Genomic DNA, 144,179 nt, shown 5'->3' on the forward strand with positions numbered 1-144,179 from the left:
TGAATGAAAAAAAAGCATAAAATCGTTATTAATAACCAACTTTCATTAGTGAATTGTAATATGGTAGATTCTTCAAAAGTATTAACAGTCACTATGACATAAATAAAAAGTATTAATGCGGCAACTATACCGCGTTCCCAAGTTTAATATTACTTTTTATCATAATTATTACAAATTACTATATAGGTCTTTATTGCCATAAAAGTCTGTTCATAATTACTCCAAATTGTCAGGGGAATATGAAAATTAATCTGTTTCTTAGGAGAAAGTCCAAAAACGAACATCTTACTCGTAGCTGTTATATCATCTAGATCCAAGAAATGTACAACTTTAAACTTACCTTGCAGATAATAGATGAAGGGAATGAATAATGGCACTTAGAAAAGTTTTGGTTTCACTCTTGTTTAACTAGGATGCAGTTAAGCAAAAATTAAAAAATATCAATGGAAAAAGAGAAAATGTTGCTCCTCTTCCTCTAGAATGTCTTAAAAAAAGCACATTCTTCCCACCTCATTACGGCCTCACGGTGTGTGCGGTTGTCACCGTTCTCACTCGTACCTTCCCAGTTGCCCTACCTAACCCTCATATCTAAGTTGCACATAAGGTGGAATAACAAATTAACTATTACAGTGCTTTTACCCTAAAACTAAGCAAAATTACCATCTTACGGAATGCAAAATTGTATATATCTAGAAAACAGCTATAGCAACTATCTAAAACTTTCATTTACATAAGAAAAAAATTGTATTCCAAATATTATTCTGAAATATAAATAGTCTTATATTCATCATAACACGTATAGGAAAAACTAGCATTCATAAACTATAAAAAGGTTAAAATTTTGATGAAAAAATATATTTATATAAAGATTTTTAACCACTAGTCACTATGCTTCAAACGGGTATTGCAATAAGTGCATTTATTTAGTAAAGAATAATTATTTTTGAATCTAGTTGTAATGCATAAATAACGTAAACAAATAGCTACAGATACATCAAAATACAAAAAATTTAATGAAATACATACTTTAAAATATCTCTAGCCTTATAAGTTATAAAAATCTTCTAAATATTTCAGCTATATTCAATCAATATCAAATGACAAATCTAATACTGATATAATATTTAATTTTGTACGTTAAATCAAACAGAAAAAGAAAATTTAAACTGAAGAGAAATAATTTAAAGACTTGATGAAATAATGAAGTTTGAGTTAAAGTTCAACAAAAAAACTATTCTTGCAAGAAATATTTCTATTAAAAAAATATTTTTAAAAATTGGTTAAAATTACAGAACTCTTGCACGATTACATTTAAAAAATTGAAAGGATAATTTTTAGAGTTTAAGTATAATGTAAAAGTGATATTTGGCGATAATATTTTTAGAATTTCTCATCAGAAAGCATTGAAATGTTATTCACTTTATTTAATCAAAATTCTAGTTTAAATTTCTAAAAAAAACTTTTCGAAGTGCACATTACCACGCTCAAAAATATATCGGTCCCAAATATACTTTTGTAACTTTAATTCAAACCATCAGCCCTATCATACACAAATAGAGAAAATGTTGTCCTTCAATATTAATACAGATGACTGCACAACAGATGTTAAACAAGAATGGTTCTTTGATCTGAAACTAAGAACATATGTAAAATACGTCAAATCATTTACGATTTTAACAGCAAACTGTAACTTTACCAAACTAGTATGCATCTGTGATCCAATCTTCGCCGATTGTTTCGTCATGTAAAAATCATTCTTTTTTCTTTTATGTTATTTTTTAAAAATATATTTATTAATTAAGCTTCAATATTTAATTAAAAAATTCATTCTATTTTGTACAATTATCTTGCTAAGTAATGTTATTGTTAAGCCGCTTTTCTCCCATTCAACTCTCATAACTGGAGGTTAAGAGCCTTGAGTTCAAGCACTCCACCTACCTTTCCGCACATCCGTAAAATTGATTGGAAAGGCATCACAAGGACATAACAAAAAAAATTCAACGCCTTAAATAAAATCATTTCAAAAATTTGTAATGAAATTTTACTAAACTTCAAATAATTTCATTGGGTTATATTTTATGAAACAAGAGAGATCTTTGGCCATGTTACTCCAATCAAATGATTTGATAATACTTTAGAACTTTTACCTATTAAAAAAGGGCTTAAATAAGAAATTCAAACAGCTATTTGTGTGAAAGATTTCATTTATTAAAAAAAATGTGAAGCAAATATGCATTTCTTTGATCTCGTACTTAAACAACTGAAGATAAAATGCACACAATAAATGTTAAAATTACATACATTGCTCTTATATCCACAGAACTCAAAATATTAATTTCTTATAATTGACTTTCCATGCACTTTACCAAAGTAACTTCAATTTCGTTTCACATTCTTTGAAAATAATACATAATTCTAATTTGTCATGAAGTTCAGAAGAAGCGAATGCCCAATTTGTATAAATATAAAGGCTGCGGCATTTAATCTCCAGGCATACTATGAGAAACCTTGAGACATCAATAAATGTATCATTTTCCTACTTCTAAAAACAAACCTTAGGATGTTCAGGTGGTGTTAGGACTCTTATGTACAGGCTCATTTGCTTACTGGTCATTAATGTCCAATCAACCATAAGTAACTCATCGATAAGAAGGATTAAGGAGTGATGACTGTAGATTTACTAAAACTTTGTAACTGTTGACATTATTATTTAGCAAGTGGGTCTAAAAACAGATTTGCTTATGTGGACATGAATGTTATTGAGAATTTGAATATTAGCTGTTGAGTACAAGAAAATGATTTGGCATTTTAACTAAATTTTGATATTAAACATAATGAAAGTATTGAAATTATTGGCAATGTTGCATAAAGTTATAGTTACCCTCCCCCCTCATCTCATGAAAGGATAACATTCATACTCAGGGCTTCTCTTATTGATCATTGTTATCAGTATCAACTGTTCTTTTAGTAACTATCTCTAACTTTAGTTATCTCTAACTTCACAGCTGTTCTGTAAGCTTAATAAATGACTTTTCTTAATAAAATACCAAACACTTTTGTATGCGGACTCATAGTATTAAAAAAATATGTTAAAAAGAAAATATTCCAAAAACTGATGAAAGCTAGTATCTTCCGATTAGTGAAAGTTGTTAAATTTCAATGAAGAGACGAACTGATAGTTCAAATACCAGCTATCCAAATTTTTGAAAAAAAAAAAAAAAATGTTTCGATATAAAATTCGAAAGAAAAAATACAATTTCTTCGTGATTTTCTTCATTTTTTTATCTCAATTCCTTTAACACCAATTTATCCGTAATAAAACACGATGTGAAAATTATTCAAATCGATCCAAATTCTAATAAAAAAAGCCATGTCAAATTCGCCATATCTCACGATTATAGATGACGTTTAAAATATTGCAACCTCTTCTTAAAATTGCTGTTATCGGTATACGATTGGCTTTAAAAAGACCATTCATTCATAATTTAATACTGATATGTATTTGTATGTGCTAGCACGTAAAAATCATACAATCGATCAAGTATACCTCTACCATTTATAAAAAAGACTTTCTTTTCAGAAATGGGTTTTAAGTCACCAGATCTCAGTTAAAAATCTCTATTTGATAGTTAGTTTGAGAAATCTAATTTAATTTGGTGTCTAGATTGTAAAAAGGACGGTACTCTGTATGTTTTCCTTCATTTGATTGAAATAATTTTAATTTTGATAAATCTGAAGAGAAAAAAAATTTCTTTTAAATGTAAGCAATTTTAATTCTACAATTTTGCGCCTTTTGATAACAATATTCAAACTGCATGCCCTACCTGCGTTATTCTAGTTACGCCAGTGAGAAAGAATCGATTATATGCATCTTACCATTGATTATTCCTACTACGGGAGGAGTTGTACCCTGGCCGATGATGGTCCTTAAGATCCAACCTTAATTCCCACAGCATCTGGTCATTCAAATTTTTCCGTGTACAATCAAGTGGGTCGGAGAAACTATCTATGGTTGCATTGATTATACTAATTCATTATAAGTGGTGAATAAAGCCCAAGATACCGTGAGATACTATATGAGACGTCACAACCCTTATGGAATTCTGAAAATTCCTGACCACAAATTAAATTCTATATTTCGTTATAAGTAAATTTATTATCTGGATTGTTATTCAACAAAGTATTATCAATGACGTTATATATTATAGTTTAATATTGTTATTCGGTTATTAATTTTCCTCCATGGTAACTATTATCGATATTTTCAAAGTAATAAAAGGAATAATTATGCATTCAAAACACATTATTATTGAAGTGCAAAGAACCCAGCAGAATATTATGTGTTACTTCTAATGACATTCTGGAGCAAATTTTAGGCATAATTTTTTGTTGATCAAAATACACAAAGATAACTGTATCGTCAGAAATATTTTTTTTTTTTTTCTTAGTAGCTAAATCTACTAGATGATTAAATCAATCTTTGATAATTGTTTACCACTGACAATAACTGTTTTTAAAAAAATGAAGTATTATTACTACACTGGTTAGTGGCGCAACAACTTTAAAACGTTGAAGATTTTGCTGTGTTATTCTGAAGTATAATGTTTGTACACAAATGACTTTTGTCGTTGAATGAAATGAGAAGTGACAAATGAAAAGAAAGAAATATTTGATCGGAAAGAAAAAAGGCATGTCTCGTGCTTTAGTTAATAAATTTTGTCCAATTCACTGTACTGTCAAATTTTGGAATGTGTCAACTATTCCGTTTGTGCAATATAGAGTTAAAGTAAAAACTAGGAGACTGAGATCCGTAAGTCTTGGCCATAATTGCTGTTTCTCTTCTTTTTGTGGCTAGAATCTCCATAATCTGTCATATGTCAACTTTTCCACCATATTCATCTTGTTCAGACAATATTCCTTTTATAATGGCAGAAGTGGAAGCTAAAGCTTCTCTTCTGTAGACTGTTAAATATCCAAAAACTCTTTCAACTCTGAGTTTTTGAACAAAGTCCAACAAATATGTTGCATTTGAATTATTAACATTATGGCATTCGATCATCAATATATACATGAAGAGTTCTGGATCTGGAGGCTGTATTCTGTGGAAAAAAGAATAGCGACTGATGTAAAATTCGTTTCGTAAGCAGCTGTTTACTAAGCGTGCACCAGTCCAATCTTTCCAGGATTTTTCCAAGTTTTCATTATAAGTAAGATCAACGCTTTTAAATCCCATAAAAATATAGGCTGTATCGTCTTTAAAAGCAGGATCTTTAATTGGCCTTGGAGTATGATGACTCTTGCTTTCTACGTAGATACCTAAAAGTATATTTTAATACATTAATATTATTTAAACAATAAAAGGAATTTTCAGAATCGCATGTAATTATACTCAGATGAATCAAAAATATGCTTTAAAAAAACCTGATTTACTTTTATGATTTCTGACAATTTTCAGATTTTTATATGGATTACACCGTGAATAAATAAGATGTGTATTGACTCATGTTCGACCAAAGCATGTGTCGGAAAATTATTCAATGCTTCAATCATTAGATAGATACAATAGCTTTAGTTGTATTAATGACCCGTTTTAAAGCAACACTTATTTTGGGACGGACCTCGTAATTTTGAATAGTGGTCAGAAGACGAGGACGACACCTGAGCTGGCACTCCTCTCCACACCACACCACACCAGCTGGAGTACGTTTGGTCCGGATGGATTTGACGTGCACCAGACCCGCTTACACAATGGTTCTTCGGTGCAATCGGGTCTCGAACCTGAAACCCTCCAGCTCCGAAGCCGAAACCGCGATCCTATAGATACAATAGACTTGCATTTCTTTTAATTAATTTCATGAATTTTTAAAATGGATGATAAACCAAAAGACTTGCTCAAACTAAAAGAATGCGCTGTAGGTTATACTCATTTTTGCTGGCGCGATGCGATGTATAGATAGAAAGAAAAGAACCCGGAATCATAAGTTTACAGTGATTAATTTAGCTATTGTTGATTCTTAGTCAAACAACTTAGGTAAATATCTTTCATATATTGAGCAAATAAGTTCATTCGATACCTAGTTCTGGACGAAATAACTGATCATTCCGATAATAGTCATTCCATTGGATTCTATCACGGCTATGTCAATTTTTGAAAGAAGATTCTTATTTTATTAATACTATCGAAGTTACTGAAGTGTTGTATTGGATCACCCACATAAAGCTCACCATTACTAACAAAAACTTAAATTCTCTTTTTAAAATATTCATTCATAAATTGATGCGGTTACAAAAGAAAAGTTTGTCATATTTTGATATTTGAAAAAAAAGCAGTTACTGATTAAATATTAGAAATCATACATATAGCTTCAAACACATGAAATGCATGTCATGCAAAATACAAATTAAAATTTCATGATGGCATAAAAAACGATAAAGCAGTTAGTTAGTAAAACGAAAATCTAGCCGATATAAACGTTTAAATACGTCCATATGCAGCTTTTTAATACTTTTGCTCCATATAGACAAACAAAAAGAGAGTAAGAAAAAGCCTTCTTGCATTGGAAATATGGCATTTTATTTTAAAGGAAATGCTAATTTCAAAAGTATGTATTGGATCTAACCTTCATTGACAGAGAAATTTTTTTCCCATTTGCTAACCAACTGACTTTCAGAAACTTATTAATAAGACTTGGTAATTTGAAAATTGCATATATCTGAAAACACGCAAAAGTACGTGACTACAAAAACGCAACTCACTATGTCATTTTGGTTAGTTGCTTATTCCACAAAAAATCTTTACTTTCATGACTGATTTTTCTATCTCCCGAGAATTTTGCTTATCTTTCTTAATGTACACAATTTGCACCATTTTTACTGAATCAAACATCTACTTATAGGTTATTTCGTGTATTTACTCAGTATTTGAGATTGAAGTTGTGTTTCAGAGATTGTTTTACTTTCTGCATAATTTTTGACATTTCCATGCATCCTCCATATCAGTTTGAATATCGTCGTTGTTATACCAAAATATCGGAGGTTAAATTTGTTAAAACAAACATTGAAGCAAAATACTTAGGTCATTAGCGACACATGTTTCTCAAATTGTCGTATGTGACTGCAGTATGTTGCTATAAAATGTTATGTGTCATTGATTATTTTAGTTGTATAAAATTTTTGTATGTTCTGTTGTATGTAGTTTTTGACATACAACATTTTGATATAGTAGGCGAAGATATGCCTGTTTGAATAATTGAAACAATGGACATTCGAATAATTGAAGCAAGCCTAAATTATAATGACTATTTCCCGACTTTTGAATCTTTGATTCAGCTTGAAAAAGATGTTCCAGACTTATCCCTGTTTTGAATAAAATGATTCCTGCCATACATTTTTATTTACAAAATAAAAATGTATAGTAATAAACATTAACTGGATTTCATTTTAATAACTCACACAGAATTCTTATTTCCTAACAAAATATAATTCTTCCATTTTTAGAAAAAGTGGCATTAATTATTGTAATTCCCTTACATATTATTTTTAGCTAAAAACATGTAGTTAATGGTAAAATAACCAAATATAATATGATTTTTGTATCTTTGAGAGCGTACTTATTAATTATTTCACATGCATGACATGGTATGAATCAGAATAACTTGATAACTTAATCTTTAGAATTAAATTATCCACTGCAAAAAAATATGAAAATTTTGAATAGAAAAATATCTAGGAGAAACTTCAACTGAATAGAGCGTAGATAAATAGGGGTTACTATTTATAAAATTTATTTCAATCACTATCAAAAATTACGTCCACTTATAAAAAAATATCTCCAGTTGAGTAGCATCAAAATTTTTAGATATAACATTCTGAATGAAATGCTTTTTTTTTTTCTGACTAAAATTTATCCAACCTTAGTGTTTCAAAATGAATTACCTTGTTTCAAAGTGAATTCCTCTCCTAAACCATTCGCTTTCAGCAAAATAAGGTTGTTCACTTCACTGAGAGGTTTACTAAAGCAATGAATCATGGGATATAAAGCTGAAAGACAAAAATAGGTAAATTTTAGAAAAAATGAATTTTGAATTTTAACATGAATTCAAGGATAATATTTCTTTTTTCCCCTCCTTTTCACAATTTCTAATCTTCGAGTTAGACATAAGGACTGAATGGTTTTAAAAATAAATTTCCAAGTAAAATAAAGTTCAGCTAATTAAAAAGTTATTATTGCTATACATTTTGAAGAATAATGAGTAGGTGTGATAGAATTATTAAATTTTAAATATAAAATTCACATGATAATTTTTATTTATTCTTTTGTACATTTGGAATGCCCTTGGGCAGAATCGAAAACACAGTAAAAAAATAGCTCAAAGCAACATTTTTTTTTTCTTTCATAGCTTAAGATTGAAATAATATCACATTTAAGATCTATTCGTTTTTTGTAGGCGCATTTATTGAATGCTAATGTTTTGTTAGGGTAAAAATTCATTTTAAAATGTACTTTTAGTAACTTTAAAAAAATGTTCCATTCAATTGGTAAGCTTTTATTCTCCAAGAAATTGAGAAAAAATTTCAAAATAATCCTGCTATTTGATTTTTATGATGTTTTGTAATAAATGGAAATTAAGGAGTATTGATGGAAATGAGATTTGGAAATTCATGAGAACAGGATGAAGGACAGTAATAAATGCTAAAGATCTTACAAGATGCGTCTAAAAAGTTCGATGAATTGATGCATATCTCAAAAGCAACCTGAATGAGAAATGCAGGTAGGTGCCTGCACAGGAAGGGACCAACGGAGAGACGCCATGTAGCAAGGAGCACAGACAATTCGGCTAGGGGCAGTGTGAGCGAAAACTCGCGTCAAATTGAAATGGAGCAACAGATTAACATGAAGTTTTGTCACAAATTGGGTAAAAAGGTTAATGTTACGAATCCAACGTGTTCGCCCACAGTTGTACAGGACTGGTAAGTTTAGTCTGTTGCATGACAACGTCCGACCCCATACTGCGATCAGAGTATACAACTGCTTGGCCAAACGCCATGCAACTATCCTCGCACATCCACCGTTCTCACCTAATCTGGCAAACTGCGGAATTCTTTTTGTTTCCTCGCCTCAAGAAGATCCTGAAGGCCACACAATTTGCAGACATACCAGACATCCGACGACGTGTGACATCCGTGCTTCACTCCAGTCCAAAAGAGACCTTCGCTGACTCATTCTAACAGTTTTATCAACGATGTCAAAAATGTATGGTGGTAAATGGATGTTGCTTTGAAGGAGAATTAAGATATTTTGTTCCCATGATTTGTTTTATGTTCCATTCACCGAACTTGTATTATAAAACAACGAAACCATGGTGATGCAAGTGACACAAAATACAATAGAAAGAGTACCTCTTTTTTCTAAAGTGTCCAGAAGTTCCCCATGCTCGAAAAATTTGTTACTTTGGAAACTTTTGGCCAGCAAGTACTTCTGAGTATTGCATGGAAGTGATTCCTCATCGTTGACAGTAATGAAGGAAAAGATGGCTGCGCGGTTCGTCAGATCAGACATATTTGAAAGATGGTCACTCACGAAGTGGATGCATCGGAGAAGTCTTTCATCGTCTATTTGATTCATCACATAACAGAATGGTCCTAACAATTAAACATTGAAGTATGAATTATTTTATTAGAAAGACGAAACATTGATTTTAAAAATCAATAACATTATTCCATATTGTTTAGCTTCTGCTATGATGTTTCAGTAGCATTCATATCAAATTTATTTCAAAATATATTGAGTTAAGGAAAAAAAATGCTGTATGATAATTTATAGTTGGTTTGCTTTATACATTTGGCTTAATTACTTCTTTCCTCGAAAAATGTATACAGTTGTCAGAAGTAGGATTTTTGACAAAGGATGAAAGATAATTTTAAAAATCACATTCTACATAATCAGTTTCTAATTACCAAATCATTACAATCATCTTTACAATACTTTGTAATTGATTGTCGACTAACGGTTTTCTTTTGCTTTAGGATTTATACAAATAGAATATAAATTTCCTACAATTGTACATCAGAGCAATATCAAAAGAAAGGAAAACGCATTTCTCTGTAGTTTTGTTGTAGAAATCAAACAAGAAATGCTTGAACTAGTTGCAACCAAACCTGGTGTGTATACTATATTTAAATACTTAGTTACGTACAATTTATTTTAAAAAGGTGGAAATATGCATGTAATTTGTTTACAATAAATTTTTTTTTTTTAAAAAAAAGGCATTTGATGGTATACAAAAAACGGAATTAACTTTCAATTTCATTTTTTTAGTACATTTTTTTTCAGACATCGTTTCAAAACAATGTCCAGTTTTAATTGGAGAGAGGAAAATTTTTTCGAAGAATGAATTGTAAGTACTGTCTAATGTTTATTTTCTTTCAATTAATTCATTATCATTTTTATCAAAGCAGTTCTGATTGGTGATGTAACCAATGAGAATTAATTTTGCCTTAACGTGTAAAAAAATGTACGAATTCAATTCTGTTATTTATTACTGATGCTGTATTATTGATTCTTCGATCCATTATTTAGATAGTCTTATCGAATAAGATTTTTGTTTGATATAAAAAAAGATTATTTGATAAACAAAAACTATTTTTGCAATAAAAATAATTTTCTTGTAAAAAGTTCGATATATAAAAATTTACAAATTATGGGGTTTTCAATCGGAATTATATAATAAAGAATTTCTTAAATAATTGCCCTATTTACATATATTTATGTTTGATAAATGAAGAAATGATCCATGTTATTAATCGTTTCTTAATAGACAGCACTGTCTGTCTCAATTTTCCAAATTTTTCAAGAGAAATTAAAAACAATCTCATGCAATCAAAAGCAATTTTTCCGCCTTTTTTTACATACGAACATGAGATCTTATGTTCATACCAGACATGTTTTTAAAAAGTCAGAACTATTCATTGTCAGTTGCAGAAAAAAAACTGAGTTTTCTTTCTCTTGAAAAATGGAGATAGACAGTGTTGCTTATTAAACGATAAAATTTATAATGCTGAAATTAAAAATATGACAAATTTTATTTCCAATACCAAATGGCATTATTTAAATTTTTCTTATATTTTCCAAAAAATCAAATTTATTAGATAGATAAACAAAATATTTGCTAGAAAAAAAAAGTAAAACTCCGCCAAAAATCAGTATTTTGTAATCAGTAAGTGTAAATATTGTTACCAATGCCATGCAAAGAATTCCTGGCCATACCCATGGTCCACAGTTTTATGTGAGTGGACGGGGGATAACACTATTATAGGAGAGTATGCGAGAAATATTAAATGGAAAAAAATGTTAATCAGCTCATTGGGACTAAACATGAGAATAATTGTTTATATCTGGAGCTGGTGGATAAGTGGTTTTTTTTCCCCCTTTATAAGTTGCATTATGTCGACTAGGAATAAATAAATTTCAGTTGAGGGACAAAAATACTGTTATGAACCTGTAATATTGCTTACCTGTGCAATTAGTCTCTAAATAAGGAAGAATGTTTTATATATATTTTAATGGATGCTAGATGAATTCTTGGCCAATGTCTCCTGATACTGGCAACAAACTTTTGGCGATGAAATTGGAAGTGTTGGCAACAAGAAGTTCTCGAATATACAGTAATTAAGGCTGTATCTTTATTAGGAATCAAAATTCGAAGATTCGTCTAAAAACTTCCGTGCCCTCTCACAAAATCAAAATAGAGAGAGAGAGAGATAAAGTAAGCGAGTTGTGATATATTTTTTTTTTCTAATATTGATCGCAAAACGAGGTTTTCTTTAAACGTTGCGGTTGTTTAATAAACATTTGATGTTTGCATGTTGTTGATTTCTGCCAGTTTTGTTTACATTTCGGTTATGTTTTCTTACTTAACAAAGCATTGCTATTCTTTATGGAGCTTGTTTGACCTTTCATCAAGCACCCACAAGATGAATTTTCCATATTAAAACCTTTTGCTACTCGAAGTCATTCGTTTTGGTTTTATATGTTGTTTTTTTCTCTTCGAATTTCCAATGTAGAGTTAATAACAATTATAACGGTCCATTTCAAGCATTCCGTGGCTTATAAATCATTAAAAAGTAAAATTCAAATATGTAGGGAGTTCCATTATGAACAGGAAAATACTTTCTATTTCATTAAATCAAAGAATAAATATTTTGATCATAGAATATTGCTTCAATCCAATTTGTTGTGTACTGACAAATAATCTGTTTATAGTACATGACTCGTTTGATCCTTTTTTCCATTTATTTTCTTGTGAAAATGTTCACATTAGTCATTTTTGTGTGTGTTTAGTTTAGTTATATTAACGTCCTGTTTTAAAGCATCACTAGGGCCATTTTGCGACGGACCTCGTAATTTTGAACGAGGACGAACGAGTCAGATGCCGAGGACGACAACTGAGTTGGCAACCCTCTCTCCAAACTTCCATACCACACCAGCGTTAGGACGTTTGACCCCGATGGATTTAACGTGCACCAAACCCGCCTTACACGACGGCTCTTCGGTGGAATCGGGTCTCGAACCTGAAGTCCTCCGGTTCCGAAGACTAGACCTTACCATCAGGCTACCGCGGCCATCGGTTTTTTGAATGCGAGGATTTGTTGTCACTTGGAAGGAGGCGGCCATCGGTTTTTTGAATGCGAGGATTTGTTGTCACTTGGAAGGAGATGATCGATAAAATTATAATTATGTGGCTTATGTGAGCAATACTATGCTTCAATTAACTCTGAAATTATACCTCTCAATTATTGTGGATTAATTAAATTTAATTGATTCAATCAGAATAATTATAATAAAAATTAAGTGTGATATATTATTTAAGTATCTCTACACTAATTCATTTTACGTTCATTTAAACCTCTTTCTAGATTTCTAAATCTCAATACCTGTAGTTCTCAATTTTATTCAATTTCTCTTCTGTTTTCCTACTTGAAAGGAAAACTTTCAAGCCATGATCTCCTTGTGACAGTTTGAAGTTGTTCCATATATTTATTTTATAACATCAAACTACCAAATATAGAAAACATTTCGTCGAAGAAAAACAAATTATCTTTCTTAATTAGAAAATTTTTGTGATTACCATTACTCAAAAACTCAATAACACTCAAATTATTGATTAATATTAAATTTTAATCAACATATACATACTCTTCGAAGGATCCCATATACATACTCTTCAAAGCTAAAGAAAACCTTGTTGTAAGAGAATGAGATGTTTAGAAATATTTTTCAATACAAAAATGTCGTGCAAACTTCAAAAAAGTTGAGAAAATCATTATAGGGTTTCTTTCTGAGATTTAAATATATCAATAACATTTATTTTTAACATCTCCACCTACAATCTTTTAAAATTTTCCGAAGTTCATTTTTTTTAGCTTCATTTACGAATGTATCATAATTTTTCCAATACAAACAGTTAAAAAAGCAGAACTGCTTAGTTTCCCGGTTGCGTGCTGAAAAGTCATTCGAGACAGATAGTTATCAAATCGAACACTTTGTGGGGTAGAGAACTCATATCGACGTTAGTTTGGAATTTATTGAATACTCTAACAAAAGAACTAAAATTATACTTGAAAGTATGTTTGGTTGACTGAGAAAAGTTGCTAAAAATATTATTTTATTTTCAGTTGTGGTCATTTCTGATTAAAACGAAAAAATTAGAATTAATGAATACTTCTAAATTTTTCAGATAAATATTTTTAGATAAATTTAATAATTTTACAGAAGATAATATTTTATTTACTAGCCGCTGTGCCTGCATTTAGTTGTTCTTTATTACATAAGCAAAACATACTTGCATTCCGTAAAGTTTATATTCGTACAAAAAGTGCAATTGATATAAATTATGTTAAATTAACTTTGAAAAACTCAATATAAGAGAAAAATTGTTCAGTAGTGAAATTATTGTCATTATATGGCTAATTTTAAGGTGGTGTAAAATGAATGTTTGTGCGGTCATTTGTTTAAAAGTTTCGACGAAAAAAATCTACGTTTATTTAATTCAATTTCGCCAGCTTGGACAGACGTAGAAAATTTTCAGTACTCAGTTAATCCTTCTAATTACTAAGGAACATTTGTGCTGCATTTCACTTGAACTCATCAAGGGGCGTGGAATTGTGTAAAGATCAAACAAAGAAACGGACATTCAATTTTATATACTATATAGATTCTTGGAACTTGAGAATAATAGGGAACATTTCTATAACGATCGAGGGAGTAAAATATTGATTTCCTGTTTAAATTATACAAATTTTATTGTTGAACACGAAAAAATTATCCTTGTATTGCTACTGAAATTTTTCCTACAACTGCTTATATGCTAAATTTGCTTTAATTAAACGCTGATCAATTTATGTCATTTGCTACCACAACGTTTCTTGTTTCGGACTCGAAATTGCCAAAAATGTTTTGAATTCACTCATATTATTTAAATCGACATTTTCTCCCAAACTGCGAGGAATCTGTTAATAAAATTACTACAATATACGGAGAGACATGATCAAGAATTTTCTTACGCAATGTAATAGGGCTGGAAAGCTTGTGAATTCTCATCAGCCATTAAGCTCACATTTTAATTTTTTAGTAGTAGACAAAACGGCCATTTAAGTTCTGATGTGAAGTAAAGAGAGGAGTATGTAATTAGCAATGAAAATAGATATACGAGACACGGTTTTATATAGGAGAAAAAAAAATTAAACGGCATTTCAATCTCTAATATAAAACACCATTGTACAATAATGTTTTAGGCTTGATTTGTTAATTTTTAGATTATTAAAAACATACTTTTAGTGGCGGCAACAATAACAAGCATACAAAAAACTATCCAAGGCCACAACAAAACGTATGTGTCTCAACGTAATAAGTAAAACAATAAAATTTATTTTTGTAAAGTATTTTTTTAATAATTTTGAAAAAATGACTAAAATTATAGGAAAAATTATTCGGAAAAAATTTGAGACCCTGGAAGGCTAACTTTTTAAAATTTAAAATAGGTTTTTGAGCTATTATATGTTCCAAAGTTGCTGATAAACTTTAATATTTCGATTAATTTTTAATTAATAATTTAACAAAAATTTTCAAAAACAATTTTAATAAGTACCTATAACTCAAGAAATTGCTATCTACCAAATTTGGTCGCTATAGCCTCGAAGATCTATCCAGTAGACAATTTGAACGATTTTTTCATCATGCATGCCGCATCACGGTAATTCAGATAATATCCAACCTATAAATTTTAAATTAACACGCAAAATTGCGGTGTGTATTGAAAAATACTTCAAGGGGATGTCGTAGAATGAAGGATAATGAGAAAAACATAGGTAATCTTAAATTGCTCTCATAAACATGGAATTGAACATGAACAATATGTTAAAGGGGAAATAACAGGCTAACAGGAAAATTATGCAAATTTCTGAATCCCTTTAAATGCGAAATAAATTCCCTTCGTTTGTAAGTGGATAATACAAGTTTAATGAAGTCCACTCGAGTTGCGTAGCAAGAGGGGCGCAAGGAGGGTACGAATGTTCCGAGTCTTTGAGGGTACACCTTGATGGCAAATATTTAACATTTTCAAGGCAAGAAAATAATCTTTATTTTCTTCCTCAAATTCTTAAAACTAATCCAAATGATTCTAAACTTTTGGAAACTGTTCCGAAAATCTCATTTACTTCCAAATTCATTCCAGTTTCCTCAAGTAAAAATTCAAAGATGAAGACTTAAAGAATTATCTTATTTACAATCCTACTGTCTTCGGGAAAATTGCTTGAGAAAATTTCGTAAAGCTTTATGAATAAACAAAAAAAGAAAAACACTATTGTTGCCTTTGGACGACGAGCGACAATGGGATATGTTCTGTAAAGCATCAACTATGGAAGCTGTATTTTATTGACTTAAAACTGATGGCAGAGATTTACCGCTATGAAAGTGATTGGACTTACTTGATTCCTAAACTAAAAACAAATAAGGAGTTAATAAAACTTGACACGGAAAAAAACATGCCATTTGAGATTCTGTGATCAGGAGAATTGACTCACGCTTTTTATGACTTTTTGGGGGGGAGGGGTAGATATTACTTATCGCTTACATGTTGCATAAAGGGTAATGCAAAGGTTTAACTCAATAGCAATGTTTCCTGACGGTGTGTGTAGACATATTCAGTTGCGCAGAAGGACCTTAAATCTATTTTATATTTATTTTGACTGTTTCTGAGGTTTGTAAAAATATTGAGGAAAAATAGGCCTTCTTATTTTGAGACAGCACAGCGTAACAGTAAGAAATACAATTCATTTAATATTTTGTAAAAAGATTTCATAGTGAAAAAGGTCTTGAATTGTCATTGTAAATACAGATAGATATAAAAATCACAAATAAATTCTAAAAAAAGTGAAGTACTAAAAAAAGTTAATTTTTCTTCCTTCCAATAAACGAGAAAAACAAATTTAATAATTAGAAACTTTATCAAACTTTAGAAGTTTTTCTCCTCTTTTTTTTTTTTTTTTTTTTTTTTTTTTGTTCATCTGCAATTAGTTTTCAGCAAAGCAATAGGACTCTTATACATTTTTTATTGTATTAAATGTTTAACACTTGTGCAATCATGTTAGCAAATTTGTTCTTCACTAAAGTGCTGAATATGTTTTAAGCGAGTTTTTTAGAGAAGTTTTGAACTGCTTTGTTATTAGAGTAAGCTTCAAAGCGATAGAATCATTTGCTAGTATACAAAATCTTAAAATCACGCAGAATAGATTTTTGAATTAACATTCTTTGAAATGCAAAAGCATTCCATCAAGATCTTCGATTTAAAATCTAGCAAATCAAAATAAGATTATAGGAAACAAGATAATTGATTCCAAATAATGAAGTGTATCTTATTCTATAACATTTATGTAAATTTTTAGGAATAAAATAATTTTTAAATCAAGTAACAATCCCCGATTCTAATACTTTAATTTATGTCCGCATTTTGCAAATGCTAATTCTAAATGTGCTATTATCATTATTTCATTATCATCATTAATTATGTGCATAACAGTATTATCATTGGCAATCACTTTTGGATCGCTTAAATCATCTTTTCTACTTTAGCAATTAAACAGACACTTTCGACAAAATTAATTTTAATGAAGTAATTGACCTATTTTCTGCCATATAGGCTAGGAAAACACATTTAGTCAAAATCTAGTCATCCAACATGATTTGAATCATTATTTGTCAAATATAATACGGTATTCTATGGCAGCCTATATTTATATCGATTTGAATTTCGCTTTTTTAAAATTAATGATGGATAATTTAAAATTACTTACTGAATTTTTTTAAAATTATTGATACTGAATAGAATTTTTAACAATTAAGTAGTTTAATTTTTATATTATTTTTACTTTTTTTTGTTTCTAAGTTTATTTAATTAGTTATATTAAAGTGAAAAACTATTTTAAGTATTTTTTAATATACATTATATATTTAGTCAGATTTGCACGACTTTTCTTTGAAGATAAATTCTGCTGTATATGGTTTACATAATGAGGATAACATAATACACATAAAACAACATCTGGCTCAATATGAATTTTCTGGTGAATTCTATAAGTCAGCAAATACGATTGGGAAAAGGCACACAAAATATAACACTTCGGTTGCAGTTTACCCTTAATACGTCACTAGTCTTCTCTATTTCATAGTATCTATTAACCCTTCTTTACATGATGATGGAAATTTCCATCATTACATTTAGTGAACAAAAAATTGTACTCAAAACAGGTGTACTATAAATTGGTTATTTCTGGCAACTGTTTTCGCGACTATTGCGTAATAAAGATTGTAGCTGTCAAAAAAAAAAATCAAATATCGCTTTATATATATCTTTATAGCGGGTTTGAACTTGTCAATCCGTTGTTTGTTGTGGTTGGAAGAAACGTGCTATTTCTTGAATATTTTTTCATAACTAATCTGAGATTTTTTTGTTTTTTTTGCTAATAAAAGTGATGATAAGTGGAGAGATTTAGAAGAGAGGGACATTGAAGATTTTGTACTGAGCTTAACGTGTAAATTTGCATGATGGATATTTCCATCATACATTTTTTTAAATTTTATATATTTATACTAGAATTTTTTAAACATTTTTCCTTCAATCTAGAGCATAAATTATATCACACATTTATTTCACACACAAAAAAAGAAAAAAATCATGCAAAGAAGGGTTGATGAAATTTCGTGATATTCGATTTGTAGGTGCATTTCAAATCAGTTTTCATTCAACAATGGAGCTCTAAAAAGAGATCGTTTTCTCTACTATTTTTAATATTTTAATGCACGTTTTTCACTAAATATTAAATTTCCAAAGTTTTGCTAAACTACATTTCAAACTACAATTCCGAAAACTATTAAAACACAGAAAGTTCACTGACTGATTGCAAGAAAAACATTCAGAGCAGTCGCATAAAAGAAATTTTTAGAACGGAGCATTCCGTGATCGTCTTTACAAATGCATGACCGAAAAAATAACATCTGTTTGCTTTCCCACAAAGAGAAAAACAATTTTATGAATGACATTCAGTAAATATAGGATTCCCGCCCTCGAATCGTAACACTCTCAACATGCAAAACTTTTTCAACTCTTAAGAAATTAATGACACTATTGAAAATTTAATACAGACACGGAATTGTGCAGTTAATCGATATTTCTTCTAATGATGTTTTTCCTTTTTTCTGAGGTCATCATGTGGAGCAAGCGTGGAATTTGATACTTTAATTATATTGAAGAAAGTGAAACTCAACATTTCATTTTTTCTGGGTGCCAAATTATTAAATAGTATATTTTTGATATTAGTTTGGGATACAATTATTTTTACTCGCCATTGCTTGCTTCATTGACACATTATCAGAGATGGGCATAAAAACACGTGATTAATTATATTATTTTAAGATATGAATAATTATATTATGCATTTTTAAAAATATTTAAGCAGAAAAAAATAAGCACTGCATGAATCTTACCCCGAAATTGCTTGCTACTTACTTCGCAATTCTAACGCACGTGTTTTATACATTTCGTTCAGAATTGGAATAGCCAAGAAAAAAATAAGGAACTTGAATCAGATTTAACAGAAAATTTTATGAGCTCATTGGAGAAAATATATATATATCCTAACCCCCTATTACGATCTGTGAATTACTATGCCAGCTTTTCTTCATAATACTGATATTTTTCAGGCGGGCTCCTTCATTTTCTTTTGAAATTTTAAGAAATAATTCTAGTATGTTTTGATGCAACCATTATCTTGTGTGTGTGTGTGTGTGTGCGTGCGTGCGCATGTATGTGTGTGTGTGTGCGTGCGTGCGCATGTATGTGTGTGTGCGTGCGTGCGTGCGCATGTATGTATGTGTATGTATGTATGTATGTATGTATGTATGTGTGTGTGTGTGTGTGTGTATGTGTATGTGTATGTGTGTGTGTGTGTGTGTGTGTGTGTGTGTGTGTGTGTGTGTGTGTGTGTGTGTGTGTGTGTGTGTGTGTGTGTGTGTGTGTGTGTGTGTGTGTGTGTGTGTGTGTGTGTGTGCGTGCGTGCGTGCGTGCGTGTGTGCGTGCGTGCGTGCGTGCGTGCGTGCGTGCGTGCGTGCGATTATTAGTGCACTAGGACACTTATAAGTAGAATCAGTTGAGATTTTCAGAGAATGACTTACTTTACGAGAATGAGATATTTGTAATTTAGTAAGTATTAGAATTCAACTTTTTCCAATTTTGAATTTTGGCTGTTATTTATATGATTTTTATAAGCTCATTTTTTTATATAGGACCACATCCAATAATTGGAAATATATGCCTACATCGAACGGTTTAGAAATAAGATATTAGATCACAAATATAATGAATACTCTGTATTTTGATACTGCAAGCATTGTTTAACTGCACTGAAAATTAAGGATTAGGCAATGAACTTGTATATCTTCAAGTACATGAATTAAGCAAAACATTTAAGTTCTATTGCTACGTAATCGAGTTAAAATATTCTCAAATATGTAAGATGATTATTAAAAACTGAAATCAAAAGCAATGCCACTTATTTATTTTGTAAACATATCTGTGTATAAATAATTGAATAATCAGTGGACTTGTCTATGACAAGTGCCATTAGAAACAAGAATAACAATAACTGAATTTCAAGGTGGTTTTTCAATAAAAAAAAAAAGTAGCATAAAAAGAAAGCTGGAAAAAAATACTGTGAAAGATATATCAAGTGTCTTAAATCCAAGAGATATTCGTATACTTCAACTAATTTGTTGAAAATAACTTTTAGAAAATAACTTTAAATAATAAAATTGCATGATCTTTTTATTAATATTATTAACAGCCTAAAATCAAGTTCACTTTACCTAAAAGTTTTTACCCAGAGGAATTGTTTGTTTTTAAACTACCCAGAAAAAGTTTATCTGCTAAAACACACTGATGCAAACAATTCATTTTTTGCTTAACTTTATTCGCCTGAGTTCAATATATGAATGTAAAAATTAAAATAAACAAAATAAAAGTGCTTAATAATTTGTAATATTCATAAATGTCTTTTGATTGAAAAAAATTAAATTCAAGATACAGAAATAAGACAAATAACATCTATTAGTTCCTTTTTTTCGTCACCTTTACTTGCTTGATTGTTCAGAGCCATTTGAATGTATGAAATCATTCCATATTAAAAGTATGAAATAAAACTGATGAAGATATGCCAGCATATAAAAATTTTAGTTATCATAATAATGGTGATATATGTTAACAATTCAAAATAAGAGCTATAATGCAACTAATTTTTTAAACAATGGTTTCTTCTTTAAACATTTGAAAATTTTTAGTACCTGTTTAAAATCAATTAAATGCATTAAGTTAATTCTTTTTAACTAAAGAAGATGCCCGAGGTTGAATTTTCTTTCGTATTAATCAACAATAAGGAATGAATTTTAAAAATAGCACTCACATGTTTCCCCGTCTCTTCCGGAATCAGCAAATCGCCGGACACTCGTTGTTCCAAGTCGATCGGCATTCAAATTCGCCCCAGCAACGCTGTTTCTATTCTTTGTTTACATGTAGCTCTAGCGCACGCTGGTTTTCATTGGCGACGGATTTGTATTTTGTTGCATTTCAAATAACTGGTTTTCTAGATGCATTTAAAAAAATATAATTTCAAATACACGCAAAGCTTTAAAAAGAAACATGAAAAATTTTTTGCAGAGTTTGAATTTGAGGGGGAAAAATGTTCCTTTGTTTTCTCACTAAACACATGGAATCGATACTAGGTAGATTTTTGATAAGAATATTAGTCGAAATCATTCTTATGAAACTACAATAGGTAATAATCAGAAAAAGGAAAAAAAAATTTTGCACGCACACACGTTATATTATAAAGCATTCTCTGAAAAAGCAGGCCTTGAACTCTTGATAACAGATAAAAATGGAACTATTTCGCTAAATCATAAATAAATATTATTAATTTATTCATCATTTAGCGAAATAGTTTATTTTTATCTGTTATCAAGATTTCTTTTTAAAAGACATGAAGAGCATGGTCCAGCTTATCGAATATAAAGGCAGAAAGAAGGAAAGAGACCGTAAGAACGCTATTCCGAACTTGTATAGTTTTAGAAGCGAATTTTACAGTGAAATCGAAATTCGAGTAATTAAGAAATGATTTTTAGAACTTAGATTAATTAGAAATTATTACAATTTCGCTTTTCCGCAAACCTCGTAGGACAGTTGGGCCCATGGCATCAAAAGATTCTACAAAGCTGGAGCTGCTTAGTAGATAAGTTAAAAAAATTCCGTAAATTTAATTAGTCACTGGTCATGACTTGAAACAATTATTCACTATGCAAAAAAAAAAAAAAAAAAAAAAATTACGAATGAGCAAAAATTCAAATTTAATAGAATAAATAAAATGTAGAAATAACATTAAAAACAGATTTTTGTAAAATATTTATATCCTGCAATATTTATATTCTTCAAATCCATATAATAATTTATAAAATAATTTCAAGGTAGGAAAAAATGTTTGCAAACATAACCTTTTATGGGCCATGCAGTTTTCAGATTACATACTAATATATGAACATATTACCAAAAAAAAAAAAAATTTTTTTTCCACACTAGATAGCATATAAGTCTTACTGTATAATATCTTGGAAACAATACGGTAACAATTTTGATGACGGTTAGTAGTACTTCTTTGAAATATCAAAGTAAATGTCTTGAAAGTTGTCTGCATATAGAAAACAACGGAACGGGCTTGTTCAGTATAGTATTTATGCTTCGGTTGACGTTTAGTAAACAAACAAAAAAAGCGTATATAATAGCTTTGGATTTGTATATCAATAATTTATATTTCAGTAATCATTTGTATAAGACAAAAGTTTTGTGACTTCCAGGTAACAGAGTACTATTATGAGAATAAATAGTACTATATTGCTTATGCTTTGTTTTTATTTTCAGATTTATTAATAAGGATAGTGAATGCTCGACTGTTATATAAAAGATTCTTCATAGCACATTACAAACACAAGCGACAACATACTTTATTAGAAGTTAAAACTGACATTGAATATATCAAGAACACAAAGGAATCAATAGGAAAATACTGATTCCTGCTTCTATTCCTGTATATAAGCAATAAAATGAACAAAGGAAAAGGAAGATCCAGTACAATAATTCCAGTAAAAACTTGCGAAAAGACGATGTACTGTTCGTTTCAATATCCTAAGATGATCACTTTTCGATGATTCTATCTCACTAAGGGATGAGACGCGGAAAGATGAGCACATTCCCGAAATTCATCATTCTTTAACCTTGACTTCCGGCTTATTAGATACTTTTTCTTTCAATTCTTTTTCACGTGTATGTGAGTATCGTATCGTTTTTGATTGTATGGTTTCATTTTAATTCAGCTCATGAGTAATCCGAGTTTATTGTTAAATATAAACATCTCCTTTCATCTTTTTATCTTTCCTCTAACCCCTATTTTAGCGAATTAAACCTATCCTAACGCATGCGCAAGAAGCGAGGAAAGTTTTAGAATTCTTTGGCAAACAATAGATAACACATTAGTCAACTTTTGTGGACTAGAGAGAAGGCTGAAAAAAGTCACGCTTTAAAGAAATTCCAAAAATGAAATGTTTCGAATGCAATTTACAAAGTTAATGCCAAGTACAAAACTATTTTATGGGATTTCACCCTTAAAGAATTTATGCACAAAAAGTGGAGATATTGTAAATTGTTGCTACTATAAAGTTACAAATTGAATTCATCGTAATAAAGTGTTTTTTTCATTTATCTGCGTATATGCAGGTTTATAACTTGATTTTTTATTGCATAATTATTTTATATATTGAGAAAGAATAGTCCATAGTAGGATAACTCTTTAATACCAGCAACTTTATTCGTGACTCAATTTGAATTTTTTGGAAGAATGGACTCGCATTTTAATTTGGAATTATTGATTTGGTTCAGCTGTTTAAAGAAAAATTTAATAATTTTTCATGGGCAATTTCAAACATTATTTAGTTTCATTGTATCGTACTCTGTATCAAATTGAAGCGTGGATTTTTTTTACACTCTGAGATACAAGAAAAGTGGAAATCAGCATTTTTGTTTTCAGAAATCATTTTAAAAATATTTTTGTTTACATTTGTCTTTTTTTCTAAGTTTATTTAAAGGAAATTTATTTTTATTTTTAATAGTGTTAGCAAGGTCAAGGCAGAGTATGGCGTTTTGAAACAAAGTGTTAAATTGATGACATTGGTATTGCTAAAATATTTCCTCTTTAATAAAAAACAACACAATGGATAATATCGCTTACAGAAACTAGCATATTCTGGATTTTAATGGTCAAATCCCCATTGCATCTGTTTCCTAGAGAAAATATACTGTCTTTTTTTAGCAAATCAACATCAAAACAGTCTAAGGTAAATTTGGTCATTAGAAGCATGAGAAGGTAGAAAATTGGTAATTTTTCTTTTTTATTAAAAAAAAGAATAAATAAAATAAACGCTATTTTTATATTCTCTAATAATCTCGAGCAGAATTGATCCTCAGAGGCCCGAAAGTGCAAGCCTTTACAATTCTTTTATAAATAAAAACGTTTTCCTAATTATCAAACGTTGCATTGGAGCATTTAAACATTTTTCTAAACGTTGATCTAATGATGCCTCTGACTTAACATTTTGCACCAAATTAAATCTTTGAACCAGATAATACTTATAGTCTGTCAAAAAACAGTAATATTTTTAGAACCAATTTTGTAAATTACGTTTATCCAGCTATTAAGAATATCTTTTAAACAAAAGCACTTCTCAATTATATTGCCAAATATTTATTTCAGGAGATTTTCAAAACAATTATTAAAAATATATCAACTTGAATTTAAATTACCAGCATCATTAGAGGAATTCTTTTCAGTATAACAACACGTCATTAGTAATTCCAAAATTTAAAAAGTATTTTGTACCCGATTTCAAATTATTATTATACTATGCAATTAAAGCTATGCAAATCAAATGAAATGCAATTCAATAACTTCAAATTTTTTCAAATGTCAAAGTATTTAAATCAATAGATTTCATAAATATAAGTTTCAAAAATCAATGCATCAAATAAAACAAGTTCAAAGTATTTGAAAACAGAAGAAAATTATTTGATATCACAAAGGAGTTGCATTTTATTAAAGCTATTGCTATGCATAACAAAACTTTGAAGATACTGAAACAATTTTTTCCACTTATTTTTCACTTTATAACTGAGATAATTTAGCAGAATTGTTTTTCTTTTTTGTTCGAGTGCATGCTTGAAGACTTTTATAATGATTTTAAATGCATTATAAAGATTTTTTAAGCATTCTTGTTGAATATATCACTTATTAAAAACAGGTGTAAGGTTTGAACACAACACATTAAAAAAATATGAAAAAAAAATATTTATAGTTTTTTTCTTTGAAGCTTTAATCATGGGGAAAGAATAATTTGCTTGCAGAAAACGTTGAGAACTGTTTGAAACTTTATGAAGATGCAGAAAAAGGAAAGAAGAACATTTAAAAAATCCTGCAGGTTTGGTAAAATTTTCGCAGGCTTCCCCCCCCCCCCTCCAAATAGATAACGTACACTAGATTATTTTTATATATTATATATATATATATATATATAAAGCATTTTTTTTTAAAAAGCAGGCGTAGAATTCTTTAATAATTTGTATTTTTTTGCGATTCAACAAATTATCCAATTTTTATCAATCCTTTTAAAAGCTATAACGAACATGAAACAGCTTATCAAAAAAAAAAAAAAAAAAGCAGAAAGAAGGAAAGAGACCGTGAAAAAAATGTATATATTTGTAGAAGGGAATACATCGACAATGTTTCAGTTCAGTGAGAAAAATAATTGACCTCTCAACCCAACAGTCACAGTTAAGCTGGAGTTCAAGTAATTGGGAAACTATTTTTAGAACTTTCATATTATATATTAGTAACTGGACATTTTCATATTTATACATTTTTACCAATTTCTTCAAAAATGCTGGATGAAATGCCTTTAAACTGTTAACTTAATGCCTTAAACCATGTTAAACATAAACTTCACAGTAAACTTATGTTTTATCGTGAAAATTAGACCATGAGAGCATTTAAAAGGCACATCAGAAATTGATGAGGAAAATTTTGGATACCCTGGTTTCACAAAAAGAAAATAATGATTTGAAACTTTCAACGATTGTTTTCTTTCTTGTGAGCAATATTTCCGTGCATTTTTTGTGAAGATTACTCGCGTATACTTCAAAAAAATATATAAACAAATTTAAAAAATCCTTTTTTTTTTTTTTTGTCTTTCATAATTTCTAAATCAGATATATAGGACAAGTAATAAAAAGAATTCCATTTGAAGGCCATAAAGATTCAAAAAGTTATCGGCATTGCAGTGAGCTGAATCTCAGTTGCTCTCTAAAAGAAACTAAAGGGCGAAATGTTTTCCACAAATGTATATTATTTAAATTCAAATCTTCGAATAGTCATACTGAATTCTATACAAGGTTAAAAATACGTTAAATTCTCAGTCAGTAAATTCATTAAATTAGGCATCATAAATGAAAAAATAATTATGTTTCATCATTTATTGGCACAAACTTTAGAATCTTAACAGCCTCCGAAATCATTATGCATTGTTAAAGCGTCAGTAACTCTGTTAATGTTGCAGATGCGTCAGTTAACTTCAGATAGAACCATCCTTTGCTGCAGCAACGACTTCTCTTTTATGACGAAGATTATTCACTAGTTTTTGGAATATTTCAGCTGGTATTGCAGCACAGCTGCTCTATTGGATTGGCATCGGAACTCTGAGCAAGTCAATTATTCTTCAATATCCATATTGGCAAACCTGCTCCTGGGCAGCACGTGCATTTTGAACAGAACTGGTTTGCTGATATGGATCTTATAAAATTGAAAAAAATTCATGTGGGCAAAAAACTATTTAAATACGATTTTAAATTTATGTGTCATTATATGTTCCTTCCTAGTAATGGTATAAAGTAAGTAGTTAAATGGCGCAATAGCTTCTATGATTGTCGATTCATCGCTGAAAGACTTCGTTGGTTTGGATTATGTCTGAACAACTTACTTTCGAAGTTACCACATAATAAGAGATACCATAGACATGCATAATCTCGTACAGTAGTCCATCCACGATTAATTCAGTCTTAATGTAAACAACCAGCGGAGTTATAGGCGATCATTGTTTCAATATTCTCAAGAAAACACCGGAAGTAATTTCTCATTGCGTTTTTCAATAAAAGACCAATATAGTCATGCACATTGTACAGTGCATTTGATTTAACGTGCAGCCCACGCATGGCTGTATCATTAGTTTGCCAATGTCCCTTGTACTCATGTACATTTTATGACGTGTAAAATGCTATTTAATGCTAAAATTTAGAACTATAATTTTCCCCTTCTGCCATACTCCCCCCCCCCCGTTCTTCGCGTATATTCAGGTCAAATTTCCAGTGACTTTGGCAAATGATTGATTTTTATAGCCTTTTGAAATTTAAACATTAATTATAATCATCTCGTATTGCAGAATTTTTTAATTTACATTCGAACCAAAATAGATGGCTAAAACAAGCATGGTACTATATCTCTCAACATATCTTAATGTCTATAAATTCTTCTTCCTCCTAAGAACAATTAGGAAAAGAAAAACATATCCGGCGTCTTTCCTTTCAATGAAATAAGATATCAACATTTCAACCTAATGTGTCAACCCTTGTATCGCTTTTTGATACAAGAATAAATTTGTTTAGAGTGCATCACCAGATACAACAATGCTTGGAGAGCCTACTTTTCTCTAAACCTTGGAGATGACAAATAATCCTTTGTCACCCTATAAAAAGTTCGTGTTCCCCTTCCATTGATTTCATTCTCAACATGACTTTTCTTGTTTTTCTGAGGTAGGTCACAGACTTAAAATGCAGCGGCAAAAAAGTTGCAATTTAAAGCAGTCTCAGATGTGCGTATTTCTAAGATATCTTTCTTAATGACTTCTTATTGGCAACAGAGGATGAGCAGTCTAAAGATATCCCTTTTTATGAATGAAGGCGTCAAATTTTTGGAGAAATGGAGCAGTTACATTTTATGATTTTACTAATCATTTCAATAAAATTCAAAAGGTGATTTTGTGTGGATTCATTTTTTTAAAATTTCATATTATTTGTAATGCAATCTTTTTTAAATTTAGATCTTACTTCCATTCATTGAATCCTTCCAAAGCCTCCACCAGTAATGAGCGAATATATAAAAGAATTATATTGAAGTACATAAAAAAATGCAAAAAAGTCCAATACACTACACAATTCTTAATTTTAATGTTTAAACAAATTATATTATATAGTGGTTCGCTTTGCGGAGGATTTTGATTTTTCAAACTTTGAAACCGATTATCTTGACAACTATTCAAAGCTGGAACTCTGCAACTCTAAAAATATCCAATTGTGAAGAGCTTTATGTTCTTTAATTTCATATATAATAAGCATTTCATATATAATTTCATATATAAAATACAATCGTGGTCGAGATATTCATTAAAAAACTGAAAAAGAGCATGAAATACAGGATGTCGATGTGAGGTCCTCTTTAACACTTGCTGACTTTTAATTTAGAAAAAAACCCTGCATGACGTGTACTAATTTTTATAACTATATGATTTAAAATTTTGCACAAATTCTTCGTTGGTTGGATCTAATAAAAAACAGTCAATTCATTTTAATTATGATTTTGTTCAATGTTATTAAAACACAACTTTTTCGGAAAAAAAAAAATTCTTGTTACCTTCTTAATAGCTTAAAGCAGTTTAACTTAATCCTTCTTACTCTTTATTGCATTATAATCTCTGTTAATAATGAACATGAATGCGTGAGCGTGAGCGTGTGCGTGTGCGTGTGTGTGTTAGCGCTATGCAGATCAGATCGTTTATCCTACAACTACCAAAATTGGCTGATATATGACTTGCAGAGTAGGAATGTTCATGTCGGAGTGTTTTTTTTTTAATTTTAATTAAAAATTAAGCTTGAATTTTGGAGTTCCCTTGAGATTTCCGAAATTATTGTTGCAAAAAAATAAATTTTATACCTTTTGAAAATTTAAATAATTGCCTTTTTAACTATACCGATTTAATAGCTGTACAAATTTATGGAATTTCGGCAATTTTTAAAACACCGTTTTGCTTAATTTCCAAAAATAGCTTACATTAGTGCCCAAAAAATTCAAATCGTTTTCATTGCTTCATCAAATATTTTACTTTGTGACTTTCTTCCACTTTTGAAAGCTAAAAAACGAAGGATTCTGTTTAATATTTGTATCATTTACAAGTAATTAAAAAGAGTTAAATTACAATATTGAGAACTTTAAAAGATAAATGAACCGGATATTTAAATTTTTAATAAAGCTATGATATTATGGGACCGTCTCCATTAGAAAGCTTCATTTACACAATAAACAGATCCCTCCCGGGGGGGGGGCACCTCGGAATGAGGATGAGATGCTTCCGGTATAGTGGTTGGATCTCATTACCCTGGAGGGTATATAAATAGATGAGGGTCTAGCTCCTCCCGTCGATAACGGGATGTACTTCCTTCGGGAAGTGTTGTACCGTGGCCGGTGATGGCCCTTAGGACTCAACCACAGTTCCCGCCAATGTTGCTGTTGCGGCGGTCCAGTCATTCAGTATTAATTATCCGCGTGCCCTGGGGAGGGTCGGAGAGTCAGTGATATGATTTACACAATAAACAAAACTTAAAACAATTGAAATAGCACGGCTTTAATGACAAACTAAGTGACGGAATCATAGATATGAAATTATATCTGAAAGACTTATCGGAAATTAAATATAGTTAGTAATCTCGGCGAACCAGCTGGTCGCCAGAGACGACTAGTATGTAATAAATGCACGTATTCAATTTCCATTAAAAATAATTTTTATTCACTTGGAATTTGAATTCATGCACAAGATTGTAAAAAGCAGGCGAGGATTTTTAACTTTGCTTCTTGGATTGTGCACTTAAAGCTAGAATAATGAAATTCTTAAAGTATATTTCTTCATTCTAAAATTAAAATATTTGAAAAACAATAGTCTCAGTAAATTTTAATATTTCGTGTAATGTATTTAAAATAGCCGAATATTCCGATATACACATAGTCGATAAATGTTTTATTTTTTATCCGTTCATCTCCAATATTTTACTTTTTTTTGTATACATTTTCTCTCCATCTAATATCCCTTCAATTAGTTACATCAGATAAGCATCTTATTGCTAGTCTCTCAAGGCCGAAGGTTGCGCTTCAATAATTTATTTTATATTTATTTCACTATAAAAATGCCTCAATTTTACTCATAGATGACAATTTATTCTTTGCAGTTACTAGACATGATTATTTTTTCATCTGTTTTTTTGGTTTCAGCGCGATTTTTTTCTGATTCAAAAACGTTAAGCTAAATAAAACATCAACTTGAAAAGAAAACAGACGATTCTTAAACCTGGGCCTTTTTTTTTCCAGAATATATTTTTTAGGTAAAAAGTGGAATATTTGGAAAAAGACACTATGCATCATCAAAGAAAAATATAGATAACTTTAAAGAATTTTTAAAGAATCTCCTTCTTATTTATTCATAATAATTTTGAAGAAACAAGGATAATAATAAAGATGGTCAGTGGGTACTGTCTGTAATTTCAGTGCGCTTATGAACTGTTATTTAAAGCCTCATAATTTGGAAGAACAAAAAAATATGCACCGATATCGTTGCTATGCTACTAATGACAACTGATGTAAAACATCATATAATGCCAAGAGTGCAACGTACCTTCTCTAAACCACTATTCTGGGCATACCATCTTTTTTGATTAAAGCACCTTTGCATAAAACAGCATCTCAGTTATCCATAATTAATTTTATCAATAATTCCATCTAAAAAGTTATTCATAATTCCACAGATTAATTTTAGAGCTAAATAACATCGTGGCTCCCAATGTAGATATAAGATTTTTTTAAAAAAATTCCATTTACTTTTTATCGAGTTACTCAATTATTGATTACTAAGTCTCATTGTCGAGAGAGATTTTCTGTTTTAACCACTTAACTGTTTTATTTTCTTTACTATCTAATAAGATTACACCTTCTATTTTGGGAATATTTTCTTATTTTGATTCAAATGGAAATCTATTGAATACTTGACTTATCTATGTATTCGAAATAGTTGTAATATTGAATTTTAATCGTTATGAATGGTTTATTTTTTGCTTACAACCATCAAAATTCGATAAATCGATGCACGTATGGCATTCGGGCAAAATAGTTAAGCGGTTAAACTTTCAAACAAATTTCTTTTAATATTCAACTCGATTTAAAAAAAAAAAACGTAAAGTCGATTCTCTTGTTTTGCAGCTGAAAATCGTTTCCGCTATTAAAATATCATTTTCATATACATGTAGTTTGTATATATACAGTAAAAATCCGATATAACGAATACCGTTTATAACGAAATTTAACTCTAACGAGCCATTTTCCTTGCACCACCAGCGAGCTGATTTTTAAATAAAAAACGTATATGTTTATAACGATTAAAAATTAACTTTCACAATAACGTTGACTTTGAACTTGAGGAAACAATAACAACATACTTCTTCATCGATTATCTCACAACAAACACAGGAAAAACTGGTAAGTTTATGAAGTGGGCAGACCATTTTAGAAATTTTCCCGTATGACGCAAAATTTGTTTCGGCGCTCTTTTCTTTGAAGCACTGGCAAACAAAGAATAAAATTAAGCAAGTTAATGGAATACTATTCAGTTTCCACTTATAAGAAGAACAACAACAACAAAAAAAATCCTTCAAATTAAAACCAGCGGGAGTGGTCTGTTCAAAACTTACTCGCATACTCTCTAATAAAACTTTTATACCACAGAGGGCCTTGCATGTCATTGGCTTGCAATAGTTACGAAGTATTACTCTTTGGCTTAAATTTAACATTTTTACTTTATCTATCGTGTGATCCTTGGCGAGTTCTTTGGCAATTAATCCCTGATATGAGGTTAATAGTATCCGAAAATCGAATTTGTGTTTTAGACTCGTTTTTCCCAATTGATTGAAACAAAAATTTGACACAGAATTACATTTGTAATCAAAAAAGCCTATACCAAATTTGATCTATTTAAGTCGTTACGTTTTTGAGTTATCGAGTTTATATGTTTCTGAAAGTACAGACCGACAGTCGATCAACCCCTCTTTGGATTGGACAAAATTTGATAGGTATCTATAATAGAGATGTTGCAAATGTGTACAAAATTTTAACCATATACACTTGCACACTGTTGTATTGTAGTTATCGTGTTAACTTATAGCCGGTCAGAAAGATCTAAAGAACGGATTTCACTCAAAATTTAATTTTAAAAAAATCTACAAATTTGATGTAAAGACCATATAATAAATTTCATCCGATTAACTCAAAGCGCTGAGTTATCTTGTCACAAATCTTGAGTTATCTTGTCACAGATAGACAGAGACATTTTTAAAAAGGTAATTTCGAACTCGGGGAGATCTAAAACGTGGAGATTGTCAAAATCTTGAATTCGAATTTTTTGATAATTACTATACTTTCCCTGTATTTCGAATATAAGAAAGTAAAAACGATTGTAGAAAATTTAAAACAGCAAAATTAAATCTTAAGACAATGAATAAAAGAAAAAAGATATTTGTGATGGAAACTAGCTACTGTCATATAGTAAAATCCCAGGAATTTAAATTTTTAAATTTCAACAAGGTAGTTCAAGTTAATAAATCATTTAGCATATCCAATTTTAAATCACCTAGGTATCTTATTTAGACCACCTCAATCATGTGCTCATATATTGATGAAAGAATAGCAAAACTTGAATTAAATTAATAAAAAGTATTTATTTAAATATAAAAAAATCTAAGCAATGACTTAAGTCGCGATTACCACATACTTGGAGATTCAACACAGATTAACTACTCCATTTACAAGACATATAACGCAGTAAAATTCAGAAACTATGAGTTCTATATAAACCAAACATTGAAAGATGATTTTAAACCCGATCTGCTCTGATTACTTTATGACTGATACATCAAGAAAAATAAAAACATTTACTCCTAAAAAATAAAAATTAACCCTGACAGTATTCAACATTAAGTATCTAAGTAAAATAATTGAAATAAAGCGAAACATTCATAGGCAAAACATTCAACATTCATAACCCAATCTATGGTTACCTATCGACATTAAACTAGAATTTTAGTGGCTAGTTAATTAAAAATACCCCAAGCACTATTTAAGTGATGAAGACATGCAAGATGTAATGAGACTGAGCATAAGATGCAACTTAAATCATCTAAAAATTTGATTATTTGCCTATTTCTTTTAAAAATTTCGGCATAGAGCTACTGCATGCTTGAACAAACATTCAGTAATTTAAATTAGTGGGAAAAAAACAGGATGTAGAAACTTTCAAACAACATAATTAAAAATCAAATTAAAATGTCGTACATATTATTGAAAACAGCTAGAATTCTTGATTAAATTAGAGTAATATTCGCTTTGGATAGTTCATTAAACTTTAAGACCAGTTATATAAAAACTATATTTTAATACTCTACATATTGATGAGTGCATCTAGAGTTTTAGTTGAGTTTAATTATGATCATCTGGATTACGGCCCAGGTGGAGCTATGTCGAAAAAAATTGTTTTATAAGGGAAGTAAAATAATATTAATGGATAAATTATCTTGGTTGTGGCTTACGATGCTGCTCTATGTTCCTCATAACTATAGTCAATATCGCTGTGGGCAGTATTCATTGGCTTACAGATAGAGTTCACCAAAGGATAAAGGTGTACCCAGCATACGGAATATGGACGCCATCAACTTCGGCTATGAATTTGCAGATTGGCAAGAGCAAAACAAGTCCGGTATTTCAAAAGCGGTCGAGCTCAGGAAGTCAGAGGCTGTTCCTTCTAAATGGCTTCGACTATGGTTCTCACGCAACAGCTGGGATGTGTTGGAATCCGTATTTCAAAAGGTGGTCCAAGGTATCAGTATGCTACAACGTTCTCGTACAGTAAACTTAGGCTGGTGCGCAAGACTAGCAAACCCAGACAGATGCGAAAACACTCTTCATGAAATCTAGTGTTCCACAAAATCAACCATAGATGGTATACTGGTCAACGCAATGTGGCATTAAATATTAATCACCGACGCAATCTAGCTCAAAACCTCACGCTCGGAAATCAGCATTTCAGCTCGCGATCTCTTAGAGCTGCTTTCCCAGAAAAATATTTTTTTTTTTTTTACTTCTTCCACATTACAACAACCCATTTCAACTCATTTTCATTACAACAACCCCCGGTACAACAACCCATTTCAAAAACTCATATCGTGCCAACCGCGCCAAATTCAACCCGACTCTCAATGGGCAACAAAAAATTTTTAAATGCTGATTGGATCAAGGGGATAAATCATATCACTGATTCTACGACCCACCTCGAAGGTACACTAATTAAAAACTGAATGACCGGACCACCGCTATAGCAACACTGGCGGGAACTGTGGTTGAATCCTAAAGACCATCACCGGCCAAGATACAACACTTCCCTAAGGAAGTACGTTCCGTCATCGATGGGAGGAGCCAGACTCCACCCACCCACCTTTTCGTGTACCCTCTAGGGTGTAGAGAACCAACCACTATGCCGGAAGCTTCTCATTCTCAATTACGAGGTACCCCCCGGGGGGTTTGGGATCAAGGGGATGCCAGAACAAAATTTTATTAACCGATTACAGATTACCAAGTAAAAATTCACCTTCGCCAGACCGAAATGACCTTAGAATCAGGGCTCAATTTATAACCACGGGAAAGGATTCTAAATCCTATCTCACCAGAAAGAAAAACTGAAAAACGATACAGAGGGTCAAAATAAAGAGCGATCGCTCAGAATCATTTCAAGAAAAATGAAGTTTTTAACTGAAATAAACTCGATCGTTGAGATATTGGAATCCAGAGGTCAAAAAATATTCGTACCACTTGCACCGGAAACAGTGCACAGAGGGGTTCGACAAAAATCCCACATTTTTCAAATGAATACGAAATCAAATAATTCGTAATTAGGATTCAACAAATCGATAGTAATACTTCGATTTAAATTAAGATTTAGCAAATGAATATAAATTATTTTAACTCAAATATTCAAAGGGGAAAAAATGAAAATTTCAGAACGAAATCTTTTTTTTCGATTTTGTCGAGTAACAGATTAAATATCCAAAAGATTTTCAGAATACTACTGAGATAATTATTATCAATAATATTTTCAAAAATGCTTCAAGAAAACTTATTTAGAAACCTATTTCATAAAAATATATATATTGAGAATGAATATAAAATAGATAAAATAATTATGATTCAAAAGTAGTGCAATAGTGAATTTTTACAATAAAAATTAGTTATGTAAAACCTAATAACAAATTTTTATCGCCTAAAAAGGCATTTGTCTTACTTTTGATGACTGAGACGCCTCAATGATATGAATGGCATTGATAGAATTCAGGACTTCTTGCTGAAATGAATTTTCTAAAAATATAACTAATCGTTCTTGATCGTAAATTATTAATTATAACTTTAATTTGATAAAACTTATTTCTCCACTCGCCACAGAAAGAATAGCAATTAAAATTTTTAAGATTATAAGCAAATTTCCAAAAACTTGCCCTACATTATTTTTGTAATTTTGATAAAACGTTTCTTGTCTGTCTTAAAAGACATCCTTTCTCTAATCCCTTTTCTTTTAGTTGATTACAAATCAGCCATGTCCATTATATGGTTGTCTCTGATATCAGTTAAGGTTTCAGAATTCACCCGGATAGCCACCTGCGGGAGAGCATGGGGTACAACATCTGCATAAACGACAGAAAGTGTTAGAGTCAGTTGTTTCATTTCCGGAAACCAAAATGATGATCGCAACAATTATATCCTTCTCTTAACCCTTATCGTGGCAAGATTGCTTTTTGACGGTTATTTTTCACAACTGATTTAAAATTTTGACAGATAAACTACTATTTTTATTTTTGAAACTATTAAACTACTATTAACTACTATTAAAATACTATTTTTATTTTTATTTATTTTTATTTTTAAAATAATTTTTAACTTAGTTTTATAATATAGTGGTAGTATATTTTTATAAAGTTGTATGTATGGTATACTATACAAAATGAACATAAGGGTTAAAGTTCCTATTCTTCTTTCGAATAATATTCTCTCTTCTCTTATTCTTCCCATAACATTCTCCAATGTATTTGGTGTGCAACAGTATAAAAATTTCTTTTCAAAAAGAAATTCTGTTCTTTTCTAAGATGACGCTTAAAGTGACAACATACATGCTTACCGCCTAAGAGCCAGCTTTTGGAATACTGATAAAACTAAGAAATATTTAGATGAATGCAATGGGCACGCATAGCATCATGCTTTAATTATAAAGAATTTTTTAAAAATGAGTTTGGAGGTGATACGTTAGATCTGTATTCACCAGAAATTGACCCTGATAGCTACTGTATCAAGAAACTTGGATAAATTTCTTTTCTAGAATATAGGATCACTGCTTAATGCATTACTGAATTTAAAGTGATTTTTTGGTCCTAATTATATCCTGTTCTGAAACTATGTAAATATAATTATTGAAGAGCTCCTGTAATTTTTAACTATGATTAGATGACGAGGATGACACCTGAACTAGCAGCCTCTCACCAAATTTTCAGACCACGCCATTGGAAGACTACTTATCCTCAACTGAATGAGCATTCATCAGTCTCATATGTATCATGGTTCTTCCATGGATTCAGATCTTGAGCCAGAGACCACTTCAAGTCATGAAGTTAAAACTTTACAGTAAGGTAACCGCATATCTTCTTTAAGAGAAAAAAGGAAGGATATAAATGAAATAACTACAAACACTCTTCAGCAGGAAAAATTAAATCGAGACACTGAAGGTCTTTGGGCTTTTTTTTTTTTTTTTAATAATTCAATTATTTTAGTCCCAGAAATTGTGCATTTCATAAAGTACACAATTAAATTATCCAATTGTTAATTTGTAAGCAAGAGACATTGTACCTATGCTTTAAACATGAATGTTATCGACAATAGTTCTGAACAAAGGGTGGAGACAGTGAGAGCTTTGGGTGCCTTTTGGGGACGATTTCCCTTCCCTCTCCTGTCGGGACACAAAAATATCTTCTGAGGAAAATTTTGCGATTTTCTCTCTATCGGCAACTTTTCTTTATTTCACCGAAGACATTAAAAGATTTGCTTTGCACACCTCGGCAACTGAATCCTGGATGCTGTTAGACAAAGCCTTGTTACAACAGTTATTGTTTGCCAGCGGATTCTGAAACCCTCCACGCTTTTGCGCATGCGCTAGGATGGTTTTAATTCCTCAAAATAGAGAAAAGAAGAAACGAGGATATGTTTACATTTAACAGTAAAATAAACTCGGATTACTCGCGGACTTAATTAAAATAAAATAACATGGTCAGAAATGACACGATACTCACATTACGTGAAAAAGAATTGAACCAAAAAATACGTAATCGGGCGCAAATTAAGGCCAAAGAATGACGACGAATTCCGGAAACGCGCACATTCTTCCGCGTCTCACCCTTTAGTGAGATAGAATCGTCGAAATGTGGTCTTTTCAGGATACTGAAACGAACAGTATCAACGTCTATGAAGGTTAAAAATATCATTGATTTTGGTTAATTGTGCTGCAACAAATCACAAGATTTAAGACTCGATCAGCTGAAAATGCGGGAACATATTTATTAGCAAAGAATCAAGATGCATCTAAACCAAAAATTTTATTACAAGTGCAACAGTGCGTTTCTTGAGCTGCTGAATCATTTTAGAAAATGAATAGATAAAAATTGTTTGAACTCTACCAGTGCCAGCATTTGCATACGAAAGAAACTTCACTATATTTCGAATTGTTAAAAATTATATGCGTTATTCCTACTATGCTTCAAAATAAGCTTTAAAGCCTCATGATCTTACGAATACAAAAGAGCATGAAGAAAATTACATTTGCCTCCTATAGAAGAAAAATTTGATGAATTGGATTTAAAAAGCCGTATTCAGCTGCACTAATGCCATTAGAACCAACTATCACTATAAGCTGATTCATCATATTTTCAAACAAAGCTTGACAAATTTGTCCTTTTGTGTTTATATCTATTTTATAATATATTTATTATCATTTAAAAGACTTTTTTTTGTAACTTAAAATATACCTTTGAATATTTGAGATGGATGCAAAGGTGCACCATCTATTTTTAAACATTTAAATTAAGTACTTTCCTCGTGTTTAAATATAGGGCGATTATAAATGAATCGGAACTTTGTTTAAACAGACTTGCTAAGTACAGCTTTGTTGCTCAGCGAAAATCAAAACAGGTAATTCATATCACAAGTTTTCCTGCTTGGGTGATGTGAAAGGATGCAGATATATGTTTAAGTTGATACCTGATTTCTTTTTCAAAAAACAGGTGTTTATTTCTCAGCTACCAACTGACGTTGATAAACTTAATGCATATTTGCAGGCATCAAAGCATCACATTAGATATCTGAAAAAAATATGAGATTAGTTTTCGTATTGCCTAAATATCGTATTTTTGGAGGTGCTTATAAAGAACACTTATAACAGGGTTAAATTTAAAATGTCAGCTATTATTCGTATAACGAGGTTGCAGTTTGTTTTGCTTTGTTTTCTTTTAATGACCCTGCGAAGTTGGGATTTTCTTTTATAATCATTCTGATATGCTCATTGGACATATTCTTCTGATATCACGTAGGAGCATAATATTCTTGCATGATGGATTTAGATGAACGCTTGTTCTAAGTAGTATAGCAAATGAGCGCCAATAAATAGATAATTTAATCATCGTACTATTCCATTTGAATACGCTTTATTGAGGATCACTTGCTAAAAATCTACGCAATATAAGATTACTTAAAACGTCGTAAAACTAAACGTTGAAAAACTAAATGATTCATAGTGGTCGTTTTTTTTTTTTTTTAACACAATAAAAGTTATGTCTCTATTTCACAAAGCATAAACATATGAATGATAAACTGTTAAACAAATGTATAATGTTATCTAAATGTAACTTGGAAATGTATAAAAAATGACGGGAATATGAAGTTCGTTAAAAAAATGTTTAAAGCATAACCGAAAAAGAGCGATTCATTTCAAAATACAACCCGCATCGGCGTTTTTTAAAGAAGATTCTCAAACTGTAAAAAAAATAAAGAAAAACAAGTCCATTATGTGTTTAACTTTGAAGAAAGCATAAACCTCAATAAGATTACAACATAGTCATCGTATAATCAAATTCAAATCTTATATAAAATGAAAATTACAATATCTAATGTAATTTGTGCTGCCATCTGTTGGTAATAATTAAAACTATTTTTTCGCATTGAAAAACTATTTTTTCGCAAATAGAAACCTATTTGCTTTAAAAATGTTTAAATGTTTAGAATTCAAAATTTGCACATTGATTTCTTGTGTAATCCAAAATCCAAAATAAATGTTCAAAAACAATTTTCCACAAATTCGTTTTAATAATTAAACTTAAAAGAATCAAATTTAATTTTTGTTCACTGGTGAAATAATTCAAGTTTATTTTCTCTATTTTCACTAAATTCGCAGATTTTAAAATAAAAGAGCAATGCTAATACTTTAATCTTTTTAAATTGTTAGATTATTAAATAACTGATTTCAGTCGGAAACTTTATATCACAGCATACTCCCGAACTTGGAGCCATTATGACATCCTGTTCATTATTCGGATTATTTAATACTAAACTTACTGGCATTGCACCGATATAATGGAACTGTCATTAGAAAACGGTCATTTGACCGCTCCTGGCATGTTTAGTATTAAGTATACGAGGAAGATACCATCGAAAACTGAGGAGCACTACATGATTAAGTGAAACCATCTTAATGAATATTGAAATGATGTGCATAATTATAATGAAAGAAAATTAGAAATATATCGATACAGAGGAGGCGCTCTTTTATGAAATCTGGTAATTTTCATACCAATGACAAACAAAAGCATGCACAAACTGGCGAAATTTTAAGGAAAAATTATCTGGGTTTATTGTAGTGTCTAAGCGAGCTTCTTAAGAAATTGGCTGGCTCTGGATTTACTAAAATACGTTTAAAAACCACGGTAAACAAAATAAAAATTTTAAGTACAATATTACTATTTACACAGACTTAGAAAAAAATTGCCTATATCAAGCAAAAATGGCACATTCATCTTCGAGTTTCGCCATGTCCTAGAATTTGCCACGACTCCATAATTAGATTGTCTTAGGCTTCCATCTGTATAATTAATACTAATATATTATTTGCATGATAAATTTTAAGTCATGCAGATTTGGTCGTCCTGAAAGTTACTAGAACCATCTTAATTTGAACATCATGGGTCAGAATAATTTAACGCCCAACAAGAACTACCAGCAGCAATTTGAGTGTCTTTGCCCCTAAGAAAATGCCCTCCTTATAATATTACCGGAGGCTTATTATCAAATACAGGCTCATTAGTTCTGCAGATTCTGAGATTTTAGTGTATTTTAAAAGTAATTTAAATTTGTGCCTTCTTTTGATTTATAGAGACTCGTATTCGAGCTTCGAGTTAATTCAGATTAAAATTAAGTGTCGTTTAAGTTTCAGAGCATTCTTTTTAGTATTTCTTTAGTTGGTAAGCCTGCTTTCAGATCCCAAAGACTTTTTTTTTTGTTGTTGTTGTTCGGCTGAGTCCTACTTAAATAGCTGTTACAAACTATGCATCAAAGTACTAAAGTACTTAGAGTGTAGTTAAAAATGTTTTGTAATTTTTTTTACAGTTTTATTTAAAATTAATTTTAATTTAAGAAATGGAGCTTGATCAGGTCAAGAAACAGTTACAGATCAAAAACCCTATGCTGGATTGAAGGAAAAATGCGTTGCTCCTCAGGGGCGGTATTTAGCCGATTGGACTAATAGACAATACGGTCCCGCTCTTAAGGAATCCAGTGTCAATTATAGAGAATATTTTCCAATTAGTTCAAATTAAAATCACGTATCGTCTTAATTTCAGTACATTATTTTTAAGATTTTTTTTCATGCTTTCTATTTGCTTGCAAGGCAACCAAATTTACCCATTTCCCGCATTGTTACAAAAACAAACAGCACTGCAAATTCTCCTTACTTTAATAAAATAAAGAATAGGCTGCAACGAAATAGGGTTGAATTTGCTAGGGTTTGCTGCTTTCACAACAGGTGGGAGAGATTGAATCTGACATTTGGCAGCCAAACACCGCGGCGAGAATGGCGTGATTTCATATTGATATCAACCCTAATCAACGTAAAACCGCGGCAGCTTTTGAACAGTAATTGCTTGCAAGATATGAATAATTTTTTTACTTAATATATTAAAAAAACAGTCTTAATAATATTAAGATAAAAAATTTTCTTTGACATCTTTTGTTTTAAAAATTGTCGTTTTCTCTCTTGCTGTACATAAAAGGCTTCTTAACTTATCTTTGGATTTATCAAATTTTATTCTTGTACCGTCAGCTTCAAATTACAAAAAATCCACTGCTTTTCATTACTTTACATTGCTTTTGTTGCATTAACTATTTAATTATAAAAATATGGATATAATATATCTATGAAAGATCTGCAAACATATGCAGACGTAAAAATGAAAAAAAAAAAAAAAATGCTTCGATGAGGACTAAGCATTTGTTACGTATGAATGCCATGGGCATCATAAATGGAAATTTAGTTTACGCTGAATTTTGTAGAAGTATTCATTATTATTTTGTACATCGAGATAATTTTTTTTATTGATTCTTGCAGTAGTTTTTATTTTGTACATTGAGATAATTTTTTTATTTATTCTTACAGTAGTTTTTATTTTGTACATTGAGATAATTTTTTTTATTTATTCTTACAGTAGTTTTTATTTTGTACATTGAGATAATTTTTTTATTTATTCTTACAGTAGTTTTTATTTTGTACATTGAGATAATTTTTTTATTTATTTTTGCAGTAGTTTTTATTTTGTACATTGAGATAATTTTTTTATTTATTCTTGCAGTAGTTTTTATTTTGTACATTGAGATAATTTTTTTATTTATTCTTGCAGTAGTTTTTATTTTGTACATTGAGATAATTTTTTTATTTATTCTTGCAGTAGTTTTGATCGTCTTAAAAAAAAGATTTATAATTACTTTCATAGAATTATTAAAATAATGGGGAAAAAATTAAAACAGAGATCTTTAAAAATTCTACTTTGTAGCACCTTAGTAAAACTACGTTTAAAAAATTTTCATATTCTTAGATTCTATAGGCTCTATACTCTTAGATTCTGAGTTAGCTGAAAACCGGACCTATCCAAAAAAAAAAAAATTTCCAGTGGAGTCCCGCTCTTTCTAAGGCTGGTTCGTTATGGAATTTTTAGCGTCTTACGACTGTTTCACAATCGTTGACTTAAAACTATTAAAACTAAAGGAAATTACAATTTAGAAGTGGAGAAAATATTAAATTTATAGAAATTCTGATGTTGAATGATGATTAAAAAGAACAATCGAATAAAATAAAGCACGAGAGACTTATGTAAGTATCTGCTTTATGCCAATTATGTCAGAATTATTCAATAAATATCTGAAGTGGGAAAACAATTTCTGCTTATACCTTATAATGCGATCTATCATATAACTATTCGGGAAATTTAAACACCAGCAACTTTTGCAATTTACATCTTTTGTTTAAATTATAATAGCTATTATATAGAATTAATTGTATAGAATGAAGAAAAATGTATGGTCATTATTTTGATACAAAGATAAACATAGTTTACAAATCATTGCTATAAAAATGAATCACACAAGCATTTTAAAAGGCAATACAATATAAATAAAATAAAAACAAAAGCTGCTTTTGCCCTTTCACTCGAGAATAAATTTATTAAAACAATTTTTTTAAATAATTATTTATGTACTAAAATGTAGAATTTTTTTTAACTTAATTGTTTTCTACTTTTTAGTTTTTAATTCATTGTTATAAATATTATGGTACATCAAGATCACTTTTTCGCCATCAGGTGGCACCACTATTATTATTTTGATTAGCTGATAAAAAGTTCTGAAAACATTAAAATACGGTTTATCATCGATGAGAAAAGGATTGTATTAACTCGAGCACATATAAGGAAGCGAATGAAAAATCGATAACCATCTTAGGAAGCATGATACAAGATAAAAACTTTTCATAAAATAAAAATAGATGTCTTATGTAGATAATACAGATACAGATGATATAATAGATGGCTACTTAAAATATTAAGAGCATTTAAAAATCAAAATGACATTTTTAGACTAATAGAAAAAAATACTCAGAATTAATAACTTGTATATAATTTCCTAATTAGTCAATAACTAGGAAAACATGATTTAAAAAATTTATATATTTCAGAAACAATTAATTCTGGAACTAAAACTTTAAAAGTTTAATAACGATAATGAAAATGAACTAAAAGATTTACTATTAATCGCATCCACTCACCATTTTTCTGCAGATAAATGATATTTTTTATTCACAATTAATTTCACACGTAAATAAGCTGTTGAACAAGTTATACCCGTAAATATGTTACATTTTCATTTGAAGCATATTGTTCATTAAGTACTTATGATTAACCAATTAATGCTTTCCAAAATTCATGATTCTTGCTTGGTTGACTGGCCGAGCTAGTTAGTTATTTTCAACAATAAAAAAAAAAAGGGACAGGAAAGAAGAGAGGGGGGGGGGATAAATAGAATGCTATTTAGTTTTATTTAATAGACATAATTTTTCTACAAAGGCAAAGAAAAGGCTACTTAAAGAAAATTATGTAGGAACTGCATTGCATTACATTTAAATTTTACAACATAAGAAAGATTAAATTTTTTTTAAATGGGTTCAGTAGATTAAGTTGGTGCAACTAAAGGTTTTTTTTTTAGTATATTTATTTATGCAGACCATAGAAAAAATTTTTAGAACTGAATCAGATATTTAAATTGATTTGTTATATTATAGCATGTCTGTCAACTTCCAAAAATAAATAATATAAGGCATTATAATATATCATTATGTCAAATTTCGGGAATGAAACACATTAAAAAACACTATAATCACAAAATTGTTTCCCCATTTGCAATCGTGAGTAAAATAATCCGCACGCACCAATGGCCAATTATCATCGGCCGTGAAATATTCCGCTCTTATGGCATTTTCTTGTCGTCACAAAATATTGCATCTAAGAAACACAGAAGAATTTGGAGGCTTCAAAATTCACATAATAATCAAATCAAATTTTAGGTTTATTTATTGTAAACAGGCATAGAATTACTTTTCTTTTTCCAATTATTAAACGTAATTTCTATTCGAGCCGGCCATTTGAACATTTCAGATGAACATATCTAATGCCATATTCAGACATGCGATACATATAGGTTAATAATTGATTTCACAAAATTAAGCATTTATGAAATTTGTAACATTTTGTAGTCTGTATTTTAAATATGAACCTTGATTAATACATCGAACTTAGTTTCATGTGAACCATCATAATTTTCCAAGGTATAAATTTTATAGAATCATTAATTACAAATATAAAATCAATTATTTTCTACAAACCTCTTCCGAGATTGTTATAGGATATATTCGTGTTGAAAAATGTGTTAGTTCTAGTAAACTTTCTCTCATTTTGCAAATGCATTTTTTCTTTGCCTTGAGACTATTTTTGACCAAATAAGATAGTCATTAGCTTTTACATATATCAGAGTTTCATCTTAGTTAATCCTCTTTTTTGCGCTATAAACAGAATTAGTCTTTAAGATCAACTGTTCGAACTTTTAAGCATATTTCATTAACAGTGAGAATTACTGGCACATAAGAATGACGTAAATAATTCAACAATTATGCAAAACAATGGAATTTTTTGAATACAGGAATAACATGTTTCACAAAATCAACTTATGAAAATCAATGGGCTTGTAAAATCTCAAACCTTTATTTTCATTTTCTGCCGAATAGAAGTTTGAGAGAACAGTTAACTATGGGAAATTTATATATAAACATATCAATTTAAAATAATCCGATTTAATTTTGTCTACAAAATCACTTTAGTCACAAGACTAATAATTTTTAAAATCCTCTTAGAAATATATCTTCGCATTCTTCGATTTAAAAGAATATGGGTAAATTATTGTCAACAAAAAGACATTCTGAAAATGCTATTACATAACATACGATTCAAATATTACAGCATAAATCAACAGATTTTCTAAATGTTCCTAGTATTGAAATATACCATTCATTTAAAAAGCACACAACTGCGAACCAAGAATTTATTTTCTTATTTAGAATTCTGGTACTTCTCTGGGATACCTTAAGTGTTCATTTTCTCTTCTGTTCTTTTTAAATCTAAATTGCCACTCTTGACCAATAAAAGTGAACAATATCCGTGATTAACAAACTGATTTCCTGTCACAATGATTAGATGAAGTACTACTAGACAAATATTTTCATGTGATAGTTATTCTGTATAAAATAAATTTTTATTTCGGAAATATATGTTGCTACCTAAATTTCTGACAACTGCCTCTGAATTAAAAAATGAGCAAATCTGCAAATTTTACAGGTAGAAACAAGAAACTTTGTGCAAACATAAATGAATGTAAGAGAAACATTTTCCTAACTGACGCTTAAATTATTGGGTACGCATAAAAATTTAAAAACTTTTTACTATTAATCACAATAGAAGCGAAAATGTTTGCCTACAATTTTACTTCTAATTTCATAAAAATTCATAAGTAGAAGAATATACCTAGGTGCAAATGCATGCTCCACTTTTTTGGGGCATCCTATGTAATAGTGTTCAGAAATCTTTGTTACTAACTTAATCTGATAACAGACTGCTTGAATTTCAGCATCTATGAAATGAGTAATAGAAATTTGTCTTTCAATAACGAAACTTTTTTTAGCTCATCTATTTTTGGCACTGCAATCATTTGCAAAGGAAAAAAATATAGAATAAAATTTCTTGTCATCACTTTAAGTCTGCTTTGAAACTTCTCTCTTCAAAACATTTTGATGGCTTTGAGTGGAATAAATTTTTTATAATTAAGAAAATAATTTATGCAATCATGAAAAAATGAATAAATATAATCATAATAAATATTTTAAACTTTCAAACTGAATCTTAGTTTTTCCACCATTACTATCAGAATTCAACTACTTACCCAGTCTTTAACGATGAGATCAATGTCAACCATAGAAAAATATTTCCTCTTTATCCAGGATAGTTCATGTTGATAGAATGTGGGTCTAGAATTGGGAAAGCATCCTCTTTGAATTGATAAAATATGACTGTTATATAACAAGAAAATAGTTATGAAGGATCCATCTTTTTGTTATACTATCAGTAAATACGGGCGATTCAGATCCTGATAAATTTGAAATTTTTAAGACTTGAAAGAAGAATACATTTTTACACAGAAGAGTATATTTCTAATTACTTAGCTAAAGATCGTTACTTCTAATGTTTATAAAAGCATTCTAGAATCTAGACATGAAATTAGAATTCTATAGGAATAGATTCTAAAAGAGTGGTGTGCTGTAAACAGTTCAGCATTGAGAACGAAATACAATCAAATTTTTAAACCGATAAGAAAAGTGGATCTTTCAGACCCATTAACACTGTAAAGTAAAGCACACCTCTAAAGTCACACCTCAATAGTCTAAGTGAACCAAACTTCTAAAGTAATTAATTCAAGTTTTCGAAAAATTTCGAAACAGACTAATGTTTTAACTATTACAGTTTCGATTCTTTAAAAAGTTAAAGCTGATTCGACTTCAATTCCAATGCTTCTTACTCATTCTTTCATTTCTTGAGTCTGTTTTTCAGATTTTGGATCTTCCTGTTGATTTCTGATCACCGAGAGATTAGTTCCGATTTCATTTTTATTTCGCTCACTTCACTGCAGTTTGGCTAATTCAAAGGATCTTAATCCTGGAATTTAATCTCTTGGAACATAAAAACCTGAAGAAATGTTCTCTAAATTTCTAACTGGATTTTGTTAAGTAACTTAGCTGTGTTTTTTATTCATTTACAATTTCAGGAATGGCTTCTAGCGCAGCCACCAGGCATTATCTTTGGTAAAATTCTTTAATTCAGGTAGCGCTTTGAATTTAGAATTTACGACGAAAGGAACATTTTTGGGCATGCTACACCAAGCAAGTTAACAAATTCGAACCTAGCTCCCTGAAGAAGTTGTAATTATTTTCTAATCACATGCACTTTGAAACAGCTTTTGTTATTCAATTTCGAATTTAATTTATCTTTAATTTAAACTGATGACAAGGGATTGGAAATTAATTCCAGAATTTTCATAATACAAAAGTTTATTATGCTTACAACAATTTGATTCTTTCCGCTTTTTTTTTTTTCCTTTTTTATTAATTAGTAATGGTTCAGAACATACTACATTCCTTAAGCTAAAACAAGTAAGACTGCAAGACAACGAATTCACAAGACGGTGATCAAATCAGGCTTAATGGTACCCTGGGACATTAATCTTAATTTACAAGATCCCCATATCATCTAAGTTTAATTATTTGATTTTTAATACATTAACAATGGATTAATAAATTCACCAGTTGGAAGAATATTCTTGATTGAAACTGATTTCCTCGCATTCAAAACAGAATTCATTACTTCCTATACCATCCGACTATATCGCTTGATAGATTAAAAAATTTTGATCCGGATAACTACAATTTAATAACTGAAAGATTTTATTTGTAGGTAAGTCAAATTTTTGACAATTAGTAATGAATTTAATATTCATTTGTACATATTCGCATTCTGTTTGTCCAAAATACTGAATTAAAGTCAGACAAATTACTTTATCTTGAAATATTTCGAAGTTCTATTGGAGGCATTTATTGTTCAAAAAAATTCATTCTGATTTTAATAATGTTCCTCTATGTACGCGAATCAAAAGGAATTGAAAATTGATACAAGTATTCCGAATGTGTCTATTTCATCTCTAGTATATGATTTAAAGGGAGAAGAGAAAAAATTCCTGTTATTTAGAAATATTTTTGAATTCGCAATGAGCGGGAGTTGATCCTCCGATTATATTTAGCTATCCTGATCCTATTTTAAAGCAATCATTTGTTTATCATTAATATATATTCAATAAGTACGCATTCCTTTACGTGGCTGTAGTATATCTGAGATGGTGAGAGGATATCTGGATTCTAAAGGATGCAACTTTATAATGCTCAAAAATAATATCAGAATGATTAATATAATCAATGAAAAATCGAAAAAACGAAGCCTACTAGACTAAATTTTCTATTTTGATTTGCGAGAAGGAAATAAAAAAGAACTAACAAAAGAACAATAAAGAGAAGGTGCATTGTCTTTTCACAATTGTCTACAACAAGGAAAATTTACTTCATGAACAAGGAAATCATCATAGTTCCAGATTTCAAGAGTAGATGTGAAAATGTACACTATCAAATTCGTCTTCGAAATTAATTTTGAAGTTTCAGTAATAATAAATTGAACTGTCATGTGGATGTTAATTTTCACATTGTAACCTTACATTAGTGGATGATTGAAAATATTAAAGAGAAACATCAAATGTTCAAATAATTCTGCTAGCCATTTTATAGAGCAAAATATTGTATTAATAGTGAATCTCTTAATTCTCTAAATTCATTTTAGAGGAAGGCAAATTCCTTGTTTAGAGATTTTCCATGAAATGAAATCTTAAATTAAAAATTTTTCATCAGACTTAGTTTGTAATGCCATTTAGAAAACTACAGCACGCTTACGAGTTCAAACTATACTGAAATCTGAATTTTGCATATATTTTAGGCTCATTAAATATTCTTTTCAAGAAAACTGTCAAGAGCTGAATTATTTTTCGATGTCATCAAATTTATTACAGTCGTTATTTACTTCTGTCAGAATTGAATTAAGTTGACGTGTAAGGATATGAGGGGCTTCCTTATATGCTATGACAAACTGAAATTTTCAAGCTCTTCAGTTGAGGAAATTTTTTCTAATTATTTAAATCTTTTGATTTAATTTTTTTAAAATGTTTTAAGTTAATTTTTTATCATTTAAACTAAATAAATTCTATATTTGTTTGGCTTATCACTTGCCTATATATTCCATATTTGTTTGGCTTCTCACTATATAAAGTTCGAAATTACCAAATCCGAAAAATTGTTATAGAATTATTGGAATTAGACTCGCTGTTCTTTGGACCTAATCATAATAAAAAACTGCGTTTCCCACATATAATTTTCCTCAGGCTTAAACCCAGTGCTGGAAACTGTCAGTTTTTCGTAGACTAAAAACGAATTCTTGGAAAAAGTTCTCTAAGCTGTTAGATTTTCAAACATTAATGAAGATATGAAATCTCAACACCTTGTAGAAAGCTTTTCTACAGATTTCAATGTTTTGTACTTTTCAGTACTCAACGACTTGAACTTCAAATGTTTAACCCTGATTGAATGATTCAACTTCACATCTAGGTATAAAATTAAGCAATTCCACCTTTGCAGTAGTTAAGTTTTTCTTGGATAAAGATAAGCGAAACCAATATGAAATGATTCGCGAAGAGAATTTTGGAAAATGATACAGTATGAAATATCAGTGTAGTGCTTGATTTGTCATAAATGACCAAACAAACATTTAACAATATCGAATTATGATGGGAAAAAAGTGTTATTTTACTCTCAGTGTCTACTTTATCATTTCTGGAATGTATTCCATGGACTTTTGGATACCATTTGTGTAACTGCAATTTTGTATTCAAACGCTAAGGATGCGGTTTGCTGAATCTTGATGTCTCACAAAATTTAATCCACATTTTTCGAGCAAGACAATGTCAATGACAAAGCAAAACATTAAGAAGTTCCACACAAATATATGAAACTTCTTGATGTTTTGGTGTACCTGCTCTTCATAGATCAATAATATCTGATAATAAAATATTTTCCAAGATATTCACAAAAAGCGGATAATAATCTTTTGTAAAATATGCATCACATAATAAAGCGCAAGTCACAACATTATCCATGAGCCAAAATTGAGAAAACATTAATTCTCTTTAAAAATCGGCAGTTTTCCCGCCCTAAAATTGCCGACTTTTTACACTGTAAAAAAGGAAGGGATAATCTGAAGATACTGCACACAGGTGTTGCCGAATTCGACCGATAAATTCAAAAGGGCGATAGAAGACATCAAGGAGATGAAAAATTACCGTAGAACATAGGGCTACAAAACCACATTCAGTCGATGAAAATTTTAAAAATAGAATGGCCAAGCGAATGCGAGGATTACAGGAAACTCTTAATCCATCAGCGTTGAAAGTGCAAGGAACTTTGCGGCCGCAAGTTTAAACAATTCCTATAAAAAATTCTCGCTATCTTTTTGCTGACATTTGTTGAACTGGGATGCATTATCTATTCATATTGTAATCCTGCTTTACATCAAATATAGTTTTTCTACTTATTATCTCTACTTTCTATTATATTCTTTTTTGTTCCACTCAAAATCACACCTTTCATGACTATTTTTGCTATTTTCTTCCACTAAATGAAGTTTGCATCCTATATTTTATGGCAATTTTTTTATCCTCTTGATGCCTACTATCACCTCTATTCGGCAACATCCTGAATATTTGAAAAAATAGCCGATATGAAAATTTGAGGCCATTTTATGTTTAATAGAAGTGAATATCTTAGGTTGTTTTTTTAAGAATATAAATCAGAAAATGACATGATTGCCTAAAATATTTCATAAACATTGGTGATCTTGGCATAGGTTTCTTTCAACGTTAGCGTTCATACTGAAAATTTGAAGATTCGAATTCCTTAATTTCTTGGTTCTAAAGATTAATCCCGTTTAATTAAAATAATTAAAAATCTAATAACGTGATGTACCGCTTCATGTTTGCAAAAATGGAATTTTGTAATCAATTTTTTATTCTCTTTTTAACGACTTTGCATTTTGAAAACTTAAGTAGTCTCGATGACAATATGCTATTTTATATTTTCAGAAGTAAATTATCAATGATTTAAATTTTGACTCCGTACAAGTGGTGCCTCCTGTTAAAGAATTTTAAAAAAGGGATATCAAAATTTCATGATTCTTATAACAAATTATAAATATAAAATCTTTTTTACCTCTACTTTAATTACTTTTTTAAAATTTTAGTTACATTGACAAGAGTATATTCATAAAAATTGGTTTTTTTTAAAAATTTATTTACTGTATGGTTTCCACCAAGTTTTAACTTTTGAATCATTTTTAGTTAAAAGATAAGAGCCATAAGCTTTTAAATACATATTTGAAAAAAGGCTTGCATCCACAATAGACTATTGTAATGCCTTCTGAAAATATTTTATTTTCAGTCTTTTCTGAAGAGTAGGTAAACCAAAATATAACGAAATTTCTTACATTTGTCTGAATACTTTGCAATGGGCTAAAAAAATACATTAAAATAATCATTCGAAGCCAGCGGACCTTAGTTTTAACATCTAGATTTCAAAATGAGGATCACACAAACGATATCCGTATAATTCAGACAAAATAAGCATAAGTGAGAAAAATTTTCTATCTTACAGAGATAATGATAGATTTCTTGTAGGCCATAAAACAGCTCATTACGGAATATCAAGCGCTACACTGACGCTTAAATCCAAACACAGTTTCTAGTACTTTTTTCGGAAACATTTCTTCCGATTTACATTGCTGTTGCAAATCTTGATGAAGAAAAGTCTAACTGCTACAGAGTTGGAATTGCTTAATACCTGGATGAAAAACTAGATCAGATGACCATGTTTTGATGCTTAGAGTTTAATCTTATAAGCGACCGAACCAAACTTTTCTTTTTTTTTCATATTTGGTTCAACATCAGATTTTGTTTATGTATATTTTATTAAAATTCCATCAATATATTATTTTTGAAATTTCAAGGTCTTATGATATATCAAAAAGTACGGTTTTTCTACTTTAAAAGATAATGCCCAAAAGGAAAAAATTATTCGGATAAAATAATTAGGACCTTAGATTTTTAAATCTCAAAGTAGTGACAAGTACAGGACGTTGAAACTTACTGAAAAGCCATAACTTTTAAAATAATAAAACTTTGCACAGATAACATATAACTTTGCATAGAAAACTTGTTTATAGATAACACATTCAGGAACTTTCATCATAGATACATTATTTGTAGGGCCACTTTGTCATTTTGTTTTTTGGCCCAATGTCTTTTGGCAAGATTTTTAAAATTTCTATGAACTTCATCAGTTTCTAAAATTAACATTTGAATTAGCTGAGTGAGATGAAATTGTATGTAAAAATCAACAATTAGTTCGTGTGGAAAAATAGTTCAGCATTTAGACACGCCTGTGTGTTACTATATCGATGATTAGAACTCAAATAAAGAATTATAAACTCTTCTTCGTCGCAATTACGCTTTCTGAGATATCAAGAAAAATATAATGTTCAGTCTGTATTTTGCATTATTTTTTTTTAATTTAAAATACTTCGAATATTCAAATAGCCTGTATGTTAAAATAAACAATCTTATAGGCCTTAACTTTCAGTCCATTTCGCTTCCAATTTTTATTTTGAACTTTATCACTTAAATTTTATAGATTTTTGTTCGATTTATTTTTGTATATATTTTTTAAGTTATTGGTGAATATTTGGCATACAGAAAGAAATTTTTTTATTATCTTGATTTTTCCCAAAAGAGTCCACACCAAAAAAATGTTTCTTAAGCATGAAATTTATTTATATACTGAAAAAGAAAGGTAAAGTAAAAGAAAGAAAAAAAAATGTAAAAGAAAGAAAAAAAAGGGGGGGAGAGACTCCATTGCAAATAGAACAAAGAATTCGTTAAGATAACTGTTGCATTTAGAAGCAATTATCTTTAGATTTTATAAATTTAGTCATTATCATTTCAAAAATGTTTCACCTAATAAAAATATCAATTTCAGGACATTTAAAGTTTTTTTTTCAGTATTGCACTTATTTGCTGATAATGTTATGAGACTGACCAACCATTATTTATTACATTATTTTTTAGACAGAAGACAGATTTGACATCCCTTTCCAAATTACAGTTTTTATTTATTATTTTTAAAATAACTCTTAAGGTAACTGTTGCATTTAGAAGTAATTATCTTGAGATTTTATAAATTTAGTCATTATCATTTCAGAAATGTTTCACCAAATAAAAATATCAATTTCAAGATATTTAAAGTTTTTTTTTCAGCATTTCATTCAATTACTGATAATGTTATGAGTCACACCAACCATTATTTATTAACTTATTATTTTTTAGATAGAAGGCAGATATGACATCCCTTTCTAAATTACAGTTTTTATTTATTATTTCGAAAATAATTGCCTTATAATTCATAGTTGAAACACATTCAAATTCGCATAATTTCTGAAATTATTGCTAACTGCAATCAAAAAACAGGAAAAAAAAAAAACACCTAATTTTTGCATGATACCGTATTTGAATTTTCAAAATTGGGGAACGAAGTGCATTATGATGTATTGAGGCAAAATATGATACCAATGATTAAGACAGAATTTTTTCTTTTTAAGTATAGGAAATATCCAAACCCCTATCACCTTATCAAGTTTATTCTTAAAAGCATTTCGATTCATTTTAAGGTCTTTTCTAAATATTCTTTGATTTGCCATTTTTTAAATAATTTGCTGAAATATTATTTTATTAAAGACTTTCATTTAATTAATTTTCATAGTTTAATGACGGAATAAATAATTGATTCGATATCTATTTTAAATTTCTACTTAAAAATTCCCTTTTCATTTATAAAGAACTATTACTACTAACATAAGTACTTTCTTAACTGGTATGCAATACAAAAAGTTTTTTCAGTGGTTTGAACTGATGATGTTTTCAAACGCTTGATCATCATAACCCTATTTTTCAGCCATCATTTTATCGATTTTCGTAAGGTGCATTAGGGGAAATTTCGTGTTTTCTTTCCATTCAATTGGGCGAATGAACAAGATGTACAAAAGATTGTCATTATTGGATTATGAATTATTCATCGCTTTCAACTCTTCATTCAAGTAAGTTTTATTTCTTATTCAACTACAATAAGAAAACTAATGTTGACATTTCCCGACACAACGTATCTCCCTCTTGTGACCATAATGAAAATTCATTGTTACCCCGTAACTATGGTCTGAGCGAGCTTGTTGTTGCTTGGGTAACACGGGCAACAATAGGAGAAATCGCCAAAGGTTCTCTTTCACGTGAATGATTAATTTCTTAATGCACATGTATAGAAAATCTGCTCAAAAAATACAAAAAAAAAAATGATCGATGAAAAGGGAAAATGAGCATTCATCTGTAAAACGGTCATATGAAATCTTTTCTTTCAAATTGAATTTACTGGCCTTATTCCATTTTTAAATTAGCTTAAAAATAAGAATGTTTTAAATATAACAATTGCAGTCTAGAACTTCTTGGGAGACATGATTTGTGCAATATGGGCAAAAGTGGCATTTGGGCATTTACTACAAATGTATCGTTATGTTTTCAAATTAAAGGGTGTACATATTTTTCATCTACCTATTTTGAGATTATAATTTCAAACTAGCTGAGAAATGAGTTGAAACTTATAATATTTGAATTTGCAAATTTTTGTTGTTGTGACTTATGACACTTTACAAGCCCACTGACAGTTATCTGTCAGCCGATTTAAGCCGAGTGAGAGTCTCTTATTTTTTCAGTAACGTGAAATTGGGCCATGAGTACGACTTAGCTATTTCATGTGTCACATTCGCTTGTACAACCCCTTTTTATAGGGAGGCACATTCACACATCTCACAGATAGAACACAGAAGAGGAACAACCATGCCCGAACCAGGACTCGAACCCGGGACGCTGCGATTTTTTAAAATTTATACTGGAGTATAGTTATCGCCTGGTTTCTATACCTCTTCCGCGAGGCTCTTTGTCATTGTAAGTAAATGATTATTATAATTCATGTACATTGGATTTTACATAGGGTGTCCATTCTAATTGTGGCCTAATAGCTATTATCTAAAGCGTTAATAATAGTAATTGGATAAATGAATTTTAATGAAGTAAAGCATTATATTTAAAGTTTTTAATTATTAATAAGAAAAATTAAGAAACTTAAATTTGTATAATACCTCGGTTTTATTAGTCATATTTAAAAAAGTTCTTTATAACTTCTTAATACTTTATTCCCATGCAGCAACCGCATTTCTCGATTGAAGTGTGCCATAATGTAGAAGGCGCATAAGATGATGATTCTTATAAGCCGTCAGCCACACAGCGAAGTGGAGTTTGGGCGTTTAACTAATATGAAGATTTAATGCAATCGAAATTCTTTAATTCATTTTTTATAAGTGGTTTTATGCAAAATTTTGTATATTTATAAAGTAAAACTTATCACTATTAATTAAAATGAGTTGTTGAATAAAATAATTTTCCTTCATATAATTAAATTAATTAATTTTGTGATAGAAATTAAGGAATTTTTAATTAATGTAGCTTCAAGTGGAAAGTATCGGATATATTTTCATTGTTTTGATTGTAATAAATGAAGTCAATTTATGTGATGTCACAGTCACACGGCGAATGCAACTACGCATGTAATCAAATATGTAATGATGTATCTGTCTATCACTGAAATCGGAATCAACATCATTTATTTGATGGGTGAACCAACTGGTTGCTTAATGCGACTAAATTACATTAAATCAAAATTGTTGAATACATAATTATTTAAGTTTAATTGCAAGTTCAATCTTAGATCTCCATTTCATAAAGGTTGTATAGAGTGCTGTTAGACAAACAGGGCAGGGGAGTTATTTTGGAGTTCGCTCTGGGTGCCATTTTATATAGTTATGTTTCTGATATAGAATGCCCTCCTTTTCTTCACTAAATGGTTTGGAAAAACCTTCTATTTGCTATCTCCATTGCTTCTCTCAATGCATTCCTTAATATGCATAAAAAATTCTTGCAAGTTTTTATCTTTTACTTTATTGGAAAAGTGGTTTGAACTAGTTTGGAATTATTCAACTCGATAGTTATCTACTTACTTATCTACTACTTAGAATTTAGAAATCGAGAACGAAAAATTACTTTTTTTTCAGTTGTAATTTTATGAACTCAGCAAAATAAAAATGAACCTGGTGATCTGTAAAAAGTTCTAGACACGATTTGTATGTTCGCTGAATTCGAATTTCAGTTGACAAAACGAAACTCCATTAGTAAAGTAACAATGCAAAGGCAGCAGATTTTTCTTTGATTCCTTTCAGTTGCATTAGAAAAGGTAAAAAATCATGTTACATGTTAAGTTTTATAATTAAATTGAATTATTTAAAAAAATAGCTGAAGAAATGCACATGTTGATAATCAAAGTAAGTTCCCATTTCTGCAAAAAATGTAATAATAATAGAATGGCTTATATTAAACAAATGGAAAAATATTTGCGCTCTGTTATCTAGAGTTCAATTAATTGACCTATATATAATAAAAAGATTATTATACTTACTTTGATATTGATGAATTTAAGAATTATTGTAGATTTACAAGGCTTTTCTGACAAATCAGGATGTGTGTGTGTGTGTGTGTGTGTGTGTGTGTGTGTGTGTGTGTGTGTGTGTGTGTGTGTGTGTGTGTGTGTGTGTGTGTGTGTGTGTGTGTGTGTGTGTTTCATGTCTACGACACTGCCAATAGATGCATCATTTGTTTAATGACTACTGTTTTTTAGAAGAACTGATAAATTTCTATGTGCATTTACCTTTCTATTATTATTATTACTACAGCTAAAATATATACACTTTTTATTGTTTCACTGCTTGTTTTTTAAGCTGAATTTAAGGCTAAGTGGTATTTTCTTAATGTATCAACATAACCATACAGAACATTAAACTTTTCATTACTACCAGCAGTTTCTTATTGCTAACAATGCATGAAATTCAGACATACTATAAAATATCTAATATTTCTAGTCAAATTATGAAATATCTGTTATTTTAGAAAATTTAAGCATTGGCTTTTTTATTTTTTACTTCTTAACTTTAATACTTTTGTACATTATAAAAGTGAAATTCATAGAATATGCTTGCAAGTAGAACAGGGAGGCAAACATTTATCGACATCTTATAGCATTTTTGTAAGATGTGGCATTTAACAGTTTAAACTGCCACACCAATCTACCTATTAGTAAAATCTGTTGTAGAAAATCAATCATTTCGTATCTCTTTGCAATTTTATGATAAAAGCATCTTTTAGTACTGTACTGAAATAGTATTTGTCATGCTATGCAGTGCTTATTGCTATTCTCTAAATTGTTTTGGAAAGGTAAGTAAACTCTCTGGCCCAAAACAAATGTTTTGTCATTTAACTTGGAATATCTATTAACCTGCAGAATGCCTGAATTTTATTCAATGCTGAAAATACTGTGAGAGATAGGACTGCAACTGATTTTACCAGAACACTTAATAATAACAAATACGTACTAAAAGTTGTGCACATATGAGTTCAATGCTTCTACATAAAAGAAAATGGTGCCAAAATCATTTAAGGGCACTTTTATTAATTTAAGCATTAAAAGGTATGAGAATTTACTTCGTTAATAAATTAGTTAAATTAATTTAAAATTACAGTCTAGAACATTTTCATTTGCATAAATATTAGAAATGCAATCGACGTCAGCCTATTAATAATTCGTGTGAACTCTGCTCTGATCATGAGTTGAATGACTTAACAATAACATGCTTTCATGGTCTTTTTTTAAATGAAGTACCAGAAATTTATAAATTTTATTGGGTTAAAAATATCACGATGTGATCTGATATCAGCAAAAAACGAAAAATTATAAAAAAGATTTGAAGAAACTGAAATTCTAAATGTTCAGTCTAATAAAGAGCGAAAGCGCATCGATGTTCACGTCATTTTTCCACAACAATTCTTAAATATTCTCTTGAGAAACTTTCAGGTTTTAGGTTCTGTGCACATTCCCTTTTTAAGCATTTGATACCATTCCGTGAAGCCATTCAATGTGCCTCCATTCTTCGACACATTCGAATACCAATGAAGAATGGCTATCGCAGAAAACGAGTTGTATTTGCTTCTCCAATGTACAAATTATTTGTCTTTTTTTTTTTTTTTTTTTTTTTTACAAATATTTAAACAGAATACTCGATCTATATATTTATTCAACACTCACTAAGAACAGGTCTTTACGTCTTTTAAGGATTTATAAGACATTTCCAATTTTTTTCAATTGTTTCCAAATGAGTATTCAATTTGATGAACTTGTGGAAAAAAAAAAAACTCTTAAGAGTCTATCACAATATACTTGGATGAACTCGCCATATCTTCAATGGAAATTTTAGCTGTAACTCTAAATTAAGCAAATGGATTTTATTTGTTCATTTTTATATTTTCTGTATATCATTATTTTTTCAAATGAATTTTGAATTTAGTTTTTAAGATATACTCATGCACCGACAGGCAACTGAATTCTTGTTTAAGAAATTTATTATTAAAAGAAAGATAAGAACAGATGAAAAACGAAGACCATTGGAGCTAAACTATTGTCAGGTTTCTTTAAAAAAAATACAGTATTTGACTAAGTACGATATATCATACCTGAAATGTCATAGTTTCACTAGGTTTTTTTTTTTTTTTTTTATCAATGATGTTTTTCATAGAAGTCAAATCATTTGATCTTATCCCAGAGAAGGAAAAATGGATGCACGTGTTTACTTTATGAGGAATTAGCCAAATTTGATTTTCAGTGGAAATATAGAAGACGGTTTTATTTTACAAACCAAACAAAAGACAAATCAAGAATATGATTTACAAAATTCACACCTTCTTGCCTTCTTCCTCCACGCCATTGCAGTTTTATTGAATCCAGCTAAGACACTTTCCACATTGGATCCATACTTCAGATTTCTCTGAATTATGAAATATGTCATTACAATACAGACATCAACGCCTGATATATTTTTATTGTCTTCACTGAAAGAATTATCAACCAAGAATTTAAGGGTTTTATCTTCTGCGACTGTTTTATTGTATTGGTTCTTCGCATGCTTCTCTCTCTCTTTCTTTTTAAAGCGACGAATAAGGGAAGCAAATTAATTTTCCCTCCTCACAGCTAATCAAGCTAATTAAGTGGCTAAGAGTGACCAACTGACTTTCTAACATTCGGTTTAAATCAAATGCTGAATCTTCTTAACCATCATATCATTGTTAGATTTTACATTTCGATTTCTAAAAGTCTTTATAGAAAACAAGTTACTATTTTAAATTTTAATGTTAACTCTGTTATCCTAAACCCAAAATTGATAGCCAAAGATTTGGTCTGAAAAACAAAGCTCACAAAATATTTCAATTTCAAAAAAGAAAGAATGCTTCCTTTTTGAAGATGCATATCGAGAATTGAACTCAATTACCATCTGCGTTAAATCCTTTAAAATTTAGAATTTTTGTTTCCGATACCAAAACTTCTTTGGCGATCTAAATCGAAAAGATCACATAAATTACGAAATCTCTGTACTTCAAGTTCCAAAGGAGAAAGATAGGATATAAGTTCAATTGTCAACAAGAGACACTCTTGTAAGCATCTAACAACAGTGTCTTAGATATTTTTCGATGACTGTTTCACTTCATGGTTTCTTGCGAATATATCATTTTATAAGGAAAATTGATCAAAAAGAGATGATTTTCTGAAATTTAATTTTGAATATTCAATTCTAAATGTGTACTAAGCCTTTTGGTCGATTCTAGCAATACTTTCTTTTCTTTCTCTGCAGCAACCAGAGGAATGGAAAGCCTATTCAGTTGAAGCGATTCAAACAAAAATTTGTTAATGAAAATCTCTTTCCTTGTCCTTCGTTTTCGGTTTGGAACTTTTTCCGTTTTCTTGCTTTTTCTTACATCTTCTAAGATTTCTGATTTCTTTTTTCTTATATTTTTCTTTTCTTTTAATTTTTGTTCAAGTTTTGAACCGATTTCTTGACAATTGACAAAAGAGAATACAAAAATAAATATATATATTTATTTTTAGTTCAACCTATTTTTCAGATATAATTGCAAATAATGGTATGAACTTTCATTACTTTCTTTTTATCTGAATTATTTTTTTTTGTTTTGATTTGCTTTTCCGTAATCAGTTTCTCATTTTTATAAGTCATATTTTTTTTCATGTTCTGGCTTTTCTCTTTTCAGTTCTTTTAATATATAAATCACGTCTGATTGGTAAATTTTCAACAAATGAATCACTTTGCATTTCATTAAAAATGAAATTTATTGAATTCTGCTTTCATTTTTTTAAGTGTCTACTTACTTTTTTTCTAATATTTTTCCTTAGAATTATTATGTTTACATTTTTAACTATAAAAATCCCCACTTTTGTAATGATTGCTTTATTTTAAAAAGTTACACTTAAAAGTAATTTGCCATCCTCTATAATATTAATCAATGACTTATTTTTAATTTTTATGAGCCTATTACTTCATAAATCTTATTTCAGTTTTCCTTTCTTTGCCATTTTTTATGCACTTTAATCAATCTAGAGTTTTTTTTTTTCCCCTTTTACGGTATCATTTATTTTGATCATCAGTTTTTTTAGAAATTCTTTTGAAAGTGGCGTCCTTTGTCACAATATTGAAACTTTTTCCTTATTATTTGTGTGTGTGTGTGTGTGTGTGTGTGTGTGTGTGTGTGTGTGTGTGTGTGTGTGTGTGTGTGTGTGTGTGTGTGTGTGTGTGTATTTCCATCTCTCTTTCATAGATCCCGATCCTCTTTCAATTTGCTTTTTTTTTGTAGAATGATCTGTTATTATGTATTTAGCCACGTCACAGTCACGTAACAAAAACTGATACATCTATTAGCTGATACTGTTCTGCAAAACAATGCTGCAAGCAACAAAAAAAAATTTCATGAGGAAATAGATGCGATATATTTGCATGGAAGCACGAATAGATTCTACAACTTTCACTACGAAATCAGTTTAAGGCCTTCATTTTAAAACAATTTAAATAAACAGCTTAAATTTCAAAAATGATTTCCCTTCCCTCTCTTTTACCTGTTATCAATTTCTCTGTTCTCGCTGGAGCCTTTGTTTTGTTTTTCTTAAGCTAATTTGATCAATTATTCGAATAAATATTTTCCATTTGCCCTCTTTCCTAGTCTGTTTTGCCTCATATGAAATAATATCAATGATTCACTATTGCACGATGAATTTTAGAAAACCTATTATCTCTCTTTATCGATTAATATGCGCCGTAGTTGTCTGCGCTTGTTACGGGCCGCTACACTTCACTTTCATTACAAGTTTTCTGTTCGGACAACGGGCACTCGATTTGGAAAATACCTTCAGTTTTATGAAGCGCATGGTATGTTTATATTTTTTTTCTTGCTTTCTATACTCAGTAAATGAAAATATTAGATGAATTTATATTAAACAATTCTTTTTAAAAAGTGTTATTTTAAAAAATGTTCAGGAATAGCTATCTTATTTTATTTTGTTTTAAGGTCGTTAAGTTTTTTTAAGGCAGAATAACTTTTCCAAGCCTCACTTACTTGAAAAATGTGAAGAAAATTTCCGTAGTTTATGATTAATAGTATGAGGAATTCAATTCCTTTAAAAATATGAGGTGGAAATCAAATTGAAATGAAAAAGTGATTCTGAAAAATTTATAACTACCGAAAGAAAAAGAAATAATTATCTTCAGATTGTTGGATTCCAAAACGTATGTCAAGTAATAACTATCGTTTAAATGCTGAATGCTTTTCAGTTCTAAACTTTAAAAGCAAAAGTATAATTTCTATTTATTAAGAAATTGCGCATAAATAGTCATGTGAATCCGCTGTAATTGATTCATAAATTACTTTCATTTAGGGAAATTTGCCAATAATTTACTCAAAAAATTGTGAATTTAAACGTTTATTTATTGGTTCATAGACTCAATTAATTGAATTGGGTCATTTATTACCGATTATTTCTAATTAAAATGAATGCTTTCTTTCCCTAAAATACATCAAATGCCAAAATATTAGCTGCTATGCTAACAAGCAAAAATAATTCAATTTCTTTAATTTCCATTGTTCAATAAATTTCTGAGTTTTTTTTTTTTTTTTTTTTTTTTTTTTTTTTCGCCAGTTCTGTTTTTGAAGTGAAGCATAGTTATAATTTGACTTTGTTGGTGTAAGATTTTTTTTTTCATGTTTCAATAATAAATAACATACATGTAAATGAAAATTTTCTCTGGTGAGGGCAGTTAAAAATAATTTAAACTTTTTTTACGTGTTTAAAAATATTTGAAAATTTCACTTCTAAAATGTCTCTACATTCGGTGTTAAGAAAATTTTAAGACTGGGGCTAGATTTCAGACTACTGAGTCTCCATCGCTGTAATCAATCATTATAATAAATCTCGACCGTCTGCTGGCATATTATTAAAAGTTTTCTGGATTTATTAAACTAACTCCAATGATACAGTAACAAGTAAATAATTATTAAGATGGGACACAGCGCTGTAATTGAATTTTCGGCAAAGCTTGATAAAAAAGATTTCGGAAAATTTACCATTTGATGAAACAAGTAAATGGTAAGTTTTGTTTAATTAGATCAAAAATTTTTCTGTGGCATAAATGTTTTTCACTCGGAAGAGATGGGCTGGAAGAATTTAAGCATACCGGGAGACAAGGTTTATCTAGGATGCTTGAGATTGCTGAAAAAAATGCGTGATTTCTTCTCAAAATATTGTTATGTTTCATTGAATCATCGAAGAGTTTTTAAACATTGACAAAGAAGCAATTTGTATCAATCTGCATGTAAATTTCGGCAAAACAAAGTCTGGACTATATTTGTTCTATACATTTTAACCTATGATCAAAAATAAGTATGAATGTGTGCTGCATTTTTTGCTTCGAACAATTTCGTCTGATAGAGAAGCGCTCCATTAGTCTTGTGGCCCTCAGAATTAAACCGGTCCTAGTTGTAGACTTAATATGATTTTGAAATCTAATAAATACTTTTCATACATGCTGTTCTTAAAATCTCCCTCCTTAAAATTGCATTGTTTTTTTAATTCATTTTATTTCAACCATGTTTCTTTCAGAAACCTGGGTAGATTTCCTGATTCTTTGGACAGTAAAAATATTGAAATTATCCATATTCGTTAGAGCGCCGCTTACAGGGAAGTGTATTATATATATATATAATGAAGGAATCAATGAATACATTACAAAAAATAATTTAAATGAAGATACAAAAAATACAAATGCTGATTAAAAAGTTAAGTCACAAGTTAAAGTTAAGTAAAAATTAACTTTTTTTTTAAAAAAAGCTGTACTTGTCACAATTGCAATCTCTTTCATCAAAAGGACCGAAAAAATGACTGAACCCTTTCTGGGGCCATGGAAAATATTCTTACAGCCAAATTCATCAATCTTTGCCTGCAGTTACCAGGTTGCCACAAGTTCTCACTAATTTTTCACTAAAACTGAAATCTAGTGCTTCAGCTTCTTATCCCAGACAAAAAGACATCTTGATTTGTTAATAATTAATGAACTAAATTAAATTTAATTAATCAGCTAAATAAATCACTTTTCTTAAGTATATCTCAATCCTAAAAATATTTTAATTCACCATTACTAAATAAAGAATTACCTTTTAAAGAGTTAATAAAAGTGACTTAAAAGATTATTGGATGAAATTTCACATCCAAGCATTTAGAGCAAACCTTTTGTTGCATATATTTATCCATTTTAGGATTACATTTTGAAGAAAAAATAATCTCGAGGAGAAAGTTTTGGCTATAGGTGAGGATATAGAATTCCAAAGTTGAATGCCCTGTTTCTGAACGGATAATTTCTTCACATTGCAACCAAAAAATATAATTTAACTCAAATGTTTTTCATATGTTTGCCAAAATAAAATTATTAAATAAAATAGTGGTGTATAAAAAAAAAGCTGTTCGAAGCTTATTTGAAAAATGCCTCTTTCCAGAAAACAGAAATGCGATCTTCTGCAAAAAACATTTACAAACATTTTACCACTTTACTATTAGAAGTGTATTTTTTCTGCAGTGGTGAATTTAGATATTTTGCGGTTCTAGGCAGTGCACATTTTGAGGTCCTTCTTTAATAATCTAATAAATTTAGTTTCCCATTTCATCATAATTTTAAAATGTTAATGTTTTATTTCAGGTTAATTTATTTTATTGTGAAAATGTATTTGTTTTTATTTATCTATTATGACTCCAGACTGCTCAGCAACCACATTTGTCCACAATATTAGTGAAGCTGATTTTTGGTGTTTATAAAATATTCTAATAATAGTCAGTATAAAGAAATATTAAAGAATCTGACCAATTATATTTGATAAAATATTTATTTTATCCTAACATTTGATAATTTATGGAATTTGTGTTTTTTGCAAATTTATTTATTTGTCAAGTAGGAAATAAAATAAAATTCTTTTATTGATTTGTTGTGGTTCCCTCTCAGCCTAGTGGCCGTAGGAAGCTGTCTAGTTGGAAATCCGCCGCTGTTTTTGCAACATATGTTTCTAAATCCATTTAACTAATCATAAATATTGCAAGCTAATCTTCAATATTTTTAATTTCAAACAACAGAGAGAAAAGGAAATTTTTTCAAAAAAAAAAAAAAAAAAAGAAACAAACAAATTAACTTGCTAATATCGATCACCTATTTATTCATCGAAGATTTTTCCTTTCCAGAAAGGAAAAAAAAAGTCTTCTAGTGAAATAATTTACTACATATAGAGCAAAAAAAAAAAAGGAGTAGCTTTTTAGATATTTATGACACTGTCAATCTGAGCAAATATAAGAATTAAACTATTCTATATATTTTCCTAATTTTCTTTTCCTTTATATATATATATATATATATATATATATATATATATATATATATATACTCACATAAAAAGTATCGCAAAACCATACAGCATTACACATGCATTTTATTGAAGTGCCAACTTTTCTTCTGATGATGCTTAAAATCCAAAGATTTCTGCGATCGCAGGCCTGATCATAGCAGGAAAAGTTAATGTATGATGTAAAAGTAATATAAAATGAATTCAGAATTCATGGTAAGATGGTGCAAAAAAAAAAGTACAATTACTGCCTCATCTTTAAATAACAGAATCCTGGGCTGGCAAGCGTCCAATTTGTTTCTCTCTTATTTTTACTTCACACTTTTATTTTTTTACTTTACTTCATCTTTCCAAACAATTTCACTAGAGTACTTACTAGAAAGGATTACTTCTGGTCTAATATATATGATTTAGTTATTTTTTGAGATTTTTACTGTTATTCAAATAAAAAAAAATAGTTTTGGGAAAATAAACAAATTTTAGAGCACATTCTGATGTTGCATTCCTCAGATAAAAAGTTATGTTCGTCCAAAATAATAATGTCTAGAAATAATTTCTTTTAAAGTGCATATATCAGTTGATGCTCGTTTATTTTAATTAAAATGTAGAAAAATTAAAATATAATCTTGCAGATTTGATTGAAGATTCATTCTTGAATTTCATTCGCTTATTTCTTTTGTTCATTTCATAACTGTTGTATAGAAATATTTTGGTTCATTAATAGACTAGTTCAATAGGGTTTACACCTCGAGAAGGGGGTTATTTTTGCATTATATAGATTTTAAAAAAGACACCTAGAACAAAAGAGCAACACCCAAACTAGCCCATACAGTTTCAAATCAGAGAAAAGCATTAAAAGAAAAAAGCATTAAACTTTCAAATACTAAATTCTTCGAATTTCTTCTTTCTGTCTTTTAGAGCTAATAACTTATATAATTTGGATTTAGCTGAATTAGAGTTAGTGTGTTTATTTCTAAATTTGAAAAAAAAATTGACATTAGGAATTTTTTTAACTTAATTTTAATGCATTTCTGTTTGTCCCTTCGATAAACATGAACCTTTCATTGGCAAATCAGTGATGATGGCATGCATTGTGATATTATAAAAATATAATCAAACCAACATTTTTATTTTTAGCGATTTATTATTTTGGTTCATTTTCTATAAATAAAATTCTGTTATTTTATGCAACTGCAACATTACAATACTTAATTTTTTTCATGAATATTTACATTAAGGATAATTTTTTTTTTCCTTTGATGAGACCAAACAAAGAAAAAATAAGATTTCATTTTAAAAGCACAGTACCCATAATCAACCATAATTTAAAACAGAAATATACTTTTCTTGCATATTTTTTCATACAACGGATAAATTTCTTTACTCATTTCAATAAGTATGACCTCACAAAAAAGGAAAATTTTCTTACTGCAGAAATTATTCATATTATTCAAAAATTCATAGATACATGTATGCGCAAAGGCATGTAAAACAGGAAATAAGTTGACTGGAAATAAAATATAAAATTACTTTATCTCAATATGTAAACATTCATTATAGGTTTGGAATGAAAAAATAAATCTTTTCTATCTTTTGTGATGCATGTTATTACTTCTTAGCATGATTATTCTCGAAATATTTTCTTTATTGATTTGTATTCATGGAACATTTATGGAAATAGGAAATAATTTATGTTAGTGATGCCCTATATAAAGAGTTAATGGCTATAATACTTATTTCCAGTGAGGTCCTATGCCTCATCATATTTATAGACTTATAGAATAATATAAATTGTTACAGTAATAAAATGTTTTTATACTTTTTATTTGTTTATTCAAATATATTTTCAGAATTTATTTTGGCATTTTTGTAATTATAAAATAACTAAAGCTTTAAAATATTAAACCTACACTCACATTTTTTCCCACTTTTGAACAGAAATTGTGCATACACATGTATATGAAGGAAAAATGTAAAAGAAAATTAATTATCTAACCACAATTTACTATATACACAAATTATTTAGTTAAGATAGTTTTCTGATTGAAATGAAGAATACCAATTAAATATTTTGATAATTAATAAATTAATAATGATTAGTTTCAAACGGTTAAATATAAATAAGTCATTATTGCAATGTTTAGGAATAAAGTATCATTCCAATTATATTGAAAGACTTTTGAAAAAATAAGCATTTACAGTAAAAAATATATAGCAATTATTTCTATCAAATATCTCTTTTTCGATTCTCAGAAATGTAGGTGGTTATTTAGGTGGTCTTTTTCATGATTATTCTTAAATAGAACAAAAAAAAAATAGCATTTCAGTTTTCCGGAAGAGATTCACTGACAATGAAAAGTATCTCCAAATGAAACAACAAATATTTTTATATTACAGAAACTACTCGTTTGGTGCATGACGAGAAAAGGTATAACATTCCTCGATAATTTCCTGAGATGAGGGAGTTAAACGAATGAGGAGGAAGTGACAATGGGAACAGTAGGTGACTAAGTTCTTCTTATCTTTTTTTTTTTTTTTCAACTGTATTGGTGAGATTAATGTTATAAAGAGTATGCTGTCTCCATTTCTAAAATAACAAAAACCGTTTCGTCTTTGAATCAATGAAATTACTATCAGATGAGTGAAAACAGAAGAAAAAAAAACATCATATTTGATGAATAAAGACTTTATCTATGAACATGAAAATTCAGTAACTTGACCTTTTTCAAAGATTTGTTTCAGAGCGAGAAACAGTAGAGCTGTATTTCATCTTTGCAAAAAACTATCAAAAATATTTTGATTAAATCCATTGTGTGTGTCATGGTTTCTCACAGTTTGCTCTGTTGTAATCTCTTTTCATACTGAATGGAAACTGGCCTTTTAACAAACTTCTCCAAATAATAAACAGAGACAAATAATCAGAAAGAAAGTATTCTTATTTTTCGTTTGTGGAGAATACAGGACGAATAGAAATATTTCCACATTTTTGATAAAGTATAAAAGAAATTCATTTTTAAAGAAATTAAATTCGCAATGTTTATTTAGCTATTTTTTATTTTATATTTAATGCAGTGAATATTTGCTTGTATCATCAACGTTACTTCCCTGGGAAAATTACATCAGTTAATTCTTTTGAATCAGAAGAAATATTTTTCATTAGAAAAACGTAAAAAAAAATTGTTACTAATGCGATATAAATTGACAACCGAAAAAAATCCACCGTACTGGAGCTAAAAGTATTAGCGAAGAAAATTCAATCGTGAGTTGTAAACGTATTTCGAAGGTTGGATTTCAGCATTAAAAATAAAAACGATTGAACAACTTAACAGACTTACAAATCACTGATCAAATTAAAAAACGAGTCCTGATTTATTTTAAAGAAAAGAGACGAATGGATTAATAATGTTTTTCTTACAAAGTAATTTATGATACTAAAATATCAAAATACAAAGTAATTTATGTTTTTCATCAAGTTTTACCTACTACCGAATTTAGTTTCAGCTATTACCATAATCCCTGTGTAAGGATGACCTCTGTTAATGGTTTTTAAGCTAGTTCATTAACGCTTGTGTCAAAAAGAAGACATACATTTCCGGGTTTTTTTAATTTATTTAAGATTATTATTGATTTTAAATTAAAACAATGTGAATTTTTTTAATTTTCCTTGAATTATTTCTTAATTATTAAAAATTGCATTCTTTTGCCTTAAAGAGTGACTGATACTTAACTTAATCCATAGTATGTATCTTATATTAAACTACTAAAGAAGCTGTATTGTCAATTTAAAGGAATTGTATCTCCCTGATTTTTTTTCTCTTCAATTTCAAGCCTCTAAAGACTTATTCATACAAAAGTTTGAATTAACATTGATCAAATCATCTACAATTTGACAGACAAAATCGAAAATCTTTGTTCAAAATAAAAACAAGTCCTAAGAGTATATTGACATGTTTACCCTTCATAATTAGTTTTTTGGATGAAATCTAGAGCATATAGTTGCTTATCGTAAACAGAAAATGTTTCTTTTCCTTCTCCCTGACAATTAACCTTCAATTACCCACCCACCACTGTTCAATAAACTCATTTAGTGTACCTTTGAAAACTGAATCCATTCGAAAACTGAGTTATGATCTTTGGCTACTATCAAATTATTACTATAATTTGATATAAACTGTCATTGTATTCAGAGAAACTGATCCTTATTAATTTACACAAACATCAATTTAAAAATGTAAAAAAGAAAAACGATGAATTTTAAGAATCCGACTAAGAAATTTCGTCAAAAGTCAACTTCAGACGAGGATTCGAAATGGGATTTTTCCTGTAAAAGATCAGACTTAATTTTAAAAATTTACATATCGTCACCCGAAAATCCCGTAAAGTTGAAGGTCTCAGAAAAATAGAATAAATAAGAAAAATAAATGTACACAAATAATAAAAATTACAAAAATCGAATTCAGCTTTAAATACAGAAAATGATATATAGAAAAATTAAGAAAAACACCCGTAAAAGGAAGATGAAGATCATAAACATAATAAATGCTGTGAAAATGAAAGAAGCAACACATTTCGAAAAGTAAAATGCACCTCTTTACGAAAAAAAAAAAAAAAATGAGCAATGTCCTCAGATAACGAAGGAATATCTTTTATGCTGCACAACTGCACAAAAACTCTACGCCATCTATTACATTCAAGAGGAAAAATAAAGTAAAGTAGAAAAACGACAGCCTAATCTGAAGCTACAGACATAACTGAGGGCATATTCTCAGAAAAAACTAGTCCTAAGAGTCTCTTGACATGTTTATCCTTCAGATAATCAGAAGAAAATAGCATGCTAAAAGTACGGAATATCTGCGAAGTACGCAAAGTACCAAATCTTCAATGTTGTAATAATAATTTATCGGAAAATCGTTGTAGCATCTGTTCCATCTATATAAGAATCCCAGTTATTACAATTTTTTTTAATTCTGCGAATTGTGGAAAAATTAAATGTTTTAAAATATTAGTATTTAAGTTTGATTTAAAATTACATAATTTATTCACTTTAAAATCAAATTTTTTCTTTATCGCAAATTCCTAACAGAATGCTGCCATTTGACAAATCTATACTAATGCCTAAATAATTTTCCTTATACCTTGGTTAGTCTTATTCAAATTTTCTTTTAGTTAATAATTAATTATAAGTTCACAATTTCCGTTTTTTTATAAAAGCAAATCATCTATATACTAAAAATCGTTTATTAAATTACGTTTGATTATTTTTCTTTCGTAGTAATGCAAAAAGATATTGGTTGAAGCACTGGAAAAACTCGTTTTCATAGGATACCTTCGACCTGTTTATAAAAACTGATTCCATTAAAGAGGTAGTTTTCTGTAATATTGAATTTAAAAATCTCAACCCATTACAATTTTTCTAACAACGTCTTCATCTAAAAATTCGTCAAACGCAGATCCGCAGACTTTCAATCATTTTTCCTGCTATAAATTTCTGTAAAAATTCTAGAATTGAATCATATTCGTGCCAAAAATAACATTATTTTTAAGAAAATATAAGACCTCCTAGTTGTTGTTAACTAAAAAATTGTCTTATTGTTTAATTTATCCAAGAAAATATTTTAAAAAACATTTGCGCATGTAGTAATTGTGACTGCCGATACTACAAGGTACAAATCAAAATTTTACCGGCTTTTTGTGAAATTTAATTGTTGGGGCTGCAAATTTTTTTAAGGTCCCAGAGTAACTGTAAGTAATCGAGATTTTAATGCAAGCAATTAAACAATAGGGAAATATCCCATTTTGGATCTCCCTCTGTTGATGATCTTTGACGAAATCACCAGGCCAGACTCTTGAAATTTCTGGGTTTTTTCTCCTTCTTTTTTCCTATTTAAATTGATGTTTGTATTGATATCTTCGATGCCTTCGGAAACTGCAGCATTTGGGGCACTCCAGATACAATGACTATTAAATTAAATTTTATTGTATAGTAGTTTTTGTTCTTTGACCGATTTATAATTAAACCCCAGGGTCCCAGTATAATTAGTATTAATAATTATTATGTAGTAAATTAATATAATTAGGTCCCATTCATCTCTATACTGTGTTTATATGTAAGAATAACATTCTTATATATTTTTATTCTTATATATTTATAACTTTTTTTCTAGAATTTACCACCCTTCAGAAGATCGACCGTCTATATTGGTGTGTTCATTCTTTTCACCTCATTTTCGCTACTTTTCCACTTTATGCAACTGTTTTCAGCCAACAGGATATCCATGGCAAGATGGTATAATTCTACAAAAACTACCTGGCTTTCCGCTAAAAAATCTATTCTGCGTTCCCATTTTATAGGTACCGTACCAACATGTGAATCTCAAAAAGATTTGAACTTGGTAATAGTCGTATGTTCAGCTCCTCAAAACTTCGCTGCAAGGCAAGCCATTCGTGGAACTTGGGGAAAACAATCAAGTTGGACGAAGAGCACGAAGGTATTTTTTATCATTGGAAGATCTTCTGATAGTATCTCAGACATGTTTGTATTCACTGAACAACAAGAATATGGAGATGTTATACATTATGATCTTCTAGATTCTTATTTCAATCTTACTTTAAAGTCAGTGTCCTTGTTGAAATGGGTTACTACAAGCTGCACCAATGCTAAGTTTGTGATGAAAAGTGATGATGACATGTTTGTAAATGTGCCTGTTATTTTTAAAACTGTGATCCAATCAGATACAAATAATGACTTAGTAGGAAAACTTATTGTAAATGCTAGACCCATACGAGATAGATCATCGAAGTGGTTTGTTCCTGAAGATATGTATTCCGATAAATTATATCCGAGTTATCTTTCTGGAACTGGTTATGTTATGTCACTAAGTGCCGCAATTTTACTTCACAATATATCGTATTCCGCCCCTTACATATGCTTAGAGGATGTTTTCATCACTGGCATATGTGCAAAATTAGTAAACATCAAACCAAAAGACAATCACTTGTTTACTTACGCCAAACAAAAGAGGAATCCTTGTAAATATTTATACATAGCAACCGCGCATCGAATGACACCGAATGATTTGTATGATACTTGGGATATGATACAAAACACGCACTTTAGGTGTGCCATGTCCTTCTGGAATACTCTAGAAACGTGAGAGTGCTTTTATGTAAAAAATCAGCTCTCTTGAGCAAGTATCAATGAGCATTTAATCAAAAATTTGTCTATACAAACTTGAATATTCTTAATCATTTATTTCACTGAAATATTTTGATACAGAGTGTTTAATGAATAGTAAAATCAGTCACTAGAAGAAATCAAAAATAAAGTTTCCTTTACAGTGCTATTAAAAAAAAAGAAAATACAACATATGAACAAAATAAATTGTAAGTTTTAATTCAATGTCTAAACACTATCCATTAAAATTCTACAAGTGTCTATTAAATTCTTTCGTCATTAGAGCCCTAGTGAAATAATTTTCAATTTGTGTCCATCCTACTTTCCAATGTTTTAGAATGTGAACAAGGTTGAATATTTAGCAATAAAAATATTATATATTGAAATGACTTTTTTTGAGAAAAAAAATATTTTATCAATTAGTAACAATAAAATTACCATTTTAAAATTTTATTTAGTTGCAAATGAAATAGTTTTATCTAACTTAAAATTAATCTGTTGTCAAGATGTCACTCAGAAGCATTCTTTACTAGCTAATAATTTTAAAAATTTCAAATTAAACAAAATATCTCCCTTTTTAATATTTGGGTCTTTGTTTTTCAGACTTTACGTCTTTGTTTTTCAAACAACCTGCCCTCTCACTAGTTTGGAAAGAGCCAGGTATCTGCTAACCACGGTTCATAATCCCCCCCCTTTTTTTTGTGGAATTTCATAAGAATATCTTCATTTAAGTGAAATTAATTTCATTTTATATTTTTTCCTCTTTGTTCCCAGGGGAAAATTATATGCGATATTTACTTAAAGACTTACACTTCCCATGCTTTATTTCTTTAGCATTTTCGTGACTGATTTTTCTCATAAATTTCATTGATATTGTACTTAAATGTTGTATTAGTCTCGAAAGGGTTAAACATTCCTTATGAAACTATCCTCAATTTACCTGTTATTTAATTTTCAATGAATTTATAAACAGCTTTTAAATAAAAGTTTAAAATTCTTCATTTTATGAAAAATAAAACTTACTGCAAAGATAACTAAATACAATATCAGATACAAGCAGTTTTTAATTGTTTTTGTAATATACAAAAAGATTATTATTTATTTAAAAGATGAAACAACTCATGCCTTCTTCTACTATTTAGCTGGGGATAAATTAATTTAAACCTAAAGTATATTACAAAAATAATGTTTTCACTTGAGTATGAATGCATTTCTGTAATAAGAGTTGATATTTTGGATTAAAAATTTTTTCATCTTATGAGCTTTCTTACTTTGTTCATGTACTAATCAGTTTTCACATATAGTTTCAAAGAAGAATAAAATCATTTTATTACTATGCGAAGAATAAAAATGAATTAATAGTTTTCTTAATAGTTTCTATTTGCTTCTTTTTATTACTAAAACATGAAATAAATTAAGTTCATTACCAATTAGTTTCAAGGATTTTTGAATTTTAGTAATCTATCGTTTAAAAAAGAAGGGGGGAGCTATTTACGCTTTATCTGCTTTACTTAATCATTTGAGCTATTTCCAATAATTTCCTTGAATTATTTAAGTATTTTTAAAACATATTTCTTTGATTTTAATTTTTTTTTTTAATCTTTTTCTTTTCTTGTGAACCAGTGTTCTCAAAAATTAATGTGACAGTAAGTTCCTTTTTTAATTTTAAAATTGAATTCAAAATATCTAAGCAAAGACAAAATAAGAAATTTCCCAAAAAGTATGTGAGACTCTTAAGAAATTTAATTTCAAAAGTTCATTTTTAAATTTCAACAAGATATGAAACATTTGTCTTCTAAATTCCATCGTATGATATTTAATTTCATGTATCTACGCATTTTATTTGGCCGTTGGTTAAAATTCCTGTACAGGTCTTCATCAATAACACTACGAAGCGTTAATTGAAGATGTAATCAGAGATAGAACTGAAAAATTTAAAAAAAAGTATGCACGAAATTTTCAAATTAAATAACAGTATTTCCACTTTAAAAAGTAATAAACGTTTGAAATGTAGAGATATTTTCATTTAAAACTTAATAACTGAATGTACGTTTTCTAATCCGATTTTTTTCACCGGAAATCAGTGGCGATTTTCGTACAATTATTAGAGAAACTCGTGTCACCAATTAGACGTTTATTGTAATAGAATGTAAGCGGAAAATGAATCGTTCCTTAGTTCTGGAAGGAGCTCTTTCCTTGATCCAGGGCTTTACCAGGATCAAGAATCACGCCTATTCATAAGGTTAATGTTTATCACCCGAAATTGTTGTTCGTTCTTTAAATTTCCGACAATTAAGAGCCCCCTCGAAAAATGAGAGCGTGCAAATACCATTAAATCGTTAATATGAAAATTTTCGCGAGAAGTTGCCATTTCAATAAATAAAATAAATCGATTAGATTACGTAATATATTTGATGTATTTACTTTTATGGCTCTTTTAAGCCGTATATGATAAATGAATGTCGCCAAGCAACGCGTAAGTTATCAGCTAATAGTGGTTGTTAAGGGGCAATGGAGAATTGTTACTGGCGGTTGTGCTGGCACTCATTAGTGAGATACTCTATGAATGATTAACTCCCTAATATTTTTTTATCATAATCGGGTCATTAAAGTACATCCCTGAATGAATAAAAGAATTCTCGTTAAAAGATAAAAGGATTCTACTAGATTTTTGTTACGGTAAGAATGTTTAATATGTAATAAAAATAGACCAAAATGGAAAATAGAGCAGTTTGAAAAATGACGTTGTTCAAAATTGATCGAAGTTTGAACCACTGTACGGTGGAATAATAAGCCTTAACTGATTCTGGCTAGTTTTCTCAAAAATAAATCCTTTATAACAAATACGTTAAATATTGTTGAAAACTTTTTTCTTTTACATTATACTTCACTATAAATATTCAAAGAACAACTTTCTTACCATTACAAAAGCTCAATGCATTTTATAAGTAAATGAAATCGTATGAATTTCATAAGAACACTAAAAGATTTTCACAAAATTTTTCTAGAAATCTAAGTTCAGCGTCACAATCATTGTTTTATCAAATACAAAGCTGATTCTAATACCGCATATATTTCTTCTATTTTTTTTTAAATTCAAAATAAAAAGTAATAGTTAATTTTCTTTCAATGATCATACTTATCTTTACAATGTTTGAAACACTCTATTACTGAATTATTTCAGACAGTTAAATCTATGAAATACGAAATCAACAAAATCTATTTTGTTTTTAGAGACGTATTTGAAAAGTTGCTGAGGTAGCATCTTCTTTAAATAAGAAGAATCAGATATCAGTTACCACCATAAATTTTTACATCAATAATAGCTGACTATACATTAATGAAAAAATATTATGAAATATTTTATAATTTTAAAAATATGTTCTTAAATTGGATTTCTATAATTTTCAATTTTGTATGTTTTCACTTATAAAACTAAAATCAAACACTAATATGCTGACAGGAAAACCGATTTTATAAATTTTGACATCACATTTCTGTTTATAAAATTTTAAAAATAAAGCTTATAAACAGAATGATGATGATGAAAAGATTTTTTTTTTATGAATGCATGATTTTGCAATCAATTTTTGTAACATTTATAATAAATTAGAAAAAGAATTGAAAAATAGTTTCATTTAGAGGTGACATCTCTAAATGAAATTTAGAGGTGACATCTCTAATTATTTGCCAATAATTTAGATGCAGTTCAGTTTTTTGGTGGAATAGATAAAAATTTTCATTTTGCCTCATCAATGGAAAAGCAAGTAACTCATTTTATTCTTAAACAATCTATGAAACACGGTGGAAAAAGTCGAAATTATGAGATTTGTTAACAAGAATTCCCTATTAGCACGAAATATCTTCTATAATTTGAGTTTATTTTTACTAATTTGAAATAAAAAAATATCGTGAATTGTATCGTTTGCATTCTTTTTTAGATATAAAATGTAAAAATGAATTAAAGCGACGAAAAAAAAAAAAAAAAACAATACAAGGCATTCAAGAAAAATCAGGCTCATTAATTTCACAGAATCTTGCTATATGCTCTTTTATATTATATGTGAAATAGAGTACAGTTCATTGTTTTGTCAGAAAGACAATATCATTTGACAATTAATTTCTCGCTGCTTTCGTATCCGACACCCGTTGGCCCTCGAGTAACGTTTCAGAAACTCATGAGATTCTTGAAGCTGTATCTGCATTCCTTTCATTTAGTCGATTTTACCAGTTAAAATACTTTTTTGATATGGTTTCAGAAGACAAAATAGAAAGAAAATTTATACGAGACCCTTTATTTTCTTTCTAAAATAAGTAGTAATATTTACAATTGTATTCGCAAAAAATGTTGTCGTTCTCAAAATAAGTAATTTTATTTCGCGCACAGCAGTAAAACGGGTTTTTACTTCAAGACAGCTCATTATAGCATATAATAATCTGCTAACAATGAAATACTGTTCGTTTCAGTATCCCAAGATTGGCACTTTTTGACGATTCTACCTAGCTGAGGGGTGAGATACGAAAGAATGAGCGCATTTTCAGAATTCTTTGACCATGATTCCCGCTCCATTAGATACTTCTTCGTTCAATTTTTTTCCATATGTATGTGAGTGTCGTGTCATTTCTTACTGTACTATTTTATTTTAACTCAAAATTGCGTACTCAGTGCTTATCAGATTAATTCAAGTGGCAAAAAGATTTTCAGAAGTGGCATGAAAAATATTTTATATAACATCATTAAATATGACCGAGATTATCTACTGTTGTTAATATCAAAATGTTATCAAAAAATTCAATAACAAATGTGTTTAATGTAAAAAAAATTATTATTATTCTATTAAAAGTGAATTACTAATTTTAAAAACAGATATCTTACATCTTACAGATGAATGTATCTAAACATTACATTCATCATAATGTAATGTTTAGACCCCTTACAGTAAATAAAAAATGCTCTAAAGCATTTTATTGTGAATAAATACTTTTTCCAACAATATTATAAGTTATCCGCAGTTTTTACGCCACCCAAGATCTGGATAATCTGAATTCACGCTATTGTCAACTGTAAACACCTCATCCTTTTATCTTTCCTTTCACCTCTATTTTGACTAAAGACATTCTCAGGCATGCGCAAAAGCGCAGAGGGCTTTTGAACGCGGGAATGAATGGTACATTTTGAAAGATGATTTTAAATAACAGATTTCGAAAACTCATTTTCAAGTACCAACGACAATAAATAGAAAAAATAATGTCTATGTTACTAATCTTCATGCCACAAGATTTTACCTAGCTTACGACTGGATCAGTTTCATTAAAATGCTCTTGCATGCAGGACCGGACATGTGTGTGGGGGGGCGGGGGGGTGCTATGTACCGGGGCACCATGACTGAGGGGGGGGGCATCATGATTTAGAATTAAAATACTGCTCTGAACAATAATAGCGTTTACAGGTACTGAAAGTATACAAGTTTATTTCCACGTGGCTGGCTGAGCGTCGTAGACTGACGCCGTTATTAGGCAGTGATCACAGCGATACCTATAAAAAGGGAGAAAAATTACATTTAAGAATAAGGAAATCTCCTTTAGACATGTGAAGACAGAGCGGAGCGACTTCTGGGCGCAAGCGGCGACCAGAAGTCGAGGCCGAGTTCAAATGGACTTTTAAATCATCAGCTATTTACTTTTTCCTACGTCTAATGTAATATTTTTTATGCGTGCATCTGTGCATGTTTGTTTATATTGTTGTTTAAAAAAAAGTAAAACGAAGATAAGTTAAACGATCAACTACTAGCAATGCACATTGCATTACTGCTTCACCGGCGGCGACCGGAGTGAAAAAATTAAAGAAGAGGTAATGGAGCAGTCGACGGATTTGGAAATATACGAAGTTTACAGTATATATTATAGTCTAGTGCAAGTATGTAAAATATTGTTAATATAAAGCAAGTAGATTTACAGTCACTTACCTCATCTACTAGCTAATAGTATTATAGCATATAGTAATTGATAATTCATTCCATAAACTGCTTAATACTGTTAGATATAACCATGTCCATGCCAAAGAAATATCCCTTAGAGTGTCAAAAAAGAAAATTATCTGAAAAAAAAAAAAAAAAAGAAGGAAATCTAAACTTCAGGAAGTCACAAGTAGATCTGTTTTCTTGGCTACGAAGTAATTGTGGCAAAGAAATTGCTTCGACTTCAGAAGTTACAATTCAAACTTCAACTGAGGAAGAAAGTTCCGCTCAAAGTACACAGTATAGCAATGAAAATGCTGAAACGGTGGAATTTGTTGAAGAAACGTGTGTTTATACAAATATGACCGAAACAGAATATGACGAAAACGACAATAACAAATATGTTCAAGAGAGTATAAATGATCCTGGTTTATGGTCAAGTATTATAACTGATAAATTTAGAATGTTTTGTGTTAAAATCGGACCTGTGCAACACAAAGGAGTTTTTGCTAAAAATGCTGAAGGTAGATCATTTTCCACTTCATATTACTTTTAAAAAATGCCAAAAGGGTGAAACTCATCTTCACAGCTGGTTAATTTATTCAAAAAACGCAAGACCCCGTGTTTTGTTTTTGTTGTATACTGTTTTCCAAAAGAAGAGCAAATGACCAAACTACACGATTTATAGGTGGGTATAATAACTGGAGAAAGCTGTCAACTATAATCCAAGATCATGAGCGCTCTAGTGCTCTAGTTGTCATTTTAATTCATTATTGCTTGGAAAGAATTACTAAAATGACTAAATTTATGTTCGAGTATTGATAAAACAAATCAAGTTAATATAAGTAAGTAAACGGCACGATTCAAATTACTATTTCAAAGATCTGTAGACGTGATTCTATTTTTATCGTGTAACCATCTTCCACATCGAGGAACCCACGAAATAATAAGTACGCCTAATAATGGAATTTTTTTAAGTTTAATCGAATTATTAAGTAAATACGACCCTGTGCTAATGGATCATATGAACAAAATAATAAATTCTAAAAATAGAATTGTGCATCATTTAGCACATAGGTCTCAAGAACAAATTATTTTTGCATAAGAAAATGAAGTCCTTAACAAAATTAAACACGACACAAAAGCAGCCATATACTATAGTATCCAAATGGATTGTACTGGAGAAGAACTAGCAAAAACTTTAGTGGAAAAATTAAGTGAGCTTGTTTCAGATATTGTAAATTGTAGAGGGCAAGCATACGACAACGGTAGCAACATGAAAGGGAAATATACAGGTGTACAGTCTAGAATACTTTCTTTAAACCCGCATGCAATTTATGTGCCTTGCCGATCACACTTCTTTAATTTATTAATTTGTGATGCAGTTTCCAGCAGTATATATTGTAAAAAAAATTTCGGGATATTCCAACGCTTATAATGATTATTTTCTGCATCTACAAAAAGATGGGAAATGCTACAAAAGCATTTAAACATTACTCTTAAGCCATAATTTGACATTCGTTGAGAAGCCAAAATAGATTCGGTTAAAGCAGTGTATACACAGTTTGAACAAACTTGTAATGCCCTAGAACAGTTTATTGATGTAAGTAACGATAATACAGCGGTATCCGAAGCTAAAAGTTTATTGGATGCATTGCAAGAAATTCCATTTACTTTATGTTTAATAGTATGGTTTGTAATATTGTCGAAAATTAACACTATCAATAAACTATTTCAAGCAAAAACAATTGTTCTTGACTCGGCTTTCAATTTAGTCAATTAAATTAAAACTGAAATCAAAAATTTAAGAACAAAATTTAACACATTTTTAGACGAACCAAAGGTGCTAGCACGTAATTTCAATATTTCCGAAAAACAAATCCTAAAAAATGAACTGGAAAAAGAAAAAGATTATATTCCGAATTAGCAGAAGACGAAGTTATAAAAAAAATCCGGTAGAGGAATTTAAGTGTCATTTTTTTAACATTGTAATTGATACTGTTATTGTACAAATATTGTACAAGATAGATTTAAAAGTATACCAAATATTATTTCTGATTTCAGATTAATCACTGATATAAAAACTTTAGAAAAACATAAATTAGAGAAATGTTACAAAAATTTTGTAGTTTCATAACAAAGATGTAGACGAAAACCTAATCCAGGAAATTTGTTTCCTACGGGATTTGATTTTGAATGAAAGAGATGTAAATAACGCACAAGACATATTGCAATACATATTAAATAATAATTATAATGAGTTATTTCTAAATGTATTAAAACTTTTTACGTTGCCAGTTAATATAGCAAATGCTGAGCGCTCTTTCAGGAAATTAAAATTAATAAAAAATTATCTTCAGTCAAGCATGTGTTCAGAACGCTTAAATAAATATTAAACATCGAAACAAAAATTGCAAAATTTTTTAATTTTTCTGAAGTAATTGATGTATTAGCAAAAGCAAAATCACGCATTCATAATATATGTTCGTGTTTGTATTTTTTTTTTTCCTTTACTTCACAGAAAATTAGGGTCCCAAATGGCTTCTTGCAGTGCAAACGTTTTCTTCTTAATATTTTATTTACAAGTTAAATTACTGTTTTGTTATTAATTTTCATTTACAAGCGTTCTAGCCCCTAAATAGGTGAGTTTTAGTTTCTTAAAAACATGAACAAAGGTATTTTCTTCCAAATGCAATACTAACACTTTGTCTCTTAGAAACAAGGTCACAACTACCACCATGTCCAGGAACGACGAAAAAAATATATTGGTTTTTTTAATTAAAGAATTAAAAATATTAATTATTCTACACTTAGGACATTTATATATTTTTTTTAATTTCACGCTGAGAAATTATTTAATTAGAAATACAATTTATTCCTAAATAAATAAATGGAAGACAATTGTAGATCCCGTTGCATTGTTTCAGAGATCGGTGAATTTAAGGAAATAGTGAGTAATAATTTTATCGGAGTAGAGTTAGGGAAGAGAAAAATTACTACGTTGAATTATACAAATTAAAAATCCAGAATCATATTTTAACATAAGTGTGTTTTACCCAATGATAGATATTTTGTTCAATCAACTACGCAATCGTTACCAAAACATGAAGAATGTTCCTGATACTTACCCAAGAATATTCCCGAAATTCTTTTGAAAACAAATCAAGAAGAAATTCACGACAAAACAATTGATTTTTAGAAAATATGCCATGAACATCGCCACATTACTTTTCTTTAATTAGGCGTCATTTAAAGAAGAGCATGAACATTTAGTAATCAAACATTTTATAGCAACAATAAAGATGAGCTTGAGCAATAATAGTATGAGAGTATGCTTTTATCAGAATTTTTGATAATAAATCGCAACATACTTTCATTTTTTTTCTGACGCATATGCTGTATACAACATATACCTAATGATTCCTGTGACTAGCTAAATATGAAAGATCATTCTCAAAACTGAAATTAATTATTAAAAAAACTAAAAATTAAGAATAATCGAGACAAAATATTAATCGTGATAAAAATAATTAATGAGCTTGCTTCTTTAACTTTTAGAAAACAGATTTCTGCAATCTAACAATAAAAATAAAATATACTGAATAATTATTGATAAACTTTTTGCCTTAATTGTACTGAACAGATTTCGTATAACACTCATATGATGTTAAATTGCTTTCGAATATCACTTTTCTAATTTACAAGATTAATCAAGAATAAAAAAAAATAATATATAGCCACGCACATCGACGTGGCATTTATCAAAAAAAAAAAAAAATTGTCATTCAATTAAAGAGTATAAATTTGTTTTATGTATTAAGAAAACGATCAATCATGAGGTAAAAAAAAATTGATAAAGGTTGGGAGCAACAAGATGGAGATAATTATCACTAGTTACCTAAGACACAAAGTTCAAAAAATTCATAAGTATCAACGTATTCAAAGATAGAATAATATATATGACGGAATGAAAATGTACATTCATTTAAACCAAGATGAACCAATCCCAGAAAAGTGCTAAAATTGATTATGACATCATAAGACCACCAGTGATACAGGAAAGGAGTGATTTATTGATTAAATGGTTAAAACTGAGTCATCAATCTCTACATCAAATTCTTTAATTACTAAACAAGAAAAATAAATTTATTCTTTAAGTTGCCAAAACTGTCAACATTAATAATTACGAAATTTAACTGTGTTGTAAAATACTTTCTTCTCTATTTTTTTAAAAAATATTTTACTTTTTGTTCCCAGCTCTTAATAAGAGTATATATATATTGTCACATCCTTTTTCAAAAATGATATTTCAAATTATAATTATATTTCTTAAGTAAATGGTTTTCACAGAGTTTGAATTGTATAATATTAAACTTGAGTTAAAATAAAATAAAACCGTCTTTAAAAAACTATCCCAACTTCCCTAATTCAATAATAAAGAAAGTAATGAAAAATTTCTCACTTTTTAAGAAAAAGTCTCTGAATTCCAGTTATGAACTGTAATCTTTATTTTGAATTTTCACTGCACAATTGCATTAAAAATGCTGCATTTTATTTTATCACAGCTGTCTATTTATTGAGATTATTTTTTAAATTATTAATTCATTAAATTACTAATGTTACTGTTATTTACTGTTTATTTATTGATCATATATTATTTATTAATACCATTGCATGATAAAAAAATAAATATTTTCTATCATTTTTATATTGAAATTTGCAGATAGTTTTTTACTATACTCATTTTTTGCTCGAGTTCTTCTCTCAAATTTCTGGGCAAATCGAATTTTTGTTGTGTTCTGTTCACCTTTTAATGAATCAAGTTTCCAGTTATTAACAACATCTAAAAATTCCAGAAATAAAAAATATCTTATAGAAATCAGATTAACATTTTAATGGCAGTTTTCATGGCTTAATATTTAGACGTTTCAGCTTATATGAGAATATGTCTTTAGATTAAAATAATTTAATAATTACTACTAATAGCATTATTATAAAACTTCTATAACAACTTTTTAGGAGTTTAAGATAAAATATTTGCTCAACCATGTGAATTATGCAATAATCTTTTCATTAGTATGCAACATATGATAAATTTTAAATTCAAGGTATTCATGGGGAAAAAATAAGATAACTTTTTTATATACAAACCAGGGCTAAAATATCTTTTCCGTTTTAACCACGGCTTAAATTATTTTATACATTTAAAATAATAAACAAAATAAAAAAAAATTCAAAACTACTTTGGATTTTTAAAAAAATCAATATAAAATATTTATTCTGAGATCTACATACAAATTTGTACAAATGGAAGATAATAAATACTATGCTACACGCAACTGACATATTTACAAGCATATACACATATTTACATATAACATTGAGGTTTCATGTTGGATGATAAAACTGGTTTCTCCAGTACACTGTAAGGCATCTGACTATTGTGTTTTTCAACATCTGGTTGACCTTTACTAAAGTAACTGCATGAACAACTAGTGACTATCAAGCATAGAATGACTGCCACAACGGCAACTATAGCAATTGACATATGGAAAGCAAGAGTATTATGAGATCTCTGAGAAAGGCGCTCAACCCATGATGATAAAGATGCATTTAATACTTCTTTTGTCAACAACAACATTGCTATTTGCTCTTTTACACCATCTAAATAATTGTTAGCCAGCTCCTTTTGTCCACGTAAAGAGCTACCAGATAATATATCTTCGACAACAGCCTCCATAACTTTTTGAACTCCAGGTTCTTGTTCTTGAAGTTCCATCCATTTAGTACGAGCTCTGGGGGTAAAATGAAAAGAAGCTTCCATTAATTCCTCACTGCCAGTCCTTAGTTTGAAAAACTCAGACTTATTGATTGGCATGTCAGATTTGACGTATATAGTACCAAGGGCTAATTCACCAAATCGCTGAGCCATACCTCTTACAAATAATGTATATGGTAAGCTTGGAACAGGTAAATGCTGCCCTGCATAATCTAACAAAAAGCATCGTTGTAAAACCCAATCACTCAAGTCAAGATAAAATTTGACTGTTGATAGTGGGTTTGATTTGACATCTGAAACAGTTTCTCTGAATACAGTTAGTCTTTCTTGTAGAGTATCTAGCATTGAAATTACACTTGTCACCCACCGATCACTTGCTTCTTCTTTGATCTTACTCATCATGCTATTAGTGATTTTCCAAGTTACAACAATGTTATCCACTTTAGTCTTGTCAGAGGTAGACAGCATCCAATCAACAGTTGATACTATATAATAAATAACAACAAATAAATAAATGAATATAACAATAAATAAATGTAATAAGTATCACAATATAAGCATATAAATATTAAGTCTGAAACATTTTACAGCAAATTGCTACATTTCTACTAAATGCTTTCAATAAACCTATTGTTTAAAATATTCTTACAGATCTGTGTCTAAATATAAATCCACTCTACAGCAAATAAACCTTGAAAATTAAATTGATTTTATAAAGTGCAGGAAAACTGATTCACTTGAATATATATATAAAGGTGTATAGATATAATTTTTTAAATATTTTTTATGGATATGAAATATTTAATGCAATGTAAAAAAAAAGAGGAAATTTCATATAAAGAACTAAGTATATAAATAACTTTATACACAAAATTCATCAAATATTAAAAAGGTCACCATGAATTATAAAAGTGCAAAATACCATGCAGCAGTGTAATTTAATTGTTAAGTAAAAGCTATAAATTTTGTTGAAATCAAAAGAACTTAGTTTTTACTCTCTTTAAATAAATTGGATATTACCAAAGGAAGTAATTAAAATATAGCACTCAAAATTGAGAAACAATTTCATCTATATTCAGTTGTGGTTTAAGATAAATATATTTTTAAGTTACACTCTGTAATTCCAAAATTTGCGTATTATTTTTCAGTGCTAACATTATCATCACCCTTGATGGATTGATAAACAATAGGAAGTTAATAAGACCACACCTAATATTTTAGTACACATGGAAATTATACAATATACATTTATTAAGTTGTCACTGTTAAAATCAAATTTAAATATAATCTAAACCTATAATGCCATAAATATAAAATTTTCTAATAACATCTTTGTTGCTATAAAATTAATTCTTATTAATTATTAAAAAAGATATTATTAACGCAATAATAAAATCATACAACAAAAAAGCTTTATCTGAATAATCATGAATAACGAATCAGTAATATATTTCACATTTTTTAAAGAAATATAATAAAATAAGAGCAAAGTAAATGCCAGAACTATATTATGAAATTTGTGTACATATATATATAAATATGTGTATCTGGAAAAATTTATACAGCATTCATAAAAAACAAGAAATTAATTTCCTGTTTCCAGAACTTTTATTTCCAAAAACAAATGCATTAATAAATATTAATTGTAAAATAATAATTAACATAAAGAAAAATAATAAAACATTGTTGCTGTAAACTATAGTCTAAGACAGACTAACTTGAAGTACAAAAAAAAAAGGCTGTAATAGACTGCCTCATCAGAAAATGATGTTTAAATTTTGGCTATAATGAATTTTGAATAATGTAATATTTTGCTTTTAAAAGAAAAAAGAAAAGTTGTCAGATTAATTCTTCTTCTTTATTTCATGTTGCCTATAAATACACTTTTTGTCACTTTTCTATTAAAATATGAAAGACAGAAAAATGCTGTTTTAAAAAGAAAGATAATCCAACATTTAAAATTATATATGGTTGAAAATTTTGTGCTAAAACTAACTATGTTTTCTTCAGTATTATCTTGAAATAAAAGATACATAAAATATCTTGATTATGAAAAAAAATTTAAATATTTATTTTAAATAATGATAATGATTATATTGTATATATTACATAATTGCATTAAAATATAATAAACATCGAACTGCAACACAAAGTTTAAACTATACATAGATTTAACTCTACAATACACAGTTGTCATTGTAAACATTTTTTTAGTATACATTTACATCAGATATTTTAATCTATATTATGCAACATAACTGCAAGCTTTATATCCTATTTGAAATATTAAATAACACAATTCATGATTTTACAAACACATTTGCCTCAATCAATTCTTTAAATCAAGAGTTTACCATCTTTCACATTATTCCTTCTCAAATGATTAGATGGAAAGAAGCACAATTTATTGTCAGTTCATGAGTATGCAATTATGCAGCTCCATTGTATTAAACACCATTAACAGAGGTTCATATCCCTCAAGTATCCAAAATGCAAAAAAATCTCGCTTTATAAATGCAACATATGCAAAATAAATGCTTATCAATTCTGCAGTTTCAGAATATTTAATTTCAAAATGAGTAATGTGCTCAAGCTAAAGAATGTTTCATCATTTTTCAAATGCTGGAAAAATAATTAAATATTAGAGAAAGTCAGTAATATAGCTGTTCAATTTTCATTTACTCCTTTTTTTAATATTTTGCATTATTTGTTTTTATCATTCCTTTTCACTTAGAGAAACTTTAATTAATTTAAAGTTTCTCTAGGGTATTTTAATTTAAATTTATTTTTACTTCTTTCAGAATATTAAATCAACTTCATATTCCACTTTTCATACCAGACTTTTTATTTTTATTGTGCTATGAATAGTCATATATCTGTGCAAATCAACCATACAAAGAGAGTAAAAAATTCAGATCAATGAATTCAAAACGCAGTGGTATTGAAAAATGTGCTAGAGTATAAAAATGATAAAAAAAAGAAAATAAATCACATTTACATGTTTTGAATAATATCAGAAACAATTAGAATCAAGAAAGATTCACTATACTGTCAAATTAACCAGTAAAAGAGTATAAAATCTAACAATATGAATAATCAGTTTAAAAATTCTAAAAAAGCTAGAAATTAAATATTCACAACATTCCCTACTTAAAAGAATTTTTATTTTTACATTTCCTTGCACACAAAATTTAATGAAAAAAGAAATACATTTTCATCATACATATTTGTTTATGACGTATAAAACAAGATGAAAATATGAAGTAAAATTACAGAAGAAAATGCATATAGCTACCTAATTCATGTCCAAGAGCAAACAGTACTTTCCCAACATCTTCATGAGTGTAAAAAACCTTGGTTGTTTCCTTTGCACTGGCTTCATCCTAGTGAATTGAGAGAGAACATTTAGCAATTTCAATCAAGAAAAAAGGCAATATTTATTTATTTTTCTGTAATAATGCTTTATGGAGCCAGTTTACAAATGTGACATTTTTTGATAAAGGCAGTGGCATGACTGTGGAGCAAGCAGAGCAAGTGGTCCGAGTGTTAGAAAAGAGGGTAAAAAATTGAGAAATCAGTTTGTTGTATTGGGATGGGTTTTTTTTAACCCATATTCCTAGGTTCTAAAATATTAAAGTGACTTCTTCATATGTAGGACATATTGAGACTTTTTCAAGCCTGACAACCAATTCAAACTAGACTTTTATGTTAAAGAGAACAAATTACCAAACACCATTTATGAAAAGAAAATTTCATTATGACAATTTTCAAAGATTTGTATCTCAATAGAGGAATGGAGGGGGCTACTTGTACATCTTAAGATATTTTTAGAAAAAGAATGATAAAACATCCTTTAACTTGAAAAGGTTTCTCAAAATAAAAACAATACAGATAAAATGTTTTTGATGTTAATGTTAATATTGATTGATTATCAGCTTCAATTCATGACAAATAATCAGGAAAAATCTGTTATTCCTATTTTCATGCAGTAGACCACATAAAGAAATATTTCTACTTGTTTAATATATAGTACATAGGATCTATTAATATTTAGAGTTCATATGGATTAAAAAAGCATTGTATCTCATTTTTTCCTTAATATTCATATTTATATATTTTTTCAGTAGATTAAGTCATTTCTACACACTTTATACTGTTTCTATACAAAATCAGTATAATGCATACTTGTGCTTTATTTTTATCATATATGAAAATCTTCATAAAAAACAACTGTTCATTTTTACAAAAAATATTTAAGCCCCTTTTAAGTGGTTAAAGTAGTAATAATCAAATTTCCTAAGCATCTTTTTAAAAATTTCATGAAAAACTTTCAAAACAATTTTGTAATTTTTTTTTTTTTATCTTCCACATTTAAAGCTTATTATACTATTGTCCCTACTAATGCTAAAACCAAAGGTGTGCATGTTTTCTGTCTGTCTATTGGCACATTATGGGGCAAACTGCTAAATTAATATCATCAAATTTGGTACAAATATACTCTGAAGACTGAGAATACACATATTGAAGCAATTTTTTGAGATATTGATAATTATTTTTATTTATTAAAAAGTAAAAGAAATTTCATTCTTTGTTGACTATAATGTTTAAAAAATTATATCATCTTAAAATATCAAAATTTATCTATTCAATGATATAAAATTTTGTTGCTATGGAAATTTTCTGAAATATTAACAAGACTTCAAAAATGTTTTTAAATATGATTTGCAACAGTAGTTTTCATTGTTAAAATTCAAGTTAAATCTACTCCATTGTTTCATCAAATTTTGAAACAATTTAATCTTCCTCTGTTGAAAATGATGATAAAAAAATTAATTCAAGATATAAAGAGCTCTTAAGCTATAAACACAGACAAATGATTTTATAGTTCATGATTATTAGATTTTCTTTCTTTCTCTATGATTTTAAGAATAAAGTTATTTTCTCCATAATTACCTCAGTCATATGAAATATTTAAAACATTTTTATAACTTCTAAAGTTATAGATATTTTTAATTACACATTTCATATAAAAGGCTATTCTTCTTAGTTTAAGACATAAAGTATCTGAAACTATATGCGATTTATTTTTAATTTCTAATTTACTAATAAATGTAATGAAAATTTAAAAAAAAAAAAAAATGCTCTGAGATGCACATTCCCGCTTTCTAAAGTACAGGATATCCGAAAAGTATGGCTACACTTTCAAAAATGAATGAAAAATAAGCATAATAAATAAGATTTTCACTTATGGGTTTTTTGAAAAAATTAAAGTTTCTTTTCAATGAAATGTAAAACCTTGATAATGTGAAATGTTGCAGAATAAATGTTACAAAAAATGGAGGAGGATGAAAATTTTCTACAATGTATAATGTTCTTGGATCAGGCAATGTTTCACTTATCAGGTATTGTTAACCAACACAATACTTGAATATAGGTATTATAGAAAATCCTCATGCCATATTGAAGGAAGCAAAAGGCAGCTCTAAAGTAAATGTGTGGTGTGGTTTACAGCCCAGTTGAACTATTGGGTCTTTTTTCTTTTCTGAAGTAACTGTCCGTGCTGACAATTACCTTGAAATGCTTGAAGTTTCCGCATTAACTCAAATAGAGGACACACCTAATATAATTTTCTATCAGGATGGAGCACCGTCACTCTTGAGTTTGGAAACATGAAAGGTATGAGATGAAAAGTTCCCTGGGGGATGGATGGGAAGAGGAAATCTGCCATCTAGATAGACATAACATCTTTGCATTCTCCTAATGGGGATATGCGAAAAATATTGTTTACCAATCTCCAATTCATGACACTGATAAAATGAAAAGTCGAACTTCAGCGACCATTCAGAAAGTTAATCCTGTAATCCTTCATAGAACCTGCTTAGAAATCTTGTACAGACTCAACGTGTTGCACAATACTAAAGATGTGCTCATTGAAATCATGCAATAAAACATTACAAAAAAAAACTTTTGATATGGAACATATAAAAACCATAAGTGAATACATTTGATTCTTTATTTTAATTAATTTTTCAAAGAGTAGCCATATTTCCCGGACACTCAGTATATCTGAGAAAAATATGACATTCAAAGTCTAATAGTCCTGCCAACAGAATGTAGTGTTATAAACAGTGATAGAGATTTAATTTTACTTTTAATGCTAGTATTTCCTAAAATGAAGTTTCAGGGAGTGAGATTCATAGATAAAGCAAGCGAATGATGCTATTTTGGTATTTTCCCTGAATGCCATTTTATGCATGTACATCTCTAGCAAAAAGAGAAGAAGAATGAATAGAAACACTAATTTTGCTTCCAATAATGTGCAAGAAATGTAACGAAATTCCTCCTTTAAATTCTCAATTAAGAAATTTCATTGCTCTTAAAGAATGAAACAAAAAATTTTCACCAATTATTTTTCTTTTTATTACAAATAACAAAAAGACAAAATATGTATATTTTTTTTTATGCATTAACCTCTGATGATTAATTGATGACATGATAAGTATCCAGAATTTTATCAAAATGCTTGTTATTCTATTCCATAATACAACAGCAGTCATTTTATTAATATTCATTCAAAAGCAAACTCTAAAACCATGAAAAATTATTAGGGAAAAAAAAAACACTTTAAATGACAATGTTTATAATAGTACAAAATCTTTCACTTCCTGTTCTGCTTGCTCATCATCTTATGATTTAACAATTCTTCATGGCTCCTTTCCTTGTGCGTAATTAGAAATAATGGACATCTTTATATTACCATTTTTAATATTGCTATGATTATGAGCATCTTGTCATAAAACAAAAGTGTTATTTTAGAGCCCAAATACAAAGCGTCATACTATTTTATCAACTTTAAGAGCCAATGGCATAGCAAGGGCATTATGATAAGCAAGAAATAATATTTTTTTTTATCATCCCCAATTATTATCAATGATTTAGCATTAGCAAATGGTATCTGGAGCATGGGTTTTTTTTTTTTTTTGGAATTATTTTCTGGTTTTTTTTAAGTGGCAATAAACACACTATAACTTAACCCTATCATACCCATAATACTGACACCTAAGGTATCTAAATTCCCTTGTCTTCTCCTCCAATTATTATGCCACTGCTTTGAGCTTTTGGATATTCCTCTTTTAAGAATAAATATATCATTAATTATATTTTAACAGCCATAACAAACAAATCATAAATAAATTTTGTTTTGAATTCATCATTAAAAACTGGTTTGACTATATTTAACTCCAGTATTTAAAATACTAAATCTTAATAAAAACTATGGTTGTAAATTTTACAAAAGAATCTTTTTTCTTTTTTTTTTAACCAAATTTTCCAAAAAAATCTCTATTGAATTGCAGTTTGAAATTAAAATACAATACCTGAAGATACAGAGGAACATATTCAAACATTTTACATAAAATGTCAATCAATCAAAAGCGAATTTACTTTGCAATAACAAAGAAAATTTTTCAAAGCAGCATTAACTAAATATGTTTAATTTAATTTAAAGAAGTTGTAGATCATAAACTAAATATAAATACCAAGAAGTACTACAGATTCCCTATTCTTTTATAGAAGAATAAGAAATCTTTAATTAGATTAATAGAATAAAGGGCAATCCATAACAAGAATAGGATTGAAAATGAAATCGATTTGATGATTTCCTTTCATATAAATCAAATGATGAAAAAAGTAGGAGATATCTGATATTCAAATATAATTTAATACTGAATTTGTAGAATTATAACAGATAAATCGTACGAAGGCAAATATACAATAGCCTTTAGCAAATATATGATGATTCTTATCTTATAATTCTAATTTTATGGGGGGGGGGACTAGAATTAAAATTAGGAAAATGGTGAATTGAAATATAGCAAACATATCGTGTAGAATTTTAAAAATTGACACTTGAGTCAAAAAAGAATTAGAATATTTGACATAAATTAGTGACAAATGAGATTAAACCTTGTATGTCAATTTCAATAATTTAATTTTTTTTTCTTGTTTATAATTTGATTTATTTCCTTAGGGGAAAAAATATTTTTAAAGAGAAATTTATTACTTGGAGATTTAAAAGAATTGCAATTCGTTAAAATGTCATTAAATAATTAAAAAAACAAATGTTTAAACTTTTAAAATCATTAATTTACTAAAATAATAAATTATTTTAAACTCCAAAATAAATAGAGTAAAATAAAAAAAATAAAAAATAACCAATGACATTTACATTCCAGAGTTCAAAAAAATAATTAGGATATCTTTTTTTTTTTACCTATAGTAAAAATTAAAATAATAAAATAGCCTATATTTGAATTAAATCTGAATATTCAGCATGTAAGCATTCAGCATATAAGAGCATGTTGGTTGTGTTGTACAAATTACAGCTTTTATGAGTACTAGAATCTCGCCGAGACATATTACGGTTTAAAATAATTATTTTAAAAAATTATTTTATTCACTGTTTCATCTTCCTCTATGCACTGCATTTAATTCCTTTTCTCAAATCTTCCCATATGAATTCTAGAAATCTTTGAAGAATTGTGCCTCACTCTAATTAACTTTTTTCTTTTGTCATTTATTATGTATCGATTTTAGACTTAAGAGAGTAAAGATATTTTGGTAATGTAATATGAAGTAATTCACAATATGTATATGCAACCACATTATATATACTAATGGGATTTGGTTCAAATACACAATAAGAATTGCTTTATTTACATATGAATAGATATTTATAATTAGTATTACTAATAATAGAAATTTTTCAGAGATATCAGAAAATATAACTATATATGATAGAAATATATTTTCGTATGTTTCAGGAATTTTGGAAATTCAGCTATGCTAATATTTGAGAGAGAAATTTATAAATTCAAGTTAAGTGAATAACAAAAATATATAATTATCTAAACAAAGTTATTCACAAATATATAATAGAATTTGTATTTATCTAGTGACCAATTGAAACAATTTATTACACTGTAATGGTTTTGTAAACAGAAATGAATTTTCAATAGTATTATAAGCTGCTTTTACATGAGAAGGATAAGTTTTTTAAGGAAATAAATAAAGCCTGATATGCAAAATAAATAAATAAAAAAGAAAGTAAAACATCAATATAAACTGAATACCTTTAGTATCAATAATAAAAATGTTCAATACATAATAAGAAAAAAAAATGCAGTTTCTTATCACATTAAATCATTACAATTCATGAATTATCAAAAATGTAGACTAATCATTTTCTTTAGTTCCTGCTACTTCCTGCTGATATTGCAAGATAAAAGAAATAATAAATACTTATAACAAGACTTACTTTTAAAGTACGGGATACTAAAACTCCAGCAAGAACTGCAGTCCATATTACTAAAAATCCAAGAGCTAAGGAAATAAAAGCCAGATGACGAGGAGTACTTTGCAGTTGAGCTGTCATGTTAAATCTGAAAACAAGAGAAAAATGAAGCCTAACAGAAACTTAAAAAATTCTATAATTCAAATGAAGAAAATATACTTTGGAAATTTGCTTTGCTAAAGGGTTACACAATTATTTAAAACAACTAAGTTTGGCAAGTTTTATTGTAATAGCCATTGCATGTACAGAAGATAGTGGAATACAGCTAAGGATAAGCAATTCATGTAATTTTAATTGTATTCAATGAATTATCCACACATTGTTAAAGTTATAGTAAAGGCAAAAATGATATTACATCTGTGATATAAAATTCTAGGGACAAAATTATTTAGATCCGACTTTGATGTATTAAGAAATAATTTGTATTATAATTTTTTTGTTTGATTTCCCTAAAAAATGACAAAATTTAAGACTGCAAAAGATATGATACCCCATTGTCAAAATTTGGAGGGAAAGCAAAAAATGCATTTAAATTTTGACCTACATCTAAATAAAATTATTTAAGAAAACGAATTAAACTTTTTATTAGTGCATTCATTTACCTTTCTATCAATTCCAAAGTAGACATAGGTAAAAGAGTAACAGATTGCAACCGCAAACAACCCCGCTTTCGACTGACTAACAATTGTGAAGTGGGTTAGCAACGGTAGACAAGTTTATGCAGGCAAAACTCCACACCTGCTCCTCCTGACCAATCCTATGTTGACGGGGTCAGTTGTAGGGCCCCCTAATTACACAGATTATACTTTGTATTCACCACATTTTTCACTGGCGCTGCTTATTAGAACCCCCCCCCCAAATTAAGTTCTAAACTCACATTTTTATAGGCATAACTATCTTAAAATTTATATGGTAAAAATTCTTTTGAATGGAAATGATAATTTTTTAAAATATTACTAAATGAAAATATTAATGTGAAATATATTTTCATTACATATCTTCATTCGTAATATTTTTTCTTAAATATAAATTATGCAGATGAAATGCCTTAGTACACTTTACTTTTAACTAATATTTAGAGAAACGAAAAAATAAACATATTTTAAACGATCCCAGAGGCATATGAAACAAAGATAAAAGTGAAAGAAATGAATAAATACAACAGCTTTTCAAAAGTTTCAAGGGAATTTTGTGATAAATATAAAACTTGAGTAACTTAAGAAAATTGAGTAACGATTTATATGAATAGTACGCACTAGACGAATCCTCGGAATATACGGCACTGCGGTTCAGAAGAATACGGTTAAATAGCAACTTCCGCCGGCACCCCGGTTTGAATCATACCCGCAGATATTTCTCTCGCTCTTTCATTGATCCTCACCCTTCGTTGAAGCTCGCCGGCGAAACGTTATTTCTAAGAGATTTAAAATAGAAAATAACCCGGAAGATACTAAAATGTAAGATTTTAAAATAAATATTAATAAAAAAACGATATCTATCCCTACGCTTTCAGAAAAGCATCGAATAATTGAATTTGTTCGGTTTTATCATAACTATATGAAAATTTTTCGCCGCCAGTTCTTCGAATTTTCAATAGTAATAAATTATAAATTTGCTGAATATAATAATTATAGAAAGTGAATGAATATGTAAGAGCTTACCGTTTAAGGGAATAAAAATAATTCCCGATAATATATCCTCATTCAGTGTGGTAATCCAATTCTGAGGATCGGGAGAGCATTTAATAGGTGTGTAGAGCCGCGGGCAAGTCTGGATGGCATATGAGTGCAACAAAGAGAGAGTAGAGCTGAAACACCGTGTCTCCAACAGCTGTACGACAGGGAGGAACGGAAGCAGGGCAGAGAGCGTGAAGCATGAATGTAATGCTTCAGTTCGTTCTCTTTATGTAATGCCTGAGCGAACGTCCTGTTGTCGGTCGGGAGGGCTTTTGGGTGGGGGATGGAAAACCGCCAAGTGCTTGGCGAGCCTTGCAGCTGACAGGTAAATTACCCTCGATTCCGTCGGAAACCTTCAGAGGTGCCCACCAATGAAGCAACAGCGCAGTTATTTTTCAAAGCATCATTTTTAATAATACATGAATTTTCTTTCGTTAAGCGAAGTTTTCTTAAACGAAGCGCTAATTGGATATGTTATTTAGGGATATATTATTGACTATATATATATATATATATATATATATAATATTTTAATTATTCGCCTTAAAAAGTAACTTCAATATAAATCGACGTCTTTTTCAAATTTATGAAAAAAAGAGAAAAATAAATTTATTGGAGGCCTTCTTTTCCTGTAGAAAATTATAGAAAAATTAGTGATGTATGACAGATAATATAAACTTTCGAAAGTTTTGAGAGGAATTTTTGCGTTATTCACCGTATTTTTAAGTCCGTAATTAGAGGCCTGGGGTGACAAATGATAACGCCTGTCCCTATTTGTTTTCTTCTGCTGTAATAACCAATTTTTGAATTATGATTGATCATTTTTTTAATAATTGAAATAGCTTGAATGGAAAATGGTTCGATAAATATATCATTGATATTTGCTATTATATGATATTTTTTAATCTTGGTTTAATCCTGTAAAAATTATATGCTAAGATATTTGATATCATACATACTATGAAACATATGCAATTGTAATTAAAGTAAAATGTTTACTAGCATATTATTTAATGTAATTTATTTTTATACTTGGATTACAGTCATCTCTGCTTTCTAACTGTTAAGGACTCACATTCATTAATTATTTTATTAAAGTTAATTATTTTGTGCTCGATTATTCTCACTACAGCAAAGCTAAATTAACCGGACTTTGTTTTCCCATACTGCTTCATAAGTGATATCTATTAATTTCAGCACTAACCCCTTAGCTGTCACGATCTCCATTTGGGAATTTTATGTACGCAACTCGACTCCAAAAATATATTTGGTATGTCTGACAGCTTAGCTTCCTTCTACATATCAGTCAATATTGTGTGCAGCAGAAAGTGTTTATTGTGTGTTTCGTTCTTTACAACAAGCAAACAAATTTGAAATTCGTGTGTAAATTGAATGTATAATAATGATACCCTTTTTTTAAAATATTAAATATTTTTAAAACAAAACATAATTCGAGTATAATTATACTGTTACACAACTTTATGAGTATATATATAATTTATCCGGCCAAAAAAAAATTTTGTAAGGCATTTAATGGATTAAGAATACTTGAACCATTCAGGACATAATGCATGCATGCTCTGCATACATGCCATGAGGTTTTTCGCGCAAGCACTGGAGATGAGAGACTCAAAATATATTCGGCGTGCATTTCTAGGCCCGGTTTTACTATCAGGCTTTGTATTTCCAACAATGAACAACTCATGCTCGCAATGAGAACACACAATAAGAATGCGACAGCATCATTAAATCGTTTATAACAAAATTTTCTCAGGAGCTGCAATTTCAAGAAATTGAATGAACTGATTAGAATGGATTCTCGTGAAATACTTTTAAGCCACATACGTTAAACATATATCCCCAACAGAAACCTAAGGTTTCTGTAAATAATGAGCCTAAAAGGGAGATATAATAGCGAAGGTACAGATTTCTTAAACAGGATACTCGAAAAATAACCGCAATCTTATCCTAGCTTAGCCATTAAATTTCATTTCTGAACAAAGGAAGTCTTGTTAAATGTCCTACGAAATGAAAGAAACAATAAGATGAAATGTTCTACTTCTTCTTGATTTATTATTATTATTTATTTATTTAAGTGTAAGAGTGTTTACTGTTTGGTTTAAGTGTAGGCAAGTTTGAAAAATGATTTTTTTTCATAAACTAATTAAAATTTGAATCATTACATAGTAGGAAAATGCTTTAATCTTTCATAACCTATTTTCATTGTAATAAAACTTTCACATTCAATGATTAAGTTTTATTTAATATATCATTTTATTTTTTGTAATTTTTCATTGTAAATATTACAACGATCAGTTACCCTACAATTTCATGAACTAATTGGGCTCCAGAAAGAAAGTGAAATCACATTTGAATATGGAAAATTTTCAGATACCGTTTAACTTCACTTTCATTATTTTATCAAATAAAAAGTTGCGTTCAATTTCGTTTAAATTCATTACAGATATTCATTTATTCAGAACTAATTAATATTCCCGTCGTTGCTGAGTTTTAAAATGCTTTCTTGTATCAATTATTAAGCTTCAGTGGGACACTGACCAAGCAGAAATTACTGAACTCCAAATAAAAAGCATAATTTTGGCACGAAATTTCTTTTCCCTTGCCGGAGATGCTGTCTATACAGGTTAAACATTTATTCAAACATTGCTCTCTTTTATTTTGTGGCTGTAACCTTATACAAAAAAAATTTAACTTGTTGAATTTTAAATTTAAAAAAATCTTTTATATTATTTTCGATATTAATTAATTTTGTTTTAATTGTAAAAGTAATACTATCTCAGCAAATTAGAAATTTATCCATCTAAATTCCATTTTAAATTATAAGATGGATTCAGTTTTGTTGACAATAATCATTTCTTGGAGTGCATTTTTAAAAATAATATACTCTTATCTATTTACTGTTTTCATTTGAACTCATATCATTTCATTTTCCAGACTGAACTACAAGCAATGAATTTGACATCAGGGGTGATTTTAGAGAAAGGGATTCAAATAATATTCCTCATTGGCAGTTTGTCATCAATTCAAACATTAAAAAGTGCTAAAATCAATTTCACACTGTAGTAATATGCGCATGTCAAAATAAATTTTTTGAATTCAAAATCTTGTCAGTCAAAATGGAATCACAATGCACGCTGGAAACATAAGAAGTGAGTTGAAGACTATTTTTTAAACAATGACGTCGAATGTGGTCAAGAATTGGAAATTCCAGCCTCTTTTTCATCAGGGGTGGCATTAGTGGGAGGTCCGGAAAGGGGGAGGCTGATCCCCTTTCGGGGATAATGTGTTTGTCCTGTCGGGGCATAAAATATCTTGTGTGTGTGTGTGGGGGGGGTTCTTCGAGAAGAAATATCTGCGGTTTTCTCCAATTGGCGATTGTCATAAAAAATCAGAGAAATTTGCTAGATTTACAGCAAAAAATCAAAAGACTCGCATCAGAAGACGAGTCCTGGACTCGGTTAAGCATAAATACATTGGTATCACAATCAACAACAATTTTGAGGACAGAAAATATCGCTACTTTTGTTCAATTGTACTCCAGCAAATCATAAGATTTAAAAATCAATCTGGAGAATATGCCCCGTGTTTTTGTAAACAAGCAAGATTTATTTAAACCGTAAGCATTATTATATCTACAGCACTGCATTTTTCGAGATGCGCCTCATTTTATGAAATGAATGGATTGATAAAAATTGCATGCCCTCTATCAGTATCAAATGTGCGTACGAAAAAAAGTTTCAGTACATTTCGAATTGTTAAAAATTATATACGCACTGCCTTGGTTGATCTTTGTAGTGCATAGTAGCGGTAAAGAAGAATAGATTTGCATTATATAATCGAAAAGATTAATAAAATATATCCAAAAGGGCAAATTCTGCTGCACTAATGCCATCAGGACTTATTGTCTCAATGAGTTAATTTATCACGTTTTTCCAAAGAAACACAACAAATTTGCCTATATGTTATTATATTTGTTTTACAATATCATATTTATTTATTATAATTTAAAAGTCACATTTTTTAAATGTGAAATGAGCCACTTTCTAAATAATCGCATTGCCATGTTATTACTTTATTTAACCGTAATGTTTGGAGGTTAAGAATCTTGATTTCAAGAACTCCGTGACACTCCCCTCAAATCGGCAAATGTGAAATGTAACATTGGATATATATTTGTAAACATTTAAACTGGATGGTTTTTTTTTTTTTTTTTTTTCTTATTTAAATATATCACATATATTCTAATATTCTTACTTTTAAAACCCTTCTGATAAATGAAGAAAAATGCTAAAACGTTATTTAAAAATTTATAGAGATATATAGTCTGTCAAAAAAGTATTGGGACACAGCACAAGTTCACAGATTTTTATCATAATATTTCACTTAAATATACAAAAGAAACCAAAACAAATAAATAAATATTATTTTGATATATACAAATCATAATAATTGAAACAAAACTCTCATATTAATGCAATTATGGTTATAACTGAAAATAAAAGAAATCAAGTAAAAAAAACGCGCTCAAAAAAGTATTGGAACACTTCCCAATAAATAAAGAAAAACAATGCAGACTTAAAAGTTAATATCTTGATGTTCCGCCTTTGCCTTTTTATGACCTCTCGTAGTCTATCAGGCATGGGTTGGATCAATTTTTTACAAAATGATCCATCGGTTTTGGCTCACTCTTCGACCAAATGTTTTCTTAAATCCTGCTTGTTAGAAATTTGATGTCCATATAGGTTTTGCTGAAAATAATCCCACAGATGCTGAATTAGATTAAGATCTGGACTTAGTGCAGAAGTCTTAATAATTCTAGGACAGTGGTAGAGGACCCATTACTTGCAAATATCAGTGATGGAATCTCTGTTTCGGGTCATTATCTTAATACAATTTAAAATGGCTTAAAATTCCCAGCTTGCACAAATTTTGTTTTAAATTTCGCTTGATAATGCAAAGATACACATGTTTATTCATTGTACAAGCAATAAAATGTAAGTTCCCGACAAATGCTTAGCATACAACCCCAAACTATTTAATTGCCAACTCCCTATTTGACAGTAGGCCATAAATTTTTGACATGCATTGCTGTATTTGGTTTCCGCCAAACGTTTTGCTTGCCTGCCATCCGATCCGAAAATCCTATATTTGCTTTCATCAATAAAAATTACATTTTCCCAAAATTCTTTTGGCTGCTTTACAGACATTTTAGCAAATGCCAGCCTAGCTTGTCGATTTGCTTTGCTGATGTAGGGCTTTCTTTGAGGTACTCTGCCATTATATTTATGTTTTCTTAAAACATTTCTAACAGTTTCAGGATTTACAGATTTTCCGAACTAATTTTTACATTGCAGAGTCAATATTACTGCTCAAGTTTTTGGATTAAAGTGAAATTTCACAATCCACCACTTTTCAGATTCATTAAATGTCCTTGAATGTCCTGATCTATGCTTGGTTTGAACAATATTTGTTTTCTTGAACCTGTAAATAATGTTAAAAACAGTAAACTTACTCAATTTCAAAATTTGTCCCATACAGAGAACTGATTTTCCATTTTTCTAATGACTTATTACAAGATTTCGCACATCAACCGATATATCTTTGTTTCTAGCCATTTTTTCGATAACTAATCTTATCTATTAAAAATTTTATGTTAAAATTATAGTCTAAAAATGAGGTAGTAAATTCAGTTCTATTTTATGCTACATATTTGTTGAATTTCTCATTTCATAAGTGTTCCAATACTTTTTTGACTCCTATTTGCCTTTGAATTATATTTAAAAAGCTGCATAAAATTATAATACAAATTCATAATTATTATAATACAAATACATAATTATCAACAAACTGTACACCAAATGTTAAAATATTCCTTGATTCATTTTGTGTTTATTTTAATGTGATAAATAATTTTATAAATAGCTTTGTGGTTATTCAAGCCAAGTGTCCGAATACTTTTTTGAGTGACTGCATATTTTATCGTAATTAAAATTAAAGAAGTATTATTTAGCCGTCATATCCTATTTCTTTGCTTTGTCTGAGTCTGAGTTAAGTTTAAAATAGATCTAATTCATGAAACAGAATTACGAGAGTTAACGCTAATTTTTTCAGTGGCGAGGGTATTATTTTTATTATTTTGGAAATGTATACAACTAAAATAATAAGATGCATAGGAAAAAAAATTCTCCTCCTGTTTTCTCAATTTTTTTATATCCCATTTGCTCAACAGGCTATTTAACAATAAGATAAATAAATATCTGATGGGAATTTGAGATGGTCATCATTACATCCCTTCTCCAGCACAATAAGCCATGCCACCATGTCGGATAGATTCTAACGTCACTCATGTTTTTATTTTATTAAAAGGATTTCTAACCAAGGAATTTGTTTAAAATTTTATGAATTTTGGGTGCAATTTAATGCCACAAAGCATATGAGAGAATATATGCCTAGCACTTATAATAACCGTTTATCTGATTTGATTAAAATTTTCTGTTTGGGTAGATCTTAATAAGCGATTGAAAATACTTTTTTAAAGACTTGTTTTTAAAGTGTTTAAAGTCCACAGCATCTTTGTTCTGAGATTACTGCTGATCAAACTTTCTAAAACAAGATAACGTTTAGAGATTGACATATTGTCTGTAATTGCATAATACGACATGCATGATAAATAATAATAATAATAATACGTTTGCTTACATTACATTTCGCTGTCTTTACATTGATGGTGGAACTACCAAATTTGTTACATACTTACTTCTTGGTTAATTAAGGGCTCATTAAAAATGATTTTTCAAAATATTAATTAGATTTTCAACTAAGAATTAATCAAACTTTAACATTTTCTCTCCATAAACTCAGAGCATATTGTTGCAAAAAAAAAAAAAAAAAAAGAAAGAAACGTTTTGGACCATTTTTCAAAAAAAAAAAAAAAAAATGTATTGATTTATATATCTGATTTTCAGTTTTACTTCCGTATAATTTTTTCCTTAACTTTAATCCATTTTTAAAATATTTTTAAATATACTTTATAATAGTCCTTTTCATTGCTTTTAATACTGCATTTATATGCATACACGTTACGACGATATTAAATACGATTTTTTATGTGCACACTATCACTGCTGTATAATTAAAAATAAATTTTAAAAATAAAAAAAAGAAGTCAAATAAAGCCTAAAACATTATTATATTTTGATGTTTCGGACTATGGCTTCAATTTCCTTTAAATTTTTAAAATTTTAATATAAATTGAGGTATTTCTTAAATTTCAGATTCTTTCTCTTCTAATTCTATTATTTTTTATTTCTTCATATAGTTTAGTGCATGTTTGTTTTTGATTTGAATATTACACAATGATGCTTCAATATCCGGCTAATTTTTGTTTTAGTTTTGTTTGTCTAGTCACTTATTTAACTTTTTTGGATTTTAATTATTAATCCTTAACAGAAAATAGTTCTCTTTTTATAATAATGAAAGTGATATATAACTCTACATTCTCTGTTTTTGGTTGAAAGGGTATTAAAATAATAGCATACTATGAAAATAATAATGTGCTATACATCCACCAAAAGCTGACTTTTCAATCATAAATCTATATTTATATTAAGTATTTCTTATTTCTAATAATGCAAATAATGAGTGTATATTATAATTTGTAATATGCATATATATAACAGATTTCGAGATTAGAAATAGATTACAGTACTTTTGACTTATTGATGTTTGTTTGTAATACTTATTTTCAATACACATATATAACAACAATTTTAATTACATTGTTCGGTTTTAACTATTTTGAAAATTAAACATGTATGTTGCTGATAAGAACTGCCAAAATTAATTTTATATTCAGGTTCAAAATTCTTCTGGGATATTTTATAGAGCACTATGACCCTGAGCTTCTTGTTTGGAATATTTTAGATATTAGAACAATAATCAAATTCGATACCACCTTTATTAAAGAATGCAGGCTAAAATGTATTTTTTTTTTGTTTTTTTGTTACAAATGTAAACAGAATAAATATACAAAACTTTTTACAATAGAATATGACATGTCTCGCGAAACATTACCCAGAATTTCCCGTGATGTTACCACATTTTGTCAAACAGCTTAGAGTCCGGCTGTTTTTCAACTTCGTCTTCGGAACACTAAGTGAAGAGACCAAGCCCCTCTGGGGAAACTAGCAGGAAGTCATATAATTTTACTGCGAGCTGAACACCTGTGCGAAAGAGAAACTATTAATCTGTCAGTCGGAAGATTACGGATTTTCATTATATAATTACAACTTGAAAAAACAGAGGCTGTATGCTTGACAAAATTGGGGGCTCTAATTTTTTCAGGGGAGTTTCTGATGTGCACGATCAATAACTTGTATTATTCATGCAGTTGAATGAAATGTAGGATACTTGATAAAGCAATTTTTGGGGGAGGAGGGTCCAAAGTAAGTTCAGCAGATAACTCATGTACAAATATCATGGGAATGTTGTTTTGTTTCAGTAGCGCAGCTATCAGCAATTTTTTGTTTTCATTATTCTCTCCTTATTCAATTATTAAGTATTAATATTATACTGTAAAATAAATTTCCGTGATAAAAAAATATGCGAATTTTGATTTCTAACATAAAAATTAAAATAATAATAAGAACAACAGTATTATGTATATACCACATCTTTCGGTGAAGATTGTTTGTAAGATTGCAAACAAGTTTTACCTTGTAAAAATAATTCTTATGGAAAGTTATAATCTTGATCAATTTCGATTTTGTTATGAATACAGTAAAACCTGTTATGAAAAGGCATTTTGATTAACTAAGCATTTGTCGACTAATAAATATTTTATTTCTCAGCTGTTAATTAATTTACTAAGTAATCTTTGTTTTGAAGGCACGCAACAGCTATATGGGACGGATTTTGATACCGAAACATTGCTACTCTATTCTTCAGAATTCCACATACGACGTCTGATTTGATGTGCACCAAGCCCACTTACAAGATTATGCCCACTATACTCAAATTCCGAGGGCAAGACATTACCACTTACAAGGAGTATTAATTAATAATCTCTTCCAAATTAGGAATCAAAGCGATGATAATTTTTCTATTAATTTTTTTAACATCTTAATTACGAACAACTGTGTATTGCATTAGAATCTTTTTTTGGGGGCGGGGGGGGGACTGAAATGTGGGGAGGCTGAAGTATTCATTTCTACATATTTCCCTTACTTGAATCTAGAAAATTAGGCGAGTTACGAGCTCATTATAGTAACTTTTATACTGAACGTTTAGAATTGAAAAGTGACTTTCACCCCCTATTTTTGATTGTTCTAGAGCCTATGCTTGTAACACTTTGTTTAAAAGCTGTCATCAATTACATTTTCTTCTCTTCTTCATCCTTATAGCTTTAATCCTCATGGAATTGAAATGGTGGAAGGGGGGATTTTATTTTTATTTTATCCTCTAATTTAAAGAATCTGGATTTGTCTTCCAATAGGCCGAAAGGATTTTTTTTAATTCTTTAAAGGCACTGTTCCTGTAAATTATAGTTTCTATCATCACTTTTCTGTTAAGTTACAAAATCTGTATTTCGTAGTGCCATTATGATGTTTCTTTCGGATTTTTTAAAATAAGTAACTGCTAATGAATTTTGCGTGCGGAAACAGAAATGTAATGCGTTACTACAATAATCTTTCAAATCACGAAATCTGAATATTTTCTTTCCTGCGAAATTTAAAAGGAATTCCAGTTGAAAAATATCTGCTTAAAATCCAATGAATTTATTTTCTGCAAGGAAAATTAAATCATTAAAGATATCTCAGAAAATTAAAATTCTTAGAATTAAAATCATATTTTTATGCTTTAAGTATTTGTACATTGCGAGATACAGCGGGCAATGTTCAGACACATTATTAAAAAAAATACATCTCCTCATTCACTTCCTCCCTCTGCTCTATATTTGTAGAGAATGGGAAATCTCGAAATCATGGAATAATACGCCTCCTTTTGTATCGCTTCAGTAGCTCCTCGAATAACGTATCTTCCGCTGATTCCAGGTGTGCACTAGGCGAGGAAACAAGCGATGTGTATGGGCGCTAACCCTCCGAATCTGGGAACTCAGCTTTGAGAATCTGTAATTGGAAGAGCATGAGTGATGTTCACGGGTGTGGAAATCCGTTCGGGTTTCTCTTTTGTTTTCCAATTTTTTTCCCCCTTAATTCAACTGAAGTTCCGTACAAGTAAAATATTTCATACAACATCTGGGAAGGTAAGAGATTATAGTGACAAAATATAAAATGTCCAGTATCGAAAATGCAATTTGAATATCAGATCGATATTTTACATATATATATCCGCTAGCCACTTTTGACGACCCACTAATTCGCCGGGATTATCGGCTGCTTTTAATTTCAATCTCATATGTACAACTTCATCGTTCTCTCAAGAAAAGATTTTTAAACATCAAATTGGGGCATACATCAATGACTTGTTATTTTTATAGCGTTGCTACCGTTCTCTCTCTTCTATGTATGAAGTATCCTAATAGAGTCAAGTCCAATAACATCATAGTACTATTAAAAATGTAACTGTCCGGTTCGTTTATCTTTCAACTTTCGTGACACTGTAACTTCAATTGTTTATTCCTCATGTAAACTGCATACGTATTACACACAATCATTCCTTCGTGCCTTTCAACAATGGAAAAAAAATCACGCAAATAAATATTCTACGAAATAATAAAAGCAATTTGAATTTCAATTTGATTATGGAATCTATTGTTGAAAATTATGCAAAAATTATTTTTTTTTAACTGCCAAATTTTAGGAAAAATTTGTACGTTTAAATTATTATTATTAGAAAGATATTTTTTTAAAAAAAATTACATTATGAGAAAATCATTTTTTGTGATGTAATATTTTCGTAAGTTATCACGGGAAATGCTAAAAGTTTGCTTAATATATAATAGATTAAAATTCTTATTAATATTTTAAAAATCGCTTTACTTTGCACATTTGCACTCTCTAACCTGAATGTGTACCACATTTAGTAGCTCTAGGTCAGACGATTTAGATTGTAAAACGCCAACACATACACAGATGCATGCACATTCATTTTTATTATCAGTAGAGTCAATGAGTCTCATCGGAGGCCCCACCCCCACCTATACATTCACACGTAAAACAAACAGGTAAAATAGAAGTGAGGCAAAAAACATCATTTTTAAAAGTTATTTTATGATGTCTGTAGATAATAGGTTAGAAAAGTGTCTTCTTTACTTTTAAGGGCATCTGTGAGCTGCTACTTCGAAATGGGATTTTTGTTGTTGCATGGAATTAGAATTTTTAGTCTGATGGGATGAGAGGACGGATGATAGTAGTAATATATATTTTTATGGAAAAGAGGAGGAAATGATGTAATAGAATAATGGTACACAATTTTCAACACAATTAAAATAGAAACGCATAAACAGAAACTTTAAATACATCCAAGTCCTTCTGGTGTGTCCGTTGCTAAAAATGATTATCTGCATTTGCTTACAATCCAACCATCTATCTTGAATGCATCATTGATCCTTCTTTATTGTCAGATAAAATAATTTGATTTTTTTTTTTTTTTTTTTTTTTTTTTTTTTGTAAATGTATTTGTAAATTTTTTTTATTATTGCTGTTGTTAAACTGACATATTTTTTACATGGTATGACAAATAAATCATAAGATTTTCTCTAAAAGTATTTTAAATTAAAAATGTGTTTACTTTTTATAACAATATCTTTATGTTTAAATAATCCTAAAATCCTTGGTGAGCATTTTAGAAAATTTCATTAAACACTTCTTAACCTCTCATTTAGGAAAATATTTGCAACATTATAGGGTATTAATAGGGCATATTAAATATTAATTTAAATTAGCAACTAAATATTTTTGGATTTAAAGATGTTAATATAATCAAACATTTGAATTAGAAATATCAATTTATGGAAAATAAATAAAACAAAAATAATTTTAAATAGAAAAACCTTTCAAAGATTTCTTAAGATGACCTTCGTAAGAAAATGTTTCGGTCTATCGGAAAATGATTCTACCAGATTTTTTGAAGCAAAGCTAATTTCAGAAATCTAGTTTAAAATATTTCACTAAAATTTGTGAAATTCATTTCGCTTGAGAGGTGTACCAAAAATAATACCTAAGACAAAGTTTAAAATAGCATTCCAAACTTTTCTTAAATTGCAGTCCTCATATCCCCTCACGAAACTTTATGCCAAAGTGCACTGAGATTGAAATCATAATTAATCTTAAATAATACTTTATAATAAATTTTTTTAATATTATTATTTAATTATTGACAAAATTATTTTTTTTTTATTTCAGAATTAGATCTGTAATGTGATATCCGTTATGTGTACATGAATATTTTAAACGATTTTCATTACTTTTAAAACTTTAGATATTTTTAACTCCGCATTTCGCATAAAATACAAATTTATCATGGTATGAATAGCTACTAATTTATATTACTCATTTATAGCCAAAGATGATTTAACTTTTAAAATAAAATGAACTGTTTTCCTTATGAAATGTATCAATTTAATCGAGTTATATCGCATTTGTGCTATCTAACTAAATTAAATATACAATTTCCAGCTATCTAAAATATCATTTTTGTAATACCCATTAGTACATCATATCTAAATGAAGGATTTTGTTTTTCTAACTTTATTATCTCTATCAGGTATTCCTATATTCAAATCACGATTTCATTTCCCACCTCAAATTTCGTCCAAGTTATTGATTGTTTATTTTTGAAAATACTTATTAATAATCAAAGACAGATATATCTTTATAATATAAACTAATCAGGCGAATACTATTTGATAAAACTAGTCTCTATATTTAAAGTGTGTGTGAGGAAGGAGAAGTGCTCGAAAGGCAAAAATTTTCTTCTTTGAAATTTCCTACTAGTCAGCAACAAACGATTAGTGTTGAGAGAAAGATAACAGATGTTTGGGAACTAAAAGAAAACAAACAGGAATAAAATTCATTTGAAGAAAAAAAAGTGCCTTGCTCAAGAATTATAAGCAATTAAAACGGTATTGTGATGAAAGACGATACAGACAAAATCCGATTTTTACCCGTTCTTGAAACTGAAATAAACTAGCTTCGGTGTTCGTTTGAATTATTGAACAACGGTGAAAGAAACCTAAACAATTTTTTTTGGCCTGATTTCGTAAACACATAAGGCTGCGCTTGTAAACAAACTCGCAGCTGAAAATACAGCTGTAGTTTAGGAACTGGTTTAATTGCAGTAGTTTTTATAATCAATAAAGTAAAATTTATTTAATATATCATTTTATGGTGATCGCATAATAGGAAATAAGTAATTAATCAAACAAGTTATCTAGAATTACATTAGCTCATTTTCATGAAAATAAGAGCTTATAAATATCATAATAAATCGAAATATTTTCATTAACTGAAATTTAATATCAATTTTTTATTTTTCTTTAAAAAACAAAGCATTCTAATTTGATTTGAATGCCGCGCTTTTGAGATTTTTAAAAAGATTATTTAAATCCAATCAATTTATTTTGTATTCAACATTAAGAATAAAGGTTTTAATTTGCGTTCTATTGTCATTTTTTTTTATCTTTGCAGTGACTATGACATCAACTTTTAAATTACTTTTGTAGAATTAATTCAATAAAGTATGTACCGAATTATTTAAAGTTTATTTTCTGTAGTAATAAAGCATCTCATTGTCTGGAAGATATCTTCAGTATAGTTTATACAATCAGAATCAATATAAATTTTACTTTACCAACTACTGACTCTAATATGATAAAAAAAAAAAAAAAAAAAAAAAAAAAAACGTTGATTATTTTAAACGTTGATTATTTTAAATTAACGTTGATTATTTTAAAAATATATTCTCGAACCAGATTTCGCCAGTTTTCAGTTCAATATTTTTCCATTTTTAAAATTAAAAGCAAAGAATTTAAAATTATGTGTTTCGTTGAATGCATTTTCTAAAATCTGGTTTATAGAAAATATTTATCCTGTTAACTTTCATTAAATTGACATATTTCAATTTGTAAAATTCCTAAAAAATATGCCAAATCGTTAGAAATTTTTGAAGTATAAACTTGAATTTTCATTTGCAAGTCATATATGAAGCATTGTTTAATAATTACCTTTTTCATCATTCGATTTTAGTCATTAAAAAAGTTTTTTGACAAAAGAATCCAAGAAAATTACAAATAAAAATGCATTAACACGTTCTCTATTGCAAATAAAACACATAATTGATATTATAATCTAATATACATTGTAATATTTTCATAAATATTTATAAACCAGAACTGCATGTATTTAATTTTCATAACATTTATATCATTGACAAAACAATACATGGAGTGTTAAAATGTAAAAATTATTTTTCCTTTTTTTGCGATTTCTAGAAGGTACTACCAAAAACATCGACGTTTCGCTTTTTTTTTTTATTAAATAAAGTTTCGAAAAAAATCGCTTCAAGATGCACATGTTCATTCTCCTTAAGTATATTTGTGCAAATTTTGTAAATTTTAGTTAAACGATCTGTCTTGCATTGAGTAAGATAGACAAGCACATTCGTTTTTGGTATTAGTAGAGATAACAGTGCAATCTGAATTATATGCGGAAGGCTGTTTCACCTAAAAGGTATCATAAGCACATATCACAAAAATGTTGACATAACAAAGTTTATGAAATCGTTTCGAAAGTTTTTACTGAAATTTTACAAAATTTATTCGGAAAGTTTAAAGTATTACATTTTTAACCACTTAAAAAGGGCTCAAAGGAATAGATTTCTGTAACATGAAATTACTCGCTACTTATTTTTAAGAAACATAGCTTCAATTGGTTCCTAAGCTGTAAAAAGCACTATAACCTATATATTCGTCCATACTTAATTTGAAACAATTTATTTTTTAAGAATTGGGAAATAAAGATTTAAAAAACGTTCTATTTTTATAAATGCGACTAATTTATTCTCCTATTTTGTTCTTTTAGGTAATGGACGGAAAGACATTTGCCTTATCTCCCTCACCATAGTTACACCTTTGCATTAATGTATGTAAGAAGTATATGTATTTAGTAATATATTCCTTATTGTTTGGGAGAATGGGATAGCATATCCCAGATCGAAGTTAAAAAATAAAAAGTCAACCGATCTAATTTAAAATCAACCGACTCTATTTATTGTTACCTTTCATATTATAACTCCAACAAATTTAAACGTGCTAGTTTTTTTAATACGCTCGCTAAACGAAATTTATTGATGAATAAAATTACTATTAGCTATTACTATCACTATAAATTTATAAAAATTTCTGAAATAAATAACTTTTTAAAGATAAGCATGCTTCCTTTTCTAGTTTCATTTTTATTTTTAATTTAGAGTATCATTTCACAAGTTCTTCACTTTTGCTATGTATAAAACTTCATACAAAGGAAAACTGAAGTGCGGTTCATTTCGAGAAGCTTTAACTTTTTTTCCTTAAAAACGCCGTCTGGGGCAGAACAGTTTTTCCACTCTTCATAAGAAAGGAATCTAATTAAACAGTCAGAAACGCCTACTTTTGTTGCTCATTTACATTTGTGAGAAAAAATTTGGCGTGCGCATAATCTCTGAGTATTATTAGCATACCGTTTCCTGTCGCCCTCAAACAAAACAAATAATTCGATTAGGAGAAACAGGTGCATTTACCTGCTCGTCTTTATCAAATTTCAATTTAAATGTTATAGTTTTTGTTTTTCTTCTCATATCTTTGCCAATACAAACTTTTATTCTAAGGGAAGGGGGGAAATATACAGCATAGCATTGTATATTCTTAAGCTCTGAGGCGTATTTCTTCGTTACATTTTCGTACTTTTCAGCTGGTGAATTAGTAGATTGCAATTGTTTGGATAATAAAGCTTTGTTCCTTATATTTCCGCAAGTGAAATTTTGCATAATTCATTCCAGGAATGGATTCTGTTATTTTTAGAAATATTTCGTTGTTTAGTTAATGGAAAGCACTGATAACATTAAATCGTGGCCTCTTAATCTCTAGTTCACGACTCCATTTAAAAAAAAGTTTCCCCAAATTTTCTAATAACGAAAGTTTAGTCGGGGGATAAGCGAATTTCACAGCATGTAGTAACAGGCACATTGATAAATGACCAGAAAGACAGTTTAAAAGAAAGGCCAACATTTACAAATAATTTTCGCTATTCCATTAAATTTTCCTTACTAATGATTCTCAAATGTATACAATAATAAAACAAAAAAAAATGAATGATATATTTTGTTCTTTATAGTTAAATGATCAACCAAAATTTCCAAATGCATGTGAATTCTACATTACAGGGCGTTTCAAAATACGTACTAGATCTAGCAATTCTTTTAATGATTGGTTTTAGAAATTTTCTCAATTTGCAATTCACACTCTTCTATGAATAAACTCGAATATATATTTCTTTTTTTGTGGATAAATATAGATTTAAAAAAAGTAATTGATTATAATATAGGATCCCAGTTGGTAAATAAAGACCAATTAGTAAAATGTTCACGTGTATGCTCATTGCTGAGTAACATAAAGAAATAAAGTTCAGATTTCAAGCAATGTTAATTTTGTGAAATTAATAAAAATAAATCATCTTGATCTTCAAGTTTTCTAAAGCAGGAATTTTAAAACTTTTTTCTGCGCGCGCTCTATTTTCATGTTAAAAAAATTTTCGCGACTTGGAATGCACTTATTCGCAGAAACGACAAAATTAAAAAAGAAGAATCGATTGATAATGCTGAGAAAGGAAAAAGTTTAAGATATTTGTTTGAAAATTCAATTGAAGTCAAGATGCGAGTACGTAGGTTTTTTTTTTTTTTTTTTACTGATGATTATTTTTTTACTCGTCTTTTAAAGCAAAAAACTAGAATCCCTCTTAATATCCGATTAAAGGTAGCACAGTACTAAGCTTTTAAAAAAACTATTTATTTCCTGTTAATGATTTGAAATATAAATAGATAATTATCTTTCTTTCGTGATCAGTTTATTAAAAATATTTGGTAGAATACAGATGAGGTTCAGACTCAAATGCTTTTTCAGGCAGAGAACTGAAATCCAGTTCAATTTGAAATGAATGCATACTTCAAGTCTTTTGACTGGAAACTTCAAAACTGAATAATGGAGCTGAAACTGTTATCCTTAAACAAAGATAATTTTTTTATTTAGAAAATAAAATTTTATTTCACCGTATTTCTGATTAAATAACTCAGTCACACACACACACAAAAAAAAAAAAAAAAAAAAAAATTCTCGTTTCACTTTGAAATTACAAAAAAAATTTATTTTCTTTTGTTAAGTTATGTGAACACCTCTTTCTAAAGACAAATCTTGTTACTTTGAAGAATGATCAGATTATCCCTGAATTAATACTACTTCTTAAAACTTCCGCACCATCTTGAAGGCGAATATTATGATCTCGACGGATTGAATGGGGTGACGAAAGCGATGGATCTTTTAAGAAATCTTGTCCAATTTCCAATCCCTGTATGCTTTACTAGATTTTCTACATGTTAATCTTTTCAAGTGTTGATTGATGACAGGATAAAAAAACATACTTTTTAAAAAAATTAGAATATTACAATCCACTAAGGGAAATATTACTATTATGTAAAATAATCTCAGGATATGATTTCAGGTTTTTATTCCTAGAAATTTTATTTTATTTTTAAGGTTTACATTAAATTTAATTTTAAAGTTAAAAAGTTAAGAATGGTTTTCCCCCAGAATTTTGTAATTGTTTCAATAGCACTGGATCTTTCTACATCAATTATCCTATAGAATTGAAGGTTACTTTCTTTTTACATTTTCACTTAGAATGCTTCTTTTGATCAAGCAGAATCATCCATCAATGTCTTATTTTAATTGCCTTTCTTTCACCGTACATGATATCAATAATTTCATTTTCCCTCCATCGACGGATTTTGAAAAAATTTGTATAGGAAGGGGTTATGAAAGTACAAATCACACAAAAAGTCACTGAAGCGTACACCGAATCTTCATCTGTCCAGACACAGTATTGTCGAAAACTAGTTCGCTAAAATGAGATAGATTTCTTCTTTTTACTCTCTCCTCTCATTTTCTGTTCTACTTTTTGACGTCTCTTACAAACGTTCTATTTTTGAATGATTTTCTTCGAAATTGAAATATAAAGAAAGATAAAATACTGCATCTCATTCGTTGAAAATTTTGAAATAGGTAAACATTGCTGGTAAGGAAAAATCGGACTATAAATTGAATGAATCTCATGGTTTTTCCTTAATGTGGAACTTTCTTTATGAAAATAAGAGATTGGAATGAGCAAAATGGATCAAAAGTTTGACGTGAGATAATGTAACTCATGTAGACAATATTTGGGGATTTTCTTCTCCCCCCCCCATGCATTTTAGATCCTGGCTTCTTTGATCACGACCCCGTAACGGAAATCTTTTGGATTCCCCCCCCCCCCAAAAAAAGTGCCAGTAAATGTTTTTATAAAATAATTCTTTATAGTAAGCAAAAATAATTACAAAAATCATCTTAACATTTCAATTAAATTCAGGAAAAACTCAATATTTCTTATTAAGGTTCTTTCATGATGTTTCCCTAATATATTAGGATGTCCGATAAGTTTCTTTCCTATTTCTAATATGAAATGAATATACAATATTTACTGTTTAAGATATTATTTATTTTGTTATATATGAACCGTTTTACTCTATTACCTACTTCCATCTCTCAGGAAGTATCATTATGGCTTCTTTCCAAAATTGTTGTGTTTTGGACAAGAAATAATCTTCCAGATGTGCTTTTATTTCGCTGACGGATTTAAAGTGCTTTTTGCGAAGATAATTTTTTTAAGGGCAGAAAGATGTAATAATTAGATGGAGCGAGATCTGGAGAGTATGCCGGATGCGCTAAAACAACCCAATCAAACTGTAAGAGCTTTTCTCTTAAGACTAATACAATATGTGGTCTCGCGTTGTCATGGTGAAAAACAACGCCTCATCGGTTCATTAATTCTGACCTTTTTTTTTTTTTTTGCTATGGTAGCTTTTTTCAATTGGTCCAGTTGATGACAGTATTTCGCAGAATTTATTGTTTCACCTTGAGGAAGGAGCTCGCAGAAAATTACGCCTTTCCTATCCCACCCAATGGAAAAAATAACTTTTTTGGGTTGTAATCCCGGCTTTGCGACAGTTTAGAGCTCAGGGAGAACTGAAACCGATGACATAGACGACTAATAGATAATCCTGCATGTTTTCACAAGCAAAGCCAGATAAGGCCATTCATAGCGCGATGAGAAAGAAACTTTTGGAACACCCTAATATTTCATTTGACTTCGCATTACTTTTTGCTCAATACTATGAAAGAAGCTGACGTTTAAGTGACAATGTTTCGAATGAAGATCGATATTCACGGTTGAAGACCTGTTTCAAATAGGATTTAATATCGTTTTATTTTAGTCATGGGTTATTTATTCTAACAGGTTAAATAGAACTCAACTTATTCATTGCTAAGTAAAATAATCGATGCATTTCAAAAAAAATTGATTCATCCTTATTCAACATATCATCATATAGCTCTTTCAAATTTCAATTCTAAATAAAATAATGGATGCATTAAAAAAATGGATTCAGTTTTATTCCACATATTATCAAATTGCTCTTTCAAATTTCAGCTGCTAAGTAAAATAATCAATACATTACAAAAAAAAAATGATTTAACCTTACTCCATATATCATCATATTGCTCTTTCAGATTTCAGTTGCTAAGTAAAATAATGGATGTAGTTTTAAAAAAAAACTGATTCAGCCTTACTCCAAATATTATCAAATTGCTCTTTCGAATTTCAGCTGCATTTCGGGAGCTAAATATCTGTTTCTCCCGTCTGTTCCGTCTGTTTCTCCCATTTCTTTCACGTCTAACATCAGAATTGTGTAAAGTCAATAAAGGATAAGAGATTGAAAATTTTCGGGAATCCACAGCATTTTTATCCAATACAAAAATTTTATCTCCATTTTTTCTACGTCTTGACCCGAGAGATCATCTCAAAACTTTCTTGCATACTCTCCAATGAAGGTGTTATCCAACCCCCCCCCCCATAAAATTGTGGACGGGTAATGCCAACAATGTATTGCATTGCATTGGCGAGCAACAGTAACGAAATGTTGATCTTTAGTGTGAATTTGCTATTTTTATGTGTGTTCTTTGGCAATTAATCCCTGGCATGCGATTAATAATGGCCAAAAATTGAAATGTTTATAAAAGCGATTTTTTCGACCGATTGAAATTTGACCAAATCAATCTACGATTACCAAAATTTGACGCAAAACTGCGTTTGCAGTCACAAATTTACTTACCAAATTTCATTCGTTTAAACCATTGCACAGTTGAGTTATCACTTTTATAAGCTCATTAAAGTACAGATAGACAAATGCTCAGCCCGTCGTTGAATTTGGTTCAAAATTTCTTGGCGTCTACAATATAGATGTTAAATCTGTGCGCCAATTTTTATCCATTTAGTTCTCTTCGTTTTGAGGTTATTGTGTTAACTTATATTCGAAAAACCGGACACACATGCTTCCTCTGACTGAATTTCGCTCAAAATTCGATGGAAATCTACAAATTTGGGGTAAAGACCAAATACCAAATTCCATCCGACTAGCTCAAAGCGTTTTTGAGTTATCTGCTCGCAGATAGGCAGACGGACAGACATTATGCCAAAAATATGCCTTTCGGGGGTCTGAAAAGCGGAGATTCTTTAAATCTCGAGTTCAGTTTTCTTTTTATTGATTAAAATACTTTCATTATTCATCGCATATGAGAATGTAAAAAGAATTCAGAGATCCCAACATTTTCAGATTTTCATTTCATTAATGATTCATTTATTTCCGCATATTCCTTTCCGATTCGCCAAAGAATGAGTTTTTCTCTTTAAAAATGAAATAGAATATACATAGAGCTTTCTATCCCAATAAATAAATATATAAATATATAAAGTTATAAAGTGTTAAAATGATATGAAATTTAAAGTAAAAGCTTGGATAAATAAATACATGCGAAATTGATCTTAAGATTACTGTTGTGATATGGGGATTCTGACTTGAAATTCCAAGTCTTTTTTTGACTGCCATCGCTAGTTCTCATACATATAGTGATATAACAGAGAAAGAAGGTATGTATATGGCAATTATAGCTTTGAAGAGATTTCAAAAGAGATTTGATGCTCCTGTAATGTATCTATCTTGTCTATACCACTATTCGGAAAAAATAACAAACTGAAGAAGATTCAACACAAAGATTTATTTTCTTGGGAACTTTGTTTTGCTATAAGTTTTAAAAAAATGTATATAAAAAATCATACAAAGGCAAATAAAGGGCATACATTTTCACTCATGACTGCAGTTTTATCTGCAATTATACACAGTAAAAAAATCGTTTTCAATAACTCATACCATATCAGTATATTATATGAGTACTTTTTATCAATTGAGCAATAGGTCGCAGGTTTTTATATATACATTTATAAGTTTCAGCTGATTCAAGAAACGTAATCACCAGAGAGCATTTCAGTGTCATTTGACAGGTATGTGCAACCGCTTCAGAAAACCTGTGAGTCTAGGTTCAAATATAAAAACTCACCTTCCCAGGAATTTTTCTATTTATAGAGAGCTTATGCATAGATGTTTCATAACTCCATTTGTAGTTTACCCAGTAGTAAGATAGGGAACTTCACAATGTACATCCTGATAATAATATATCTACGATTATTATAATAACATTTTGATTTATTCTTTTGATTCATAAATTTAAATGATATGCAATATTAACTTCTTATTTTGAAACTATTGCACTGTATATCACTTTCAAAACTTTAGCTGGACTCCAACGGCAGGAAATACGATCCACAACCGAAATGAATGTGCACCAATTCTACACGCAGTAAAATTCAGACATATTCGCTAGACCGTTGTGCTCCTGTTGTTCTTTCTCGTTAATTAAAAAAGAAAAAAGGAAGGTCTGATTATCTCTCAAATTAAGAAGTAAAGATGACGAAAATTCCTACAATTTTTAAAAGCCAATATTGTTTATGTGCTTATATTTTCAGTTAAAATGGATTAGACATTAAAAATTTAAAAATCGTTAGAAGATGCTTTTGTTTCCGGTCTAAACCTCTTATGGTTTACTTAGCTGTCAATTGAAAAAAATTGATACCATTTTCCATTTACTTTTACTTTTTTTTTGTTTTTTTTTTTTTGTTCTCGAAAAAGTAAGATTTTTGAAGAATTAATTTTTTTTTATCTTCCAGAAATGAAGAAAAAGCAAAATGATATTTCGTTTGTTCGAATGTAACTTGTAAAAGATATCATGTATTAGATAACTGTAAACTCTTATCTCCTGTGCCATGGATTGCAGAAACATTCTGTACCATGTATCACGGATTCTACACCCGTAATGTTAATTACAGTGCTATTTTTCATACAAAGCTATGGAGCAAGACAGATGTGAAATATGGAAAGATTGATCATGAAGGTTTAAAATAAGCAATTTACTCTGTGCGCTGAAGGTGAAAAAAAGATTTCGATTAGAAAATGGCGCGAACTGTTTAACGTTCGCACCCTTTTCTAATTATTCGCGCCATTTTCTAATTTTTAACGTTTAATTTGCACTATTAATTCGACATTTGACAGTCTGGGAAAGAGAAACTCAAACATAGTGTTCGGCACAATATTAGAAAAAATATTTTGAAAAAGGAGAGTTCTGTTTAGAAAAATATATAAACAAAGTGGCAAAAAGGAACTACGGACTGACGACGAAAGGAGTTCAAAGTCTGTCTTATAAATTTGCTGTGGCCAACAATAAAATTCGATCTGGCAAGGCGAACGAGAAAAAAAAAAAATGCTTTGAAGAATAGTTTAGACTATTTATGATAAAGCACGCTACAGAATTATTCAACAGAAGACAGAAAATGCAAGCTTTCAAGACTAACAGCTTTTAGCCCTATCAATGATGAAAACTCTTTGAGAATCTCGAAGATACCACAGTTGAGATTATTTCCATTTCCTCCTCATCGCATCTGGATTCAGAATGAAACAAAACAGAACAAACAACAGTATAATCCTACCTACTAGAAGATATCCAAAGTATAAGACTATATACAGCATCAGATGCGATTATAATATAATGCGATACATGCAATTATAATTTATCTGTTTATAATTAACTTTCTTTATCTTACTTTTAAGACATTCTTGAAGTTACTTTTGGTATACATAAGATTGTGAGATCTAAAGTTTAATAGATGTTACATGAAACAAGTTACCTATCACTAAAAACATTTTTTTTTTTTTGAAAAGACGATCCATAGTACAACACTCTCCCTTGTGGTTTTCTGATACAGTTTTGCATACATAAATTATCAACTGTATTGCTTCTTAAATTAAATGCTTGATAACTGAAATGATTTTTAAAATATCAGAAAAAATTCATGATTTTGTGCTGAAGCGAAAATTATATTTTAATCATATAAAATATTCAAATTATTCTACATAATTAATATATGTATTGAAAAGATTAGAAAAGCAATCAATTATGTGTTATGTTTTAATGAATATGAAGCATTTTGTAGCTTTTGATTATTTTATTAAATTCTATGCATCATCAACGAATTACAAAGTTATAAAGGCGTTTGGCAGAATATTTGACAAAGTGTAGAATTAAATAAAATTGAGATGAAAAATTTAGAATCCATTTTTGAAAGTCCATCATATTACTAAATTGAAATACAGATACTAATGAATAGAAAACTACTTAAATGTTACTTTTTTTTTTTTTTTCCTTTCTTTCTTCAGACCACAAATTCATAAAAAAAATAAAATATTCTATCCGGAAGCAGCAAAATTCAAGTTATTTCTGTTTCTGTAGCATGATATATTCTATTCACCTGTATAAAAAGACATTGTTAACGATATTCCAATCTGTAAACTAAATACGGTACCTACCTCAGGAGAAGAAATGGCGAAACACCGAAATAAGTTCTTGCCTTTCTTTTTCGTCTGTTAGCAGTTCATTTTATTTTTATTTATTTATTATTATTTTTTATCCGTAAAGCTTGGGTGTGGGTGCATATATTTAAGGAATCGAGTCCCGAAAGGTCTTCAACTCACACCCTATTTTCAAGGGCGAGCGTTAGACATGGAACAAAACCGGACGACTGAATGGTTACTTGCCCTAAAAGAGTTCTGTCCTGAGAGATTATGTCATTTACACCAACGAACAAGGTCGATGAAGAACTTGTTGAGTTCAAACTGTTTAGGTGGTAACTTTATATAGAATATTGGATCATTTTAGCTGAAAATGTAATTATTATTATAAAAAATAACAGTGAATAATAATCATAATAGCTTCAATTATGTTAGTTTAGAAGGCCCAAAATGATCTTCATATTTAATGAAAACAATTGGATACTGCAAAAGGAATTTGACTAATAAAAATTGTAGAAAAATTATTATAATAAAGCTTCGGAAATATGATTTTACTATTATTATCTTTAAATTATTAAAAATCATACTTTTACAATACTATAAAAAGCTGAAAGTTAGAATTTCAGTTATATAGTGTGTAATAATGAAACAAGTTGTATTAATTGGAAAAATAAGAAACGCAAACTTTATTCAAAATGTTGCTGAAATATTTATGAATTTCATGTGATTGAAATCTGTTTTTCTTATAATAATGGTCTAATAACAAATTTTCCGGGGGAGAGGGGGAGGATGAAATGTTTATTTATTTATTGCATTTTATATTTAATGCCTTTTTCTGACAGAAAAAAAAAATGCTCTTCTTGGCAGAATACTTCTTCGGTGAATATTTTCTAAAACAAATTATTTGTAAGTTAAGAATAATTCCATTCACATTATAAATATTACTATCTTATCAATTATTGTTCTATTACTTATGAAATATTTTGTATACTTAAAGAAAAATTCATAAGGGGCTAAATAAAGAGAATATTTTCATTCATAAAATTAGTAAAATGTGCATTAGATGGAAAACCGATGTTTTTCATTGGAAACGGAGAAATTTATTAGACTTAAATCTTAGTTTCAGTCGTATAAATACACAAAGTTACTAAAAAGTTCAATTTGTTAGTAAATTACAGGATTTGCGCGTGTCACACTATAAGTATTCCTTAAGGCTTGACTTTCCTTGAAAATTCTGTTGGATAGCGTGGGAAGAGTTGGGAAAAGTTGTTTGATTTCAAAAGAGTGTTTTTGAAATGGCAGAGATATTTGCAAGGAACCCAGGAAAGCAAAAATAATATTTTCGCTGTAAAGAAATAACAAAATCATATTCAATTTTCTAGTTGACATCTACATATAGAACAATGGGAATTTGGTGCTAAATGCTTGATAATGATTTTGAGTAAGGATATAGGCATTTGCTAATATTTTACTAAAAAAACATTTACGAATCAAAGGTATTTGTTAATACTGTATCTCAAAACTAAGTTTTATGAATAGATGTTGTATTTACGTATTGAATGCTTTCGCTTCCCTCTAGGAAGGTTTCAGTTTAATTTGATCTTTTGTCCTGTAAAGTGCATTAATTAAAGTATCTAGTAATAAAATTACTTCACGTATGTTAAATTCTATCTGTGTTCTTATTAATACTTATTGTTGAAATAGTAAGCCGTTGTATCTAGAATCATTGTTGACAAATAATTAATATCAGATTTTATAATTCGTCCTTTTTTCATTTCAACATTGAAATAAGCTGTAAATTGTTTGTTTCAGAGATTTAAAGAAAAACTAGTTATAGACAACTTAAAATTATATCAATTTTTGAGTTTCATATCTTTATGTGAAAAGCTTCAAGGAAATGCGTAGATAATGTTTTAGTCAACAAATAAAGGGTAAGGTTGTAAGTATTCTTTCTGCTTGAAAGTCAAACTGATTAGTTATTTCTATTTTTTTTATTTATTTTATAACTTAAAATTGTAAGGCCATTTCTGTAACAGAAACAGAAATATATACTTCTATACAGAAATTATATATTTATACTTCTCTTATTTAATAATGAACAGTTATACCAGTGGAAAAAACCTTACCACTAACATCAGAATTTTAACACCGTTCACAAGGTTGTTTCATAAGTGTTTTTTTTTTTTTGTTGTTGTTGTTGTTTTATATATATATATATATATATATATATATATATATATATATTGTTTAGCATGCAAGAGTTTTTTCAAAATGTTTTCATAATATAATTATTTGTCTATTTCGAACGAGAAGATATAAATCTTTTCATATTTTATTGCAAGGAAACTGCGTTTTAAATTTTGCTTCTCTTAAAATAAACTTTCAATCGCTTGATGTCATCCTATGATGCTTCACAATCGTAAGCTGATTATATTCATCGCATATGTACTGTAGCTGAACACAAACAGTTTGCAATAATTCAGGTTTTATCATTCACAAATATAATCAGTAAATTATTTTTCAGTTGTCTGCTTTTAAATAAGTTGTATTAAAGAAATTAATTCTTTTATATTTAATAAGCACTTTTATTCTCGCAATTAATTATTTGTTTGGTTAAATTCCATAAGTATTTCTTGTTAAGCATTTAAAAACAGAAGATATGTTTTTTATCGGATAATTATTTAGTGCTATATATGTATTTATATATATATATATATATATATATATATATATATATATATATATATATATATATATATATATATATAATCCTTATGATTCATTTAGCAAAATTATGTTTTTTTCGCGTCAATGAAACAAGATTATATTTAAGAATACTATTCCCTCTACTATATTAATTAATAAATATAAATTATTAAAACATGTCAACATTAAAAATAGCATTAACATCAGCAAAATAATACTTTACGACTTAGTTTGGTTATAAGTTGAAAAAAAGATTTCACATAAGTAAGTTAATATGCATTTTATTTCCTTTCTATCACTTTCCCGGTATTATTACTGGATTTCACCAAGTTGTATTATTCAGTATGAAAGATCCCCATGCAGAGTCAAGCGTATCTGTCCACAAAAGTCAGATTTGGATTAAATAAAACCCAAATAGGTTATAACTTAGAGAATCATGAAAACTGATTTTTTTTCTTTGTAATTACTATTTTTTAGAAAAGTGAAAACGAGGCACTAGAAGAGAATCTTTAACACATATTTTTATCGCATAGTTATGCGTTAAAAATTAATGAACAGAGATATAATTTTCACAGGTAATGATCATGAAAACTGCCTGCACTTAGCACAGAAAGCAACAATATGTGGAACATATTTGACTGACTTATATATCTTGATTTGTGACTTAGAGAATTCTATGGAATAATTTTTCTGATTTTGCTAAGCCATTATTATTTTTTTAACCTTAATAAAATAAAAAGAACAATATTTTCATACTATTAAACAGCCCGTAAATTTTCAAGAATTTTGTGATCTTCCAATATGATTTCAAACGGGAGAACCCTTAAGGCTTTATGCAGGCAAAATGTTTAGAATTCAACCAAGTCGAAATCGGATTGCAAATTATGTTAAAGAATTTTAATTAATTTGTTACTGCTATGAGATTAAAATTTTCCTTTTAATTAAATTTAAATAAACCAGATAGTTTAATTGCCTGGTTATTAATTTATGTAATACTAGCTGCCTATTTTTCAATAAAAATTAGCAATTAAATTGAAATTATGATTGTAAATTTAATTTATAATGTCTGTTCCTATATTAAACATTGGTGTAAAAGATTTTTGCGTGTTTGAAGGTTGATAGATAATAGATTTTTTAATTGATAAAATAATTTAACAGTACGATGAAATTTTTAATTCAGTTAGTGATATAAAATATAACAAGAAATCTCCGAATTTTCATTTATATTGTAATATCTTGGTCAAGGCCGATCAAATAAGAGAAGAGGGTAACAAAAAAATTCTTTTATTTACAACCCTATATATTTACAAAGAATAACTTGTTCTCATCTATGTTAATATTATTTACAAAAATCAAATGACAGTTCAATCACGAAATAGTTCCTCGATCAAATCGGAAAATAAGTCACCAAAAAACCACTAACAGACTATTAGTTCTAAACGGCTACTCCAGGGCAGCTACAAAAATCCACCGATCTTTATCGGGTGGACCCTAACGCAGAAACCCTGATCACACGGAGCTTCTCAAACAATCAGGAACTACTTTTCCGCAGTTTGAAGTCTCTTTCACCGAGTTCGGCCTTCGAAGACACTTCTTCCACTATTCTCTGCGGAAAAAAAAATCATTTTATTTTTATCAGATCTTCGTCTCTGGTTTCTCGTTAATGAATTTGAGTTCCTTATCACCCAACAGCTTCCTCATTAGTCAAAACCCGACCGAGTGAGTGTCTGTTAAGGAGCCATCTTTGTGGCCGACCGTCTCTTGAGCACATGCTAATAACAAGCAATTTGCATCTCAAGTTGGCTGAAGTGCACTTGGGTTTGACATTTCATGACAATGACATGGCCGATGATCGATCGGTTCGTGATGACTTGAGAAATATCTTCTTGAAGGAAAGAAAAAAGATTTAGCCTCTGGATGTTTCGACGTTCCTCTCCCTTGAAGTCATGGTAGATGTATTTGAAACGACGGGATCAACATCTGTTTTCCCACACCTGGATATAGTAACAACTGATCAGACATAATGACTCCTAGTGAAAAGGATCCACATCTGGAGGTCTGGAGGCACTTAACTATGTGAAGGAAAACGGGAGACGTTACAATGTTTAAAAGAATTTTTTTGAAAGCCTGTTGGGTTCTAACCATTTTTAAAAAAAAGATGAATTTTTGTGGGATTAATTTCCTACGAAGTTTCTGTGGACAAACCTAAATTATTGGTTAATTTTTCATAAACTAAAACCGCTGCTGTTCTTAAATATCTTTTTCATTTGCTCGCAAGAATCCGCCCCCACACACACCGTTTGAAGGATTGGCTTATGCCATCTTTTAGGTATTGTTAAATCACTATTTTGAAATAAGTGAAAACCTAGTGAAAAAATAAAACGGTAATTTTAAAAAATAGCGGTAGAATAGTTTAAAGCTAAAATTTATGTTCACATTTCTTTAAAGCTTTATATTTAATTTTTTTTCAAAAATTACTAAAAATTGAAAGAAATAATGTGCAAAAGCAAAATTGATGCCATTGAAATAATAAAATCTTGAATTTTAAAACGGTTTAAACATGTTTCTCCTATAATAATTTGCTCTGAAGTTGCTGTGAAAAAAAAGGCGAAATGTTGATTAATTCTAATAAATTTTGCATTTTTTTTTAACTATGAAAAGCTTCAGTATTATTTCTCTTGTCCTAAATAATAAGTGTTTAAAATTTGGTTAAATTATACCCAATAGTTTAGGAGGAGAAGTGTAGTAAACATACATGCATAACCATAAAGATTTTTATTTATATCAAGATAAAATTTGAACCAATCGATAATAAACAGGTATTTAATTTGAATTAAATGTTAAATGTTCGATATTTTTTTTTTAAAGTCGTTTCTTATTTTCGACTTTTGGCCATTTCTAAAAATTGCATTATAGATAATTCCACTTTTGTTCTGCCTAATTTTAAATTGAAGCTTTATTCGAAATGCCTTTAAAGTTCTAAGAAAATTGATTGTATTGTAATTAAAGGAGGAACACGTTTAAGCAATTGAAAATAGATAGTCTCGTCCATTCTCATATAATTCCTCCTATTAGAGGGCTCCAGTTAAAGATTATTAAATAAATACGTGTATGCACAACAACACCTATTCATTGCATCCTTTTTTGTTTTTTAGTCGTCAAGGACAAATAAATAGTTGCATAATATAGCTGTTTGTCACAAGCCGCATTTCGAGGGCCTGTGGCTTTTATGGATATGGTCGTAAATCTGCCAACTGACCCATTATTGGACCACCCCCACCTATGGAAGTCGGTCCGGAACTTCCCGCAAATTGTCGGTAAAATGAGCAGACATCAAAGAACCCCGGAAAACCACAAGAGACGGGAAAATGTGCCAGACTCAAGGCGGGCACAAGTCGTCAGAATTCTCTTTCTAGAAAATAGAAACTACTTAGTATACTATCCTGCAGAGAGACGTTCACCGGAAATAGGAGCAGGTTTGCTTAAAAGCAGGGGAAGGAATAAAGGATTTGGTGATCAGAGTGATTTGCAGTGGACAGTTTTCTGTAGGGTGGAGTAGTCATTATTGTCCCATCTAAATGGATAAGCTTGGATTTCCATCACGCTATTGGAGTATTGAGAATTGATCATGAATGTCGGGCTTTATAGTTTAAGGGCATATGAATTACAACTATTTCAAATTGTTCTTTAACGGATTGCCATTACACGCTATTGATGTGGTGTAGGGTAATTGTGAATGTTGGGCTTTACAGTTTATAAACGTATGAATTAATTTATTTCAAAATTGTATTCTAAAGGGATAGTTAAAAATGGTTAACTAGACTAAAAAAAAACCCTAAAACAGATGGATAAACTAGAGGCGATATGAAAAATTACGAAAAAATAATACAATAATAACTGACTAAAGAATTAGATCAACGGTGAGGTAAATTTTACCAGCTATGCCTCCGTTACGTCTTTAAATATTTTCGTAATAAACATTTTCCTGCGTGGGTGTAGATTCTACACTCACGCAGGAAATTTCTTCCGTTGCATAAATACTAAAAGTAACTTTTTTGCCAGATATACGAATTCGTATTGTGCAAGAGTTTAATATAATTATGTTAGTTGATACTTTTAATATGCTATACTTATGTCCACAATTAATGAAGGCATATCCTTAATTTTCTCATTTCTCTGGGACAAAAAATTTTCTTTAAGTCTTTCCCTTATTTTTTAAATTAAATTTTACATAATGAATATTCATAAAATATATTCTAAGCTATTGCTTTCTGCGCTCAATAACGATTCAGTAGAGTGATCAATGTAATTCTTCATCAAGAACCAATGGAAGTTTTTCTTTCATCACATCCAGATTACTAATATTTTTAGTGGTAGAGTTTTACAATAGAAATAATGAAACGGAGTAAAACGCGATTTGCTCCGAACATCACCATCTCAGCGAGTTTAACAAAGGTAAGAGAAAGGAACCTTTCTTTTACCTTTTAAATCCACTAACTTCGAAAATATAGGAGTTTAGCCTTCGGTTGCCATGAAGTGTGTAATAATTGCCGTCTTGAAACGCAGGATCCATGCGCTGCTGCTTTCCTGCTCTGCCTCCAATCATCCAAGCGTACCGAAGACATCCTGTGGGCCCGCTTGCTTTCAAAAGACTGGGATTCATCCATGACGGCAACGAAGCTAAACCTTTTTTCAAACAAATATGAGTGAGGAAAAAAGTTCACCTGGTGAGAAAGGCAAGCTCTGGTAAAATTGTTTTAATAGCTCAGACGTTTGGCTTCAAAGGAAGAGAAAATATGTTAAAGGGATAGTGGATTTTGAAATAAGTAAAAATGGACGAAAGCGGGCAATTTAATTTTTATCGTTTCATCACTAAAATATATGTTTATATTCAACTAAAATAGTATTATAAAATGTATTGTTCAATAAAATAAAAATTTGACGGATTAAGAGGTTAAAAAGTACATCTTAATGACTTTTTCTCGAAATGATATTGTAATTAGATTAAATTTCTTTGAAATGTTCCAGGTGACTAAATTTTTGAAGAAATTAAATGAAATTGGTATTAAATATTTCAGTCAAACATTAAAAGAAAATGGGGTAGGCATTTTATGTTTCGAGTTTCTTTAGCTAGTTAAAAGTCAATCTTAGTTCAGGAAAACATAAAATTCCTATGAAAATTCAGTAAGTGTGCATAAAAATATTTATAAAAATTAGTATTTAATTGGAATTACAAAATCATACGTAGTTTTGTTCCAAATAACTTTACATTGGGTAATAAGAAAAAAATAATAGAGAAAATTAAAAATTAAGTCGCCCAGAATATTTTGAAATTTTTAAAAATTATATATTTTTTAATTTTTTTAAAATAATATATTTTATTTTAAAATATTTTTTTAGAAATTTGACGTATTTATGTTTTAATACATATGCATAAAAATTTTCATAAATCTAAATGAATAATTTCCAAATGTATCTAATAGAGTCCACTGTCCCCTTAAACGAGACAATTTCGACCAAATAAAATAAAATCAAGATTTGTTCGTAAATGCCTTAAAATATCTCATAGTTTTCCAAACAAAACAAAAAACTGTGCTTAAAAGATTTTAAGGACGGCGTTTGCTTGTATGTATATATTCAAAAATAGATAAATTTAAAAATACGAGAATTTGCAAAAATTTATTTAAACGAATGGAAAAATATATCATTGTATTAAAAAATTAAGGTAGCAATTATTGCTTGTTTCTGTGAAAAGTGGATTTTTATGCAAGTTTTTAAAGATGGAATCTATAGAAAGGTATTATCCCATTGTTCTCACCACTGTTCGAAACACGAGATATTTACAACAGATATGGTAAATTGATGGAGGTGAAATAATTATAGCCGCTTCATTTTCCTTCACACTCCGTGAGATGACATGCAAAAAGGAATCCACAAATACGAGATTATATAGGAATTTAATCCTTTAACCGATGAATATATGCATAAAAAAAATATTGGCCAAAGGGTTAATTTCTTGAAGTAATAGATCATGATGGATAAACTATGGACGTCACTAACTTGAACAAATGTAAAAATGTCTCTTTCACCCATCTGAAATAATTTTATCTGAAGAAAGGGATAATTCAACATCCATTTGTGTAATTATTAGTTATTTTTCTTTACAGGAGCAGAAACGATTAAAACGTTTCCTGTTAGAAACAGATCTTGTAATTCTTTACTTACCATTGGTACTCTTTAAATCAATTTATAAGTTAATTTAATTACAGATTTATAGTAAAAAAAAAATCAAATATCTATTATATTACACTTCGCAGCTTAAAAATACTTCGAAGTGGTTTTCTTGAAATAAAACGTAATCATTATTCCTGGTGCTTTGATTAAAATATTTTTCAGCTTTACAATTCGTCAACATTAATTCTTAATTTTTCTTTGTTTTATAGTATGTTATGTGAAGAAAATTATCATTTATTTAATGCTATGCGCTAGAGGAGGAATAGAAAACTGAAAATGTCTCAGCTTCAAATTGTTTTAAGTCACTGGTTATTATCTCAGACTCTTCAGAAATTGTGAAGATACACAGAAGCTCTTTGTTTGTAAATCTCTTATTGTATTGCCATTGAAGAATTGAAAGAAATGTCTTGTTTGAAATGAAAACACCTACACTCAATAGAATGGATCATATGCTTGTTCATTGTGTCGAGAACTCTGAACTCTAAAAACTGGTTCAAAAAACATCAATAGAATAAGTTGAAAATTGGAGTGTGTGACTTTCAATGAAAATAATCTATAACCCTTTCATTAGTAAGAAATATTTGTGATTTAATCCATTAATTAATTATAAATTAAATTTTTAATCAGTTCGTATGTTGATCACATATTTCGGACGTTCATTGAAATGAAATGAAATTTGTACAATAATGGAATATGTTTCTCATTTCTGTACAGAGAATAAAATATTATATTTGCTTTTCCACTTTCACTAAAGAATGATCCATCAGAGCAAGGAATCTAATGCTATGCTCAAATAAAGGAAATTATTTTTGTTGAAAAATTTCTAGGCAAGTGATAAAATTCGTATAAATGTTAATAAAACTTTTAAGAGTAGCAGGAAGCATGGAAAAATAAAACTTGATCCGTGTACAAGAGAAGGAGATTTGGAAGATCAATGGTTATCTTCTAATGTATGCAAATACCTTCGGTTCAACTCAAATCAGACCGCACCTAAAAAATGCTACCCAAAACAAATACTGAAACTGCGTTCTCCACACCGTTTCAAAATCTTTTTTTGGAAAATTAAATTATATATTTTAAATGAATTCGTGTTAGAGACTTGCTTGTGTTCAGTTTTTGTGCGAAATGCATTTAACATCATTATAAAAAATAATTATTTATGGAATTTTTTTTCTGTAATCATGACTCAGTTGAAAGCTAATCTGAATTTTTTTGACTCTGAAACATTCAAGAGGGGAGTTTTTAAGATACGATTTTTTTTTAAAATTATTTTATCCAAATGCAGTATTTTCTTTCCGGATCTTCCAACAAAAAAAATTATAACCTATAGCTTATTACATCAATAATATAAGTAAAAATGGAAGCATAAATTAAATATATTTTTTAGAGTATCATTGATTCAAACTTTTTGTTTATGAAATAAAAAGTTTATTTTTTTGCAGCTGTCTTTTTCGATCTAGGTGAGTGCGCATATATTTTTAAAAATTTTCAAAATTCAATTAAAAAATTACATGACCACTAAACCGATATAATTAAAAATAATTTATTACATTTTGAACTATGCAAAAATTATTTTTGTGTACTAATATTGTCTGAAGTTACTGCGAAAAACACCGAAATACCGCTTGCTATTTGATTAATTAAATTTTTAATAAAATTTTCAAAACTGTCCCTCGAAGATACATATTTCCACTTTCCAAAGTATATTTGAGCCAAATTTGGTAGCTTAGATTCAAATAATCTAACCTTTAAAATGTGAACACCCAGACATCAATATATTTTTATTAGTTGAGATACAGATGCATGCTGTATAAATAATAAAGATAATCTTCCTTCCTTTCAACAATGGAAGTAAATCATCCGATTAAATATTTAATGAAATAATAAAAAATGCTTGAATTTCATTGTAGAAATGTAAAATATTGCTAAAAAGTATGCAAAAAATGTCTTTTTTTAAAATTTCAGAAAAATACTGCAATACAAATAAATTAACATTATTAGAAAGATAATTTTATGAATTTTGAGATGGAGTAAAAATCTTTTTTTTTTTTTTTTTTGCATTTTAATATTGTCTGAAGTTATGGCTGAAAAAAAAACAAATTTTGACTTCATTTTGAATCAATCAAAATTCTAATTGAAATTTTTAGAAAATATCGCTTCACGATGCACATTTTCACCCTCCAAATTATATGTGTACCAAATCTGGTTGTTCTAAGTGTAAAATGTTAACACACACCTTCTCATTTTTAACAGTAAAGATATAATTTTAAACAATAAATCTAATAATGTAATAAATCTCTACTATAATTTAAAATTTCAATTAACATTATTCAAATATTAAACTTCATGAATCTTTATTTTAAAATTTATTTTAAACTAATTACATTAAATTTGTTATTTAAATTTAATTAAAATAATGAGGTACAGCTTTCCTCTCAATTAAATCTGGAATGACGTATTCTTTTTTTTTTTTCAGGAATTTTTCCACCATAAAGTATTACATTCCACTTTTCTATTCATTTATTAACTGACGTTAAACCTCATGGTTATTTTTCATAAAAAGACTTCAAAAAATTATCTATAATTTTTTAAAAAATACTCCCATATAGTGCAAGAAAATAAATATGCGAATGTGGTTATACCCATGCAGTTTCCCTTGAAATTATTCTTCTTCCCGAAGATTGCTCATCTTTTTGTCTATTTTTTTATAATGTTTTCTTTTTCAAGACATGCTATATTACGTAGGTGGAGGGTGTATGATGTGTCATGAAATGTTTGGCTTTCACCTTCTCGACGTCCGTGTGTTTCCACGGTAACCGGTCACGACCTTCATCAGATTAGCCTTCTAGCTGATGTATGAGCGCGAAAAAATGCATTCTCCTAAATCCATTTCATCAATGAGAAAAGATTTTTTTTTTAATTATTAGAAACTGCTTTAATGCATTTATTCAATCAAGGGAGGAAAAAACATCGAACTTTTTGTTCAGGTTGCTAAGAAACAATTTAAATTATTATTATGTACCTTTCTCTCCACAACAAACTTACTGCCTAATTTTGTAATTAAGAATGCAGAACAATTTCCTGATGAATAAAAACCATACAGTTCAAAGGAAAAGATATTTAAAAAAAATTAAAATAATCCATTCAGAATAAAATGTAGGAACTTTGAATGTATTCTTCTTAAAAAAGCATCACTGTTGTTTTCGGTTAACAAAGGCACCACAACATGCCATGAATTATTAATTCGTTATTGAATTCGAAGTATTAAGAGAAAGTATCTTAATTGCAAAGTGTTTGACCTCGAGATTTTAAAGAATCTACGTTCCCTTCCCTGCCCAACCAAAATGACTAGGAGTTATGTTTGTATGTTTGTCTGTCCTTGAATATATGAACACGATAGTTCAAAAACCCAACCAGACTGAAGAATGAAATTCTGAATGGGATTTTAATGTCAAAACTGTGGATCCTACCCAAATTTTGAAGGAAATTCATCAAACGGAATTCGAGAGCTGTGACAGTCACATGAACATTAAGAAAAATGTTATTGATTTTTGTGCTTGAAATAAAAATTAAAAAATAGGTTTCATTTCAAATATTTTTATTAATACTGAAAATTAACATTATTTTTCATATGCATTTATTTTAACTCTGCACTGAATTATCTTTTTTTTTAATATTCAGCAGCAATAATATAAATATTTCTGAACGAGAGTAAGAATAATTGTGAAAATTTATTTTTTGGCTGAATTCATGATTAAAAAATTAGTGATTGCTTAATTAAAATCTTTTTAATCAAAAAATTGAAAATTAATTAAAAAAAGGCCATGATATAATTTTTGCCCAAATCATCACTACGAAATGAGGCGTTGGAAGTTATAGCATCCCTACTATGAAAATGCACCTGCAGAAATCTGTTTAGATATCAGAACCGTCTGATTTCCAACACAGAAATTATTCGTAGTTGACCATGAATTTGAGCAAAAGTCATTGATGCACTTAAGTGGTACATCTCAATTTGCCATTAACAAACAGTGAACTATTGATATATTTAAAGAAAGTGAATCAATTTTTGGGAGATAATTCGCATCTTATGTCATATGAATACTGATTCCAGGCTGAATCAAATGCCCATCTTTATCCATTAGCTTTTATTTGTTAATATTTTTTTAATTTTATAACAAATATCTGGTGGAGACTTCTATAATTTTTATAATATAATTATAAATGGTCCAGGCACATTTATTTCTTTTAAGATGATTGGAGTCAAGAGCAGAAGTCAAATAGATTTTTAAATTAAGGGAAATCTAATATTCTTTAGAAGCATTCCCTTTTCAATGCTCTAATTTTAAATTATTGATGTCATTGTCTATTTTTAAAATGATTTTGCTTTGAAATACTTATCTTTTCTTGTTCTGTATTGAAACAGCAAGCAAGAAGGGGCTAGAATCTCTTTTAGTACGGAAAGAATCCTAATTGGTACTATCGAATGTAAACATTAGTTAACGGCAGGTGTGGGCTTTAAGTAGATCACGATCGACCAGTGGACCACCAAGACACTTTGGAGTGACCGCCTTTACTAAGACATAAGACGCGTATACTAAAAGAAATATATTTATGGAAAACCGACTAAAAATTCCAAAAATATTTCTGACGAGTTGTTTAAAAATGGAGGTACATTAAAAAACAGAAACATTATGATGAAATAATAAAACTTCAAGGGTTCAGAATTTGAGGGACGTTTTCAACAATTTATTAGATTAGAACCAATTGTTACATCCATGTGTTCATCCATTTGGTAGTATTGATGAGGAAGAAATAACCGAAAATATAAATTATATATTTTCTTTTTCTCTTGCGGGAAACGAAGTTTTTCTCCTTCCAAATGACATCATTTTAAAAGCACATAGTTCAGAGCGTAAGAATTATTTTTGGGATCTAATGGACGAAGTAAAGTATCCTAATTTAAAAAAAGTTGAATATCATTTAACATCGTTCTTTGTCTTTACCTACCTGTGTGAATCTGCATTTTCAACTACGAATATAATTAAGACAACATATCATTCCCATCTCACAGACGACCACTTAAACTCCAGTGCAAGATTAGCAGTTAGGAATTATATACCGAGATATTCAAGATTGTATGACAATTTGCAGACTAAATCTTCTACTAACTATAAGTATGAGAACTAGCTTTAGATAAAAATGATTTATTTTCTAATGTATTTTGAATTGTTTGGTATTAAATGTATTATTTGATATTATTATATTTGGAGCTATTATTATTATGTTTGTAGTTGTGTGTGTAAGTACATATTCCGTATTTATTATTAAGTTATAATAAATATTATAGACCTTTTTTAGTTCACCACACCCACGCCATTGGGTGGACCGCAACACCTTGAAAAAATTAGCAGTAGCCCGTGCCCTGGAAAAGTCTGCCCACCCCTTGTTAATGGGAAAAATTGCGAAGAAGAGCTGAATGCATTGTAGGTCATTGCCATTGAACGAAGAGTGAGGAACACTGGACTTCAAGCTCGTTGAAGCGAAGAGCTATTATTGAAATCATATTGCGCAACCAAATTACCCCAGCTGCATTCTTTCGCAAAGAAATTCGATTAAAAAAATAGAAATATTGATTGGCGAAACCTATCTGATTTGAAGATGTGAAATAAAGATATGAAAACTATCTGATCTTAAATACATTTAAGAGTAACCATTCTTAATTTTCATAAAACATAATTTTTATATGAATCAATATAATGATTTTACTGTCAATGCTAGTGCTTAAAGAATATTAAAAGAAAATTGATCTATTTTTATTTTTTTCTCTGAACATTAACTATGTTTAGAAAGGGAACATACTGACATGAATTTGAACCGCACCAGAATGCAATTTGAATTCATTTGAATTACATATTCGGAAACAAAGGCAAAGCACATAAATTTGGAGCGTGTTTAATCATTTCCGCTAAATTGATCTTATTGCAAATCCATTTAGCGAAAAAAAAAATTAGGGGAAATAAGAAAAATAAAGTATAATTCTTTGTCAAAATTTCATTTAGAACTCTTCAATTCAGATTTCCGCCAGAACTAGGAATACTAATTTTGTCCCCAAATAAAAAGCATCCAATTCAACGTTGTACTGCTTCGGAAATTATTTCGATGAATAAAACATTTTTTTTTTTTTTTTTTTTTTTTTTTGGAAATGATATTAAGATTTTAAGCAAATGAAATTACAACGTTGAAACATTTAAAGAGGAAACTGTAACAAATTTCAGAATGCACTTCGACATTTGCAAGTTTTCTTGAAAGACCCTTTGAACCTATACTTTCCCATTTCTATATTTTGCTTTAAATGGATAAAAAAAAAAAAAAAAAAAAAATTGGGAATAGCAAGACATTGTGACTTGAATCGATATACAATTCATTTCACTCAATAGTGAGTTTTCTTTGTTTTTTAAGAATTTTTGTTTGTTTAAATTTGGTTTAAGTAATGTTGGTGCAATTTAAATTACTAAATGCAGAATTTTTCCTCTGTGGGTATAATAAGTTTTGTTGGGAAGTGCGTCGAATATGCCATTTTATTTAACTACTTTTAATAAAGATTTTTTATTTTTATTTTTACTACTTCTTATTTAAGTTTTATTTATCTGTTTTAAAATATACAATCTTCCTCTATTTTTTGAATTTTGAAATTTTGGACAAAATTAATTTTCAGCTAATTTTAGTTCATTTCTGTTATTATGTATCTTGAATTTTGTCTACCATATAATCTTATAAATGGAAATTTTTTTCAAAGCATATTTTGTAATGCTAAAGAAAAGCAAATTTTTACCCGCTTTTATTTAACCTGACATACATCATGTTTGTAAAAACAACCCGATTTTCTATTGTGGTAGACTTCTAAAGTTGCGAATAAAAAGTCTTGATTCTCACTATAATTTGATACAGTTAGAGAATCTAGCTAAAAATGGATTTTAGTACTTCTAAATATTTATTATAAAATATCTTAAAGTCTAAAAAGTAGAAGATAAAAATATTTTTTTAGAAGCATACCTTTATTGGCACAATAAAATGTTAAGAAAAACCCAAAAATATGCATATAAAAGCAAAATAGTGAGGTTCTGAAAACAATCATTTAAAATTTAAATCAGAATGAATATTATAAGAAAGAAAAATCTTGAATATTCTTTAAAATTCAAAAAAAATATTATGATAAAAATTCAATTTTTGTATAGAGTTTTTCTGACAGTATTTCATGCTCTTATGATTTTGATTTATCGCTTATATTTTTGACAAATATATTTCTTTCCTGCATTTTTCTTTCTTTTTCATTCATTTCCTTCAAAACTTTTTTAAAAATTTTAAATCTTCCTTTTTTTCGATAAGGAATAAGAACGAAGCGAACAGTATAATACAAAAAGGAACTTAAAATTAGGTTTATGACGCTTTGTCTTTTAACCTGTTTAGTTTTGTTCAGCCATATTAATTCTCGTCTTTGAAGCAACATTAGTAAATCTAAGAACGGACCGCGTAATTGAACCGTGTTTAGACGATGGGGATGACATCTAAGTCAGCTCCTTTTCCTCTCTAAACTTCCTTTTCACAGCAGCCGGAGAACGTATAACGGTAAGCGTAGATTTAATGCACACAGATATTTGATGGAGTGTGGAATCCGCGATACTGCCGTCGAGGCTCTCTTCTTGACTCTCAAACAGAACTCGATTTCAAACCGAAATCTTGAATAAAAAGAATTCCTCAGTTAAAGAAAAATAAATATCAGACATGCAAACATTGATTCTTTTCAAATAATAAAGTTCTGGAGTCTCTTCAAGGCGACGCAAAAATCTAGCAAAAAGTGAATACAGAAAATCACTTTCGTCGTTTTGTTACAAAAGCTGTCCTCAATGAAACATAAGAAGGTTGTCAAAGCAGAGGCGAGGGATTTCCTCCATTTGGGCGAAGCGCGGGGCAGATGGCGGACCACGCGCTTCCAGTCGGAAGTGAGACCCAGATGGGCCACTTCCGTTGACAGAAAAGAACATTTAAAGCCGCCAATTCAGGGAGTTTCTTTCTCCAGGTGGTCCTCCCCTCGCAGTTCCTTTTCAGAAAATAGCCCCAAAGTGCAGTTCGGAAGCTAGGGGGTATGGGGGACCATATGGTATGCAGCGTGTGCCGACCGGTGTGTCTATTCATGTATGGGGCGAAAGGAAGGGGGAAGGAAGGCCTTTGAGAGGGAACGGAAATAAGGTACGCCGTCACTGATAATATTTTGGGGGTGACACCGTGGCATGAAAATGATTTTTTTGCGTCGAATCAGTAGGATTTTCTTATAATGATAATAACGTTAATAGACAACATCTTCTTCGAGGATTATGAGATTGCTTTTCACACTAGAAGGCAAATTAAACTTAATTTTATTTTACTCATACATTTTATAAACTCATATTACATCAAGAGTTTCAAATTCGGATATTGCAATTCCAATTTTTAAAATATCCTAACTTTTGCTGGGAAAATTAGGCTTTTTTTGTTACCACTGAGAAGAAAATACTTGTATAATGTTATCAAACCTAGACTAAGAATAACCTACAGCTATTTTTAAAGTTTAATTACTTTAATTATTTCAAGGTGTTACTATGACGAACGTGTGTGGAATGAGTTGAGAGCTTCGACTTTAACACTAGGTTTACCAAGGGGTCATTTAAACCCCTCTGAGAAAACTTTTCGTTAATTTTTTCCAAGAAAATTATTGCCTTATTTTATGAGAATATTTTAATTAGTTTTTACTTACATTTATTAGACATATAATCGCAAATCTTATCTTTTTCTTTTTTTAGTTTTGGAGGAATGTATATAGTATACCTACTTTTACCAAAGGGGTCATTTTGACCATTCGAATAAATATTGTTGAGAATACATACATTTATATTTAAATATACAGCGGATGCAAATAGATATAGGTATAAATATAGAAATCAGTATGCGCAGTAAAATGTGTGTATATAAGAAGGAAGAAGACGAAGTTGAAAGTCAGTCAGTTAGAAGCTATTATAGGTTGTTAGTAAGAAGATATGTGAGTCAATGTCTTGGTAGAAGATAATGGTAGAAGAATGGATGGTCTTGAGGACCTACATTAGAAAATAAACACTTTTTTTTTAATAAATAAACACAGAGGAAGTACCTTTTCATCACACCACACTTCGTCAAATATATTGAAAATATAAAAGTTTTTTCTACTTTACCTTCATAATAGATAGGTAAATTCATATTTTTTCTAATTGAATACCGAAATAGGTCATTTTGATCCCTTTGGTAGAAATAGGTATATGCCAACTCATGGTAAACCTACTGTTAACTGCAATTGAGCATTGCAATGATCATTTCGAAAACTGATCATACAACAATAACTTCCTTTTCAAACTAGAAGGAGTGGTCATCCCGAAACTTTCTCGTACATTCTCCAATAACTTTTTTATCCCCTCCCCACGCATAAAATCGTGGAACTTGGGTAAGGCAACGAATACCTTGCTTGACGTTGATGAACAATAGTTACGAAATATAGGTGTTTGACGTGAATTTAATATTTTTACTGAATCTATCGTGAGAATACATATTTTGGGCGCCTTTTTGCAGACCGATTGACACCAAGATTTGACACAGAATTGCAGTTGCATTCACAAGATAACATACCAAATTTCATTGATTTTCCTCATTGCATTTATGAATTATATCATTTATATGCACCCAAAGTACAGATTGAGAGACGGTCAACCTTTGAACAGATTTAGTTCAAAATTCGAAAACAATCTGTATTTTAGATGCTAAACCTGTGTGCCAAATTTTATTAACCTAGCCTCCTTGAGTTTTGTTATTATCGAGTTCCCTTGTACTCAAACAACCAGACAGACTTCCAGTGAATGGATTTCGTTTAACATTTGATAGAAATGTATAAGTTTCATTGAAAGTCCAGACCAAATTTCATCCGCCGAGCTCAAAGTGTTTTTGAGTTATCGTGTTCACAGACAAATATAATGTCAGAAATGTGTTTTTCGGATTTATGGAGGTTTGAAACGTGATGATACGTCAAAAGATTGAATTCGAATATTTTGTCGATTACATTACTTCCTCTATACTTCGTATACGAGAAAGTAAAAAAGAAAGGGGGGGGGGAGTGTCCTGTAGAACTTTGCCTAAGTAACTGAATAAGCAAAATCTATTGGCATGAAAATGAATATATATGCTCAAAATGCAATATGGAATAACTCTAAAACAGTAAAATATGTGATACAGAATAGCATTTTATTGACACCGCCGTATTTGCAATTACTGATTATTGACCAAGAAAACTGTCTATTTCTTTATGAAATTTACTGATTATAATATTAGGGGCGTATTCCGAATTGAAATAAAGTTATACGATTTTCGAACATCAGCAATAATATATTAAAATTTCGATTTAATGTGTACAACTTATTATCTTATTGAAAGAAAAGAGATATCGTACAAATATCTCAAAGTTCCTGATGAATTTTCTTGTGTAATGTTGATACACAAGTGATTGCGTAATACCTTCTTTTGACGATACAATATATTTTCTAATATCAATGTTCACTCAACATAATTTGTATTTAAATTATCTAAGGTGGAGAGATTCAGATAATGACAAAGAATCCTGAGATGTACAAAAACATTCTTTTTTTTTTTTTTTTTTTTTTTTTTGCATATCTGTCGAAAATTACATAACTACCCTGAAAGATATCATTGGGATTTCTGCTCCCACGATTCTGAATCAAAATAAGTAAAATGGTTATTGCCTTTTTCTTTTCTTTACTACCATTTACAGTAATCGAAAGAAAAAAAAATATCAGGATGCCGGAAATATATTTTTGCTTCTAATCGATATTCTCAGAAAATTTCAATAAAGAAAACAAGATCATCTCCCTACTTTTCGTTTATATGTATATTTTTTTTCAAAGGCTTTTCGGTGTAGCACTAAGCGGAAGCATCAATTTAACGCTCCAGCACAACACAATGAAAAAAAGTCCATTGTCAAAAGCGAAATTCCGCTGATTATTATTCGTCCGTAAAGCGCTCTCTTAAGATCAAACAATTGTCCACTCATAGGTCTATCTGCATTTTTGGGTGGGCTGCATCTGCGAAGAATTCTTTGTTCGGGTCATCTTTGTGCAGGCGACACTCTGACAGTGGTGATTCTTATCGATTGCTCTTCGAAAGGATATGAAAACTAGAATTATTTTCTCATTCTTTGCAGAGATCGATAGATGAATTGTTTATCTACTCCAAATTAAACCGAGTTATGAATGAATGAGTCTTGAATTGTCAGAATTGCAAAATATAATGATTTTTTTTTATATACATATAAAGTAATATTTGTCTATGCGTTTTATCTTAGCTTCATTTAAATATTGTGATGTTTCAAGAAGTAAAAACTGACAGTTTAAACTATATATTTATTTACTCCATTTGATATAATGGGATACTGATTTTTAATATCATGACGACAGAATATCCAAGCATAGGAGACTTTTGATTGAAATATTATATATATATATATATATATATATATATATATATATACTTAATATGACCGATTTTGTCAGATGTTGCATTATACAGCCCAGATAATGTACGAACCTTAAAGTGTAGCATAGTTTAATTGTGGACGCTCAATAGAAAAAATAACAACAATTAAGAAAATTAATAATGAGAAATAAAGTAGAAAGAAGAAAGAAATTTGTTGCTGTTTTGCTCATTGTCGAGAAAAACAAAATCTCGTAGGGCATTTGAAAGATGTTTTATGAAGAATGAAATATTAAGGTGATATAATTAAAAAAAAAATCAAAGCAATTACAGTAAAAAAGCAAATAACCGCAGACAATATACAGGATAAATCTTTGATAACCCTGAAATATGTTCTTTTCCTGAAGTATATTTGTAGTTATTACTACATCTTTCAATGTTTGAAATTTTGTTTTACTTTCACTCTCTTTATAATACATTTTGTATAATCATTTTCGGGTCAAATTAGCATACTTTCAATTTTTTTTATTGTTATTAAGAGAGAAACAATACTTACATATGACTTCAATATAATTCGTCCATTATTTGGAAAAAGTATTAATGTAAATGTTTTTAATATAAGTTATGTTAGTTAATTTAATGCTTCTTACCTCGAGGTTTCTTTAATTTTTATTTCATTTTCTGCTACATTTGATTTTTTTTAAAATCAAATGTAGCAGCTAATGAATAATCAATAATCAGTGGAGGATGTAGGAAGAATAAATGAGGAATGTGAATGATTTTGTTAACTTTTATTGATGCCAACCAGTGCCACTATTAACACTAAGATTGCCCGTATGTTTATGATTCTGACACTTGGAAGATATATCTAATTATAAACATCGCCATCTATTTTCTTTAAATATGATCATTCTAACAGAACAGAAGCTGCAAACTGCACTAAAAATTAGCCCAACATTTTTTATTTGAATAATGCTCGAATGTATTTTCATCGTTGCACAGTATATGTGGTAAAATATTGGACATCACATCTTTAAATTCAGTTTTAAAAAAATACCCAGAATGCTTAAATCGTGGTCACTTGACTATAAAAACAGTAATTACAAAAGTGTGCGAGAAGTAGAGAAAATGAAATAAAAATTAAAGAAATCTCGCAATGAGAAGCATTAAATTAACTAACAGAATTTACTCTTAAAGTACTCTTAAAAATAATTAGCCTTCTAATGATATTTATATGCACTTTTTATACATATTTATAGATTATAAATAATAATTTGTCTTATATAAAATTTTAAATAAGGAAAATAATCTGTTATTTATTTAAGATTTTTTAAAATTAAAATTGATAAACTATCTGATAAGCACAAAAGTAAAAGCAGAGAACCACAGTTAAAATCGAATCACTAATCTGTTATGGCATGTCTGTCCTCTTCTCTCCTCTTTATAATTCTTCTTCCACTTTTGTTGCAATTTTTCTGATATTCACCATTTTCTTTCTTAATTCAATGCTGTAAAAATATTTATAAGATTTAATCAAAGTTTGAAGTAAAAGTGCTTTTTACTTTTAGTTTGTACTGTGGTTGAGAGAAATAGCTCTCAGAGGCTGAGTTAATTCATCATATTGTACGTGGTATATTTTTGTTGACTCTATAGTTAAACAGAAAAAAAAAATCAGATTTTGTTATAAAAGTGAACTTTCCTTATTTTGGCATGAAACTGAAGAATAGACAGAAGAAAGTGAAGCTTGGAATCAAAAATACTCAACAAGAAATTTTGATTGATCCAAAGAAGGTTTTGCTTCCAAACAATAAAGTCACAAAATAGCTTGTTGAAAGTTTCATATATCTTTGTGAAAAGTTCCCTGGTTTATCCAAGTCAAAGCAGGAAGAAAGGGCATTTGTAGAATTTGGCATTAAGAAAATGATGAAGAATGACAATTTTGAGCTCAAAATGAAAAAAAAAAAAAAAATGAAATGAAAAGCCTAGATATCATTCAAAAGAGTAAAAACTGTCCTTCTTGGAAACCAAAAAGAACCAAATTATAAATAGTATTGTAGAAAAGACGTAGGAAAATTTCAAGATATTAGGTTGTAATATCAGCTTAAAATTTGCAGTCAGCATTGATCAAGATAAAAGACTGAGCATGACATGTAGGAAATAGAAAGACGATATCAGGAAAGACGGTTTATCAGCATCATTGTCGACTACTTCCGGCTATTGTGAAGCAACGATCTCCGGGAAGTTCACCAAAAGAAGGAAGAAAAAGAAGTTTTGACAAAAACGCAAATCGCTATTCTAAGTAATTTTAACATTTATATAAATTATTTTATCATTTAAATCACAGCACAGTTAGTATATAAATGCAAGGCTTGTATTTATGATGTGACAGAAAAAGAATGTCAAAATATTTTCATTTGAACTATTCCTTCCTAAGCGTTGAATAGTTTTGTGGAAAAAAAATAGCCTGATAGAAAAAAAAAAAATGTGTTTCATTTTTGAAATCAGCATTGCATATTTTATAAAAATCAATTATCAAAATTTATAAAGATTTTTCAAATTGTATTTTTCATAGGCCTATATTATTGAAAAGGAAACTTAATACAATTCTTGACTCATTTTAATCCAAGACAATTCATTTTTGTAACTTTTTATTTTTACCTCTACAGAAATCAAAGTTTTTCCGTATATTTGGATACTTTATTTAATCAAACCTTGCAACTGGAAGTATATGTCGAATTGCAATAGATAAGGGGGGAAAAAATCCACTTTTTCGGTGGCACCCTGTGTATATATTACTTCAGGATTTTTTTCCTTTTCATGTATTCATTCTTGCTGATTTAATTAATTTTTTCCGAATTTCTTGTATAATAGTTATATTTATAAAAAAATTTATTAGTGTTAGTTGATAAACAACTATAATCTGTTTTCGTTCAAGCACAAATTCAGTTTTCTTTTCTGTTTATCAGTAGAAACCGCTAAATTCCTAAAGCTTGAACCGACAGTAAAACTTAAGCCATTATAAATAAATAAAAAAAAAGTATTTACTTCTGTCCATGAAAAGGATAACAAATATGCAAAGTTTCATCCAAAATCATGGATCAAAAATTCTTTTGTTTGATTTAACACGAAATGATACAAATGGGATGTGTGGAATAATTTTCATTAAAGAGATAAGGCTGTGAACAAGTTTTTCACATTTAAATATCATCAATTAGATATTATAACACAAGACTAATAATCCTTATCCTACTTTAAAATAAGCAGCAAAATATGTCATTATACATTCAGAAAGGAAATTTATTTGCCTACTGTTTACAAAAATAGTTTTATTGAAATAGTTTAAAGATAAATTTACGTGATTTTTTTGTAGACAAATCAGATCATAAAGAGTTGCTTGAATTGGAAAACTCCAGAAAGATGATGTAATAACGAATAATCTTGATAAAGTGGAACTGAGATATGCGAAAGCAAAAGAACACAATAAAGGGGCATTTAAGAGTTCAAATATTGGTTTAAAACGGAAAAAAAATTAAGTTAAATGAATTTATGGGTAATATACTATTCTGAAAATCGGACAATGTATTATTTTTTTACTATTTTAAAGTAATTACTTAAAAGTTTGATTGCATTTTTTAAGACAAATAAACTATAAAGAAAACCTGTTTTTATATAAACTTCATTTTCTTTATTAAAATCGCTTCTTTATTTTTGTATATTTAAAAATGTTAAGGTGATCTAAATAGAACAACTTCCCTATTATTTAATGAGATCCAGATAAAAACCGGTGCTTTCGAAATTTTCATAGCTTGATCCCATTTGGAGTTGGGATCTCCAGTTTAAGTCATTGCGTCTTTTTTTAATGTTCACACCATCAAACGCTTCTAAAGTAGTACTTTGATGATGAGAAAAAATTTTCAATTGTTGGCTGTCCTCTTTTCAAAGTCAGAAGAAATCTAGACAGCAGAGAATGCTGAGATGAGGAAGCCGATGCACTCCTGGAACTTCTGCCAGGAATGGCGTCATTACCTTGGCTGAGGTTTGCACTCACAGCACCCAGAGAACGGGTGCATTCGCCTGTCTTTTGAAGCTACGCCGAGCAGACGTCAAAGAATATCTAAATATCCTTCCTATTCATTATATTTCACCTTATTTTATCATTTATTATTTAAAATTGAATTCGTAAAATGGAACAATTTTCAGCAATAATTATGGGGAAAATTTCTCATGCAATGAATGATTTCCTCTAACTTGCAATAGGAAGATTTTTTTTTTAAAAAAGCCTTTAAAATATTGAAGAGAGTAAACAATATTTCACTTAAATATTCTTGAAAAGTAATTTCTGCAATTATTCGATACAATTTATTAATTATGGGTATAAAAGGAATAAATAGAAAATATATAGATTTATAAACATTCTTTCGATACATTCAATTTGTTAACCAGGCATGATGAAATATTTCGTCATAGCTGGAAAACAAATCCAATGGGCAAAACGACTTTGGAAAATTTTTGGATGGAAATTTTTAAAGCAATATGCGGATTGCTTTATATTTAACGTCGTTTTCAGCCATTCAAATCTAGCCTGGTTGTATGGAAACACTTTAAATTTGCACAGTTTAATTTCAAACGCTAATAGAACGTTTTTTTTATAAAATAAACATTGTACATTCGGTCGTGTGCATTTTATTATTTTACATTCTAATAATGTTATAATCTACTTCCTGTGTATTTTCAAAATATGGCTAACAGCTGTCTTGAAGAATAAAATATTTAAGAAAAATAAGCAAAAAAAAAAAAAAAAAAAAAGGTGTCAAAAAATATGGACACGGACCTTAATCTTCATCCATTGGCACGTCTTCCTTTGACACCAAAACAGTCTATATTAATTGAAACACATTTTGTAGATTATGCATCTTCTAATATTTCAAGAACAAATGTAATCATGAGATGCAAATTGTATTATTTAAAATGCTTGAGGGGAAAATTGATTGCTTTGCTTTGTGTGTACCTC

The 144,179-nt window shown here is 29.1% G+C and overlaps 3 protein-coding genes across 6 annotated transcripts; 1 reads left to right on the plus strand and 2 right to left on the minus strand.

Annotated features, from left to right (window-relative positions):
• Positions 1 to 2,250: 2,250 nt before the first annotated feature.
• Positions 2,251 to 46,596, minus strand: LOC129960477 (uncharacterized). Its single transcript, XM_056073942.1, has 5 exons — positions 45,952 to 46,596; positions 21,010 to 21,189; positions 9,400 to 9,642; positions 7,936 to 8,040; positions 2,251 to 5,316 (listed from the first exon to the last, which is right to left on the minus strand). Exons 3-5 carry the CDS (start codon positions 9,623 to 9,625, stop codon positions 4,871 to 4,873), a joined length of 777 nt encoding a protein of 258 aa, XP_055929917.1. The 5' UTR covers positions 9,626 to 9,642; positions 21,010 to 21,189; positions 45,952 to 46,596; the 3' UTR covers positions 2,251 to 4,870.
• An 843-nt stretch (positions 46,597 to 47,439) lies between these two features.
• LOC129960700 (beta-1,3-galactosyltransferase 1-like) lies at positions 47,440 to 72,141 on the plus strand. Of its 3 annotated transcripts, XM_056074266.1 has the most exons (4): positions 47,440 to 47,516; positions 53,714 to 53,855; positions 67,084 to 67,185; positions 70,851 to 72,141. In XM_056074266.1, exons 3-4 carry the CDS (start codon positions 67,177 to 67,179, stop codon positions 71,838 to 71,840), a joined length of 999 nt encoding a protein of 332 aa, XP_055930241.1. In that variant the 5' UTR covers positions 47,440 to 47,516; positions 53,714 to 53,855; positions 67,084 to 67,176; the 3' UTR covers positions 71,841 to 72,141. The 3 variants fall into 3 exon arrangements, with proteins under 3 accessions (XP_055930241.1, XP_055930242.1, XP_055930240.1); XM_056074267.1 differs by lacking the exons at positions 47,440 to 47,516; positions 53,714 to 53,855 and adding an exon at positions 60,994 to 61,178 and having other exon boundaries at positions 67,084 to 67,189; XM_056074265.1 differs by lacking the exons at positions 47,440 to 47,516; positions 53,714 to 53,855 and adding an exon at positions 60,994 to 61,178.
• Positions 72,142 to 83,093: 10,952 nt separating this feature from the next.
• On the minus strand, positions 83,094 to 94,869 carry LOC129960382 (uncharacterized). Of its 2 annotated transcripts, none has more exons than XM_056073798.1 (4): positions 94,610 to 94,869; positions 92,913 to 93,036; positions 86,892 to 86,979; positions 83,094 to 84,081 (listed from the first exon to the last, which is right to left on the minus strand). In XM_056073798.1, the coding sequence occupies exons 2-4, from the start codon at positions 93,027 to 93,029 to the stop codon at positions 83,186 to 83,188; spliced, it is 1,101 nt and encodes a 366-aa protein (XP_055929773.1). In that variant the 5' UTR covers positions 93,030 to 93,036; positions 94,610 to 94,869; the 3' UTR covers positions 83,094 to 83,185. The 2 variants fall into 2 exon arrangements, with proteins under 2 accessions (XP_055929773.1, XP_055929772.1); XM_056073797.1 differs by lacking the exon at positions 94,610 to 94,869 and adding an exon at positions 93,551 to 93,719.
• Positions 94,870 to 144,179: the final 49,310 nt, after the last annotated feature.

Source organism: Argiope bruennichi, chromosome X2 (genome assembly GCF_947563725.1).
Source record: "Argiope bruennichi chromosome X2, qqArgBrue1.1, whole genome shotgun sequence".
Classification (NCBI taxonomy): Eukaryota; Metazoa; Arthropoda; class Arachnida; order Araneae; family Araneidae; genus Argiope; species Argiope bruennichi.

What these genes read in the sequence shown, in the direction of transcription:
- LOC129960477 (XM_056073942.1), bottom strand. Translation starts at nt 9,625, where the DNA reads ATGAATCAAATAGACGATGAAAGACTTCTCCGATGCATCCACTTCGTG. An exon ending in GGACACTTTAGAAAAAAGAG is followed by an intron (nt 8,041 to 9,399) that starts GTACTCTTTCTA and finishes TTTGTCTTTCAG; the next exon opens with CTTTATATCCCATGATTCAT. An exon ending in GGAATTCACTTTGAAACAAG is followed by an intron (nt 5,317 to 7,935) that starts GTAATTCATTTT and finishes ATATACTTTTAG; the next exon opens with GTATCTACGTAGAAAGCAAG.
- LOC129960382 (XM_056073797.1), bottom strand. Translation starts at nt 93,576, where the DNA reads ATGTCTACTTTGGAATTGATAGAAAG. An exon ending in TAGTATCCCGTACTTTAAAA is followed by an intron (nt 86,980 to 92,912) that starts GTAAGTCTTGTT and finishes TCAATTCACTAG; the next exon opens with GATGAAGCCAGTGCAAAGGA. An exon ending in TGCTCTTGGACATGAATTAG is followed by an intron (nt 84,082 to 86,891) that starts GTAGCTATATGC and finishes TTTATTATATAG; the next exon opens with TATCAACTGTTGATTGGATG.